Source organism: Parasteatoda tepidariorum, chromosome 4 (genome assembly GCF_982258835.1).
Source record: "Parasteatoda tepidariorum strain Cologne lab strain chromosome 4, Ptep-v5.0, whole genome shotgun sequence".
Lineage (NCBI taxonomy): Eukaryota > Metazoa > Arthropoda > Arachnida > Araneae > Theridiidae > Parasteatoda > Parasteatoda tepidariorum.
Window position 1 is genome coordinate 60,385,505 of NC_141758.1, and position 131,857 is coordinate 60,517,361.

Here is a 131,857-nt window from a genome sequence, read left to right on the forward strand (position 1 = left end):
TATCCCGGTCGTAATTTTGTTATTTAAAAGAAAAGGGACATAAATATTTGAGGAAGTAGTGTTTACTGATATAACTCAAGCTGTTTTTATAAAGCCATAAAATGCACAAATTTTGATAAAACTGTTCTGAGGAAACAATATTACGCAGCATTGGTAGTACTATCAATTTTATTTATAGAGTATTAAATTTTAAGTTCCTTTTTTGTAGCACATATATGATTAATATTAAATCCTATTCAATTACTTTTTTTTCAATTACAATTTTATTCAATTATTATTATTGACAATTTTATTAATATTAACAATTTTATTGATATTACGTATATTATTAATTAAGAATTACCTTTCAAAGGCTGGAAGACTGCAGAAATAGATCATAGGACTTATGTCTTCCACTTGCTCTTTCTTAAATATCAGTGCATTTCTAATTTATTTACTATATTAGTGTTTCATCGTTAAAAGATGGTCATTATGATTTAAAAAAATATTCTAGCATTATAAATGCTAAGTATCGAGTTTCGTATTCAAAAGATTTCTTTTTTGGACTTAAAAAGTAATATAATTACAAAATAATTTTTTACAAGAAATTTCAGTTCTTTCAGAAATTAAATTAAAGCAAATGTTTATGATGGAGTTGTTATTTTATAGATTTACCGAAATTTTTCCTCATGAATAAAATGGTAAAGTTTTAATGGTGGATTATATTTCGCGTATAAATTTGTCATAGACTGTAAATACATAGTACAGTTAAATAGAGATGTCGTTAATGAAGAATTACAATATTTTTTGTTCCTAATAATAAGAAACATTCACAAAATTCACCAAAAATAATTAAATATCATAAAAAAGTATTAAATATCATACTTCTTCTTTCGTTAAATACCCAATGAGAATAGGCATTATGAAACCAGATAAACTAGCTACCGTGCTTCCTAATCCCATAATAATTCCTGAAAAAAAATAGAAAGTGATGTTAAATTACTGGCAAAACTTTGTCGGACATTTTTACACTCTGTACATTGAGAAAAATACAGAATACTACCAGAATATGATTAAATTTTCGGTATTTCTGACTCTATAGGAACACTATAAAACTCTGTAATTTTTACCGAAGTGAATGATTTTTTATAAAATTAGCACTAAAATATGGTTTTGTAATGAGTGATGAAATATGGTAATTTTATCACGATAACTTGGAGCATGGCGTGAAATCCATTTATTCGGTTAAATTTATTTTTCGATTTTGAAGTTTTTACGAAATGTGTAGCAATAACAACTATAATTTTGAAAACCAGAATAATGTGTAAACCATAATCAAATGATGGAAAACTACTTAAATAACTTTTTATTTCATTATTGTTACGGTACAGTAAATTTACCAGAATTTGTTATTAGAAATTAGGTGCGTGAATGTTAACTTAAAGATCGAATTATTGACACTATTGTCATTTTTCAAAAAATACTTCGCATAAGTTTAGTTTACTTTTAAAAGCAATTATTGGCAAAACTTTATTAGATATTTTTAATCACTGATATATTGAATAGGATGAATGTGGACAAAAAGGAGGAATTATTGACTTAACTGTGCTTTTCAAAAAGTACTATTGCAGATTAGAAAATATATTTTGTATGTATGTGCAATTATAGATAATCTGCAATCTCTCTATAATAAAAAGTTTTCGATTAGATGACTTAAAGCTAGAGAAATTAAAATATTCCGGAACCCATTCTTTGACTTAATTCGAACAATTCTTGCATAAAATTTCTCAGAAAATTCAAGCACAAATCTTGAGCCGCGATGGCTCAGGGATAGAGTGTTCGCCTTTCAACGAGGCGAACCGGGTTCGAATCCCAGTCGATACGAATTCCGCATCCGGCTTGCATCGACCACTGTGCTGACGTGAAATACCCTCAGTGGTAGAGGGATCATGGGTTAGAGTTCTCTTGCCATCAGGCTAACCGTGGGAGGTACTCGTGGTCTTCTTCTCCATGCAGCGCAAATACGGGTTAGCTCCATCAAAGAGTCCTCCACGAAGGCAAATTTCTCTCAATACTCGATCCAGGAGTTCCCTTGTCTTCTGGATTGGGTTCAAATTACAAGTCTAAGGAGTTGATCATTAGTAGTCGTAAACCCATAAAAATTGGGTAGGCTGTTCAACGACGGTTATAAAAAAAACACAAATTTTATTAGGCTTTAAAATTTAAAATATTTTCAAATGAGTTAGTTTAAAAATATTTTTAATAATTGTTTAGTAACTTAAAAAAACTATTTTTGACTTTTTATCGATAGAATTCGAGAAAACATTAACAATGTCATTATGTTATAATGTCAGTCCAGGGCTCATATGAGAACAAAATTGCTTTGGTCTTTAATGCCCATATTTTGTTTAAAATATTTTTAATTTTAAAATATCTAAGAGTAAATAAAATCATTTAAATAAATATTCAAAGTAAACATTTAAAATAATAAACACTTATTATACATAAATTTAATTGTGGAAAAACAAATTTTAAGCTTTTGTGACTAAGAACCATCCTTGCAGTTTGGTACTTATCAACGATCATACAATGGAATTATCATGTGTTTTTGGCCTTAAAAATTTATACAAAATAAAAGAATGTAATTTGTGACAGTAAAAGAGATAATACTTTTTTAATGAAAAAATCTTATTCTTAAAGCATTTTTGAAAATTTGAAAATAAAAAAGAGAGGAATAGTAAGCAAAGTTGATTTTTTTTTTTTTTTTTTTTTTTTTTTTTTGTCGTATGCTTGTTTAGGCAGTGGGGGGGGGGCGATTATTCATGTTTTTGTGGCGCCATCTACGGCCAGGAATTTGACTTCTGCCACGCCATTCACACAACCACAACCAGTTTATAGGGCGGGTCACATTCACACACAAAGGAGAAAGGACATAGAATTAAAACACACAGAGAGAAAGAAACATCCATGCCTTGCCCGGGATTTGAACCCAGGACCTTTCTGATGCAAGGGCAGTTCCCTGCCCCTTACACAGCCCGGTCGGCTCGAAATTTTTTAAAAGGATAGTATCTTTCCAAAGCATACTCTCAAAATAATTTTCGAAAATTTTGACTCAAATATTACTGTAAAATATCTGTCCGTATAATACTATTCAACTTTTAAAGTAAATTACTGTAAATGGAAACTTACGGTTGCTAAAATTCTATCTACGGCGTTGTAATATTTTATGCTAGTTAAATACTCGCTCTTTGCTCAGGGAGAAAACAAAAAGAAAGTAATTCATAATTCAGTACAAAATGAAATCATGCACAAAGCAGAAAGTTTTATACCGATGCAATTCATAATATTTTTTAGTTATTACTTTTATAGTTATTATTAATTTTAGTGCTTCAGTTGGCTTTACATTGTTAGAATAAGCAAAATACGCTTTTAAAATTTCGCTCCGTCAGAACTAAGATCAACTGTATTCTGCTGTACTGGCCCAACTTCTTATAGTCTAAACTATCCACAATCAAGCAATTTCCTCAGGTATTTATTCTCTTAGAGCGATCGCAAAAACTTATTTCTCCAGCATCTATTTACAGCTGTAAAGTATCCATACAGTCTTAAGTGGTACCAAATAAAGTAATATAAAATTTTGCACCTGTATTAGTGTATTTGGTATACATTGAAACAACATTATTGGCGTCGAAAATAGCATGGAAATTTTTTTAAATGCTTTTTCTTAATGAATTAGCACCATTTCATAGTCAGATTGATAGTAGCTGTTGATATATCTACTAACGCTTTGTGGTTATTTTTGATTACTTTTACTTTTACTTTTTGAATTTACTTTTGAATTTACTTTTACTTTTACTATTACTTTTTGAACTGCATTGTAAAATACATATCATTTAGAAGAAAAATAAAAATTGACATTATATTTTTGACACCAATGTTGCTTAATTTTTTTTTAAATTAGTAGCTATTATTGCAATCAATTAAGCAGCATTGGTGTCAAAAATATAATCTCAATTTTTATTTTTCTTCTAAATGAATATGTATTTTACAATGCAGTACAAAAAGTAATAGTAAATGTAAAAGTAAATTCAAAAGGTAAAAGTAAAAGTAATCAAAAATAACCACAAAACGTTAGTAGACATATCAACAGCTACTATCAACCACGAAAAATTATATAATTATTCGTATTTAATACTAATTTTACAATGTAGCTGAAATTAACTAAAAAAACGTTGGTTATCTATCAACAGTTACTATCAAACACGAAAAGTAATGTAATTCTCCGTTTATGATAATAATTTTAGAAAGAAGTAAAATAATTACTAACCACAAAACGTTGGTGATAAATCATCAGCTACTGTCAAAGATCCGGCGTATGAAATCCCTATACTGATTGAAAGTTAGTTTTTTGTATATAACTTTTATTATTTTTTAATTAGTAGCTAATACTGAAATCAATTAAGCAACATTGGTGTCAAAAATATAATGTCAATTTTTATTTTTCTTCTAAATGAATATATGTTACAAATTTTACAATGTGGTTCAAAAAATATTAACCACAAAACGTTAGTTGATATATCAACAGTTACAATCAAACATGAAAAATTATATGATTATTCGTATATGTTACTAATTTCATATTGTAGTTAAAGCATCCACTTAATATAAAAATGTTGGTGATATATCATACTATCAAGCACGAAAAATTATATTTATTCTACGTTTATGACACTAATTTTACAATGAAGTTAAAATAATTACTAACCACAAAACGTTGGGGATAAATCAGCAGCTACTATCAAACATCCGGCGAATGAAAACCCCACACTGCTTGACGCCATGAAAAGGAAAATTTCGTTTACAGTTTTGTCGCATCCTGATAAATACAGACCAAGCATTCCAAGAATGTATAAAGAACAAGCTGAAAACCATAAGGGCTACTTATAGTAAGTTGTTGTTAATTAATTTCATTAAAAGATAAATTATAAATACAGATATACAAAAAATAAATAAATATTATTCATATTGATAAAAATAAAAAGTAAGATTTTTTTTTTTTTGAATAAAGGTTAGATATGGATTATTTCTCCGATGAAACCTTGTTTATAACTTATATTTATTAAAATTTGAAATGCTTTTTTGCGAAACATTAATTTTTTCTAATATGCAGAGTATTATTGTGCCATTGGTAACACGGTACTGAATAAAATGGTGGCTTAGTTTATCCCCACCACTGTCCATGACTTTCAACCGAAACACTTCCACCTTTAAGCATAATTTCAAGTTCTATCAGCAATTTCTGTAATCTGAGATAGGTCATGAATGGTGATAATCTTTTTATCTGGTTAGCTTTGACAAAACGTTCTCTTGTTGACTGCTACAGAGAGTTCATGTGGTTCTTTTGTATTCACACACTACCGATACAACTGCTTCTTTCTTGTTTGCCATGTTTTTTATCTCTCTATGTTTGTTCTCTGTATGATTCTTTTCATTTTTCAAAGAAGCTGTCTTTAAATCTTCAGGAAAACTGCCCTAAATAAAATGCGTGCTATTATTTTTTGTTGATATTTTTGACTGAATATACCAAATCATTAGCCTTTTGTTTTGTTTAGCCATTTCCCAAATTTTTATTTACTATTTTCCAAAAGATCAACATCTTAGCTTGGCTACTATACTAAACTGCAATGTTTCTTGACAATGGAGAAATATGCTGAGGGAAAACGAAGAAAATAGTTCCCGGCGCGATGTCTGTATTTCGAGGTAAATTACGCATTTCACAATAGAAATATGATAAGTTATCTTAACCCACACATATATAGCGTTAATTTGCTATAATTTTCTTAAAATTTTATATATTTTCAGATTTACGAGCGGCGCATCGCGGAATGGTATCTTTATTTAGTTATGTTTCTTCTATATAACGACTGAACTTATTTCTCCTTCTTCCTCCGCCAGCCGTGACGTCATTGTCAAGAAACTTTGCATTCTAGTATATACGTATTTTAACAGCGCACAATATCGACTTGCAAGAAATAGACTATCTCATTAATAGTCTGTTAACTTGGTAACCATTCTGGCTATATTGGCTACTTTTTTGGTGACAAAAGCCTTATCTATCTTCCCGAACTTTTGAAGATCTAGATACATTAGGAAGCAAGGTATCTTAGAACTCATTAGATGCTTGGCGGGATTTCTTCTCCAAAATCTGTACATAATTGACCATTTCATTATTGATGCAAGAATCAAAGTACTTTCTTGCATGAATCGGGAACCATAGTTTTATATTCAGGGCAGATTAACACACCACTTTTACCTTAAAATGATATTTATTTATTTATTTTATTTTATTTTTTACATTTAGGGTATTATAAATTTGAAATATGCATAATTTTTAAAACAAAAGGATTTCACAAGCTAGGCTTATTTGCATTATCCCTAATCCCTAGTAATCCCTAGTATATATATATCGCTGGTTCAAAACTAAAACGACTCTTCTACACTCACTTCTCATTCAAATAGCATGAGAAGTGAGTGCAGAAGTGTCGTTTTAGTTTTGAACCAGCTACATATGGATGTTCATTAATTTATAAAAATACTGGAAATTTCAAGTTCATAATAACCTCAACAACAATTATATACTTTTAAATGACTGCCTTTTTCAACAAACTAATGGTATCCATATGGAAAATAATTTTAGTTCTAATATTTGCAATATTTTTCTTTTTCTATAAGAATATAGATTCATGAGTTCATACGTTAATCTTCGTATTAATTCCTTCTTTCTCAGATTTATTGATGATTTTTTAGTTATTAATTTTAATGATCTAGATATTTTAGCTAAACAAATATATCCAAGTGAGCTAATTCTTAATAAAACTAATATTAGTAATTCTTTAGCAATTTTTTTAGATTTAACTCTTAATATAAATGAAGACAATAAAATTACCTTTAAACTTTTAACTTTTAAACTTTTTGACAAAATAAATTATTTTAACTTTCCCTGCTATAAATGTCCTACTTGAAGGCTTGCACGGCAATGGAAAATCCTGCTTGACGCAACGGATACCGGCGCACGTGAATATTGAGGGAAACGAATGTGCGGATTCCTTGGCTAAGGAAAGCAGAGGTGCCGACCAACCTTGCACCACCATCACACTTGCAGATACAAATACAGTTGCAAGACACAGACCTCTGCCCCATTCCTTCAGGAAACCCCTCATTACTGACTTTGATTGTTCCAGAATCTTAACATCAACAATTACAAGACTAAGAACAAACTACTTTAAAGGGATGAAAATTCTTTCCGACAAAATAAGAACTTATATTACCTGCAAAAGAACTGCACCGATATCCAACTTACCCCAAATCACATTCTCGAGTGCCCAGCCCTTACCCCATATGTTTTACAACTGGGTATGGTGCCACTGGCTTCAGAACTTCGTGGGAACTCTACAGGAATGATGTATTGGAGCTAGCGGATGCAGTTTTGAAGGCACACGAGGCCATTTAATTGTCCATGGACACGATAAAAAAATTAAAATAATTTTTTTTTTTAAAGAGCATTGATTTTAATTCCATTTTAGCAAATAAGGTTTTTCCAATATCATTACAAATCAGATTCATAGGGTTTGCAAAAACAATTCAAACTATAAAGAATATACTTATTCCTTATAACGGTATTGTTAAATGAATTCAAAATATATTTCACCATATGATGGCAGCACTAAAAATATTATTTGCTTCACATTTTTTCTACCAAATATATTTTTAAATTTATTTTATATGATTTAAGCCATAAACAATGTTTTTTATTCTTCTCTTCTTCGCGAAATTTTGTTGAATGTTAAAGTAGTGAATCTATTTTAAAATATTTTTTACTTTTGTTCCACGCCGGTAAGTTTCTTTTCTACTTTCTTTTATCTCTAACTCATTTTTAACTCATTTATATTTTGGCGATATGGACACATTATAAAGAGTAATTTTTATTTTAGGATAATTATTCTTTATTCAGAAATATCGCATTTATCGCAAAGGTTGTGTCCTGATGACGACCTTTAAGCTTTCCCATTAAAATTTTTTCTGTTTTATTTCATTTTACTCTTCTTCTTTTATGTTGAAGATGGTGTTTAAACTAAAGAAAAACATCACAAATCATACCTTAGTTTTTCGAAATCTTTTAATGAATCTAATTTACATTACTATTTTTTATAAAAATTCTATTACCTTTATTTAAGAAAAGTATTCACCATCTACCGCATGCAATCATCATATAGCCATTTTAATTATTTTTTGCCTGAAAAATTTATTATGAACACTGCGATGTTTAACAAATGTAGAAATTTAAGTCGGATCAATTTAAATCAAGGAAGAAATATTTATGACATGTACCTTGAATTTAATGCAAGACTTTAAAAAAAAAACTTCACCATTTTCGTGTTATAAGTCTGTAAAATCCCCGCTGTGACTTATGTTACCTCGTATTTATATTCTTCTTCTCATTGGCACGACAGCCCAGGATGGGCCTTGGCCTTCTCAGTAAGCCTATGCCAAAACATTCTTCCCTTAGCCAAGGTTCTCCAGTTTATTATCCTTAAAACTTGTAGGTCCTTTTCAACGCAGTCTAAAAATCTTAGGTTTGGCCGTCCTCTTTTTCTTGTATCTGTTGGCCTGGCACTGAAGACTTTTTTGGTTGTCCTGCTATCCTCCATTCTTATGATGTGGCCTACTCATTTAATCCTTTGAATTTTGATAAATTTAATGACACCAGGTTCTTTATATGCTTTGTAAAGTTCCGTGTTTGATCTTTTAAACCAGGTACCGCTTTTACTTATTCCACCAAAAATGCTTCGCAGTATTTTTCTCTCAAAACTAGCTATCATATTTTCATCTCCACGGGTCATTGTCCAAGTCTCACATGCGTATGTAAGCACGGATCGTATAAGACATTTATAGAGTAACACTTGTTTTTTTTTCTTCTTTTTATTAGACTTGACTTTTAGATATTTTCTTAGACCATAGAAACACTTATTGACCATCGTGATTCTCGAGTGTATTTCTTGTGTAGTGTCGTTTTTGCTGTTAATCTTAGACATCAAATAGGTGAAGCTATCAACGGCTTCGAATTTGTCTGCTCCAATTTCAAACTGTGTTTCTTCATAGCCAGCTTTTGTGCATGGCATATATTTAGTTTTATTTTCATTGATTCTTAATCCCATCTTAATGGCTTCCTTCTCCAGACACAATATTTATATAGTTGAAATTTTAAAAACATTTAATTAAATTATTACTGAAATTAATTTATTATCGGCTGAAAAAAAAGAAGAATTGCCGTAGAATCAGATAACTATTTTCTCCGTCATCCACGCAGTTTTCTGGTTATTAAACATTATATTTATCCAACAAATTTTTACTCCAACAAAATTTCAGCGGAAAAGCAGTTTTCAGCGGATCGAAACTCATATAAGTTATTATTTATTTAAGAAATTATTAAATTTTATTCTAATAACAAGAAATCTTAAAGTCTTAAAAGTTTATTAAAATATAAGATACTTATAATTTTCATTGTTTTTTTAAGTAATAAACCAGCTATGTTTGTCTGAAATTTTTTTAAGCAACTGTGCCAAGTCAAATTATGTAATTAAAATCGTTACAATTTAAATATTATTAAAATAGAAAAATCATTATTAAATATCAACTTTTCTTGCCATTGTCATTCAATATATTTCATGATACATATATTAAAGGGTATTTAAAAGTAACTATTAAATCAATAATTAAGTAACCAACTTTCAGAATAAACAATGAATTCCGGGAATGTAGCTGTATCACTGTAATATCATGTATTTCATTTGCAATCTTTTAATGAAATTTCATGAAAATTCATTTGATATCATTAACTTAGCTATAAATTCAATATATAGCTGTAAGCCGTTTAAGTAATCAAGAGCCTAAAAACTAAGTAATTGGTTGCTAAACGATCCCTAACCCCCAAAAAGTTTTTGAATGAAGTCATAAAAAGAAGTGCTTTGAAATATCAAATATTTAATTGCCAATGTACAGTGCACCAAAAGAAAGAAAAAAACTGAGTAATTTTTGATCTAATGAGCGGATCTTCGCCTTCTAGGACTCAATCTAAATGGTTTAAGGGGGTGAGTTTAGATTTGCTAATAAATTAGTGCAAGATGACTTTTCTTTTCAAATTACGAAATCAGACGAAAAACGTGATTTCGCTGCATAAACATACCTTTTTTTCAACGGATTCAGGATTCTGACCCCCAAAATGTAGAGAGTAGCTGTCTGGGAAAGATGGTCCTCATAGTTTGGTCAGGAGAACGATTCAAAGTTTGGACCCCTTAAAGGTAATTTTATTTTTTGCGCATTTCGCTAGATCTGGAGAAGCGAATTCAAACATATTATAGGCGAATTGAAGAAAAATTCTCACAAATATAAAATTCGTTTATTCAAATATAATTCTTTGCAAAAAATAAATTTTAATAAATATTTTTTTATTATTATTTTATTTAGCAATGATCAAAAAATTTTGAATTGTAAGGTATATAATTTCTTGCATCATTTTAAAGAATGTAATTTTATGTGTCAAAATACAATTTATTCGATATTTATTTTATACCTTTCTTAAATTATAAAAAATGAAAAATATTTACTAACAGTTATTTTTTGCATGGAATTATCTTTGGATAAACGAATTTTATAATTCTATGCAAAAATGTTTCAATTCGCTTAAAAAGTTCTCCAGATGTAGCGAAATACGTAAAAAGTAAAATTAACATTTGGGGGTCCAAACTTTGGAGCGCTTTCCTGGCCAAACTATTAGGACCATATTTTTCAGATTGCGGCTACTTCCTATTTTGTGGTGGTCAGAAATCTAGATTCCGTCGAAAAAAGGCATGTTTATTCAGAGACAGTATGTTTTTGTAACTGATTTGTAACTTAAAATGTCGTTTGCACTAATTAAATTGCATATTTGAGGTCACCTCATTATACCAATACGATTGAGTCCTAGAACGTGAAGATCTGATCACTAGATCAAAAGTTGTTCAGGATGGTCCGTTTTTCTTTTTTTTTTCCCTTCTTTTTTTTGCTGTACTGTACATACGTAATTTAAATTGACATCATTATTTAAATTTTAATCAATACATATTTTTATTCTCACCTAGAGTATTATATCCTTTTCTGATAAAGCTAATGCTCTTATTACTCCTATATTTTAGCCAAACTGAAAACCAGCAGGCGATAAAACCTGTTAATACTTGTGCCAGTTGTGGTCCTGAAGTTAGAAGACCATTCTGAAATCCATTTATGGGAAACAAAAGAAACATATTAGAATTAAAACAAAATTCAAATTGTAAAAGTAAATAGAAATGATTCTGATTGTGCCATAACTCCAAATATTATGTTTTTAGGATTTATGCTACTTTAAGATGATAAATTTATGTTATTTTTCAATGACTAAAATTACGTCAAAGTTTTTTTTTCAACTACATCTTTTCCATGGGACATTTATCTACTAAAATGTTTAATTTATTTGTATCAAATGTATTTATTTTATTTAGTATTTTTGTTAAATAACTTCAATGCAAATATGTACAATTAAATTTTGTTGGAAGCAAGAGGATTTTTTTTCATATCAGTGCGCACTCGCTAACAGTAATAGCCCAATAAATCTGACCAGTTGTTATTTGGAATAAATTTACAAAAATATGTATATTTGATAGCGTGGGGGTTTTCAAGTTTATCCAATTTTGGCATAAATTTTTTTCCTGCCAAAACTGGGCAATCACTATGGAGCAGGAAACGATAAGAAAAATTTTCTTCATTAGTTTCATTTTTCATAATACAGAATAATTTTATTAATCTTTTATTTTTATACTTTTATGATAAATTATATCAAGAATATCAGTTTTATAAAATTGATCATTTCTTAATTTAATAACATTAATACGTTTATAATGTATTATAATCAGTTAATTCATGATTAAATTATTTCAACTAATCCACAATAGGTTATAATAAAAATAATAATGGATAGAAAATTGATTGGATTTGCATTTCCGATACTTTGAGATATCTTGTTATATTTCATTAATCGCAAAATTTAAAGATTCAAAATGGAGAGTTTTCTGAAATGGTTTTCTTAGGCTTCGAATCGTATGAAGAAGAAAAATTAAGCTTTTGTTTAAAATCTAATAGCGATAAATTTGAAAAAACTATTTTGTTTAACAAATGACAAGTTAGCAACATTGAAACTACAATTACAGAACTACATGTTTTGATTAAAATGGTTTTGAGATCTTCTGTTACTAAGTCAACCTATAAAAAATATTAAAACATTTCGAAGTAAATATCATCATCAATAAAGTGGTCAACAATCGAAATACTTAAAAACATAATTATTATTTTATAGTTGTATAGTCTGTATGTGTACTATGTCTACGTCTGTATGTATACTATGTATTTGGTAAATGGAATATTATCATAAAACAAAATCTTTTCACCCTAAATATCTTTCTGTTTAAGTTCATTTCACTAAATGGAATTAATGATATTGGAAACGCTTGGTAATTTAAACGAAGTAATTGTCATTATTCACAGTTCTCATCTGTTTATATTATATTTATAATTCTCTTACGTGGCTCCCAAATTTTGGCTGCATTTCTTTTTTGCCGGTGGCAACGTTTGCTTTGTTTTGTTTACGTTACTATTTCTCTTACACGGCGAATCGACCAATGATGGCCGCTAAAAATGTCACATGCCAAATCTAGCTGAGGTGGCTCAACATACAGCGCTTTTAAAAACGGAAACTGAAATAACCAGAGAGCATCAGCTGCGGCAATCTCATACTATTGAGCTAGGCAGAAGTGAGTAGTCTTTGTCGATAGATCTCTGTTTTAGTATTTTGTCGAAAGCGCTTTTTTTCATGAATTTATATATTACGAATTTATTTGACGATTTTCGATTTACATTACGAATTATGCTATAGCCCATTTCTAATAGGTTTAACGAATTACATGTCATTTATTTGAATTCAAATTTATTTTAATGACTTAGTACTAAAAGTACCACGGTCAAAAAAGTAGCACTATTGCAAAAAATTGGTATCTTGGAGTGAAAATTCTGAATTAACATATTAATAGAAAATTATAGAGGAAAGAATATTGAGATTCAATTATTTTTTTAAACACTCGAACAAACTGGGTGTAGAGTAAAAAAATGATCGCCCTTACTTACTTTTAATCTACATGGAGAAAAAAGTTTTGGTAAAATATCCGTACTATGTGATAATGACATTTCTGATTTTTAAAAAAACAACATAATTCTCGTTTATAAAACCAAAATATACTGTATTTACAACCATTCATTTGGTATTATTTGCATTCACTTTTTAATTTTACTCCGGTAACGTTTCACCGGAAATTCTGGTTTTCAAACATACAGTCCTTATTACCACACATTTAGTAAATAGTACAAAATTGAAAAGTAAATTTAGCCGGATAAATGGTCTGTATGCCATAAGCTAAGGTATCATAATAAAATTACTAAACTTTGCCACATTTACCAAATTTTATCACAAATTATAAAACCATATTTAATTGTTAATTTTACAAAAATCACAACTAAAGTGCTTTGGAAAATAAAAAGCCTATTGGTGTATCTATAGAATCAGAATCGCGGCAAATTTTACCATATTCTTGTAGTTTTCAAGATACTTTTTTTCTTAGAGTATTGATCGAATTTTCTAGTACTAAGACTCTAATAATTCGCGAACCAATAATTTATAATAATTAGTTAAAGCAGACGCAGACGATATTTTAAAATACGGAATCAGGTGCAAAAAATACTTTCTTTGAATAAACTTAATCTTTCTTTGACGGATTTAGATTTGTGATTCACAAAATATGGGTTAAGCCGTATTTTCTAATATTGACTTCTAATAGTTTATAGAAGAACGTTTAAAAGTTTTGATAACTTAATTCCTTCTTTTACTCATTTTGCCACATAAAAGAGAAGTCATATTTTTAAAACTTTATTTCCAAAGAACAATTCAACCAAATCTTTTCAAATTTTAAATTATTTAATTAAAAACCAAGAATATTGAATTGTGGTTAAAATTTGTGAATCTTAGAATTCAAAATTTTTCTACCATTATTAAATTTAATAAAAAAAAACCCATAATTTTTTGCATAAAATTATCTTAGTATAAACAAGTTTTGAATTTGAACTAAAAAAAATCATAATTCAGTTCATTAGTTTCGGGGATATGATGAAATATACACCGAAGAGCCATTACATTATGACCACCCTCTATCCATAAAAATGGGCTCGCCCAGGTTTTCATGGTTTCTTGCTCAGGAACAATGTTTTCAAGGGGCACATTAGGACCCATAATCCTCATAGAACAATTCCTGACGTCTGTAAGCTACTTGAACATAGTTGCAGACCAGGTTCACCCATTCATAAGAACAGTTTTTCCTGCGGGGGATGGTGTTTACCAGCAGGATAATGCACCATGCAAGGGTCGAATCGTCGAAGAACATTCCAGTGACTTTCAAGTCTTATCTTGGCCCCCAAATTCGCCTGACCTTAATCCAATAGAGCATTTGTGGTCCTACTTGAAAAACCAAATTTGTCCTGCCACGCTACCCTCTCGCAATGTGAGGGAATTGCAGGACCAGTTGGTGAGCGATTGGTACTACCTTGGTACTACCTCAGACTACCTATCAGCACCTTGTGGAATCAATGCCATGGCGGGTGCTAGCAGTTTTGAGGGCTAAAGGTGGTCCTACATGTTATTAGCAGGGTGGTCATAATGTAATGGCTCTTCGGTGTATAAAAAAGGAAATCACCATCAAGCGATCTAAACTTTTAATTGTTTCTTTTTTCTTTGACCAAACTATTTGGACCAAAATTTCTAGATTGTGGCTTCCGCAATAATCTGAAGGTAAAGATTCAAATTGTTCGGAGCCTTAACATTCGTACTAAGAATTTGTCTTTGATCCATTAAGTGTGAGACTTAAAGCTTAAAAATCTGATTATTAAATCAAGAGTAATACAGGATATTCCTTTTTTTTTGTGGGCAGGGTACTCTTATGTTAAGTCTCAAAGGATTATTCATGCATCCTGTGAGACTTAACATAAGATAACTTAACAATATGATGTATTTAGACCAAAATTTCTAGACTGTGGCTTCCGCAATAATCTGAAAGTAAAGATCCAAATTGTTCGGAGTCTCGCCCTTCCTACTAAATATCTGAATGCTCTTGATCCATTAAGAGTAATATTTAAAGCGTAAAAATCTGATTATTAAATCAAAAGTAAATTAGGATGTTTCCTTTTTATTTAGGGTAGGATATTCTAATGTTAAGACTCATAGGATTTTTCATGCGTTGAAAAGTACTCGAAACTTTGCAATAATTGTTTTTATTGTATTGTTAAGATGCCAAATTTATTAGAAATAAAGAGGAAAAAATACGGAGGAAAAAAATTAAAATTCAGCATAAGCATTACTTTTTACTCACCTCTTTTACAGGTATATGAAGAATCGAGTCCATATAGATTGGATGAATAGTTAGAAAATAAAATACCATCCAGTATTGTCCAAACATTGATATAAGTAATGCATAGGTCGGTAAGGAAGTTAGAATTCTTTTCCATGGGATAGGAGGATTCTATATAGGGCATTAAGTATATCAGTGCTTTTAAAACAGAATTTATCATGGTATTGTATTATGTGAAATAAGAAAGGATTGTGGAAAATTTAAATGAAAGTTAAACCAAAACAGCTTAAAGAAACAATAAAATCATCTATTACATTGGTAAAAAGTGTTCACTGGAGGCATTTAGTAATAAATTTTATAAAAATTAAATCACGCAAAGACAAGATTGCATGAGATTTTACTTCTATTGAATGGTATTTATAAAGAGATTCAGAGTCCAAAGGGATAAAAGAATAAATTGTTCTTTAAGAATCAACATGTAAATGAACAACTAAAGGTTTGACATTTTATCACTTATCAGAATAAACTACTAAAATTTTTTTTCCTTTTCATTGAACTTCTTTTAACTTTTGGTAATTTCACTAAAAGTAGGTGCAATGTACTATGACTGTCTTCATAGAATAGTACTGAATAAAATTAATAAAAGGAAAGCATATTTGTTGAGAACATAAGCAAGTAAAAATAAGATTTTCTTTAACAGAATAATTAAAAAATATATATAATTTCTAGATTGGAATGAACTACAGTAAATTTTGCTAAATTTTAGATGATTTGCATCTTACTGATATGTTTTGTAAGTAAGTTTTCTAATGCTTTTAACCAGTATAAGTTCCTTAAATATGACTTATGAAGGGTCCCATTGTTTAATAGTTGCGCAAGATAATATGTTACATTCACGAAATATATCGGCAAGCTCTTAATCGATTACATTAGAGTCTTAATTACCACAGTTTAGTGGATGTGCCCGCTTAATCCAGTTTAATGCGGTCAGTGTGAAAAGAGGAGTTATTGGAAAATGACGCAAAGCATAAATAAATTTTTTTTTTCGAATTAGGCATTTAGTGACAAAGACACTTGAAGTGTTTGTAAAAGTGTACGGTTTGAGAGCAGTGGGTAATTATTTCAGTTTTATGTTGTTTAAGCACTTCAGAGACGAGAATAATATATAAATATAATAAAAAGCGCTGCAACTCATCAGCAGCTGCATTAATAATACATGCATTTGATCGAAAAATGTGTCGGGTTTCGTTATGGCAACGTAGTAAACGTCAAAAGCTTTCGGTCATGTTGAGATTGATTGGATCTTGAATTAACAACAATAACACGAGAACTCAACGATTTTTTTAATCCGTATTCAGTGTAAAACCAAATTCTATTCTTGTCCGCTTTCACATTACCACAACATCAATAGCCATCCTTTCAAATAATTAGATTAAAGATGTTGCGTCATAAATGAATAAAAGTGAAGGTTACGGTTTAGGCATTATTGGATATTGTAAATCCCAAAAAGTAAATTTAAGTCCCGCAGTGGACTGATCGTTAAGACACGGTTCCCAGCAGATCACCGAAGTCAAGCATCACTGGCTGTGGTCAGTGTGCGGGTGGGTGACCCACTTCGATCAGTCTGCGTAGGGACCGAGGGTGTGCGGTATTGGTCCTCGTTAAACTGTGCTACCGTAAAGTGCTCAACTTCGCGTGCATGTCGTCGGGCTACCGAAGCGGGGGTGCCATCCCCTCTGCAGAGGATCAAAATTGTGATGGCATGTCTTCGGATCATCCTCAGGGATGTTTCCCAGACCGTCGCCAATAGCCCACTGTGCAGCTCTAGTGCGACGTAAATTAACAACAACAACAGTAAATTTAAACTCCAATTTTAAATTGGGAAAGAAATAATTGATCAGAATTAATTGGAAAGTTATTGCAAGAAATTTTAGCTCTGAAAGGCTTTACTTCCAACGTAAAGTTGATTTTGTTGTTAAAGATTCTTTTGCATCTGATAATTTGAGAAATAATAATACCTCTGAGAGAACCTTACACTAATGCAGCTGAAATAATTTTGTTGATTGAGTACCTCAAATTTGAAGTCTTTGCGTTTATCGTACACAGCGTTAGTGGTTTCGTTTCGTGTACAGCGTATACAGCGATAGTAGCTTTAAATATAATACTGTATATAAATCTAAAACAATTTCTGCAATTTCATCATCATTAGTTTCAACAAAATTTAAACAGTTTAGATAAAATGAATGATGTAAACTTTGAAACTCAGGAAAGTTAATGCAGAAAATATCCTCAGTATATCTGGAACGTAAAATTTTTTCATTTATCTTGTTACATAGTTGTTTTTCATAGTAAATTAAAAATATGTTAGCCATCGTTGAACTAAAATCGGTTCCCATGGGAATACTATTGATTTGTAAAAGTGAAAGATAGTCCATTATTAATGAAGTTGCTGTATAGACAAAATTTTAAAAGAGCAAGCAATTCATCAATACAAAAATTAATTTTAGCTGTGGCATGTTGAACTATATTAGAAATTGCTATTAATGAAAGTTCGAGATTCAAATCAGTAAAAATATTATCAAAATCAAATTTGCTTATGGAAGAGATATCAATACAAATTTTAAGTTTCTCTATCACAATCACCTCCGTACTATTTTGAACTACCCAAAACCATGGATAGTTTCCTCAGTTCAGAACACTATGTAGTTCTTCTGCAATTACAGCAAGATCTATACCAATAATGGATTTAGCACTGGAAATGAAACGAAAGGTTTTATGTGAAATTCAGAGACAGCATAAAAAATTATTGAAATCTGCTTCTGTGTTTTGCATGTACATGTTCTTGTACTTAATGTTTTGATTTATTTACCTTTCGATTTATAATACTTGAAAAAAGGTTTAACACACTATAATTGCTATGGAAAATGATTCCAGTGTTAGGTACTGGCGTTTTACACATGAAGTCAAAATATTCTTAATCTTTTTTATTTTCATTTAGAATTTTTATATTTTAAGTTTTATAGACTCTGTCACACTTAGTAATGTAATTCATACCTGTTGAACTGTGTTTCCGCTTGTATGTTCGAGAATATATTGTAACTCTCGTTCTGAAATTCTCGTATCATCTGCTGGCTTTTCAGCATACAAAGTTAACAGAAGCACGCTGACTAGTAATCCAAACAATCCTAGAAAATTAATATTTACGAAAGTAAAAGAATTGATAGTTTTACGCTTAGGATATTTAATATTCAAAATCGATGTCTATATTTTTAATAAAAAGTTTCTTTATGCAATTCTTAGGTTGAAAACGAAAAATAATTGATAATGTAACGTAATTAGATTAGATAAACATATTTATTTACCAAAAAAATAAAATATTAGCGACCATCCACCATCTAAGTCAATTTCACTAATAGGTCCAGATATTAAACTTCCGGCAAAGCCACCCATTGGGAAGCCAAGATATAAAAACGTAGCAAGATAACCTCTTTCTTGTATAGGAAACCAACGTGCCGATAATTGAGCAAGGGCGGCAGATGGTGGACCCTGTAAAATGTTATATGAGTGCATGAGCTTTTCGTACAAAAATAGTCATTTTCAAGTCTCAATTAATGTAGTTTATGCTTGTTATGCACAATTTTTGAGGTTCAAAAGCGTACACTTGTACGTATTTTATCAGAATAATGAAAATAAGATAATAATTTTTTTTTCTCATTTTAGTCACAAAATACACGTATAATAAGTAATCACAGTTTGAAGTGCTGGAATAAAATAAGTATATTAACTTTTTCAAATACGCACAAAAAGTAAAATTAACAATAAGGGGTAAAAACTTCGGATCACTCTCCTGATCAAACTATGGGGACCATATTTCCCCGATTGGTGCTAACCATATATTTTGGGGGTCAGAAACCCAAAATCGTTGAGAAAATGGTATGTTTATTTAGAGAAAGTACGTTTTTGTGTTTGATTCTATAACTTAAAATATCGTCGGCACTAATTAAATGGTATATTTGAGGTCACTCCCTTGAGCCATTGAGAAAGAGTCTTAAAACGGGAAGATACAGTAATTAGATAAAAAGTTTTTCAATTTGATCCCTTTTATTTGAAATTTAGAAATACAATTTTCAGTGATTAAGTGGCAGACATTTCTATTTTATATGCTAATTTACGAAAAATATGCGTGCAATATTTGATGTAGTCAAAGCCATGCTCCAAGGGAAAGTAAGAGAAGGGCATGACTGAGTTGACCCCATTGGAATTTCTTAGAAAAAATTTTGTGCATATTGACTTGCGTTTTTAAATGAAAATTACAGATAATTTTTTCATGCCTATACTAGCTGAATAACCGTTCTTCGCACAGGATGAATAGAAAAAAAATCATTTAATCAGTACAGAGCAATACAATAAAAACATACACAGAACTGAAAAACATATGCGAACACAAATGAAGAGTTTAGTAGAAGAGTAAGTAAGTGACATTTTCAGAGGTATTTATGAATCAGTGTAAATAACATGAAGTGGTTGCATCTGTAGGGTATGTTTAATGTAACTAAATTGTTTTTGCTTTCATTTTAACCTTAACATAACAAATCCGCATTAGTTTTGAATAAGTTTGCATGGTTTTTATTTTTAAATTGGGCAGTGGTAAATGAAATAATATAAAGATCATTACTCCTCTAATAAATTGGTTATAAAATACTTCGGAGGTAACGATTTTTTTTTCATTTCAAATATCATTTATTTATTTTCTTTTTTACGAACTCATTTTAAAAGAATTACTATAAACAAAATAAGCATGTGGTATATCAGATAACTTTAGAAAAATTTATTTGGTGATGCTACCACGTCAATGCTGTTCACTGAATTTATCCGACATAGCGAATAAAAAATAATTAAACGTCGAAGTACGTGCAATAAACTATTTTTTGATCAAATACAGCTCTAAGCTAGCAAATATCACTGATGATATCTTTTAAATACTTAAAAAATGGTATTGTCCATAGGTAAATTTAAAACAATGGTTAACGCTTAATCAATCAGAAAATTCCATTTCATTTTTCGTTCATTCCGCTGGAACAGTAACTTACACTTACCTGAATCTTTCAACAATATTTTCAAATATTTTCGTAATAAGATTGCCTGATTATAAAATATGAAAACAGAAGAGCAAATAGAGGCTTGTCAAATCAAACGTTTGGCTTCATTGATAGAATATTAGAAAGCACACCTTTTCGCGGATATAATCGTATGAGGTGATGCAGAGATTATATCTTTTAGTTATTTTGTTTCCCAATGAAGAGAGATATCTTTTTTTCCGGATTTTTATTTTTATAAGTTTTTTATATTTATTTATTTTTCAAAAAAATTTCTTCCTTTCTTTTTTCATTATAATGTAATTTATTCCATAGATGACGCAGTGGTCAAGTGACGTGCTCAACTGCATGCACACTGCTTCAACCTGATCAAAGACAAGTGGCTATCAGTGAGATATTTTTGCTTGAAGCGGAAATTGTGTGTAAATATGGGTAAGAGTAAAGATATGATAGAGTGGCCAAAATGGGCAATTGTGTTTGGCTGTGCCAAGGTCATATGGTGGATAAAGTTGCTTAATTCGTTGGCGTTTCAAAGTTGACTGTTCATATGCGTGGCTGTTGATATACGTGGTCACGAAAGATGCCGTCAGAATTGTGGTCGGAAAAAGATCCTGCATGAAAGTGACCGGAGACGTGTTTCACGACTTTTCAATCAAAATCGCTTCCAAACTGGACAGGAATTACTTCAGTTGCTAAATGAAGATCCATCTCAGTCTTTTAGTGAGAAAACATTTTAAATGGAGCTGCATGCCATGAACACATGGAGTCAAACATCTCGTAAGAGGTCACTGTTCACACGGGCACATAAGGCTGCGCGACTTCTGCGGGCTAGAAGTCACCGAACATGGGCAGTAACTGACTGGCGGAATGTAATATGGCCTGACGAATCACGTTTTTGCATTCATTCAGAAGACGCACGTCTGCAAGTGCAACGCAGACCAGACGAAGCATTTCATCCTGACCTTGTGCAAGCATAGATTAAAGTCGGAGGTGGGTCTGTCATGGGTGTTTTTCTTATTATGGATTAGGCTCCCTCACTGAGGTGGCCATTAACAAGATCCAACATGTTTATTTGAAAGTTCTAGACAATTAGGAATAGCCTTTCAGTCACCCTCTTCATGCGAAGTGTGTTGTCGATACCCCTATTTTTCAAGATGACAACAGTAAAGTTCTTGGGGCTGGAAGTATATGTGACTGGTTTCATGAACACTCAGACACTCAATTACATATCGGCTGACCTGCAAACTCACCTGACTTGAACCCCATTGAAAATTTGTGGGACATGTTGGAACAACGGGTAAAATGCCAAAATCAGCATTCTCACAATTTGGTGAATTTGAGCGATCAAATCCTCAACGAGGGGCTTAAACTAGATTCGACGTACTTTCAAAACCTTGTGGTCTCACTTCCTAACCGAATCCAGGCAGTCATCAAATCTAGAGGCGGTGTTACACGTTATTAAACGATCTTTTTCATGACTTCTCTAAGGGTGACTAATTTTTTGTCCGGTGTGCTTATATATATATATATATATATATTATAGAATGCCTCATGCGAGTCTTTCTATATTAAATGATAAGCTTAAAACAGATGTCTCTTTTCAATATTAAGATGTAGAAATCGTTCTCTCTCAAAGAGCCATGAAAAGTCAAGAGGCCAGATAAAAGATTATTTTCTTCTCCTGGCAGGGAATTCTAAGGAATTTCTTCTGTCTTTTCGCTCCATCCATCGGAACTTGTTGAAATATAAGTTAATTCTTTTCATCTTCTTTTTCTGCTTTAGAGAGAGTAGTTACGTTTCAAAAGTTTCCTTCCGCTATTTTTCTTTTTCTGTTTTTTTCGTAGCAGTGAAACGATAAGTCGTTCTTTGTTTTTTTATTTCGAAACTGATTATTGAGTGAGAACGATGAGGTTTTTATTTTGTTTTCGTAAATTCTTTTTTTCTGTGGTCATAGTTTCCAAACAAATTAATTTCAACTGCCGACCTGTAATAATATGCCTTTAAAGGCTAGATAATTCAAGTGAATCAGGCTGATTCAACAAATAGGCATTTTATTAATTTATATTACGTTATTTAAAACAGTGTTCGTTGGATTTTTGCCTGGATTACACTGGCGGGTTTTCCCTGGCAGGGATGTTGGGTTTTGGCACAGATTTATTTAGCCATGAAAATATGATTTGAATGAAATCTATATTGCATGGGATGTAATCCCATGTAATATAGAATATCTCATGCGAGTCTTTCTATATTAAATGATAAGCTTAAAACAGATGTCTCTTATCAATAAAGATGTAGAAATCGCTCTCTTACAAAGAGCCATAAAAAGTCAAGAGGTCAGATAAAAGTTTATTTTCTGAAGTTAATGGGCAATAATTCGTAGATGAAGTACGCATTAAAATAGTCCCCAAAACTCCCAGCGTCAGAATGGCGCCATCCTTTTAGCAAATCAAAATCTCCAAATGTTCCCATTTGAATGACGTTTCATTAAGATAAGGATAGTCTTGCAACCAATCCCCTTTCAGAACCACCGTTTAAGTAGCAGGAACAGCAAAAATTCGTGGCTTTTTTATATTTTCATGGCTAGATAAATCTGTGCCAAATCCCAACATCCCTGTCATAGAAATCCCAACAATGTAATCCAGGCAAAAGTCCAACGAACACTGCTTTAAATAACGTAATATAAATTAATAAAATGCCTATTTGTTGAATCAGCCTTAGTCTCTTGAATTATCTAGCCTTTAAAGGCATATTATTACACATATATGTAAACCACAAACCACGCATGTATAACATTTGCTGATAATAAATAAATTTATGTCTAATTAAAAAAAAAACTATACAATACCTGGAACATTCCTCTAAAAAGTTGTGCAACCGCAAGCAAATATGGATGTATCCTGGCAGCTGCAGGCGATACTAAATTACACAGAGATGCACCTAAAATACTTGTAATTAATATGCGCTTAACTCCATACCGCGCGGTAAGAAAACCTCCAGGTATTTGTGTAAAAAGATATCCTATATATCCAGCACTCAGTATATATCCTTGGATTTCAGGATTCCAATTGAATTCTGGAACTTTCTGCAAATTAAGAAAAATACACATTTAATGAAATTACACGTGTGAGTTTTTTTTTTAATTCGATTTAATATTCATTCCGAATTAGATGGGATTAAGAATGTGTTTAGTATTTATTATTTTATGATGTTTTGCAAACTTAGTATAGGCCGTAATATCGATTCGGTGCAGAGTGGAGTGGGGGAAAGTGCTTCAAGACTTTTATAAACAGGAGATCAAAATTTAGCCTTTTTTGTAAACAAAAAAATTCTTTAATTTATTTCTGATGAACATTTTGTTACGTAAAACTACAATGGATAACCATAACGCGCACAACAGAATGTCTGAGAGAACACGTTTTAAGCATTTCGCTGGAGTGCGAAGATTCAAGATTGGAACTTTAGTAAACTGTTGAAGCTATTAGATTTTATTTATTTGTTTCTTGAGTATGCTGTAAGCTAGATTTTATTTACTTGTTATTATAGCTTATGTAAGCTGTGAGTTAAAATCTGTTGATTCTGTTGCTATGGTGATAATATAGAACGAAGTTTTGTGTAAATAAAAAGCGTTATGTTTCGTATTCTTTGCAAAATGGAGTCTGAATTCATTTAATTTAGTTGATTAAACTAGAGAACTGCTCTTTCTGGTAGAGTCTCGTAACAATAATTCTGAAATTTTCTTATTTATTTATTATTTTGCAGCTCAATATTTTATACTTCCATCTTCAAGCGGTATTGTTTCTTTTCATCTGTATGCGAACTTTTAGCTAATATCAGATATTAAAAAGAAATGGTTTTCTCACATTCTTCAAATAAAAAGTCATGCGTAGAAGAAAAAAAATGCAGTACCATTTTTTTCAGGGACTTTATGCTGCTTCGATTTTTATTTAGAAGCACATTGTTATTTTTATTTGTGCACTGGTTTCGAAGGATTTTGCAGTAATCCTACGTAATTTAAAAAATTTAAAATGTATCAGAATCAATATTTACCGAACTTACTAAACTTGTAGATTCACTTTCTAAATATGAAGTTTCGCAATCTGCTATTGTCCTATTTTTCAAATTCGGCAGAGTAATGCTGGTGTTAACCATTGCTACTATAGCGAAGCTGATATTTATGCGATGAGTCTGTGTCACCATACCACACAAAAAACCTAGCAATGTGACCACATACCGTCTTTGAAAAATTCCATGGCCTGAAAATAGAGAAATAAATTGAAGAAATAATCTGAAACAAAGTAATTGTTGATATATTATCTGTAAAAATCAATTAATGTATCAGAATTGGAAATAAAATATTTATTTGTTGAGCTGTTAACATCCCTCCAAATTTAAAGTATTTTGCAGACTTTACTGTTCAAAATATGCATCAATAAATTTGTAGGTAAACCAACCAGTGAAGGAACACTTCCCAGTGAAGGAACATTTCATATACGAGTATATTGATTAAAAATAAGAATTTGAAAGTTTTTCTGTAGATTGATTGGTAACAATAGCTTACTGGCAAACAAAAGGAAGTCATCTAGCAATGTTTTGGATTACCTGGTCAAATAGACCTATCTGGAAAAATTTTTGAGTTTGTTATTATCACTGCAACACCTTGTTTCTTTGAAAAAATTATAAGGTGAGTGTTTGTATTTATATGTTTGAAGTGGAATTAATTGCATGTAATAGTTTTATTTTTCTCACTGTGAAAAAGAGAATTCAAAATATAGTTATTGAAGTTATGTCTTATTTTTTTTAAGCATCATATCATAATAAAGTACTGAGATAAGGGGTGTTTATTCACTAGATCACCAAACGATGAAAAACCAGTGAAGGAACAAGTGTTCCTTTACTGGTTTTTTTTTCTAAGTTAATGAAAATAAAAGACAAACTTTTATTTTCTTGTTTCTTTTGTGATGTTCCGCATCAAAAGTATGTTAAAAATACGAAAAACGACTTCTAACCAGTGAGGGAACAGGCATGATCCTTTACTGGTCATAGATTTCCCAGTGAATGAACAGTATGTGTTAATATGTTGACACTTTAATTTTCAATTCATGATTACAAAAAAAAGTCAACATTTTCCAAGCACTTATAGGCAATAATTTCAAGAATATGCTTGTTTTTAAATATTTGTATGGCTTATAAATTCATAAAAAGCATTAAAAAATAACCAAAATTAAGTGTTCCTTTACTGGGTGTTCATTCACTGGTTAGAGCTGTTCCTTCACTTGGTCTTCTTACTACTTGCTATTTGAACCTCCAAAACTTTGAAACAATATTATGTCAGTTCTCTAATTTTTTTTACATAATTTGCAATTAGTAACAAATATGTCAACACTGTCATTTAACTAAAATTACGAATTTTGAAATTAATATGATTTTTTAAAAGGCAAGCGAAGCTTGAGTGTTCCTTCACTGGTTAGTTTACCCTACATAAATCAGAAAATATGACGTCTGAGAGGATAATTCTATAAGTCCATGTTTATAAAGTCAGTAAGTTTATAATTCAGTTTATCTGTCACGTCTTTGCTTATTTCTGTACGATTATATTGATGGAATTGAAAAGCAAATCTTCACTGATCTATAGTTTAAGTTGAGTTTTTTTTTAAATTTATTTTTATCTCATTATTATAATTTTGTTTTATTTCAATAATATTCATTCATTTCTTTTCATTTTGTTATTTTTTGATTCGTTTCGATGGGATTTATTTATTCAGGTTTGGATTGCGTGAATTTATATAAGTTTTATAAACTTTAATTACAAATTTTGTTAATAAAGTTTCCACTATTATTACTAATATTATCTATTAGTAAGGTTTGTTAATAAAGTTTCTTCAGAATCAATGTGACAACAAAGTTTTTAAAACGATTTTTATACCTTAAAAAGGCTTCTACATACTTAATCATATTCATGGCCATGAACTTAGGCCATACTTAAGGACAATCCATTCTAACGTCATCATGAAGCTTTTCTAAAAATCTCCAGTAGACCAACGTTTATTAAAAGCAATAACCCCCAGTGCTTTTTCACAACACTTGAAGAAAATGGTTTGTCAATACAGAAAACTTGAAAAGTTAACACTTTACGGTTTTTAATTTAGTGCCTCATTCATATTATTTTGTTTACTTCTGTTGGATTACAATTGTACTATAAGCGAATAATAATTTTTTGTGATTTGTAAATTTAAAATTGAGTTTTAATGCTTCATTTCAGAAAAATTAGTGAATTATGATTGCACTGCGTGGATTTACGTTAGTATTTCAAATTTTTTTCATATAATTCATTTGTGTAGAATTTTTTTTCTAGTTAATGTCAAGTCATTTATCTTATATCTTAGTTTTAATTTAACACCTTTTCTATATACCTTTACCTTAACATTTAGCTTATATTTTAGTTTTGGTACTCTTAAAAACTATTTTGTCATATTTTTCTTTACTCTTATTTATTGAATTTTATTATATGGTAATTTCTGCTGTAAAGAAAAAGTAATCTATATTAATAACTTTCTTCATTTTTTGTCTATTAGTTGAAAAGGATAAATGGTTCGTACCACCCATAAATATTCGCATATTTTTCAATAACATCAGAAGCAGAAACCGTTTGATCGAGTGAAGTCATTTTACGGTGCATTGAAAGAAAAAGAAAAGAAAAAAAAGCACGTCGTTTTTTTATATGACATAACATTGGAGAGGAAACTCTTTAAATATTCTCCGTGCTTTTGGAAGAAAGAAAGAAAGAGCGTGATTTGTTGCGCAAACGATTTTATTAATATTATTAAGTTTCTCTAGTGTTTTCTGAACTAAAAATAAAGACATTTATGCACAGAGAAATATTTAAGTGTTTCCTCTCAAATGCTAGAATATATAAAAAAGGCGACGCTTTTTTTTAACAATGCTCTTCGAAATGGCAACGCTACGCCACGCTACTGCAAAAAACTTAACTACTAGTTAGTTAGATGAGATTATCGTTTTCTTTTATAATTTCAATTGTATTACGTATTTCAATTTATGAAGTCTGTTGTAGTCGTTTGGTTATTTGTTTTAATTTAGTTCTATGTAATGCTTAGATGTCCGGTGATTTTGAAGATAAAGTACATTTTGTAAATCAAATTCCAATTTATTTTTAATATTTTAATTTCTCATAATTTGTTTTGTACATATATTTATTTCAACAGTGAATACAATACGTATGAAATGCATCATTAAACCTTTTAAGCTAATGGAATCATATTGAACATTTAGCTCGCGGCAATTCATATGAAGTTATGAATACTATTGTGAAATTTTTCGACTGCGCAGTTAAATTGGTAGGTAGCGTTAACTATCTAGATGAAAAAGTTGTATCCTAGTAACAGAATACAAATCGATATTAATTTTTAAAAAAAACATCAGTTGATGTTTCTTTAAATTTTCAAAACGTTAAGTAGCGGATTCTTTCCTTTACTTATCGCTTTTTTTTCAATTCTTTTTTTTAAATTTTTTCATTAAAATTAAAATTTTTGCACTTTTTTCAACTTCAAAGGACAAAGTAATAATTACTGAATATTGCAGAAATATAAGCGTCTTACTGCAAAAATTACAAATTTAAAAGCAGCAGCTTTATTATTATTGTTATGACTTAGAAATCATCAGGATTAAAGTTTCGGAAAAATTTTAGAAGAGTCAAAGCTTAGTTTAATTGTTTTTATTTTTTCATATCAAAGTAACAACAGCATTTATTTTGTAAGTAAGGAGAGAAAAACTTTTACTCAAACTGCTGAGTTTTTTTTAATCCAATTCTGAAGGTCAAAGATTTGTATCAGTTGTATTGAAGGATATTTAGAATAAACTATCGTTTTGATGAGTTATTGTTTACAAACATTTATGACGATAATAATAAATTATTGACGATAAAAAAGAAAAAATTATATTCATTTTAATTAAAGATTTCTATTTTAATCTAGAGAATTGATTTAGAGTGCTTTTGATTTTATTATCATAAATTTGCTTCTCAATATTATTACGGTAATTAAAAGCTATTTAAAAGTACATACTTTATATATACTGTCGATTATAGATATACTATAGATATCACATATTTATGGAAAAAATATAGCAGGTGGTAAATTTATAAATTGCTATAAAGGTGAATTGTCCCAACTATCACAATTTCCTCTTTTGTGTAAGCTGTATCAGTTCAAAGATTTTATAGTGTACTAGCTGAATACCCGTTCTTCACACATGGTGAATAAAAAAAAGAAGAAAAGAATCAATAATTCAGAAAAGGAGAGTGGGGTCAATTGTATCATTTCTTTACTTAACTATTTTTAACTAACAAAAAATCCAATATATTATTATTATTAATTGACAGACGAGTAAAGTAGACTATCCTCCACAAGGAAAAAAATTAATACCTTACTTTAAATGTTATTATATTAGTTATTAGCAATTTTTGACAGTCGTGCCCTTGTTACAATTGTCCCCACTTACGGGGTCAATTGTAACACTTCATAAATTCAACTAAAACATAGTTAATTGTACATATTATCATAGCTGTGATATATTTTTTTATTGATCAAAATAGTAGTGATATTTTAGGAGTAAAAATAATAATGAGCAGAGACCTAAAGAGTTAAACTTTTAACTTTAAAGGGGTTAAACATTTTAATTTATGCTGTGAAAGGTGACAAATAAAATAATGCACATGCAACATAATATAAATGATATAGGAAACTACTGGTGGTTCTTAAAGAGTTAAGTAATGGTTTGTAAACATAAGATTATTTATTTTCAGCTGTTACAATCATCCCTTTACTTATTATTACAATCGTTCCCAAGACGCCATTTCAGCTTCACTTGTTAAAAACAATGCTAGTTAATTAACAAAACTAATCTTTTTTTTCGAAATGCTATTTAAGGTGTCAACTTACATATTCGGTTAATAATTTTTATTTGTTTAAACAAAATTACTATGTTACAATATAATATTCTAATACCAAAAAAAGTACTTAAGAAGCGTGAAAATATCTTTTGTGATGTAACTCTTTCAAAAGCACATAAAAATGGTTGCCAACAGGGGTGTATGTGTAGATTTAATAAATGTACCTTGTGCGCCACCTAGGAACCAAATCTAGAACCCGAAACTCGAAATTTTTGCTCTTTTACAATCGTACCCTGTTACAATTTACACCACTCTCCCCTACTCAGAAATAAAACGCAATCATGCTCAAAACTGAAAGACATATACCAACACAATTAGAGAGCTTTAGAGAAGAATCTAGAAGAACTAGAGAGAGGAATCAGGTGAATGACGTTTTTAGGGGAATTATTGAATTAGAAAAAAATAACAAAAAGTGGTTGTGTCAATATGGGTATGCTTAATTTAACAGAACTGAACTTCACTTTTATCTTAACTAATCCATATTAGTTTTTAGTATGCATGCATGATTTTTTTTACAAATTTGGCAGTGGTAAATAAAATAAAGCAAAGAACTATTAATCCCACCTTCTAATAAAATGATCATAAAAAAATTCGGATACAACTTCCTTTTTGTTTTGTTTTGAAAATGTCACATACCTGGTTCTTCCACTACGTTTTTAAATTAATATTAAATAAATTCAATTTTTTATTTAATCTTTTATGTTGTAATCTTCGGTGGCTTGACGTTATTGAAGTATGCAAAGCTTGTAATTGTAACTCATATCATTGGAATAAAGATAAAATATATTTAGCATTACTTGGCATGATGCTATTGCTCGTGACCAATCCATAATTGCTAAAATTTACCACTATCAAGTGATATTCTTAGGTACATATCCCTATCGAGGGGCCGTAAAACATTCAATTCCAAAGAACTGGTATTAAATTTGTTTAGTATTAGTGCAGTTTTAATACAGTTTAATGCAGTTTTTTGTGCATTGGTGTCAAAATTTAGTAGTTATAATTCGTATCTAGTTTCTCTTAATGTATTTTGTATTCTCTGAAGATTTATTGAACTTTATGCTTTAGTTGCTTACAGTTTCATTATTATATCTATCATAGCATGAAACATTTTTGTATTAAATGTGAATAAATGGAAATAATATTATTAAGATTCATAAAAAAATCAGTATAAGATGACAATTTTCAATGAATTGCAGCTTAGCAGATAAAAATTAATATCTGTATTAAATGTTTAGCTGTTTATATCGACATAAAAATATTGCAATTGGCAGCCACGATTTGAAAATTAAAAATAAATAAATAAATAAAATATTGCAGCTTTTATTGTAATTTCTAGCGATTTCAGAAATTTTAAAATTAAATAAATTCCTCAAAATTTTCACTTACCTCCTTTTTCTAAGTTAAATTTTCCAGTTTTTGACATTTTAATAATCTATTATTGGGAAAACGTAGATATCACAGCCAACATTTTTGACATAATTGATACGTCACACATCGATGAATAACGTTAATGAAAGGAATGTTATTTTCTACAATAAAATGTGCAAAACTATTCGCAAACTTTTTCAATTATCAACTTTAATTCTTTTACCAATTCAAAAAAGTCATAGTTTCTTGCCACAGGTTTATAATTGAACAAGAAGAGTACTGACGGTAATTTAAGCACTATTTGAAGCTTTAACTGGAGAAGTTTATCAGAATAATTAAGTGAAATAAACGACCATCTAAACTGCCACCATTAACATCTAAAATTACTCACGCAACCACTTAACACAATGACATCACTTTACACATGGTGATAATATTTTCCCGTAAGTAGCTGAAGAGACCGTCTCTCACAAAAATGATGTGGCATATTTAATTCAGATCAGAGTAAAAAATAAATATGTTTATCCTTCAAGTCAAATGTTTTCTATAAAGAATGTCATTTTTTGCATCGCAGCTCTCGTCAAGAGATGATATAGTTGATACGAGTAATCAGAATTTATTCCATAAAAGTATTCGTGTCTTTCATTTAACCAAACAAACTCTATTTTTTGGCATTTGATAAATAAGCGTAGGATAAAGAACCTACAATTTATTTTTTGTCACTTCTTTATACAATGAAAGATATACCTTGACAATCAACATATGTTTCATTATGAATGAAAATGAAATAAATAGGATTTATTATTTTATTTATTATTTCTACAATATTTTTACTTTAATATAACGATGATATGTTTCATTATAAAGAGGTTCAAGCTAATATTAAGTTTTAAATTTTTTTGCAGAATAGCAAAATACTGTTTTAATTTTAAATTAGGATCAAAGAGAAAAAAGCTTTTAAAGTAAAATTTAAATATATTTCTTAAATCATTAAAGTTTTAATTTAATTTTAAATGAATGTGCAAAACAAAAAAAATGGAACACATTAATAAACTTTTAATTCAATGATCAGAATTTAAAGTTTTTAACCGTTGCATAGCTTGCTTTAAGATATAAAATATAGTTTTTTTTTAAAATATAAAATATAGTCTGTTTTAAAATGTAAATTTAGATTTTTTTTAAATTTGAGTTTTTAATGATGTAATGAGAATATTAATAGTAACGCAACAGTACTTCAAAAAGATTAATAGAAAGTTAACAATTAACTGTGATTCAAAAGTGAAAACTTTAATATTTAAATAAAATTATCTTGAAAGCATGTTTGTCCTTAACATGCAACTAAATCTTTAGAGCTTTGTAAAAAAAAAGTTATATTCAATACTTCTTGTGTACAGATTTTTTATATACAGATTTTTTATATACAGATTCCGTGATGATATGCACGAATGACGTCACTTACGTTATCTGAATAAGAAATATCTATTGCCAACACACGACCGAAACTTAATTCTGTTCATTTCAAGTGTTCTGAGGAATAGCACACCAGATACCTGCAAGCGACGTCTCGCTTGTGCAAACCACTTATATTCAAAAGAGACGCATGACGCTGTTTTTAGGTTGTATATAATTAAATCTGATCCGAAAACTGTTTAACGTTATAATAAACCGAAGTATTAAAATTGTAAAGTTAACACGCCTTGCAGAGCCATGTGATTAGACCCAGCCCTGTGATAAATTTGAAGTACCCAATTAAAAGTCATCGTGGCTCAGGTTATAGGGTGTTCGTCTTTATATGGGTCATTCTCACAAAAACAGTCATTTTCATGTCCCCAGTATATTTTATGTTTGTTTTACAGCTTACGAAAAAAAAAAATTCAGGGAAAGTGTCCTTCAGAATGCAAGCTAACAAAGGAATAAAAATAAAATTATCAATTTTTATTTTTTATTTATTTTAGGTAATTAAAATATACCAATATGTCATTCCCTCACTTGTCCCCACTGCTGATTTAAAAAAAGAAAAAAATTGTTACTGAAATAAAAAAAAATTTTTTTAAAATTCGTGTTTTTTATTTCAGAGTACTAAAATATAGAATTCAGAAAATCAATTTTAAATTTAATTTCTAATAAAAATATTAACACAGCACTATTTTAAACTTTGTCCCCAGTGTTTCGCGTCATTCCCTCACAACAATGTTCTTATCACCTGCAATCTTCTTAGAATAAAAATATTTTAATAAAAACTTCAGAAGTTAACAACTGGCATCATAGAACAAAATTGCAGTATGTTTCCATCTTCAACTTATAGAAGCCTTGCTGTGGAATAAATTTGAATGAATCAAATCAGGTAAAAATTTTTACATTTGTCATTCCCTCATGTCATTTTTTAGAGTAAAATAAAACACAACTTCATCGAGAAAGTGGATAATTATAAGTTGCTTTCTTGTATGAATATAATTGTATGTGATTGGCTTCAGAAATTAATTAGGCCTAACTGTTATTTTTAAATTTGATTGAATTCATCATTCCCTCACTAGTGTATAAAGTGAGGGAATGATTCAAGATGAGTATATTATTAAATTTTTTTTTGTTCAATCGTGCCAGCCAATTTTATTTCCCAAACCTGTAAAAACTATTAAATATATAAGAGTAAATTATAATAAATATTAGATATACTTAGTATGTTATCATTTTCAAACTTTAGGTAGATGTAACTTAGATAAAAACATGTATTAAAATAAAATATCATTCCCTCACTATTAGTGTCATTCCCTCACTTTTTAAATAATGAAAATAATTAATTTACTTATTAATTAATTTTAAAAATAAATTAAAAAATTAATAAATTAATTTATTAAATTAATTAATTTATTTATTAAATTAATTAAATTAATTTATTAAATTAATTAATTTATTTATTAAATTAATTATTAATTATTATAAATTAATTAATTATAAATTAATTATTTAAAAAAATTAATTAATTTAAATATTAAGTATATTTTATAGGATATATACTTTCTTTATAATGCTATTACATATTTCTATTAATATAAAAAGTTTCAGAGCTTTTTATTCACTTTACTTTTTCGGGATTTTATGAACTGAAAAATGACAGTTTTCGTGAGAATGACCCATATGAGATAAACCGAGTTCGAATCGCCTTCATATGAGTTCGGGCTAGATCTATAAAGCAACTCAAATTTTTGAAACTAATTCCTCTTTGATAAACAAATAATTTTAAGTCAATTATAAGTAAAAGAAATGAAAAAAAATTAAATTGAAATAAATGATATGAAGTAAAAAAAAATTTGAAGAAACAGGGGGCATCTCGAAAATGTGAGGATGAATATCGCCGAGATTTTTAAAACATAAAATGTTTTCTTTGTTATTTTCCCCCTGTTTTTAAAGCTAATTCCTTTTTTAGTGGGTTTTATCACGCTCTTTTCTTGGTAGTGGTCTCGAAAAAAGGAGACGCTTTTGAAGGACCTAGCGTCGCAATTTCTTATACAAAAAATACCGCTCGAAACTCCATATTAGGAATTAATATATGGATTATGTTTCGATGGTGGGTGTTGACGTTTAAATGACGTTCCGAAAGAATGGGTGTTGACGTTTAAAAATGTCAAAATCTTTTCATTGTAACTGTAACCGTGAGACTTATGCAATCATTTTTAGCATCATTCTTGAGCGCATAAATCAAAAAAAATATGTACAAATTTTTATGCAGTTGTCTCAAACGGTATGCTCTGTGATATGTCTGCAAAACTATTTTATAATCACCTTGTATTGTGACTCTCTTACTCAGTTCGGCAACGCAAATGCATCAATTTTGGAATGCCGATCCTGAATTCGAGCAAGAGAAAAATAGGTGCTTCAATTTCATGAAACCCAAATTCAGTCCGTTCGATGCTTGATGTAAGTTACCATTTTCCTAATACATGGCAATACTTGATGTTTTAAATTTTCCTGTTTCATGAAGCTTGTTTCATGACATTTGTGGGATTTTTAAAATTTTGCAGCTTAAGGGAACCTGAGGAACGTAGCGCTTATGACAGTTGATATAAATAAAACTTGTAATATTGCAGTATTAGTTTATTATATTTATCTGGAAAATTATGTCATGTGAATTATTTTACTATGATTTGAGCAAAACTTACTGTAATCCATTAACATTTCCCATATTTGGGAAAATAATGAATATAGTAGCTCATAGTAGTTGGCTAGAAAATGTATTAAAAATTTAGTGTATTATTTACTAAATTATGTGTTGTTCCACAGGAATGATTAAGTGTTGCGTACGAGGATTGCTATTTATATTTCTGGCTTTGGCAACAGTAAGTGCTGTAGGCGACCGCAGACGATTTTAATCGAAAGTTTGATATTTTTAAACATAAATTCAGCAGACAATTTACCATTATAGCTTCATTTGTGTTGTTGACAGTAAATTGAAATGTTCTTCTCTTTCAAAAAATGGAATTGAATCGTGAACATTTTCGTGCCATTATTTTTCATAACTTTCGACGTGGATCGTCAAGACAAGAGTTCTTCGATGAACTTAATTCTTTATTCAGCGATAAAGCGCTATCCTACAGCACTGTAAAAAATTGGTATAACGAATTTAATCGTGGTCGATGTTCGATCCAGGACGAATCCCGTGCAGGTCGTCCAAAATCCGTTGTTGTGCCAGAAAAGATCGATGCTGTGCGTGAACTGATAAAGCAAGATCGTCATCTGACATACCGGGAGATAGAGGCGTCTTTGATGGACATTAGTATGACTAGCATCAATAAAATATTGCATTAAAAAATTTGCAAAAAACATTTGTTCGCGTTGGATCCCGCATAATCTGACAAACGCTCAAAAAAAGGCTCGTGTCGATTGGTGCAAGGAAATGTTGGAAAAATACGTTCAAGGTACATCAAAGGCTGTGTATAACATCTACGCAGAGGACGAATCATGGATCTATGCATATGAGCCGGAAACAAAACAGCAATCAACTGTATGGGTCTTCCAAGACGAGGCAAAACCAACAAAAGTTGTTCGAGGAGGAAGCACATCGAAACAAATGATTGCCTGTTTCTTCGGCATTAACGGTCATGTGGCAACAGTGGCGTTAGAGCAACGCTGGATGGTCAATTTTGAATGGTACACGACCATTTGTTTGCCAGAAGTCATCGGTGAAATTCGAAAAAAGCAGAAGAACAGGCGAATCATTCTTCATCATGACAATGCGAGCTCTCACACATCGACTCAAACAAAGGCATTTCTGACGGAGCGAAAGATCAAACTGATGGGTCATCCGCCGTACAGCCCTGATTTGGCACCCAATGACTTCTTCTTATTCCCACACATCAAAAATAAATTACGTGGACAACGATTTTCGACCCCCGAAGAAGCGGTTGATGCATTCAAAACGCATGTTTTGGAGTTACCTCAATCGGACTGGAAAACGTGCTTTGAAAATTGGTTCAAACGCATGCAAAAGTGGAGATCATCATGGAGAATATTTTGAAAAACAATAAAACCAATTTCGATCCTACATATTTGTTTTTTCATTATTAGGCCAGAAATATGAAAAGCAACCCTCGTACATACTAGAATGTGTGTGATCACTAAACATATATAAGAGATGATGCATGTTTCTTTTTCATTACTTATTACTCTTTTTAGATGTTTTTGATAAAACATACAAAATAACATACGCTGGGAAACCTGTGTATGTTGAACACATGTGAGACAAACATTTGGTGTTCCAGTTAGACAAGGTTAACTTATAATGGGGAAACCAATTCCTTTTAGCCAGTTTCGTACTTGATTATCAGATTACCTTTTGAAAGATGATTTAGTTGCAGAAGGGATTAAATTAACAAGGTTTTACTTTAATATTGAATCATAAAAAAATCGGATTATTAGGTCTGGATTCTCACCTCTAGGTTACCCGCTGTCCAACCTTCTAGTTCGAAGATTTAAAAGAGTAGTTAAAAGTATGTAACACAATGTTGTTGGAAATAAATGTAAAGTGTGCTTACAAATTCGCTTGGTAGCAAGTATGCTAAGGAAAAAGAAATTAAACATATTTATTAAAAATTAATATTTATTATTTTAGCTTCAATCGTTTCCATTTCATTCAACAACCACACTATTTGATTTGTAAAAGAGATTAATATTAAAATTTTGTGATAGTAACTTCTTTCTTGTCTAAGTGTTTTGAAGGGAGATCAGTTTTTGTTTCCACTTTTGTGTCTTTTACATATGCTGGATCATATGGTTGAATTTCAGCAGCGCCTAAAGTTAGGAAGATCGTACCAGATACAAAAACAACACATGATGTAATAAGGAACATTTTATGCCATTGGATCATTGTTTGCTAAAATAAAAAATGCGAAATAAGTTACCCATACTTCATTTTTCAATGCATTATTAAGGATGGTTCAAAAATGATGTCAAACAATGTAAAGGCAGGTGGAAGCTACATAATAAATTAGCATATTTCGTATAGTAACGTTTGAGCTAAAATACAGCGTTAAACCGATAGAGTGCGCTATTGCTTACTATGTTGTGTTGTTGTTACACACCCCCCTGGAGAAGGAAAGCCTAGACCAGGTCCAGAAAGCCCCATCGCGTCAGTTCCCCATATATCAGCAGAAAGTCCCGATCAACCAGCAGCTGCTTAAAAGAAGCGCCAAGGCAAAAAAGAAGGTGATCAGGACTAGCAGGCTGTGAGCAGAAACAAGGTTGGAAAGTCTTCTCCCCATTTTGAAACCTTAAACACTTAAGATGGCCACTACGAAATCTGGTCATGGCCGATTGGAAAGGCCGAGGGTCGCTGCATGTTAATGATAGTCCAGGGCGGTTGCCAGCATACCAATGATAGGATGGAGTACGGCGCCACACTGGAAGAAAACGATGTTTTAATTGCATACTATTAAACAACAGTCCATGAACCACTTTGAATTTGGTACCCTTGTTGGTCATTGCTCTTTCGACCAGCTGTTGTAAACTGTAATTGAATGTAATTTGATTACGAACTGTTCGATTTTGTATAAGAATGTAGATGCTAAAACCCAAAGTATACATAGAGCATACAGCATAAGCATTAATCATAAGTAAGCAAAAAATAAAGTACGACAAAAGAAAATGATTTATAAACAGTTTGCAGTAGTTACCAATCAACAGTTTACAATTATATTGTAATCAATTTCAGATTATAGCAGCTGATCGAAAGTAAGTCATGGAATTCGATCGACATTCGTCATGGACTGTAAATACAAAATACAGTTAAATAGAGATGGCATTAATGAAGAATTACAATATTTTTTGCTCATAATAATAAGAAATCTTCACAAAATTCATCAAAAATAAGTAAATAACATAAAAAAGTTTCATACTTCTTCTTTCGTTAAATGCCCAATAAGAATAGGCATTATAAAACCGGATAAACTAGCTATTGTGCTTCCTAATCCCATAATAATTCCTGAAAAATAATAGAAATGTTATTTGTAAATTACTAGCAAAACTTTGCTGGGCATTTTTATACAATGGTACACTGAGAAAAGAAGCATGGCCAAAACTACCAGAATTTGAAAATATTTTTCCTTGCTTCTGATTCCGGAGGAACACTATGAATCTCAATAATTTTTACCGAAGTGCTTTGATAAAATTAATACTAAAATATGGTTTTATAACGAGGGATAAAATTTGGTAAGTGTGGTAAAATTTGGTAATTTTATCATGATAATGTGATAATGTAGAGCATGGCATAAAACCCATTTATTTGGTTAAATTTACTTTTCAGTTTCGTAGTTTTTACTAAAAGTGGGACAAAAAGAAAAATAATTTTAAAACCAGAATTATCGATTAATTATTGCAATATTATCGTAAATACGTTATATTTTAATATTATTAACCAGAATTTTTTTAACCCTTGAAATGTCAAATGTCATCACCGTACAATTATTTTACCAGAATTTTTTTTTCTCGTGTATATTGAGTTGGATGATTGTTAACTTAAAGAAGGAATTATTGACACTATTGTCATTTTTCAAAAAGTGCTTCAATGGATCACATAAGTTTATTTTTACTTTTAATTATGGGACAAATTTTGTTAGATATTCTTAAACACTGATATATTTTATTGCATGAATGTGGGCATAGAGGAGGAATTATTAAAACAACTGTGATTTTTCAAAAAGTGGTTTTTTAAATCACAAACTCTATTTTTAATTATGTGTTTTGAAAGTTTTATAACGATACCATTATTAAAGTAACAATATTTTTTAGCATTATTAATCGTTGTCCTTTATCTCGCTTTACATTGTTAGAATAAGCAAAAAAGCTGTTAAAAGTTCAACCCATCAAAACAAAGATTAACTGTATTCAGCATCCTTCAGCACAATGCTGTTGCTAGAGAACAACTTCTGATAGTTTAAACTATCCACAATCAAGCAATTTCCTCAGATATTTATTTTGTTAGAGGGATCGTAAAATCTTATTTCTTCAGCATCTGTTTACAGATGTACAGTATTGATGCAGTATTAATAGGTATCAAATAAATTACTATAAAATTTTGCATCTGTATTAATGCATTTGCTATACATTAAAACACCATTGACAACAATAATAGCATGAAGATTTCTACTTTTTTTCTAAATGAACATGTGTTACTAATTTCACAATGTAGTTCAAATGGTATGAACCTTAAACGTTAGTTGATACATCAACGGCTACTATCAAGCACGAGAATTTTTTATAATTCTTAGTATTTAATGCTGATTTTACAGTGTAGTTGAAACATCTACTAACCACAAAATGTTGGTGATACATCAACAACTACTATCAAACATGAAAAATTTTATAATTCTTTGTATTTAATGCTGATTTTACAGTGTAGTTGAAACATCTACTAACCACAAAATGTTGGTGATACATCAACAACTACTATCAAACATGAAAAATTTTATAATTCTTTGTATTTAATGCTGATTTTACAATGTAGCTGAAACATCTACTAACCACAAAACGTTGGTGATAAATCAGCAGCTACTATCAAACATCCGGCGAATGCTATCCCTACACTGCCTGCCGCCATGAAAAGAAATATTTCGTTTACAATTCTGTTGCATCCTGATAAATACAGACCAAGCATTCCAAGAATGTATAAAGAACAACCTGAAAACCGTAAAGGCTACTTATAGTAAGTTGTTTTCTAATTTCATTGAAAGATAAATAATAAATATAGATACACAAAAATAAATAAAAATTATTCTTATAGATACAAATAAAAAATAAAAGAATTTTCATTTTGAATAAAGGTTAGATGCATTATTTATTTGATCCAACCTAATTTATTACTTATATTTATGAATATATTTATTAAATTCTTTTTTGCGAAATCTTTATTTTTTTCCAATCGAAATATGCAGAGTAATCTGGTGTCAGTAATAACACGGTACTAAATAAAATGGTGGCTTAGTTTATACCCACCACTGTCCACGACTTTCACTCGAAACACTTTCACCGTTACGCATAATTTCAAGTCCTATATTCAATTTCTGTATTCTTGAATGGGTCATGGCTATCGTTATAGCTGCTTCTCTCTTGTTCTCTATGAATTTTTTCTTTCAATGCTTTTTCTCTATATCATTCCTTTAATTTTTTAAAGTATGATAAAGATGATATTCTTTCAATTTTTTAAAGTATGATAATGATGATACATCTTTAAATCTTATAACAAGAATCTTATGACAAGAAATTTATAACACTGTCTTGAGGAAAACTGCCCTTAAGAAAATACGTGTAATTATTTTTTTGTAGATATATTTGACTGAATATAATGAGTAATTAACTTTTTTTTATTTAGCCATTTCCCAAATTTTAATTTATCAGTTTTCCACAAAAATCTACTTTTAAGCTTGGCTACTATACGAATTTTAATAGCACACAATATCCACTTACAAGAAATAGACTCTCTTATTAATAGTCTGTAAGTGTTAACTTGGTAAACATTCTGGCTATATTGGCGACTTTTTTTTTTGGCGTCAAAAGCCTTAGCTTTTCAAACTTTCGAAGATCTAGATATATTAGAAAGCAAAGTATATGAGAAGTCAATAGAGGCTAGGTGGGATTTCTCCTGGAAAATCTGCACATAATGGAACATTTTATTATTGATGCAAGGATCAAAGTACCTTCTCACACGAATCAAGTACCATAGTTTTATTTAAAGGGCAGATTTACACACCACTTCATTTTAAAATGAGAGCTTCTTTGTTACATTTGGGGTATTATTAAAAAAGAATACATACATAAGAAATCAATTTCTTTGCATCGTTCGATAAGTAATGAATCCATCACCTTTTTAGAAAAATGACTCCCTGTACTGCTTTAAAAACTAGAAGAATATGAAAATTAGAACAAGCTTAAAATGCGCTTAATTTTTAAACCATATTTCCGCAAAAGGGTTTTATAAAGGGATATGGTTTATTTGCAAAAAAAAAAGAGGCATTAAGAGAATTATTTATTTCATTATCCTCAAAGATATATTTTGTTCTGTACATTCATTAAAAATAAAAAAAAAATTAGGAAATAGCATTTATTAGTGCAAAGTTATCTAGTTAAAACTGCTATCACCTTAACTAGCATCGTAATTTGCTTTATTAGTCAGGTTAAAGCCCTGTGTTTATTTCGTAGTGTATATTCCCTAAAATCTACAAAATAATAATAACATATATACCAGGAAACAATATCAAAATAAATTAAAGGATAAAGTCTGTGGTCTTCATATACATATATATATATATATATATATATATATATATATATATATATATATATATATATATATATATATATATATATATATATATATATATATATATATATATATATATGAGAAAACGAAAATTCATCTTTGAAAATTTGATTAATATCAATTATATATTTACAGGATGTTCCAAATTAGACTGTCTCCACTTTCGAAAATTTATAGAAGGAAAACAATTAAGGTTGAAAAAAGAAATACTTGCAGAAACTTTCTATGATATGGCATAAAATCTCCCCTATTTTCCACTTGATTTTAATTCATAAAACTTCGACAAATCGTCCTGAAGATGGTAAGCGTTTAAACTAAAGAAAACTATCACAAATTTTTCGAAATCTTTTAACGAATAAAAACTACATTACTACGTTTTTTTTAAAAATTATATTACCTTTATTTACGAAGCATTCATCAACCGCAAACAATTACCGTATAGTCTATTTAATTATATTTTGTTTTAAAAATTTATTATCCGCAATGCGATGTTTAAAAAATGTAGGAATTTAAGTCAGAGGAATATAAATCAGGGGAGAAATATTTATGCCACGTACCTTGTATTTGGTGTAAGAATTTTTTTTTGTTACCTCGTATTTATATATTTGAATTTTAAAAACATCTGATTAATTTATGACTGAAACTGATTTATTATTGGCTGAAAAAACTACAGAATTTATATTGACAATATTATTTAAATTTTAATCAACATATTTTTATTCTCACCTAGAGTATTATATCCTTTTCTCATAAAGCTAATGCTTTTTACATTCCTGTATTTTAGCCAAACAGACAACCAGCATGCTATGAAACCTGTTAATGCTTGCGCTAACTGAGGTCCTGAATTTAGAAGACCATTCTAAAATCCATTAAAGGGAAACAAGAGACACATATAAGAATTAAAATAATATTAAAATTGTAAAAGTAAATAGAAATAGTTCTGTTTGGGCCATAACTCCAAATGTTATGTTTTTAATATTAAAAATATACTTATGCTACTTAAAGATGATAAATTTATGTTATTTTTTAATGAGTGAAATTGCGTCGAATTTTTTTTTTCTCCACTTAGGGTGAATTCAATGGTGAATTCACCTACTAAAATCTTTTATTTATTTGTATCAAATGTATTTATTTTATTTAATATGTTTGTAAAGTAATTTCAATGCCAATCTCTACAATAATTTTTTTTTTTTGAAAGCAAGAGGGATTTTTTCATACCAGTGACCACTCGCGCTAGCAGACCCAATAAATCTGACTGGCCGTTATTAGAATATTATCAATAGACAAAATATTTTTGCCCAAATATCTTTCTGTTAAAGTTCATTTCATTAGATAGAATTAATAATATTGGAAGAGCTTGGTAAATCAAAACAAAGTAATTGCGATTATTAACAACCGTCATCTGTTTTTGTTGCATATTTCAGTGATTTTAATATATATTTGTTTCCAAAAGTATTCAAATTTGACTTCACTACAGTATTAATATCAAATAAGACAGGACAAACACGGTCAAAAAGGTAGCACATGCGCAAAAAATGGTATGTTTGAGTTAAAACTCTAAATTAACATATCAATAGAAAATTAAAGAAAAAACTTTGGGGTTCAGTTATTTTTTTTCCTTTTTTTAACACGCGAACAGTCTGGTCGTAAAGTAAAAAAGTGATCAACCATAATTACTGTTAATTTACAATTTACATGGAGGATAAAAGTTCTGGTAAGAAAACATCCGTACTTGTTAAAAAAGACTTTTCAGATACCAAAAAAAAAAAAAAAAAAAAAATTTATTCGGGTTTTTGAAAGAAAATATACGGTATTTATAACCATTCATTTGGTAATATTTACATTCATTTGTTAATTTTATTACGGAAACATTTCACAGGAAATTCTGGATTTCAAACATATAGTAAACCTATTACTTTACTTCCTAACTGTACCACATTTACCAAATTTTATCACAAGTTATAAAACCATATTTTATTGTTAATTTTACCAAACTCATAACCAAAGTGCTTTGGAAAATACCAAGCTTATTGGTGTACCCATAGAATCAGAAACACGTCAAAATTTGCGATACTCTGCTAGTTTTCGCCATACTTTTTTTTCTCAGAGTAATGATCGAATGTTTTCATACGAGGGTTGCTATTTATATTTCTGGCCTTGGCAACAGTAAGTATTGCTAGGCGACCGCAGACGATTTTAATCGAAAGTTTGATATTTTTAAACATAAATTCAGCACACGATTTACCATTATAGCTTCATTTGTGTTGTTGACAGTAAATTGAAAAGTTCTTCTCTTTCAAAAAATGGAATTGAATCGTGAACATTTTCGTGCTATTATTTTTCATAACTTTCGACGTGGATTGTAAAGACAAGAATGCTTCGATGAGCTTAATTCTTTATTCAGCGATAAAGCGCCATCCTACATCACTGTAAAAAATTGGTATAACGAATTTAATCGTGGTCGATGTTCGATCCAGGACGAATCCCGTGCAGGTCATCCAAAATCCGTTGCTGTGCAAAGAAAAGATTGATGCTGTGCGTGAACTGATAAAGCAAGATCGTCATGTGACATACCGTGAGACAGAGGCGTCTTTGGACATTAGTATGACTAGCATCAATAAAATATTGCATGAACATTTGAGCGTAAAAAAAATTTGTTCACGTTGGATCCCGCATAATCTGACAAACGCTCAAAAAAGGTTCGTGTCGATTGGTGCAAGGAAATGTTGGAAAAATACGTTCAAGGTACATCAAAGGCTGTGTATAACATCTACACAGGTGACGAATCATGGATTTATGCATATGAGCCGGAAACAAAACAGCAATCAACTGTATGGGTCTTCCAAGACGAGGCAAAACCAACAAAAGTTATTCGAGGAAGAAGCACATCGAAACAAATGATTGCTTGTTTCTTCGGCATTAACGGTCATGTGGCAACAGTGGCGTTAGAGCAACGCAGGACGGTCAATTCTGAATGGTACACGACCATTTGTTTGCCAGAAGTCATCGGAGAAATTCGAAAAAAGCAGAAGAACAGGCGAATCATTCTTCATCATGACAATGCGAGCTCTCACACATCGACTCAAACAAAGGCATTTCTGACGGAGCGAAAGATCGAACTGATGGGACATCCGCCTTGCAGCCCTGATTTGCCACCCAATGACTTCTTCTTATTCCCACACATCAAAAATAAATTACGTGGACAACGATTTTCGACCCCCGAAGAAGCGGTTGATGCATTCAAAACGCATGTTTTGGAGTTACCTCAATCGGACTGGAAAAAGTGCTTTGAAAATTGGTTCGAACGCATGCAAAAGTGTATTGATCATCATGGAGAATATTTTGAAAAACAATAAAACCAATTTCGATCCTACATATTTGTTTTTTCATTATTAGGTCAGAAATATAAATAGCAACCTAATAATTATTTAAAGCAGACGCAGACGAAATTTTAAGTTACGAAATCAGATGCAAAAACATACTTTCCCTGAATCAACTTACTCTTTCTTCGGCTGATTTAGATTTGTGATTCACAAAATATGGGTCAAACCGTAATCTGTTATATAGTGTTCTAATAGTTTAGACAGAAGAGCGTTTAAAAGTTTTGATTATCTAATTTCATCTTTTACGTATTTTGCCATATGAAAGAAGTCATGTTTTAAAAATTTTATTTCTAAAGAACTATTCAACCAAATCTTTTTAAATTTTGAATTATGTAATTAAAAAATACGATGATGAAATTAGTGTTAAAATTTGAGAATCTTATAATTCTAAATTTTTCTACAAATATTAAATTTAATAATAAAAAACATAATTTTTTACATAAAATTATCTTACTATAAAGAAATTTTATACTTGTGTGCGAAAATTATAATTCAGCTCCTTAATTTTGAGGTTATGAAGAAATATATATAAAAGAAATCAACATCAAGCGATCTAAAGGTTTCATATTTTTTTTTCTTTTTTAAACCAAACTATCTGGACCAAAATTTCCAGATTGCGGCTTCCGCCATAATCTGAAGATTAAGATCCAAATCTTTCGGAAACTTGACCCTCCTTCTAAAAATTTGAAGTTTTTGTACCATTAGAACGTGAAAATCTGATTATTAGATCAAAAGTTTTTCAGGATGTTCCCATTTTATTTTGGGTAAGGTAGTACACTTATGTTAAGTCTCATGGCATTATTCATGCGCAGGAAAGTACTTGAAGCTTTGCAATAATTGTTTTTATTGTATTGTAAAGAGGACAAATTTATTATTGGGAAAAAAAAGAAAAATTCAACTTAAACATTATTTTTTTACTCACCTCTTTTACAGGTATATGAAGAATAGAGTCTAAATAGGTTGGATGAATTGTTAATAAATAAAATATCATCCAGTATTGTCCAAACAATGATATAAAGAAAGCATAGGTGGGCAGAGAAGTCAGAATTCCTTTCCATGGAATAGGAGGATTCTAAAAAGGGCATTAAGTATATCAGTACTCTTGAAATAGGATTCATCATGGCAATGTTCATGTGAAATAAAAATGGATTGTAGAAAATTTAAATGAAAGTTAAACTAAAACGGTTTAAAGCAACTGTAGTGTATCTACCACTACAAAAATATAATTCCAATTCAGTAGTTGTTGTACCTTTTGTTGGGGTACCTTTTCATAGATGAAGGTTGACATTATCGATAACTACTATCCCCACATTGGTGACCTTTGGATGTTGTGTAAACACGCCTACCTTGACAGTAGTGCCCACTTCGATCTGAACACGCCTACTTCGATGGATGGTCTACATTGAACAGTTGACTTGCTACTTGTGTCTTCGACACTATCCACCTCCTCACGTTGTTGCTACGCACTCTCGACTCGACTGCTAATGGCAACACAGGAGTAACCGCGACCGTGATCTTAATACAGCTCTCCCGGTTTCTCACAAAACAGCAATGAATCAACTAGGGGTATACGTTCATTGAATTCTATCCCGGTTATAATTCTGGCGGGGGAGTACTGTAATGTATCTACCACTACAAAAGCTATAATTCCAATTCACTAGTATATAAGACACGTTAACTCGATTCTACGTTGGGGTACCTTTTTCTAGATCAAGGTTGACAGGTTCGAATTCTACTCTCCCCACAGCAACAATAAAATCATCGAATGTATTGATAAAAAATGTTCACTGAAGGCATTTTTTTTGATTTTTTGTATTTAGCAATATATTGTGTAAAAACTGTATTACTTAGTATTACATTTTATATCGTAATGATCACTCAGAGGCAACGAGATTTTATTTCTGCATCTATTAGCGCCACCAAACGGCCAGCGGATATTGCTACTGAATGATTCAAATGGTTTATTGCAAAGTATTTATAAGGGGATTCATAGTCCAAATTGATAAAAAAAAATGTTTTTTAAGAATCGATTTGTAAATGTACAAATAAAGGTTTGAGATTTTATCACTTATCAGGATAAACTAATAAATCAGTTTTTTTTTCTTCTTTCTTCTTCAACTTATGTAATCTTTTGGTAATTTCACTTATCTTAGAAATATATGTACGCGTATAATTGAAAAGTCAGTGTTCAATATAATCAAATAATTTAGTTAAATCAAATAAATTGCCATTAAGTTTCGATGATCAAGTCTATAATATGTTTTTATTATGTTAATTGTGAATATATGCTTAGTTTTTGGAGGGCTAATTGATCTGACATACAATCTGGGAAGTGCCAAATTGACCCCATCAATCTTTCAAGTTATACAGCAATATTCAGTTTTTCCAGTGTTAGGTACTGGCCTTAACACGTGAAATCAAAAATACCCTTAGTCATTTTATTTTCATTTATAATTTTTATTTTTCAAGTTTTATAGTCTCCGTCACATTTAGGAATGTAATTCATACCTGTTGAACTGTGTTTCCTTTTGTATGTTCGAGAATATATTGCAACTCTCTATCTGAAATTCTCGTATCATCTGTTGGTTTTTCAGCATACAAGGTAAACAGAAGCACGCTGACTAGTAATCCAAATAATCCTAGAAAATTAATATTTATCAATGTACAAGAATTGACAATTTTACTCTTAGGACACTTAAAATTCAAAATCGATGTCTATATTTTTAATAAAATGTTTCTTAATGTAATTCTTAGGTTGAAAACGAAAAATGATAATGTAGCGTAATTAATTTAGATGAACAAATTCACTTACCAAAAAAATAAAATATTAGTGACCAACCACCATCAAAGTTGATTTCACTAATAGGTCCAGATATTAAACTTCCGGCAAAGCCACCTATTGGATAGCCAAGGTATGAGAAAGTGGCAAGATAACCTCTTTCTTGCGCAGGAAACCAACACGCCGATAAGGGAGCAAAGGCGGCAGATGGTGGACCCTATAAAGAGTTAGAGTTGTTTTCAGCATATGGTATGGTCTCACAAAAATAGTCATTTTGATGTCCCAAGGGTACTTTATGCTTGTGCAATTTCTACTGTTAGTTCACAATCTCCATATATATTTATATTTCTTGTGCAAATTTTCAATCGATAATGGAATACTTATTATTCATCCACCCAAGTTCAAATACATTTTTTAAACTTGTAGAGAATGACACCTGATGTTAATACAGCTTTTTCATATTTTCAGTCATTAACACTAGATTGCCTAAGGAAGTCATTTTGACTGCTTTTAATTTCAATTAGAAAAACAATGATGCGCGTACAATGATAGAATTTTGAGACTTTTTGTTCAACATGTAATTTTTTTAGTGTTAATATTTACTAATAACTTGTTATATAACTGTAAATAATGTAAAAAATTTTAAAAATCAGTTTTAAACAAATTTATTTACACATTCACATTTCAGTCATTTTGACTGCTTTTGGGCAATATAGGTATATACTAATTTTTCGTCTTTCTACTGTTAAATAAATTTTGTCAATTAATTTTAGTTTTATATGGACTTAATATTGTGATTCTGTCATCTGTATGTACATATGCATATTAATTGTAATTTTTTAATAAAAAGTAAATAAAAAAAAATTTTCTTTGTTGATCTATTTAGGAATTAAAATAGGAAAGGCAGTAGGGGGAAGTTTAGAGCTAAGTTGGAATTTTTTTTTTTAATATTACTTGTTTTATTACCTATGCATAATCGTTGTGGGCTAAAAGTGTCTGATAGTGTGTATTTTACTAGAATAATTAAAATGAGATAATTATTTTTTGTAATTTTCACTCATTTTATGTCACTAAAATACGCCTATAAAGTGTCATCCCAGTTAGAAAAGCTGAAATACGAAAAGATAGTCACTTAAATTTTTTTTTTCAAATTTGCATCTTTCATTTTTAGAAATTTTCAAAATTTCCTTTCTCTCATTAGCTTCAAAATTTTAGAATGGTTCTTTTAAAATTATGTGAAACAATAAAATCATGTTTCAATCTGGAGTTAATAATTTGATACTGCATATTCTTCGGTTCTAAGAGTTTCTTAAAATTTATTTTTATTATTGTTAAAACTGATAACACACAATCTGAATTGTGCAGAAGTAATCCCTTAACTTAAATTATCAGAATTTATTCAACATACAAACGTTTGCTGAATGCAAAATTTCACTTTTTAAAAAAGAAATTTAAAAATTTTTAGCATAAAATATAAAAGTGATTATTTCTGTCTTGAAAATTCAGCTTAAATATCATGTGTTGCTTGAATATCTTCCTTGCTAATATAAAATAGCAAATATTTTCTATGTATTTTTTGAAATGTGAAATTTTGAGAAGTATGTAAAGCAAACATTGTTAACTATACTCTCTGGCCAAAAGAACTCTTGGTTACCCAATGATACGAATTCTGAGAGTTTGGAAGCACACACACTATATATATATATATATATATATATATATATATATATATATATATATATATATATATATATATATATATATATATATATATACACTGGTTATCATAAATTAAGGAAAAATCACAAAAATAGCGATAACTCTTTCAAAAGTAAGCCAAACCGTGCAAAATTTGCATATGTTGTCCACTAAGAGTAGCTGAGTAAAATTGCAATATGCAAATTAGTGGCGCTGCACTCGGCTTACGTCATCTGCCTGGAGCATAAAAGTCCAAGTTTGAGAGAAAGCACACAAATTTTACTGTGATTGCGACATTGAAAATCTGAGATAGCCAATTCGTAATAATGACCTCTAGGCATCATTTGCCTGAAGAACTACGATGGAGAGCCATCGGGAGACTAGAGGCAGGGCAGAGTCAATCAGAAGTGGCCAGATGGCTAAATGTGAGTCCATCTGTGGTTCATAGACTTTGGAGGCAATTTCAAACCACAGATTCGGCATCTAGGAGGTTCAGTCAAGGACGGCCAACTGTTACGACCAGTGCCGATGACCGATATTTGACATTAAGTGCACGCAGGAATAGAACCGCTACTCCGACACATCTTAGATCCTCTCTTGCTGCAGCCACCGGAAGGTTGGTGTCAACGTCAACTGTGCGCAGAAGGCTCCACGAAGGTGGTCTGTATGCGAGAGGACCAGCCATTTGCGTGCCGCTCACATCACGCCATAGGAGAGACCGTTTGCAGTGGGCCCGACAACATGTCCACTGGACGTCAGATCAATGGAGGCCTGTTCTCTTTACGGATGAGTCCAGGTTTAGTCTAGAAAGTGACAGTAGACGTTATTTGATATGGAGAGAACCTGGGACCCGTTATCATCCATCAAACATCCGTGAAAGAGATGCATACGGAAGAGGCAGTGTCTGTGTTTGGGGAGGCATATCCTTAGGAGGGCGCACATACCTCCATGTCTTTCCAAGGGGAACCGTGAATGCTCAGGTTTATCGAGACAACATCCTTGATGCTTATGTGCGCCCATATGCCGGGGCAATTGGTGATTGCTTCCTGTTACAGGACGATAATGCAAGACCACACAGAGCTCGCATTGTTGATGATTATCTTCAACAGGAAACAATTACTCGCATGGAGTGGCCAGCTCGATCCCCGGACTTGAATCCTATCGAGCACGTTTGGGATGCTCTAGGGAGGCGTGTATCTGCCATCAATCCGCCCCCTCAGACCCTTGCCACGCTTGCAACTGCTTTACAAGAGCAATGGCTCTCACTTCCTATTGAACTGATAGACCGCATAATTGAAAGCATCACACATCGCTGTTTGTGCTGTATTGCTTCTAGAGGCAATCATATTCCATATTAAAGGTACTTTTTCTATTGCAAACCGATACTTCCAATTTGTTTATTTTATACATGTGCTAATTTCTATACTACTATTAATGTCTGATAATTTCTTTTTATGTTGTTTAATACCTTACTATGTGTTGTATATTGTGGGTAAGTTTCATAAAATTCCATGTGTAATTTCTTGAGTTATCGCGATTTTTGTGAATTTTCCTTAATTTATGATAACCAGTGTATATATACAGATGCTGATAAAAATAAAAAATAAATTTATGTATAAATAAAAATAAAAAAAACTATACAATACCTGGAACATTCCTCTAATAAGTTGCGCAACCGCAAGCAAATATGGATGTATCCTCGCAGCTGCAGGCGACACTAAATTACACAGAGATGCACCTAACATACTTGCAATTAATATGCGCTTAACTCCATACCGTGCAGTAAGAAAGCCCCCAGGTATTTGTGTAAAAAGATATCCAACATAGCCTGCACTCAGTATATATCCTTGGATTTCAGGATTCCAATTGAATTCTGGAGCTTTCTGCAATTGGAAAATAAATTATGAAAAGATACAAAATTGTACATTTAATGAAATAACGTGTTTCAGTTTTTTCAATTCGGTCAATTTTCATTCAAAATTTGCTGAGATTAAGAATGAGGCTTAGTATTTATTGTTTCATGATGTTTTGTATAGGCCGTAGTAAATTGTGTATAGGCTATATTCGGTACGAAAGAAGCCTTAAGACTTTTACAAACATGAGATCAAAAATTACCATTTTCTGTAAACAAAAATTTTTTGTAAGTGGCTATGTCAACCTTGCAGTTGAAAAGTTTTTCTGTTTAACACGAGTTAAAGATTCTTGAAATTTATTTTTGATGAAAATTTTGTAACTCATAACTTTAATAGATAAGCATAACGCGCAAAACAGAATAAAGTATGTCTGCCAGGACACGTTTTGTGCCTTTCGCTGGAGTGTCCAATATATCTATCTATATTATATAAAACGCTAATACGTATGTATGTATGTATGTATGTATCAATAAAACCGATTATATTTCTTTTCTCGCGCTGGCAACAGTTTTCATTTTTAATTGATTGGATTCGGCGCGCGAGAGCACGTAGTGAGCATCATATGGCTAATCCATGTTATATAAAACGCTAATGCGTTTTAATTGATAGGCTTCGGCGCGCAAGAGTACGTAGTGTGCAAAATTAAGGTTTAGAATTGCTTCGGAGAAATTTGAATTGTTAACAATGACTTATACAAAAAGTTTTATTTTAACTGATAAATACTATATTATAATTTTAACTTTTTCTATGACTATACTCATTTTCTTACTCTTTGTTTTTTATACATTTTATATTTTTGTGATAAAATAAAGAACTTATAGTTGTTCTGCTTCTGAACACTGATGAAAACGCAAAAGGATGGGCTTCATGAACAATCAAAAATATATACATTTATTTTACAAATTCCATATTAGGGTGGCGCCATTCAGAGAATTAAAAATTCAAAATTATCTTTAGCGAAGCCGATGCTTTACATCCGGCGTTCAGTGGCAGACTACTATTTCATATTGTTTTACAACACATGGCTTTAGCCCTTTTGTGGGAAAGACTTTAAAACAAAGCTTACAACAGTTACTTTTCTCAACAACTGAAATTTAGAACAGTGTGATTAAGAAAAATATGTGAACTGTTTGCAATTTCAAATTAATATTGAAATGTACAGGTTTAGAATTTTCTACAGTGAAAAGTTTTCGGAACTTCAGTATTCAAAAAAGTATACAAAAGCTAGACGTTAAGAACGTATCCAATGAGCGAGTAAAGCGAGCATCGGATTGTGAAGCCATCCGAAATGAACTGCGAAAGCAGTTCCGGGGGTTGGCGAGCACCAGCGAGCAGGGGGCGAAGCCTCCTAGTATTATATAAAACGCTAATACGTACGTATGTATCAATAAAACCGATGAAATTTCTTTTCTCGCGCTGGCAACAGTTTTCATTTTTAATTGATTGCATTCGGCGCGCAAGAGCACGTAGTGAGCAACCAGATAACAATAACCAGAGTGAGCATTATCAGGTTGTTCAATTCAGATTCATGCACTAAAAACATGACAATATTTAATTTAAACTTAATTAGGAATTAATTAATTAATTGAAGGGAGAATGCTTTAAAAGGCCGCTGTTGAATTGATATTTTTCTACTGTGAGCTACCTAAACGTCTAAAAAACGTTTAAATGTTTGTATTGAATGCATCGAATTTTTTTATATTTCGCGTTTATTTATGCATTGAATTTTCACGCTTTAAAATGCAGAATATTAGTGAAGCACAATTTGATAATTTAATTTTGCTAATATGTTTCTTATTTAGCTAATGTTTTGATTTTGTCACCATGTACAATCTAAATAGCTAATATACTTTTTTAAAAGCCAATAAGAACATTGGTAGAATTCATCTACATAAGTACAATACTATGTCTTTGATGATAAAATACTATGTCTTTGATGATAATATATTATGTCTTTGTGCTAGAACATTGTGTTCATTGGCGAGCGAGCGCAGCGAGCCATGGTTCACGGCGTGAACCACATAGGATTGCGTAGCAATTCTCGGGGGTTGGCAAGCGTTAGCGAGCAGGGGGCGGAGCCTCCTAGTGTTATAAATTCGAGATTAGAACTTAAGCAATCTGTTGAAGTTATAGTTGTTAAAAGTATTAAATTTTATTTATTTGTTATTTGAGTATATGTAAGTTGTAAGCTAGATTTTATTTATTTGTTATTTTGATTTCATAAAAGCTGTAAGCTAGAATTTGTTTCATCGGTGGCTATGGTGATATTGTCTAACAAATTTTTGTGTAAATAAAAAGTGTTAGGTTTCTTGTTTTTTTATAAAATGGAGTTAAAATTATTTTATTTTAGTTGAGTAAGGTAGATAACGACAGAGCAGTGCCATTTCTGGTAGAGTCTCGTAACAATGGTTCAGTAATGTAATTTTTATTTTATTTTAAAGCTCCATATTTTACATTTACGTTTTCGAGCAATATTTTTTATTTATTTAAACTCTCTTCATACCAACTTTCAGCTGCTATCTGCCATTCGAAAAATAAATGTTTTTCTCAGATTATTTAAATCGAAAATCATGCAGAGCGAGATAGTTTCAATACCAATTTTTTCAGAGACTCAATGCTGCTTCGATTTTATTTGTGCATTGGCTTTGAAGGATTTGGCTGCAGTTCTACGTAATTAAAAAAATGTATCAGAAAAAATATTTTAAGTAAAATCCTAGAGCAGTCCACCATTGGCGACTCGAATCTTGCCTTTGAAATCGTGCCAAACTGGCGATTATTACTCAGATCATTGTTTTCTTTTATTAAAAAAAGTAGTTTGAAGTATTAAAAATTTATAAAACAAAATAAAAAATAATCAAAATAGACGCTTTGTAAGGTTGCAACATATCTCCCTGAAATATCTTTCAGATCCTAGTTTGGCGAGATTTCAAAAGGTCGCTTGGCCAAATTTCAAAATTTCGCCAGGGGGAGGGATTTCTAGGATCCACCCATATTTAATCAACTTACTAAACTTGTAGTTTCACTTTCTAAATATGAAGTTTCGCAATCTGTTATTGTCCTATTTTTCAAATTCGGCAGAATATTGGTGGTATTAACCATTGCTACTATAGCGAAGCTGATGTTTATACGCTGAGTCTGCTGAACCATACCACACAAAAAAGCTAGCAATGTAACCACATACCGCCTTTGAAAAATTCCATGGCCTGAAAATAGAGAAATAAATAGAAAAAAATTTAAAAAAACAAAGTAATTGGTGCTATATTATCTGCATAAATCAGTTAATGCATCAGAATTTGAAGTAAAATATTTGTTTGTAAAGCTGTTGCTGTTAACATCACTCCAAGTTTAAAGTATTTTGCAGAGTCAACTTTTCAAAATATGCATCAATAAATCTGCATATAAGTCTGAAAACATGACGTCTTAGAGGATAATTTTATAAGTCCATGTTTTTTAAGTCTGTAAGTCCATGTTTTAATTCGGTATAACTCACGTCTTTGCTTATTTCTGTACGATTATATTCAAAGAATAGATAAGCGAATCTTCAGTAATCTGTAATTTGAGCTTTTTTTGAAAATTTCTTTTTATCTATATATATATTTCTCTTACAAGGCGACAAAAAAAGCCTCATTACAACTCCCCGAATGGCAACGCTAGAAAATCGACCAATGATTGCCGCTAAAAATGTCACATGCCAAATCAAGCTGAGGTGGCTCAACATATAGCGCTTTTAAAAACGGAAACTGAAATAACAATTCAAGTGCGGCAATCTTATACTATTAAGCTAGTCAGAGGTGAGTAGTCTTTGTCGATAGATCTCTATTTTAGTATTTTGTCGAAAGCGCTTTTTTTCACGAATTTATATATTACGAATTTATTTGACGATTTTTGATTTATATCACGAATTTATTTGTTTTATTATTGTTATTAGTTATTCATTGAAAAATGAGTCTCAGTCAATGAGTCTTTATTTGAATTCAAATTTATTTTAATGATTTAGTATTTACTAAAAATATGTAATTTTTTTTAAAAAAAAAGTTGTTATATGGATTTGAATTATTGCTTTGAAACCTTAGAACTTTATGCATTCGTAATGTACCTAAGTTAGTAGTGAACGAAGCAAACCATATAAGATTGCGTAGCAATTTTAAGGAGTTGGCGAGCGTTAGCGAGCAGGGGCGCAACCCACTAGTTTGAATTATTCTGCTTTATTTCAATAATATTTATTCATTTAGTTTTGGATTGCGTGAATTTATCTAAGTTTTATAAACTTTAATTAATTCTTTAATGGGCCCTTTATTTCTAATAAAGGTAAATTAAAGTATTTTTGGAATTAAAATTGTTTTAAGAACAGTAATTGATAAAAAAAAAAAAAAAAAAAAACTCATTTAGTTTATAAAAATGCCATTTTTTTGGTGGTAAATATATTTAATATGACCTATTAGGAACTTACTGACTTTTATTTTTCTTTATTTATAAAACAAAATCCTTAAATGCTACAAACTTCAAAAGGAATTATGTATTTAAAAGTTTTCCACGTTTTTTAAAAGTGACAAATGGTTACCAATTTTATTTAAACTCACTTCAAGAAAGCTGAAGTTATTGAAAAATGGAAATCTAAATTAAAAGGATATTTTATTTATATAGGCGCAGGATATTTTATTTTAATAAAAAATCACTTTGCCGAAATATTGTTTACATACATTTATGACGATATTAACAGATTATTAATGATAAAAAAGAAAAAAATATGTTCATTTTAATTGAAGATTTCTATTTTAATTTAGAGAATTCTTTAAGAGTACATTTGATTTTATTATCATACATTTGTTTTCTAATATTATTACGTAATTAAAAGCTATTTAGAGGTACACATTTTACATATACTATCGATTACAGATATACTAACGATATCACATATTTATGGGGAAAAAATGCCGACGCTATACTGGGAAAGAAATCTTTATGAATTAAATGCGATTTTGCAAAATTCGTTTCTGTCATTTGTTCGAAAGCTTGGTAATTAAAATATCAAAACAAAAATTATTCTTATTAACTTTCTTTTCAACACTTTCTTACAGAAATTGTGAAAAAAAAACTTTCGTGTGCTCTCTGAGTTAATTTTCTATAAGTTACAAATTAAAAAAAATTCATTTTCACGAAATATTGAATTTGGTAAAACATTTATCTTAAAATGATAGATTATGAAAACATAAGATAACTTACTTTGAAAGTTATGAAAAAGAAATAACTCCTGATATTTTTTCCTAAATATAGCTTTAAAAGATAAACTTATAAATTTTATTTCTGCTTGCTATTTGCGAAACATTAAGTTTTTATTTACCATTTTGCAAAGTAATCTCATAATAAAAGCAATATTATTAATATGTACAAGAAAGATATAAATATTTCTATAATAAATTATAATTTTGCATTTAATTATAAATTTAATCATAATTATCTATTTCGAACTACATACTACATTAGGGGCTGGAGTGTGTTCTCATAAAGGTAAATTGTCCCAACTGTCACAATTCCCCTCTATATCAATTCAAGGATTTTATAGTGAATGCGTATTGGTGTCAAAATTTAATAGTTATAATTCGCATTTAGTTTCTCTTAATGTATTTTCTATTTTCTAGAGTTTTATTAAACTCTATTCCTTAATTGCTTACATTTTCATATCTATCATAGCCTGAAACATCTTAATATTAAGCGTGAATAAATATAAATAATAGTATTATTAAGATTCATAAAAAAACCTGTGAACAATTTAAATTTTCAATGAATTGCCTTTGGGTAGATAAAAATTTATATCGATATAAAATTTTTAACTGTCCTTATCAAAATTAAAAAAAAATATTGAAATTGGCAGCCTCTATTTAAAAATTAAAAAAAAATGAATAAATAAAAATAATGCAGTTTTTATTGACTGATCCTGAAATTTCTGAAATTAAAAACTAAATAAATGTTCACTTACCTCCTCTTTCTAAATTAAATTTTCCAGTTTTTGACATTTTAATAATCTTTTATTGGAAAAACGTAGATATTGCAGATAATATTTTTGACATACGTCGCACATCGATGAATAACGTAAATGAAAGGAATAAGAAAATTTCTTTGACACTAAAATGCACAAAACTATTCGCAAACTTTTTCAATTATCAACTTTAATTTTTTTACCAATTCAATAAAGCTATAATTTCTTGCCACAGGTTTATAATTGGACAAGAAGAGGGCTGACGATAATTTAAACACTATTTAAAGTTTTAACCTGAGAAGCTTATCATAATAATTGTGCCAACTAAACGACCCTCTGAACTGTCCCTATTATTAACTAAAATTATTCTCGCTTCCATTTAACGCAATGCGATCAAGGAGATAATATTTTCCCGTAAGTAGCTGGTCAACTTTTAAACTAAGTCCACTTTTCACAAAAACGATGTGGCATATTTAATTCAAATCGGAGTAAAAAGTAAACATGTTTACCCTTCAAGCAAAATGTTTTCTCTGGACAAATGTCATTTAGCGTTTCAAAGTGCTGCCAAGAGATGATATTGTGATACGAGTAATCAAAATTTATTTCTTAAATGTATTCCTGCCTTTCCGTTAACAAAACAAGCTTTATTTTTTGGCATTTGATAAGTAAGTGTAGAATAAATAATCTACAATTTATTCTTTTTCACTTCTTTATACAATGAAACATATACCTTGACAATCAACATGTGTTTCATTATGCATGAAAGTGAAATAAATATGATTTATTATTTTATATATTGCTCTTTACAATACTTTTATTTTAATACAACGTGAAAGACGTTTCATTATAAAGACGATCATGCTGATACTTAGTTTCACAGTTTTAAACAGAATAGCAAAATACTGTTTAAATTTTTAATTGGAATCACAGAGAAGAATTTTTTTCAAGTGAAATTTAAATATATTTCTTAAACCATTAAAGATTTAAGTTAAATTTAAATAAATGTAGAAATTAGAAAAAGAGAACACATTAATAACTTTTAATTTAATGATCTGAATTTTAAGTTTTTAAAAGTTGTATAGCTTGTTTAAAAATATAAAGTACAGCTTGCTTTAAAATATAAAATATAGTTTATTTTAAAATATAAAGTATAGTCTGTTTTAAAATTCAAATTTAGAATTTTTCTAAACTTGAGTAAATGTTATCGAATAATAATAGTGACGTAGCATTTAATCATAAAGATTAAAAGAAAGATAACAATTTTTCGTAATTCTAAATTGAAAACTTTAATAAACTCATGTTTGTGAAAATTGCAACACCATGAAGGACTTATGCGAGATAGCTGAAATTTTCAGGAAATGCAAAGTAGAGCATGTTATGCAAATGATTAGAATTTCAGACCCGTAGCGCATGCGCATGCTGAGCAGCGCCCTCTGAACGGCTGATAGATCCGAATAAATAGACGGCTGTAGCGACGCGTGTATGGTAATCGGTGGTAATCTGCTTGTGGTAAACGTTAGTTCAGTCGTTACTTATGCCTCTTCGACGAAAGAGAGCGAGTTTTCAGCAACTTACGGACTTTGAACGGGGGAGAACCATCGGCCTTCGGGAAGCTGGATTATCTTATGGTGCAGATGCCGCTCGTGTGCAGCGTAACAGCAGCACAGTGGTGTGTGTTTGGAAGCAGTGGACGAACGAGTGTCAGACAACTTGGAAATCCGGGAGTGGACCCCGAAATGTCACGTCAGCTCGCGACTATAGACACCTGGTCCGAATGGCGCTGACTGACAGTACGGTCCCCACTAGACAACTGGCAGCACAGTGGTCAATAGCTACAGGTGTTTCATTGTGTGCTTCATCAATTCATAGACGTCTGCTGCAGCATGGACTGCGCTCAAGGGACTCCTTTATACAGGATCCCCCTCACGCTAAACCATCGCCGCCTGCGGCTGCAATGGGTCAACCAGCATAGGGACTGGCGTCCTGAATGTTAGCGTGTCGTGATTTCTCACGAATCCCGCTTTAATTTTTAGAACCATGATGGTCGAATTCATGTCAGACGCTATGCCGGTGAATTCCACCTTCCGGAGTGCGTTATCGAACGCCACAGTGGACGAACACCTGGAGTTATGGTCTGGGGTGCCATAGCATATCATGGACGATCTCAATTGCTACGAATTATGGGTAATGTGAACAGCAACCGGCACATCAGTGAAGTTCTACAGCCCCAAGCTGTTCCCTTCCTTCAAGCCTCGACAGGCGCTGTATTTCAACAGGACAATGCCCGCCCTCATATTGCTAGAACTGTTCAATCCTTCCTTGCATCGCGGCAGGCACAGCTTCTTCCTTGGCCTGCGTATTCCCCGGATATATCGCCGATTGAACATGTGTGGGATTTCGATGGTTGGCGTCTCACTCGTGATCGTCGTCCTGTTGCTTCTACAGACGAACTTTGGGTACGCATACAAACAATATGAAACGCTCTTCCTCAGGCAGACATTCAAAATTTGTTTGACTCCATGCCACGTCGTGTAACAGCACTTATTGCGGCGCGTGGTGGTTACACAAAATACTGATTTTGATCTCTTGTTATTGTTTGTTTGCTTTGAAAATTTTATAATTTATTTGTACTACTACTAGTCAGCTGTGTATTAAATTTCATTTAATTATGACGATTCCCTCATGGTGTTGCAATTTTCACAAACATGAGTTTACTTAATTAAAATCGTCTTGTAAGCATGTCTGTCTCTAAAATGCAACTAAATCAATGAGCTTTGCTGAAAAAAAGTTATATTACTTATGATATTTGTATGAAAATTAAATATTGAGTTGGGAAAGATTGTGTTTAGTTGAATCCAAATTCAGGTTTCGATAGAGAACGAAGCATTACTAATCAGATGAATTTATGAAATATATTTGCATAGTACACATATTGGATACCTGCAAGCGACGTCGCACTTGTGTCAACCACTTATATTTGAGACGAACGCATCGTATCGCTTTTAGGTATATAATTAAATCTGATCCGAAAACGGATACAGCGTGATAATAAACCGAAGTATTAAGTTTGTAAAGTTAACACGCCATGCACAGCCACGTGATTAGACACAGCCATATGATGAATTTCAAGTACCCGATTAAAAGCCGTCGTGGCTCAGGGGATAGAGCATTCGCGTTCATATAAGGTAAATTCGGTTCGAATCCCAGCTATGGCTGGTCGATACGAATTCCACACCCGGCCCCCAAACACAGTGTTGACGTAAAATATCCTCAGTGGTAAACGGATCATGGGTTAGAGTCTCCTTGCTGCTAGGTAAATCGCAGGAGGTTTCGTGGTTTTCCTCTCTATGTAACGCAAATGCGGGTTAGTTCTATCAAAAAGCCGTCCACGAAAGCAAATTTCTTCCCATACTTGATCCAGATAAGTTCCCTTGTCTTTTATTTTGGGTTCAAAATTACAAGGCCACGGAGTTATATATTAGCAATCGTAAACCCAAAATTGGTCTGGCAGTTCAACGAATCATAAAATGCTCAGCGAATCATGTTCATAAAATAAAATTGAAAGTACCAAATTAAAAAATATCCGCTGAATAACTTTTCATCTTATAATCAAATTTTCAGTACTCGGACGCAATTTTAATGGCTCGAAGGCTTAACCTATGCTTATTGTGCTGACTTATTTAAAACTTTTGCATAAATTTATTTATTTATGTGAGAATAATTTACATCAAGAATATGCAGGGTGTTCCATTAAGATCCCCCTTAAATGTTAACTTCCTTTTTCTTATGTAAGGTTGAACCATACTCGAACAGTTGACATGTTTCTGATCGACGAATCAAGAGGCGTCAAATTAAGTTATAATGACAAAATTCCTACTGTTAGGATACATGTTGAACAAAATTATTTTATCAATATAATTTGAGGTACGGCTACGTTTTATATCGAATCTTCGCCTGTTTGTTCGACAATCACTTTAGCCAAAAAAATCCAAGCGCACCCTTTTCGGGGTTCTGTCGCGACTGACTCTGTATGCGTATCATAAATCATGAAGTAAACACTGAAGTAAAATGTTACGTAAGAATGCAAAAAGGGTGAGAAGAAAATTGCAAAATAATTTTAAAATATGTTCTCATGTAAAATTTAATAAGTAGCTTTTCAAATTTTAAAAGGAGAAAAATACGACTACCCTTTAATAGTTAAAAAATCTTTCAAACTCTTATTCCCTAAAAACCTTTGACCTTATCATATTTTGAATTATTTATACTACCAATAAAATTCTGAGCAGAGTTTTCTCCCTTGTATCATTGATTAATTAATAATGAGCAAGAGACCGAGTCATATAATAGAAAAAAGAAAGATGTACAAAAAAGTAGTTTATTACAATAAAATATAAAATAAATTAACTAAAATATAAAATTACTTTACAAAATAAAGAAAAACAGTAAGAATTGTCGTATTTTTGATGTTTCTTTCTAAACCAAATGCCTTTTAAAATTATAAACTTTCATTGTGACTTCAATAAGAAATTTTCAATTCTGTTGTTTGTGCAGTCAAAAATATGTAGAAGAATGTTCTAGAACGATAACATCAGGTTTAGACTCTGGACGTTTTTCTGTCCTGTAGGCTGGATCATAGGGCTGAATTTCAGTAGATCCCCATATGAGAAATACCACACCATTCAACGATACAACAATGGAAGTGATCAAGAACAACTTATGCCATTGCGACATTGTTTGCTGAAATTATATTGATATTGAAATCAAGCATTTGTTAACAAATTTAGACCATAAGAAACGTAAAAGAATGTTCCAACTCCTATAGTCATTTATAACAGTTGAATTAAAGTGATTTACAACAAATCACAGATATTATAGGTAAACTAACCTAATTTTTCTTTCAAATGCTGAATATGTGCACTACTTCTTATAAGGCCCAACTTGAGTTCTTTTCTCTCCTTATTTTGGTTAACAAATTAACATTAAAGGACATCAAAGGATCTTCAGTCCTGAGTCTCAATTCTAGTGGCCAATTTCTTAGGTATTGCTTGAATGTGAATGAATAACATTCGATAGTTTCGAATTTCTGCCCGAGCTGTGGATGTTTTTGGCTTGTGAGTGATCATAATTAAACTTTAAACGAAATTTGACCCGATTCACTATTAACAAATTCAAGAGCAAGAATCACCCTATGATCAGAAGTCGTTATTTTGCATATTTTCATACTACATTTGTTTAATGCCTTTTGTAGTACTCGCGTATTTGCTTATATGAAACAGTTCAAGCTACTTTTTAATTGCAACCTTGAACTGAATTTTCAGAATAATTGCAGTTAAAACTAAAAGAACTTATAACTGGAGCATTCTTTTATGAACACGGTGATTATTGGTCAACTAATTTGAAATCGTAGCTAAATTCTTCAAAATTGAAATTGTGCAGTTGCAAGAAAATGTTCTGAGTTTTTACATCGAAATTCACAGGTCTGAATTTAAAAAAAAAATTAAATAATGTAAGGGACCTTCCTTTCGCAACAACTCAACAATACATATATATATATGTAAATTTTCTTTGAAACATATCTCTGTCATATTCTGTAAAAATAAAACTGAAGCAATATCTTGTTTAGATGCAGAGAAAAGATTCAAGCAAAAAGGTCAGTTTGACACTCTCAGAAATAAAACTCTCACTTTTGACGATTCAGTAAAAATTGAGCTATATTTCGTTAATTTTGAGAATTATTTTGTCCCGCAATCACGGGACTTGTGACGAAGCGGGAACTCCCAAATATATGACGAAGATGCGCCCTCAACTCGAAACCTCAACGCAGTGCATTGTGCAAGATTGTTAACACGAATGACGAAACTAGGATAAAGACTAGGTGATCTAAAATAAGAAAATGAAATAAGCCGACAGGTTTGTATGGAGGTCAAGGAGGTGGCATCTTACTAGGAAGATCGCATTCTGTCTCAGACATGGGTGTTTTATATCTCTGTTCTATTTGCCTTTCTTGTGCTATTAATGTTGACTTAGCTGTATGATTCTCAGAATGAAGTGATTATTAAGAAAGTTGGATAAATTTGTCAATACGATATCTTTGGAAAAAAATAGAATGACGAAATATTTATTTATTTACGAAATTCATTTTTTCGAAGAAGTGACGATAGTTATTTCGTCACTTTTACGAAATATTTGCTTGGAGCATATACCAGAAAACGGTTTCGACAAAAACGAAGAAATTTTTGTGAAATTTGAGTATCCATTTTTTACAGTGTAGCATAATTGAAATATATGCCCTTCTGACTTCCCATAAGATCTAATAGCTAATTAATACACTACACTCGACTTAGTTTTAAGTAAATCATTCCAGAAACTTAGTAAATATATATTCTCCAAAATAACATTACCCAAGAATATGTCTAATTCCCTATTCCAGTTTTTCAACTTACGAGTATACACCGAAGAGCCATTACATTGTGACCACCCTCCATCTATAACAATGGACTCGCAGAGGTTTTCATGGTTTCTCGCTTAGGAACAATGTTTTCATGGGGCACATTAGGACCCATAATCCTCATAGAACAATCCCTGACGTCTGTAAGCTACTTGAACATAGTTGCAGACCAGGTTCACCCATTCATAGCAACAGTTTTTCCTGCGGGTGATACTGTTTACCAACAGGATAATGCACCATGCCATAAGGGTCGAATCGTCATGGATTGGTTCGAAGAACATTCCGATGACTTTCAAGTCATGTCTTGACCCCCAAATTCACCTGACCTTAATCCAATAGAGCATTTGTGGTCCTACTTGAAAAACCAAATTCGTGCTGCCACGCTACCCCCTCGCAATGTGAGGGAATTGCAGGACCAGTAGGTGAGCTCTTGGTACCAGATACCTCAGACTACCTATCAGCACCTTGTGGAATCAATGCCACGGCGGGTGCTAGCAGTTTTGAAGGCTAAAAGTGGTCCTACATGTTATTAGCCGGGTGGTCATAATGTAATGGCTCTTCGGTGTATAATGTAATATTAGCAACTCGGGGCACTTTCATACATTCTCCAATCAAGTACAAGGAGTAATAAATTTATAAAACTTACCTCATATTTAGTTAATTTCCCAGTTAGAATAGGTATCATAAATCCAGGCAAACTGGCTACAGTAGTTGATAGTCCCATAAGAGGACCTAGATAAAAGTCAAAGATATTAATTAACAGAAAAGAAATAAACATCTTCGCTTAAACAAATAAATATTATTCATAGTATCGTGTGAGAAAACATTATAACTAGAAGGGTCAATATACCAAGAGACTCCAAAAATTCCAGTAACAGTTTTACGAACGGTTTTATGCTCAATAGGACATGTTCGTTCACTGAAAAAGTTCTTATTTTTTACACTTTTTTGTTGTTGAAAGAAATGGGGTGATTTGAGGGGAAAAATAGAATTTCTTCTAAACAGGCAAATGAGGTGTTGTTTCTGATTACTTTTTGACGCTTAAAAGTAATTCCGAGACAATTCAACGAATAATTTAGAAGTTATAAGGATTTATGTGCGGAAAGTCCAATTTTGTAGGTATATATATATTTTAACTGAGCTAACATTTCTATCTAAATAAATGAGGCATTGTTTCTTACGTATTTTTTTCACGCTAAATTGAATGAAACTCGAGTAATCAAAATTAATAGTTAAAGTTGTAAGTGTTTTTACGCATAAAATCTTTTGCCGTGACACGTATTTTCACGAGCACCTTTTACGGATCGAGGGGACGAATTTCAGATAGGAAAGGTGATATTTTTGAGTATCGTATCTTGATTTAATGGAAATTCCAGAAACTCACTCGGTATATATTTGGAAATAATGCTAAGAAAGAAATTGTAGCAAAAATCTCACTTTTGGAGAGAAAATGTTGAATATTGCTCGATTAATTATGACAATAGAAAAATTTCTAAAATATTGTGAAACTTACCGCAGTATGTAGGAGTCATATCAACAGCAGCAATCACACTTCCTCCAAAAGTAAAAGCTGGAGCAGCAGAAATAAAATAAAGAAAAACAATATTCCATAGCAAGTCGCAATTCGAAAAGTATATACCAACAAGTCCAACCAGAAACATTGCTACAGCTAAAAAAAAAAAGGATGCATTTGCTTGGAAATTATTAAAGAAATTGTTCAAATAATTTTAAAATTGCTTAAGAATACACACAGAATAGTACATAATTCACAAATTCAGTACGTGTTAAACTATAAAGTAATAGTTTTTTAAACCAAATTAAGCAATACTATGACTCAACTTGAATTGAAATATAGCCTAATTTCTCCTCTATGAAAGCTGCGCTGCATTTTTTTCGTATTAAGGTATAAATGGTAACGATATTAAGGTTCAACAATCACCCAATTTTTTCGAGTCTTTTAAGGAATTCTTGTATTTTCCCCCGAATTATGGCTATAGGTAATGATATTATGGTGCACAGTTAATCTGGTTTTTTTGAATGGGTATTGTTTACAGTTCTTGCCTTTAATTTCTTTGTTTTGAATTTTATTTAACAAGTTCAAAATACGATGTATAAAATAGTATATTAGTTGAAAAAAAAGTTTCCGGAATTCAATCTTCTAAACGTATATATATATATATATATATATATATATATATATATATATATATATATATATATATATATATATATATATATATATATATATATATATATATATATATATATATATATATATATATATATATATATATATATATATATATATATATATATATATATATATATATATATATATATATATATATATATATATATACATATATATATATATATATATATGTCAGTCACCATGGTGAATACCAGACACTAAGTGCTAGATTTGTGATGGCAACCAAGATGGTTAACAATATTTATTATAAATGACTTAATACCTGTATCTAACCCAACGAGTTGCAGCCTTGTCTAGTCAAATATTTAATTTATATAATATTAATTGTTTGAACTTAATGTTATCACTTATTGCAAATGGTATCATGAATTATTGCGATTGGTATTATCAATTACTGCACTTAATTTTATCAATTATTGCAATGTGCCGAAATGTAATTTCATCACAATGACAGTCACCATGATGAATACCAGACACTAAGTGTCAGATTTGGGAAGGCAACCAAGCTGCTTAACAAGGGAGGCTAACTAAGAATAATTATTATTAGTGATTTAATATCTGAAACTTACCTAACGAGTTGCATCCTTTTCTAGCCAAATATATTTTGGAGGTATCATTACGATTGATCCAAAAAGAAAAACAACAGGCTGTAAGACCTGCAATAGCTTGTGCGAATTGAGGCCCCGAGGTTAAAAGTCCATTCTAAAAATGATGATTGCAATTAATTTTGTAGAAAATCTTAGATGTTTATGTCTTAAAGTGGCATGATTCTAAATTATTGTGATATAAAAAATATAAACTAAAATATCGATCTGTATAAACAATTCCAATTATGCAATTCATGAAATACAGAAGGAAATAACAAATGCAAATCGATGCTCTTATTATAAATAGGTATTTTTACAAATCGAGACTTAATAAAGATGCATTTATTGCGTTAGAAAAATGTAAAAGAAAGATTTATTGTTACAATCGCAAAGAATGAGGATATATTGCTAATTCTGCTCTATACCTGGTATAGATATTAAAGTCATATAAATTTAATGAATAAACATTTTTAATCGATTGAATACCATCATCTCATCTATATTTTGTTATGATATCTAACTCATAAAAATCTGATTTAGCATTTATCTCTAAATCAGATAATAAGTTGTTAAAACCTAACATTGTTCTAGCAAACATTCTAGACCACGCCATTAAAATGATATTTTTTTAAACTTGCTTAGATGACTCTTAGCGATGAAAACTATTTTATGATAAGCTAAAAATAACTACTTTTATTTACTTAAAAAATTTGTAACACTATTAGAGATTATTGTTTCTAAATTATTTTCTTATCACAATTTTGCAATCAGAAAATGAAATATTTGACACTAAGAGTTAAATTTTTAATATTAGTTTATAATTAAAAACACCAAAACAAATAAAAAGATTTATACACTCTCAAAAATAAATAAATACGTATTTAATATAAATTAAAAATTTTAATTTTTTGTTACCTAAAATAGTTTATGGTAGGGTTTAAAAAATATTTGATTTCAATTTGTTTTCTCATTTTGATTCGTACGTTATTAGGAAAATATAATGGGTAATAGATTTTTATTAGTTCAAAAATGTAAACAAGGACGTGTATATATATATATATATATATATATATATATATATATATATATATATATATATATATATATATATATATATATATATATATATATATATATATATATATATATATATATATATATATATATATATATATATATATATATATATATATATATATATATATATATATATATATATATAGGAAAAGGTGTAAATATGGGCACCCTCTTTTATTCTTTTGGTAAAGTTACTTTCAATTTGAAAAATTCTACATTTTTGTCTTTCATTAACAACTATAACAAGTTTCCTAAATGCGAGAAGGCAAAACAATGATTAACATAAATTATTTCATTTCAAAAACGAAGATTTTCAAAAATCTTTCAAAAAAGCACCAGAAAAAATGGGGTGCAAATATGGGCCCTTTTCAAAAAAGTTACCAAAAATAGTTCAAAAACAGGATAAAACAATACAAAATGGTAGAGAATTTATTTATTACAAGAAATTTTTTTTTTTTACAGAAATCGCAAACATAACTGGCTCTTTCAGCCCCGGCACAATCTAAGTATGCCAACATTTCGCATATAACACATTTCACCCACACCTCTTCCTGAGTGTCTTCAGAGAACAGTCCGATGATGAATCGTATCGTTCCATTTCCTTTTTTGAAGGCCTTTCTTCTTCCCACTCCTGCCCCCTGGCCGGTCTCTTACCCCGGAAAAACTTAAGGACGTCTTCTTGAGAGCACTTTTGTCAAGCGACTTGGTCAACTGATCCTTGTATGGTGATCCGGTGATGAGGCTGGACCTTGCTGCTTTGCGTCCACGAATAGTGGTTCTCTTCTAAAGGATTTTCACATGGTTATCTCTGGACAAATCAATGACATCTGGATTTCGAACTTGGCTATAATGACCATCTAAGATGAGTAGAACAGTCCTTGATTCAGTAGGACATGTTTTCTCAATGAAGTGAGTGAAACATTCGGAAAACAAATTGTTTTGAACTCATCCTGAATGATGTACTCTACCAATTGCACCATCCTCTCATTAGAGCTTGGGTCATGTTTGTTCTGGGTCTTGCTGTTCAATTTACTGAAAAAAATTTTGTTGTTTAAAAAAAGGTGGAAACCTTTAAAAGGAACCCTTTAAATGGGGGCCCATATTTACACCAATCCCACTTAAGAAAGATGGCCGCTTTCACATGTAGCCTAATAGCATGCATGACTAAAGGTGTGCTTCAAAAAGTTGCTTAAGATCTCCGCTTTCCGGATATCACTGTGATATTATTTTTAACTAAACATAAGTACATGAAAAGAAAACGATTTCACATGCCTCTCAAAAATTTGCAGTCCAGAATAAACACCAATTTGCAGAATAACTCACGCTGTATCCACACTACTTGAAAGAATGGTTCAAACTGTTCTATACTATCTTATATTAGCAAATGGCGCCATCTACAGTCCTCGCCGCTAGTCTTCAGTACCTCCCATAGACACTAGGAAGGGGTGCCCATATTTACACCTGTGCCCATTTTTACACCTTCTCCTCTCTCTCTCTCTCTCTCTCTCTATATATATATATATATATATATATATATATATATATATATATATATATATATATATATATATATATATATATATATATATATATATACAGGGTGGTTCTAAAAAGATGGGCAAAATTTTACGAAGTGATAGTACACACCCAAGCAAACAAAGAATATCAAAGAATGCATGGTCGAAAACAAAACGCAAAACCGCTAGAGGGCTTCAAAGTTTATGTTCTTATATGAGGCAAAAACACACAAAGAACGATGAAGTTAAGTTAGAAAAGCAAATTTAATGGAATGTGGTCACAATAAGTGTTCAAAACAGTGGCCGGCTGCAGCTATGCGCGAAATACAACAGCGAAGAAAAGATAGGCGAACATTCTGTAACATACCAGACCTATCACGAACTTTCGCTGCAGCGGCCGAAAGCTTGGCGACAAGTTCTTCTGCAGATTCAATTGGAGTCTCATACACAAGAGCCTTCAGCTATCCTCACAAAAAGCCAATTATTTTTTAAATAGTTTTAGACATTATAACACTCGAATCAGCAGCTATCAGCGTGACAAAAAATTAGCATACGAGCTCTTCTTCTTCCCATAACATGCAAATAATAACTCGCAGCGCAGTAACTCGCAACTGGACTGAAGCTTTCACGTTTGCATCAAACAAATTTCCAAATGCGCCAGCACCTTTGCATTTTGTTTTCGACCATGCATTCTTTGATAAAAATTGTTTGCTTGAATGTGTACTATCACTTCCTAAAATTTTGCCCATCTTTTTAGAATCACCCTGTATATATATATATATATATATATATATATATATATATATATATATATATATATATATATATATATATATATATATATATATATATATATATATATATATATATATATATATATATATATATATATATATATATATATATATATATATATATATAATACATATATATATATATAATACATATACATATATATATATATATATATATATAATACATGTATATATATATATAATACATATACATATATATATATATATAATACATGTATATATATATATAATACATATACATATATACACTGGTTATCATAAATTAAGGAAAATTCACAAAAATCGCGATAACTCAAGAAATTACACATGGAATTTTATGAAACTTACCCACAATATACAACACATAGTAAGGTATTAAACAACATAAAAAGAAATTATCAGACATTAATAGTAGTATAGAAATTAGCACATGTATAAAATAAACAAATTGGAAGTATCGGTTTGCAATAGAAAAAGTACCTTTAATATGGAATATGATTGCCTCTAGAAGCAATACAGCACAAACAGCGATGTGTGATGCTTTCAATTATGCGGTCTATCAGTTCAATAGGAAGTGAGAGCCATTGCTCTTGTAAAGCAGTTGCAAGCGTGGCAAGGGTCTGAGGGGGCGGATTGATGGCAGATACACGCCTCCCTAGAGCATCCCAAACGTGCTCGATAGGATTCAAGTCCGGGGATCGAGCTGGCCACTCCATGCGAGTAATTGTTTCCTGTTGAAGATAATCATCAACAATGCGAGCTCTGTGTGGTCTTGCATTATCGTCCTGTAACAGGAAGTAATCACCAATTGCCCCGGCATATGGGCGCACATAAGCATCAAGGATGTTGTCTCGATAAACCTGAGCATTCACGGTTCCCCTTGGAAAGACATGGAGGTATGTGCGCCCTCCTAAGGATATGCCTCCCCAAACACAGACACTGCCTCTTCCGTATGCATCTCTTTCACGGATGTTTGATGGATGATAACGGGTCCCAGGTTCTCTCCATATCAAATAACGTCTACTGTCACTTTCTAGACTAAACCTGGACTCATCCGTAAAGAGAACAGGCCTCCATTGATCTGACGTCCAGTGGACATGTTGTCGGGCCCACTGCAAACGGTCTCTCCTATGGCGTGATGTGAGCGGCACGCAAATGGCTGGTCGTCTCGCATACAGACCACCTTCGTGGAGCCTTCTGCGCACAGTTGACGTTGACACCAACCTTCCGGTGGCTGCAGCAAGAGAGGATCTAAGATGTGTCGGAGTAGCGGTTCTATTCCTGCGTGCACTTAATGTCAAATATCGGTCATCGGCACTGGTCGTAACAGTTGGCCGTCCTTGACTGAACCTCCTAGATGCCGAATCTGTGGTTTGAAATTGCCTCCAAAGTCTATGAACCACAGATGGACTCACATTTAGCCATCTGGCCACTTCTGATTGACTCTGCCCTGCCTCTAGTCTCCCGATGGCTCTCCATCGTAGTTCTTCAGGCAAATGATGCCTAGAGGTCATTATTACGAATTGGCTATCTCAGATTTTCAATGTCGCAATCACAGTAAAATTTGTGTGCTTTCTCTCAAACTTGGACTTTTATGCTCCAGGCAGATGACGTAAGCCGAGTGCAGCGCCACTAATTTGCATATTGCAATTTTACTCAGCTACTCTTAGTGGACAACATATGCAAATTTTGCACGGTTTGGCTTACTTTTGAAAGAGTTATCGCTATTTTTGTGATTTTTCCTTAATTTATGATAACCAGTGTATATATATATATATAATACATGTATATATATATATAATACATATACATATATATAAGAGATGTTTTCCACATTTATATTTATATGTCTTTTCATCAGAGTTTCTAAATTTATTGGAACTCTGTAAATTTAGTTCCTCTAATATTTTTGAATGATATGACAATGCTTTGTTTTCTTTCAAAATTAAACGGATTAAAGCAACATTATCTTTGATTCCTTTATCAATTTCTACTGAATAAAAATTCTGTTTATAACTTTTTTATTTTTTTCCCATTGTACGTTATTATTTTCGGAAATTAGAAAAAGCGATTACTGCTGTACCAGTTTGGAAACAATACCATGCAAAAATATCACCTCTACTTACTTTTCACTTTCTTGCCACAAACCTTCAATTATATAAGATATTTAAATAAGTAATTATGTAAGTAATTATATAAGATAATTATATAAGATAATTATATAAGTAAGGTAAAATTATGTACCTCTTTCACTGGTATGTTGAGAATTGTGTCCATAAAAAAGGGGTGGATAAGCAAATAATTCATCATCCAGTATTGTCCAAACATTGCAATTATTAGAGCATAAGTTGGAACGGAGGTCAGCATTGCAGTCCAGGGAATGGGTGGGTGCTATTCAAAAATACAAAGTTATTGCTCCTTGTAATATCAATAAAAATTTTACATTTTTTTTATCACTATATATAATTTAGAATTGTTTTTTTTTTAAATTTAAATGTTTTTGAAATTAAATTAATTATGTATTTTGAAAGTAACGCATATTCGACGCCTAATTTTTTTTTTTATATTTAAGATCTACAAAATTATTCTCGGACGATTGTAAGGGTAATAGGAATTTTAATATTAAAACTTAGTATCAAAATAAGTATCAAAAATAAAATTAATTTTACTTAGATTTTAAAAAAAAAAATTGAAACTGTTATTGATAGTATATCAATGTATAGCATTTTCAGTTTTTGACTTACATCAGCCGCAGTTATATTGTTTGTATTTTCCAATATATATTTTAATTCCTTCTGTGAAATGTTAGGATCGTCAGCAGGTTTCTCCACATAAAATAACATAATTAGAATGCTTACAAAAATTCCAAAGAGTCCTGAAAGTGAAGGAACAAATTTCAAGTTGATAGCAACTAAGAGGTTATACATATATATATATATATATATATATATATATATATATATATATATATATATATATATATATATATAAGTTCAAAATGAAGAATAAAACAAAGAAAAATTATAGACATATGAAAAAAAGGGGTGTGTGAAATAATAAGTAAAAAATAACAAACAACATTTTATTAAAAAAAAATAATAATAATTAAAAAAAGATGAAAACAAAAGCGCAAATTGACTCAATTTGCGCTTTTGTTTTCATATTTTGCAATCTGGCAATCTTTTTGCGAAAACATTTTTAAATCATTCTTGAAAAATATCGTCCATGTAAGTTGTTATGATTTTGCTACTCGCTTTATAGTCCCCCCTTTTTAATGTTTTTTCTTTTTATTTCATTTTATTATCTGTTTTTACATGTTATTTTTACTTATTATGATATATTTTATTTGTAGTTATTTTATAAAAAAATTTTTTGAGTGCTCCTCACACTATTGTATTAATATATTTTGCTTTGGCTTTATTGATACAATATCAGAAAGCACTCTGTTTTGCGTATATAATCGTGTGGGCTGGAGAAAAGATTATATCTTTTTTTTTCCTGCTTTTTTTCCGGTTTTTTAATTAACATTTAATTTATTTTTTTTTTAAATAAAATGTTGTTTGTTATTTTTTACTTATTATTTACTTATTACCCCCCTTTTTTTCATATGTCTATAATTTTTCTTTGTTTTATTCTTCATTTTGAACTTATATATATATATATATATATATATATATATATATATATATATATATATATATATATATATATATATATATATATATATATATATATATATATATATATATATATATATATATATATATATATATATATATATATATATATAAAACTTTTACAGTACAGAATATTTAATGATTTCCGTATTTTTCTAAGAGTTATTACTAGTTGATCGAAAAACTTACTTGGACTTATATGTGTCAGGGATTTACCTTACTCTTCCTCCAACAAGAATTTCCTTAGGTGATAATATTTGGGGTTACTAACTGATCCGCAGTCTGGTAAATATGACCCTAATAGTTTAATAGCTAGACTTACTTTTTCTGCTGAACTAATTCTTAAATTAAAAATTGTTTTGTTCGCACATTTAAAATTAATTTATTTATAACTGATTTAGTGGGAAAAAAACAATTTTTACTTGTTTCTTTATTTTCATTTAAAATAAAGAATATTAAAATAAAGTAAAGAAGCTCTGATAAATAATCTTTGACTACAATTGGGGAAATTTTCAACTTTAGTCTTAAAAGTCTACCTCTTAAATTTGATCGTTATTAGTCTAAAAATTCCCTAGAAGTGAAACATTACTTTTTTATTCATTTTATTATTCAGGAAAAGTTGTACAATTGTTATTAAAATTAAATATTTTATCAGTTAAAATTAAGTGCTGATGTAAACATTTTCTTTCGTTGAAATCAATTAAATTTTGATGAATATAATAAAACTTTCCAATCAATATAAATATATTAAAACTTAACAAAAAGGCTAATAACAATTCGCGATCGCAACGCTCGAGTACGCCGTCTAGCGGGAGCCTGTAAATATCGGACATTAATTTATCACGTTTTCATTTAGTTCCATCAAAGTCATTGACTGAATCAGACGCCATTTTTTAGCAGCAAATAAGAAACAAAATTTCCCTAAGGAAAAGGCCGAAGAACTTGAAAAAAATCTCCAGAATATTAGTAAATCTTTCAGGAACAGAACACGCCAAACATTTGAAGAAAAATTCCTCAATTATTTTTAATTTCTATTATCAACAAACTTGCAACTGATGACTTTCGATTTCGGATACTGTTACAGATGTGTGTATTAAGGTAAAATGCATTTCTTCTGTCTTCAATTCATTACGAATTAAAGTGAAGTCAACATTGCTTTCGTCATTCCAGTGAATAAATATGAATTCAGAACATACAGAATTGTAATAGTTATAGCATATTCTTCTTCGTTATAGAATAGTATATATTTCTGTATCCATATAATTCGGAAAACAACAATAAAAAATTATCCAAGTTACTTGAAATAGTGCCATTTGTGCTGATTCTTAATTAATTTAAATCGTTTTCTTGGTAAGTTTTTTTTTAATTTTGAAAGAATAAGTTCAACTAGAATTCAGCTATTCTGTTTTTAGCTACATATTCAAATTCATATCAATTATAAAATTTTGCTGTGTAGTATGTTATCTAAAAGTAATGAAGGTATAAACTATGTATCTATTATTTGAGAATTAAGTTTTCAAACAAGGAACTTATCATTTTGGAATTCTCCGGGAATCATAAATCAGGTAAGTGCAATGATTTTTACAATAAAAAATTTGCTTGTAAATATTTTTTTTTCATTTGATGATGGTTCTCTACAGAATGGTTTTTTACGTCTGATTAAGAACTATAAGAATAATAAAAAAAGAAACAATATGAAAGTTTTTATTTCAATGTTAATAATTCTTAAAATCGTTTTTTTTATCCTAAGAATTCTTTATTTTCCGTTTTTTAGTTTATAATTTTTTGATAAAAATTGTTCTCAAAATACTTTTGAAAAATTAAATGGTATAACATTATGTGTTTATGTATACTTCTTGTATATTCCAATGTTTGAAATAATATGATTCAGAAAAGTATGGAATAAAAATTCGGTACTTACGACGTATTAACGCCACCGCCGCTACAGATTTGGCGGTTTTTAAGTGCCGCCAATCTACACTTAAAATTTTTGCGACAATTCATAAAATAAAACACTTTATTTAAAATCAAAATAGTTAATTGGATTTCGGTGGAAAATGAGCCGATATAGAGTTTAGCATAGATTCAAAACAATCATATCGCCATATGAACTCTGATGAATAAGATTCCAAATGAAATAACATTTCCAAAACGTACGTTTGCCAAGATAAAGTTTTATGTTGTGGGAATTGGTACATTCTCGTTTTTTCGGTAAAATATTTCCCTCCTGAAAAAATAAAATTGCATCTTGTTTTGTTTTTGGCAAATCCCAAAGACGAATATTCGTAGCACTAAAAATGGCGACAAAAAAGAATATTTTTTTTGTTTTTTTTTTGTTTTTGTTTCGTCAGCATTCTTTATTTTACGTTTCTTAGTTTCCAAATAATGATTTTTATTGAAACTTGAAATTTTTTGATAAAAATTGTTGTCAAAAAACGTTGTTTACAAAATTAAATTTCATAAAATTACGAGGCTTATGTATACTTTTTGTTCATTTTAATTTTTGAACTAATATGATTCTTAAAACTATAGAATGTAAAGTTTAAATGGGCCTTTCATGTTATATCATTAAATTTAGTAATACTATTTCTCGGGCATTAGGTTTTAACTCTTATAAGAATATACATATTTTTTTCTGTTAATGTACAAATATTTTTCCGATGTGTTTTGGATATTCCTTCTCTAATAAAAAGAGATACCATTTTGTTTTCGGTTGTACAAGAAAGAAGATCAAGCATTTTTCTTTTTTAAATTTAATAAGCCACATTAAAGAAGGAACGTTGCAATGCTACACGCTACATTAACGACGTCTCCAGAGTAACTGAATGACGGTTCATATGGAAATCGCAGGTAAGCGTCTCATACAACAACGCCCCCTATAGTTCGTTGCGATCGCGAATAAATAAATATAATTTACTATAGCTCTTTTTTATAAAGAAAATAACTTATGTATTTTAGTCTTTATAAATCCTTAAGCAATTATTCATTTTAATATGTTATACTTTTTTATTTCTTTTTTAAAATAATAATTGCCAAATTATAACTAAAAAAAGTGATTTAAAAATTGTACTATTTACGACGTGAAGTTAAAATATAAGATACATTCAATCACATTTTGATATATTGTAATTTTAAGTTAAGCAAAATGTATATTTATTTGATTATTGTATCCGATTCTGAAAAAAACAATTTTTTTCTCATTGAATAGTAAAATAAGAACAAAATTGAAAACACTTGAAAGATCTTTTAAGATAAAGTCTCTTTTATATACGGTTTTATTCGGTTATATATTTTATATTATCACCCGAAATATCAATTTGATATCATCTTTTTTCGATTATGTATCTGGTATTTATCTTCCAAATTAACGAATTGACATAATTTTGTTTAGATTATATATTTAGTACAATTACACTCCTTTAGTATCAGATTAATATACTATCAATTTAATTATTATATGTTTTTACTATCACCTGAAAGTTTGAAACTAATATAATATCAAATCGTAATGCAAAATAAAGAATGATAAATGCCATCTAAACTAAATTGTCTGTGTACGGTAAATACTTATTCTTTTTCTGAGATTATTCGCGATCGCAACTCTCGAGTACACCATCTAGCGGGAGCCTGTAAATATCAGACATTAATTTATCACGTTTTCATTTAGTTCCATCAAAATCCTTGGCCATGACGGACGCCATTTTCTTAGCAGCAAATAAAAATCAAAATTTCCCTAAGGAAAAGTTGAAGAACTTGAAAAACTAAACAGAACATGCCAAACATTGAAGCAGAACACGCCAAGCATTTGAAGGCAGAACAATTTCTCCATAATTTTTACCTTTCTATTACCAACAACATATCTTACAATTTGATGATCACTTGCTGTTACAGATGTGTATATTACGGTAAAATAATTTTTCTGTCTTCAATTCATTACAAATTAAAATGAAGTCAACATTGCTTTCGTCATTCCAATAAATAAATGTGAATTCAGAACGTCAAGAACTGCAATAGTTATACAATATTCTTCTTTGTTATAGAACAGTATATATTTCTGTATCTATATAATTCGGAAAACAACAATAAAGAATCAACCAAATTACTTGAGATAGTGTCATTTGGGCTGATGATTAATAAATTTTTTTATCGTTTTCTTGGTAAGTATTTTTTAGATTTGAAAGAATAGATAATTTCAACTAGAATTCAGCTGTTCTGTTTTTAAGCTACATATTCAAATTCATATCGAGATCTTACAATTATAAAATTTTGATGTGTGGTACGTTATTTAAAAGTAATAAAGGGATAATCTATGTACATATTATTTGAAAATAAAACTTTCAAACGAAGAACATTTCACTTGGAACTCTGCGGATTTATAAAGAAGGTAAGTGTTATGAGTTTTATAATAAAAAATTAGCTTGTAAAATTTTTTTTTCTTATTTGATGATAAAATCTCTACAGAATGGTTTTTTACATCTGATTAAGAACTATAAGAATAATAAGAAAAGAAACAGTATGAAAGTTTTTATTTCAATGTAAAGAATTCTTAAAATCGTTTTTTATCCAAAGAATTCTTTATTTTCCGTTTTATAGTTTATAATTTTTGGATAAAAATAGTTGTCAAAATACTTTTTTTGAAAACATAAATGGTATAACATTATGTGTTCATGTATACTTTTTGCATATTCTAATATTTCAAGTAATATGATTCAGAAAAGTATGAATAAAAAGTCGGTACTTATATGTATTAACGCCACGGCAGCTACAGATTTGGCGGTTTTAAAGTGCCGCCTATCTACACCTAAAATTTTTGTGTCAAATCATAAAATGAAACACTTTATTTAAAATCAAAGTAGTTTAGCGGATTTCGGTGGACAATTAGCAAAATATTTCGCTCCTGAAAAAATAAAATTGCATCTTGTTCTATTTTTGGCAAATCCCAAAGACGCATTTTCGTAGCACTAAAAAATGGTAACAAAAATCGAAGAGCAAATCATTTTGGAATTCTTCTGACTTATAAAGCAGGTAAGTGTTAATTTTTATAAAATAAAAATTTTTACTTTTAAGTAGTTTTTTTCTTATTTGATGATAGTTTTCTATAGAATGGTTTTCTGCTTGCGATTATGAATCAAAAAAGAAAAAACATGAAAGTTGTTTATTTAAATGTAAGGAATTTTTAGAATTGGTTTTTTCTTTCTTGCTTTGTATCGTAAGCATTCTTTATTTTACGTTTTTTAGTTTCTAAATAATGATTTTTATTGAAACTTGAAATTTTTTGATAAAAATTGTTGTTAAAAAACTTTTTTTACTAAATTAAATTTCTTAAAATTATGAGGCTTATGTATACTTTTTGTTCATTTTAATTTTTGAAGTAATATGATTCTTAAAACTATGGAATGTAAAGCCTAAATAGGCCTTTCATGTTACATCATTAAATTTAGTAAAACTATTTCTCGGGCATTAGGTTTTAACTCTGATAAGAATATACATATTTTTTTCTGTTTACGTGCAAATATTTTTTCGATGTGTTTTGGATGTTCCTTCTCTAAAAAAAAGAGATACCATTTTGTTTTCGTTAGCATAAGAAAGGATATTAAACATTTTTCTTTTTTAAATTTAATTAGCCACGATAAAGAAGGAACGTTGCAATGCTACATGCTACATTAAAGACGTCTCTAGAGTAAATGAATGACTGTTCATATAGAAATCGCAGGTATTAGTCTCATACAACAACGCCCCTTTTAGTTCGTTGCGATCGCGAATTGCCAAGGTAGATTTTATTATATGAGATATTGGCCGATGTATTTTTTCCTAAAACTAACTTTATGTTCAAGTTGGCTTATTGATACGCAATAGATTATTTAATTATCAGCATAAGCATACCAAATATATAGAAAGCTAACGGCCATCCTCCATCAAAGTCTAGTTCACATACTGGTCCAGATACCGCACTACCAATAACACCTCCTATAGAAAACCCTGACAGGACGAATGCAGAAAGATATCCTTTTTCACATATTGGAAACCATCGAGCTGATAAAAGAGCTATAGCTGCCCGTGATATACCCTGAAAAATTTCTTTCAACATGCATATCGTAAATAAATAATACAATTTAAATTATTAGTCCAGTAATTATAGTAAAAAAGGGTGTTTCTTCTTAAGAATTAATACCCAAGATATTTTTGACAGAAAGATTTACTCTGTAAAAGAATTGTTTAGTGAAAAAAAAAAATCATTGGAAAAGTATGCTACTCTAAAAGAAATTTTATTCTTCCCCACAAAACACCCTTATTTTCCTCAATAAAAATCTACAGAGAAGATAAAGAGGCGTTTTCAGGTATGATTTATAATAACAAAACGAAGTTTTTTGTTAGAAAATATCTTTGGTGTTAATTTTTAGAAAGAAAGGTCTAATTTTACTGAATTAGTTGGTTTTAAATACATAAAAATTTATGACTATTTATATTGATTGGTCTTTAATAAAAGCCTTCTTAAAATTAAAAAAGGAAGAAATTAAAGAATAAAATAATACTTCGTAGAAAACTTTTCTTTCTGCTTTAACTTGGGTTATTTATATCGATCGAAATTTTATTTTAACTTTTAATATACATGAGAAAACGAGAGACTTGACTGTTTTTTTTCTTAGACATATATTTTTCATTTTATCTTAAATAAAGTTCACAAGTTGGCAGTATTTTAAAGCTTACAATATTTGTCGTCCTTTAACTTAATTATTTTTTACATTATTATTTTTTACTTTAATTATGAACTACCTCTTTTATTAATGATTTTTTAAGAATGGGAAAACTATATCAAACTCCCTACTGAAATATGGTTTGACCTCCTGTGAGAGAAAATTTAAAGAGAGATTAAAACCTATAAATTAAGGTTGCAAAAAATGTCACATGCTGTATTGGTATTTAACGAAACAATAACATTAAATATTTGTTTATTGATGAAAAATAAGAAATCAGAACTGTCCTTGGTCGTCTTTATAAAAGTTTATTAAATCTGGGCTTGCTTCACACATTTGTACCACTCATACACCCTAAACTCTTTAACTTAGTACTTAATGACACTTAAAAACATACAATGATAGTTTCTAAAATCACACGGAGAAAAAAAATTCTTGTAAAAATTACTGTACAGCACGATAATAACATTTCTGGCAAACATAAACCATAATTCGGTTTAATAAATCAAAATAAACAATATTTAAACCATTTGTTTGGTTATTTTTCCGTTCATATGGTAATGGTTTGCCTGAAATCCTGATTTTTAAAATTATAGTTCTCATTTCCACACATTTATTAAAAATATAAAACTGAAAAGTAAATTTAACAGAATAAATTGTTTTTAAACAGTGATCAAAAGTATGATGTAAAATTACCAAATTTTATTGCATGTTAAAAAACCATATTTTATTCTTCACTTTATCCAAATCGTTACCAAAGCACTTCGGTAAAAATTACGACTCTTTTTTGTGTTCCCGTAGAGCTAGGAACACGAAGAATTTTGCTATATTCTGGTAATTTTGACCATATTTTTTTCTCTGAGAGCAAATATTGTTATATGTATTTATATTTTTACCTGTGCAAGTCCCTTACTTAGATGAGCAACGAAAAGTAAATATGGACTTGTTCTAGCTGCTACTGGAGATAATAAGTTGCATATTGACCCAATTATAGTATTCATTAAAATCAATTTTTTGACACCAAAGCGTTCGCATAGAAGACCGCCAGGAAAAATAGTAATAACAAAGCCAATGAATGTTGAACTTAAAATCAAACCTTGAAGTTCTGTATCCCAAGAAAACTCCGCTTCTCTCTGTAAACAAAGTATTTAAAATAATTTTTCTTCACATTTTCGACTCCGTTGCAAGTTAAGAAGAAACCATTATACCTATAGAGGGAACCTGCTTGCATCTAAGTATACGCCAAATGGCGGACAAGTTCCCAGCGCAAACGTTTATCAACATCGCCAGTGTTAAAACACGAAGCAGAACTGATTAAAACACAACTCTATTTTTTTAAAAAAAAACTGCCAATAACAACGTTAAAAAACTTCCCAACTTTTAATTATTTTAAACATAACAGTATTAACAAATAAGAACATCATACCAAAGAACAAAACAGAAAAAACATCAGTGGCTTAACTAGATAACCCATCTCTTTTTAATTTATTGTCGTTTTTAAGTAAATGATCTAGTTCATCGCTTTTATCATCCTGCTCTTGAAACGACGTTGCACAGCCTTCTTTTTCCTGGCTTTCTTAAATCGTGTGAAATGAGGAAAATAAAATTTATTGAATAATCAATTAACATGCAATAAGATTTAATAAGAATTAATAAAAATGATACGTAAAAATCGCATCTCATATGCGTCTTTCTATTACTCGCATTTAAAAAAACTGATAAAATAATATATATTGTTTCCTTCAGACGATTTTCTTCTACAGTGAAACTAAAGTAAATTTTTTTTTTGTTTCGTTATTTGATCTGAATTGTTAAGGGCTTGTCAGACGTGCCATTTTTTTGTAGTCCGATCAAATCCAGTGCTCTTGCAACGTCATATATGCTTCTTTTCCAAGAACGAATGTTCTCCTTATTTATCGAAGTTTAGGATTCTAGTAAGACTTCGAAACTATAACCTTTTTTTTTAATAATTCTGTGATATATGTCGTAAAAGTTAGCACGAATTAAATTTCTGCTTGACGTGCTTAACTTTTAATGCTTTTAAATTATTTTTAAAGCATATTTGTATAATTCGATAGAGAAATAAAACGGCATTATACGCAATATCGGATTACTTAAATCCTCTACCATAATGGTCTTTTCTTAACTTACAACGGAGTATAACTAGGTTCGAGTTTTAATAATATTTTTAAACTTTCAATAGTTGCACTTTCTGAAATCTTTACGAGACATTAAATTGAACCATATTTTATAGTGATTCGTATTAAATCTAAAACAAAAATGTATTAACAAAATGTATTAAGGGCGTTAAAATTTGAATGCAAACTACTTTTATCATAGTACTTTTTTATTTTCGTGTTAATATTAAGAATAGAAAACTAGCTTAGAAATATTTTATTGAGAATACCAGGACACACGCTATGTTTGAGCCCAGCCTATGAAGGAGATTAAAACTTAGATGTTCATTTCTTTTCTCCTATCAGGCCACACAATTAATTTTTTTGAATAGCACTGGAAAACATTCTTTTCCCAGTTGTACGAGGTTTTTTTAATGGATCTTAGAATATTTCGTTCCGCTGATTTTAAATCTGCAATCGATTGGCCTCTGCGAGATACAATTTTCGTAAATGATATTTTTAGTCTATTTTTTCGGCGAAATGTACAAACTTAAAAACGTTCTACACAACAAGAGGTCACATAAATGTTGCTGTAAACTTCTAGGGAATTATATTTGTGAATGTAACCAGCTCTATAAACGGGTTTGTGGTTGTATGACGTGGGCGACGCTACTCCACCACCGTGGCTTATCCATAGGTGTTCACTGGGTAACGATAAAAGAGTAGTAATTCTGGCATTTCTGAGGCCAATGGGAAATAGACCCAACCATTAGCCATAGTGCCGGCCATAAGAAGAAACTTCTAGGGAAGTTTGGAAATATCATCAGGATTAAAATACTATATGAACCCCCCATCCATGATGGGAATTGTCATCATAGAGCCACTAAGGGTACTTCCTTATTATGAAAAGTTTCTTTCGTGTCCCAGAAAGCATGTAACCTTACGACAACCTTGTGTTTTAACTTTATTTTCATTGTCACGAAAAGGTTTGCAGTAAAAACCTTTTTTCAATGACGTAAAAATATTGCAATTTCCTACCTTTCCTCCTTAAAGGAAAAGTAAATGATTTTTAAATCTTTTTTAAAAAATATTGTTATTTGGGTTAAAAAACAAGCAAATTGTAAACCCTATTTTTTGCATTTTTGCTTGCTGTCATGATTAGATTAGCAGAAATATTAAGCGAAAACCTTTTTCAAAGGAAACGAAATAAAGCAAATAATAACCTTTTCAGCGAAAATATTAATAAATAATTAGAAAATATTTTGCAAAGGACCTCATTTAAGAGAAAGCAAATAACCGAGCATAAGACCATGTTTTTGGATTGTTTTTTTATGGTCTGCGAAAGTACAATACGAAAAATTTCTTTCTTACATACGAAAGGTTTCTCAACACAAGTATAAGTAATAGTTCTTTTTTAGAAACTTTTCATTCAAACAATCTCATTAAAAAATAAATAAAATTTAAAAAAAAAATTAATCTGGAGTTTAAAATTGACTCTTCAATATTTTTTTACAAATTTTACTTTTTTCTCGAATTTGGCTTTAGGGTTCCCATGCTTTACGGTTCCTTTAAAATGTCTGGCCTTCTCTCGTTCATTTTACCTCATTGCAAACCTAGTTATGGTATAGCAATAAAATATCCGAGAAGAGAAATTTTATTTAAAATATTTATATACAGAAAAAATTCGCCCAACTGTCTATTGTGAGCTAGAGGGTCATCGATATTAAGACTCTACGATTTATGACTAACGAGGAGTGATGGTGAAAATAAAATCAGCATTGTGCACCTACCGCCTTTATTTCCCTGACAAGCTGGTACCCGCTCTAAAACTGGGTGGATTCAAAACCTAAACCCACAGCTTTTTTCATCATATCTTTGGAGTGAATTTAAGAAAATTTTGTTCACAGAACTCGATGTATAGTGTGCAAAATAAAAGACAGACCACACTGAATAGATTTTGATCTAATGATTGAATTTTCACGTTTTATAACTCAATCTTAATTTTTCGAAGGGGTAATCTCATTAATTAGTGCAGGTGATTATTTAAGTTACGAAATTAAACACAAAAATGTGTTTTCCCTGAATACCTTTCATACCTGAAACATACCTTTTTTCCGACGGATTCAGATTTTGAACCCCCAAAATATAGGGGGTAGCCACAATCTGGGGAATATTGTCCCTATAGTTTGATCATGAGGGTGATCCAAAGTTTGGATGCCTCTATCTTAATTTCATATTTTGCATATTTCGCCATATATAGAGACCTTTTTAAGCGAGTTAAAAAATTTTTGAACATAATTTTAAAATTCGTTTATCCAAAAATAATTGCATGCAGAAAATAAACTTCGGTAGATATTTACTACTTTTTATTACGTTATTAAATAAATGCTGGAAATTTTTGAATTATAAGGCATACAACTTTTTATACAATTTTTATGTATGTAATTTTACATGGCAAAATACAAAATCGAGCTAAATCTATCGAATTGTTCCTGTATATATTTAAAATTCGATTTCTCAGAAACTATTCAACCGATTATGCTCAAATTTTGCATTGTGTCAGGTGAAATTACATATTTTAAAAGGATGTAAAAATTTTATACCTCTTAACTTAAATTTTGACACTGCTGTAAAAGATTTTCTCGAAAAAGTTTATAAGTAAGCAGGTATGTAAATATTCAACCATTCCTGAAATTTTGCAGCAGTTTTTTCGTGTCAAGAATTTTTTCTATACATTATCGGCAAAACACTGTTGAAAATAAAAATTTAAAATAAAAAAAGAATGTAAAAGGGACTAATATAAAGAAAAATAAGTCTTTCTAAAGGGGGGGGGGGCTAAAAGTCTGTTTAATTAAAATTTAATTAAGTCGTTCAAAAAATCGGAAGATATTATTTTAAATCTATTCTCTTTCTTTTAACGTCTTATTTGAATTATCAAACAAATATACGTCTAAAATACATAAAATTAAAATGGAAAAGCAATAAATAAAATTTTAAGCAAAGCTCTCTTAAAAACTAGAAAAACTTCCATTAGCCTTATTGTACCGAAACTTTGAGGCAATGCTTAATGTTCAAACTTCAATATCCTTTTTCAATTAAAAATGATAAATAAAAGAAAATGAAATTAAAGAAAAATAAAAGAAAATAAAAGAAAATGAAAAAAAATAATCTCACTAAATTTAACTCTTGAAAATTATTGCAAACCCCTGATTCTTCTCACTCTCAAAATGCTGTCTTAAAAACTGCTGCTTACGTCATGCGCAAATTTGTACTAATATTACGGCTACTGATCATTTACAATCTTGGAGTTTACTTGCTTGATTTAAGTTTAAAATTGAAGTTTCTTAATGATATTCTGTTTTATTCTTCCAAGTTTAAGATGTTTCCCTTTAGTTGATATAAAAAGTAGGTACACTGTTTAATTGCATTTCATTTGCCTTATTAAGTATTTAATTTACACATTGTTATTTGTTTTTTTAAGATTATCAATAATTAATATTAACTTAAGAATTTAAAACTTAAATTTATGCTTGGAACGGCCTTACCCAAAGGATATTAAATGGTTATTATGCTCCCTTCTTAATTTCAGTAAGTTTCAAGTAAACACTGAAACTATAATTTAAATTTAATTATCAATACTTTCATTTATTACTGTTATTACTATTTTACCTTAATTTTTTATTTTATTTATGAGTTGCCGATAGATTTAAGTAAATAGCATTTACAATACATTTATAGTTATTATAAAAAATGGAAATTAGCACTAACGTTAGTTAGATTTACAGTAATACCAAAATATAGCCCAGCAAATAAAAATAATATTTCAGAAATTGAAGATTTATCCACATTAAAAAGTTTTATGAGGTTCCAGACTACTTATCAGGATTTTAAAATAGAAACTGTGTATCACTATAATTTGAATCTGATTTTTTCCAAACGTAGCATTTATAATATTTTCTTAACCCACTTTCGAGTGTATCCATAGCTAGAAGATTGTATTTGTAATTTCGGTAACTTTCCGATTAGCTTAAGCACTTTTAATTTCAAGACAGGATAATACATGTTTTATTCGTTTTCTAATCACCATAAGTAGAATTGATTGCTTATAGGAATAATTGTGATTCATTTTGAAATTGGAATTCATTTCAGAAATTTGATTTCTATAATTGATCAAAAATCATCGAATACTGTCAAGTTTCGAATAATAGCCATTAAAATTTTTGTGACCGGTACTAGGACACCCTGGTTCAGTTTGTATTAGGCGATAGTTCGGGCTCAACATGGAAGATAACGTGATCGATTGTGCTAATTGATGGATTGCTTCTACCACAAAATTTTCGGAACTTGAATGTAGTTTATCTATTGATTCGACTTCATATTTATATATAGTGCGAAACAAAATTACTCGTCTTAAATAACTTTCAATCTAATAAGTAAATGGTTTACGTCTTGAGTCTCAATTCTTTTTTTGTTCGAGGACCTAATCTTGTACATGCTAATTAATTTATACAAACGATATTTTAAGTTACAAAACAAGAAGAAAAAAAAAACGATTTTTTTTCTCCAATGGATTTGAATTTTTGATCCTAAAAATATGGAAGGTAGTCAATATTTTAAAAGTTTTACAGCCTGAAAATATTGCCAAAGTTGTTTAAGCAGGAGAGCGATTGAATGTTTGGATCTCTTAATGTTAACAAAGCTTTGAGTATTTCGCTGTATTTGAAGAGCTTTTTTAAGCGAATCATGAAGTTTTTGCACACTATTATAAGATTCGTTTATCCAAAGATAATTCTATGCAAAAAATAACTTCAAATAAATATTATTTTTTATTTTATTTACTAATTGTCGAAAACACTTTGCATTGCAAAATATAGAAATTTTTTTCCATAATTTTTAAGAAAGTAATTTTAAAATCAAAATGAGAAATTTGAATGAAATCGGACTAATAGTTTCTAGGTAGTCAAATTCCAAAAAAAAGCTATTTATAGAAAATTCGATTTCTGAAGAACACTTCGATTGATTTCATTCAAATTTTAAATTTTTGATTTGCTTTAAAAGTTATACAATACGAAATTTGCAAAAAGGAATTTTAACATTAAGTGATTCAAACTTTCAACCGCTCTCCTTCATAAACTGTTGATACCATATTTTGCAGATGGCAGGTGCTTCTCCTGTTTTAAGGGTCTAGGAACTGAATCCCTCATAAAGTTAGACATTCAAACAAATAAGATCGATTAGTATTATGTACATTAAAATCCGATCAATAGATAAAATATTTTCAGGGTTTTCCCTTTTTTGCGCCCTGTTTATACATAAGTGCATACATCGTTATTACATAGCGCATATATGCGTACATATATTGAACATATATAAATTGTGTATATACGTACAAACGTACGGGCGTACAAATATACCCACATTTACATAGATACATATATATGTTACGGGCAATGTAATTATTTACGTCAGTATTCATAATGCTTAGTTATTATGAATAATGACCATTAAAATTGGGCAATTTGATAAATTTGAATTACTTTACGATAATTTCTCACATTGCCCGGTCATTATAAATACCGCTATTATTTCTTTGGGCACTTTGATTAATTGACCGCAATGGGACAACCACGTGCGTGTGGTGTGATTCTGGCTGGCCAATGTTCACCGGTGAATGTTGACAATCAAATTAGTCGCTTTGGTGAATGTCCAAAATATTTATTACATCCAATTTGATACTAATTTATTCGTGGATATAATTACATTTATTCGATATTTTAATACTTACTGACGATAGCTTAGAACAAACATCAGTGTTTGGAGTATCGGGCAAATATATACCGGGCAATGGCCCTTGACTTTAAAAAAATATCCGTGTAGGGTATACCGGGCAGTGGCACTTGACCTTAAAAAAACATCAGTGTAGGGTATACCGGGCAGTGGCACTTGACCTTAAAAAAACATCAGTGTAGGGTATACCGGGCAAATGTATACCGGGCAGTGGCACTGAACCTTAAAAAAACATTAGTGTAGGGTATACCGGGCAAATGTATACCGGGCAGTGGCACTTGACCTTAAAAAAACATCAGTGTAGGATATACCGGGCAATGGCACTTAACCAGACCTAGTGTGACTAGACCTTTGGTAAATGTCCGAATTATATACTAGATCTAGTGCCACTTTTGCTATAACTTAAATGTTTGAAAAAAATTAAACAAAGCGTTTGAATCAATTTTGAACTGATACCGAAATTATTGCTTTAAAATTAAAAAATAAAAAAATAAAAACTGCGCCAGATAAGAGTAATTGAAGTAGTTGCTTTATACAGCGCATGTGCGGGAAAAAATTTTAAAAAAATTATGCAGGTGCATCTAAAAGTGGATGAATATCCCAAGACACCCTGTGGCTGTGTGTGACACAAATTGCCCACTTGACTTTTAGCATTATACATAATGACCGGGCAATGTAATAATTGCAACATAATTTATCATTTTGTCATATCCTTTTGGGCACTTTTTAAATTGCCCGCGCATTATAAACAATGCCCAATTATTTACATTGCCCGTGACATATACATTATATATTCATATAAAGTATGCGTGTATCTGCATATATGTGAATTAACGTACATAAGATTATGCATACTTATATATACTACTTAAAGTATATATACGTATGTACAATACGCAAAAAATAAATGGACCATTCTAAATAAGTTTTCATCTAATGATCGTATCTTCACATTCAAGGACTCAATCTTAAAGGTTCGAGAGGATGACATATATGCTAATTACTTAGTGCCCACGATATTTAAAGTTACGAAATCAGACACAAGATACTTTCTCTGAACAAACATACCTTTTTTATGGTGTTTCTTGGGTTTTTGACTCTCAAATTATAGGGGTGGCCGTAATCTGGAAAAAAATAGTCCCAATAGTTATAGTCAGAAGAGCGGTTCAAGGTTTGTACCCCTTAATGTTAATATGTTTTACGTATGAGACCACATCTTGAGAGCATCTTAAATTAATTTAAAATTTTCTTGCACTCAATTAAAAAATTCGTTTGTCCAAAGCTAATTCCATGCAAAATATAAATTTTAGTCAAAATAATTGTTTTTAATTATTTTATTCAATGATAGTCTAAAAAATTTTGAATTTAAGTTAAACAATTTTAAATGGCAAAGCGCAAAATTTGAACGAAATTAATCGAATAGCTCTTAATAATGTGACTTTTTCAAAATTCAATTTTCAGGAACTATTCGATCCATTCTACTCAAATGTTGTATTTTGCCATTTAAAATTTCCTTCTTTAAAATGTCATAAAAAATTGTGTACTGTAATAATCAAAAATTTTTTGGCTATTATAAAATAAAATTTTAAAAAAGTAAATATTTACTAAAAGTTATATTTTGCAAAGAATTATCTTTGGATAAATGAAATTTATGTTTGTATGCAAAATTATTTTAATTCGTTTTAAAAGTTCTCAAGACATGGTGAAATACTCAAAAAGTCAAATTAACATTAAGGAGTCTAAGCTTTGGACTCAGACCTCACTATTGGGACGATTTATTTCGTTTTGCGAATACACGTTGGACGGCTCGTTTGACCAACCTATTATTAGGACCATATTTCCCAGAGTGCGGCTACGCCCTATATTTTGTGGGTCAGAAATGTGCATCCGTCGAGAAAAGGTATGTTTTTCAGAGAAAGTACGTTTTATTTTTGTCTAATTTAATAACTTAAAATATGGTTTGCATTAATTAATTAACATATTTGAGATCCTTTGAACCCTTAAGATTGAGTTCAAGAACGTAAATATCCGATCATCTCGCAGTAGAGTGAACTTTAAGACACTGTTCCCAGTAGAACACCGAAGTCAAGGATCACGGTCAGTGTGTGGATGGGTGATCACTTTGATCAACCTACAAAGGATCCAAAGGTGTGCGGTATCTATCCTAATTAAACTTTTCAGCCATTAAGATCTCGATTTCACTCGCAGGTCGTCAAGCCATCCATCCCCTCTGCAGAGGATCAAAATTGTGTTGACATGTCTTCATATCATCCTCAGGAATGTTTCCCAACTCTACACCAATAGCCCATTGTTCATCGTTAGTACGACATAGACCAACAAAAACAACCGATCATTAGATCAAAAAATTTTCAGAGTGGTCTGCTTTTTGTTTTCAACAAATAATTTATTCATTCTACGTTCATATGACATACAATGTACTCACGTGTGCATGTACTATATGCATGTACTATTTAATAACAATGTTATTCATACAACGATATTTAAAGTGACCACATAAATATAATTATATACTGCGTGTGTATGCATGTATTTTTACTTATACGTGTGTATGCATGCATTTTTATTTACACGTGTATATGCACCTGTATACATATAATGTATGCATGCGTTCCTGTATGTACAATATACGTTTGTGTCCATGTACGTACATACAATTCATGTGTATATGCATAAAATTTCATTCAATATACGCAAGTACGCTCACAAAAATTTCCTCTTATTTTTCAGAGAAAGGAGAATATCTGACGAGGAAGTAATTTATTTTAATGAGGATTGTTTCGCTAATTCCTTCATGTTAAATATGTTGTATATTCACTGGTGGTTATTATACCTATAATATCATTTGTTTATGTATTGACGAAATAGTTGATTATGGTGTATCAGTTTTGTATTAGTCACTAATGGTTATTATACAAATAATATTTTTATATAACAAAATACCTAATATAATTATGACATATCTGATTTGTACTAATACACTTGTCATATACTAATTGTTATGATAATCATAATATTTATTTGCTGTTTTGTGTTAAAAAAATATGTTTGGAGCTTCTACATTCATTAAACGATTTCTTTTAAAAAATATTTTGTTATCATTACGTTTCCTACATTTATCATATCATACATATTAAGTAAGAGATAAATAATCAGTTGCATTTTATTTATTTTGACAGAAGAAGATATTTAATGTTAATTTTCTTTGATATACAAAAAACTGAGCATTTTTGCACTCATCAAAACTTCTCACACCGCATAAATTTCCGAATAAGAAAGACGAAAATATGCAGACTCTCTTTAAGTATTACATATGTTCTATTTATTTTATGTTTTCATTAATCAAATCGTCAAATAAAAAAAATTTCATATTAAACGATATTTTAACTTGTAAATCTCTAAGTTCTAAAAGCAAAGTAAGTCAGGCTGATAAAAAATGACTGTTTTCCCCAAAATAATCAAGCAAAATAGATGGAAAGGAGAATTTTTCTCGGATTGAGAAGCTATAAGAAGTAAAATATAAAACGAATAATGAAACGCGCCGTCACACAATCGTGGAAGAGATGACATCACGTTCAGAATGACGTTTTAGCTGACGTACAGTATTAAATTGCATTGTCAATGAAAATCTCATGACAAGGTAGATTTTAGATGACCATACGAAACGCTGCGAACGGAAACCTTATAATTATGTAGATTTAAGATGATTTTCACCTTAGAACTAGCTTTATTCAAGGTTTTCTTTTCTCGCTTGAAAACCCTAAGACAACCTCGTTTTAAGGTTGTTATGTGGAAGGTTGTTTCCCAAGGTTTTGGATTAGGGTAATGTGCGTAGAATAGAGCAGATTGTCGCAAACCTCGTTTTAAGGTTAGAAGGTTTACACGAAAACCGTGTGAAAAACCCTTTTTAGGTTTACATGAAAAGGTTTTTGTTGGGTGAATAAAACCTTATTTTGCTATCTGGGTGTGCTTCTGAACAAATCCTAGTAAGGAATTGCCACTAGTTGCGTACGATTAAAATTTCGGGCATGGACTCAGAAGCAGTTTTTATCTTGATGATGTTTCTTAACTCTATTAGAAGTTGCCTATTGAAAGTAAATCGTTATTAGCTTTGTCAGTTAGAATGTTGCAAATTGTTATCATTTTGCTTAATTAAAACCTTATTGTTTTCCCCAGTGTAATTCACATTAATAATTACTTTAGTAGTATATAAATCAAGTTTAAAAAAAAGAATGTTTTACTTTTCATTTTTTGATTATAATAGTCATACGTTACTAGAGTTTTAATGCTTATTGAAAATAAAAAAATATTTTGCTTTGTCAATTTGAATGTTGTAAATTGTTATTAGTTTGCTTTATCAAAGCCTATTTGCTTTAAATTTAAATGAAAAGAAAGTTGTGATAATCACATTTTCTAGGATGCTTGTCTCATTTCTCAGGTAAGGACACTCCGCTTCGTTATTACCAATTGATCGACTTCCTGTATTGTTCACCATGCCCACTATTGCAAAACTCAAATTCAAACGCTGTGATTCTGTCACAATGGATGAAAGGAAAATCAGAAAAGTTATCACATATCTTCTTTGAAAGACAACACCTGCAATATTAAAAGTAAATACCAGCTTTCTTACAATTTATACATGAAAATTAAAAGCATAATCCAGTTATGTTATTTAATAATTCTACACTGTAAAAACTGCGATATAATAGGTCCTCGAATAAATTCTTAAACAACTCAAAAAATCGTGTGAAGAAACATTTTGTTCGAGGACCAAATCGAGAGTTCATATACGATTTAATGGGAGTAATTCAAGTCTGAACACTTATAATAGAATTAGCTTACACACAATTCTCACTCATTTACGCAAAACGCGAATTATTTTCCCTTTCAAAAACACCCATGTGTTGGCGCGCATCTTTTTTTTATCACTAGAAATTAGCGTTTGTAATCGAGAACTCCTAAGTGAGACTTTGTTGTTGATAGTGAGTTGTTGAGATTTGACTGAATGATTTATTGATCACCGTTGAAATAGGTACGTATTTTAACGACATGTTTTCAATTGTGAAACGAGAAAAATTACAATTAACTTTTTATATTTCTGTGAACTATATTAATTGATTTTAACATTGTGGGGGCACAGTTAACGACTATGCCAATCTTCGTCTATCAAAAGGTACCTTGCGATTGAATCGAGTTAGCATGTGTTATATACCAGTGAATTGATGTTTAATAATCGTAGTGGTAGTTACACCATAATACTAGTTACCATAATACTAGTTAGCCATAATAATAGTTCATCGAATTATCAGGGATAGAATTTGATGAACTGATACCACTAGTTGCTGTACTTGTGAAAGACCGGAAGAGCTGGATTAAGATCACTAGGTTTTTATTTAAGTGCTGAATGTCGCTCCTGTGTTGCCTTTAGCAGTCGAGTGTATGCGTTGTGTGTGTGAGAGTGAAACTGAGCAGCAACAGCGTGAGGAGGTGGATAATGATGCAGTCACAAGTAGCAAGTCAATTGTTCAGTATGGATCATCCATCGAAGTAGGCGTTACCAAATCAAAGTAGGCGTTACTGCGTGTTCAAATCACGTCAGGAGGTCACCAATGTGGGGGCGGTGTTAACGACTATGCCAATCTTCATCTATCCAACAAAAGGTCCCTCGTGATTGAATCAAGTTAGCATGTATTATATACCAATGAATTGATGCTTAATAATCGTAGTGGTAGTTACGCCACAACATAAATTCAATTAGCTTCCGTTTTGTTAAGCTAACGAAAATTGGAAAAATAAATGTTCACACTTGTCTTACTTGTGGTAAAATATCTACCCTTACTTCCATAAGTTTTCGTTCATTTCTTTTTCCATTGAAATTGAATGAAGGAATACCTAGCGTAACTTTATTTTTTCAGTACGTTAAACTTTACCGAACAAAAAAATCTGAAACAAAACATAAAGCAACGGTAGAGATTTCTTCAAAGGGCTGAATCAAGAATCTAATATTTTAAACAAGTGTCAAAAATATTTCATTTTAATAAATAATTTAAGTTGACATATCAGGAATATTTTTAGCAATCCGATAATTATTTAAAGCTACTTTGTACTATAACAACAATCTTTTGCCGAAAAAGTTACGTAATATTTACAGTCTGTAAAAAGTAATAATCATAATTCATTTGAATTAAATTTGCATAAAAAAACATACATTTATTACATCACCTTCTAAAAGAGGCCTTTATTATTAATGATTGAAATTAGACTACCATCAGTTTTTATCTCGAGGATTCTGCTATCATAAAATTTAATTCTTAATTAAAACAAAAGAATTCCATTTCCAGATTGATGATAAGAGATCATGCATTACGGACCCAGTGAATAGGTTTCATAAAAAAATTGTAAAAAGTCTATTAATAAAAGAAATAAATTGTGACCTTTATAATCATCACATTAGAAAGAAGAAAACAGATAGAAGGAACAAAATATATGAGGAAAGGATGAAATGAAAGTTAACGAGAAAATGAACCTTAGTATGTAAACACAAAAAAGCGTGTAAACAAAAATTACAGAATAGGGAATTTTGTTTTTGATATTTTTGTATGAAAAGCAATTTTTGCTTCAAATCGTACTAAAGACAAAAATCCACAACGTCACCGAAAGTTATAATTAACCAAATTTTAAATACATTCAATTATTTTTATACCACTTAAGTACTATTATAAAAATTCTCCAACATTATATGTTATAAAGCTTCATTAATGCAATCATCACGTCTCTCAAGCCCTATGTTTTTAAAATTGTGAAGATTTATTATGAAACTAGGAGGCTACGCCCCCTGCTCGCTGCCGCTCGCCAACCCCCGGAACTGCTTTTGCAGTTCATTTCGGATTGCTTTGCAATCCGATGCTCACTTTGCTCGCTCATTGGATACGTTCTTAACCTCTAGCTTTTGTATACTTTTTTGAACACTGAAGTTCCGAAAAGTTTTCACTGTAGAAAATTCTAAACCTGTGCATTTCAATATTAATTTGAAATTGCAAACAGTTCACATATTTTTCTTAATCACACTATTCTAAATTTCAGTTGTTGAGAAAAGTAACTGTTGTAAGTTTTGTTTTAAAGTCTTTCCCACCAGAGGGCTAAAACCATGTGTTGTAAAACAATATGAAATAGTACTGAAAGCCGGATGTAAAGCATCTGCTTCGATGAAGATAATTTTGTGAGAATTTTTTTAATAATTCGGTGAGAATTCACCCGATTAGACATATGATGCTCACTACGTGCTCTTGCGCGCCGAAGCCTATCAATTAAAACGTATTAGCGTTTTATATAATTCGCGATCGCAACGCTCGAGTACGCCGTCTATCGGGAGCCTGTAAATATCAGACATTAATTTATCACGGTTTCATTTAGTTCCATCAAAGTCATCGGCCATGACGGACGCCATTTTCTTAGCAGCAAAAAAAATCAAAATTTCCCTAAGGAACAGCTGAAGAACTTGAAAAAACTAACCAGAACATGCCGAACATTGAAGCAGAACACGCCAAGCATTTGAAGAACAATTTCTTAATAATTTTTACCTTTCTATTACCAACAACATAACTTACAATTTCATGATCACTTGCTGTTACAGATGTGTATATTGCGGTAAAATAATTTCTTCTGTCTTCAATTCATTACAAATTAAAATGAAGTCAACATTGCTTTCGTCATTCCAATAAAGAAATGTGAATTCAGAACGTCAAGAACTGCAATAGTTATAGAATTCTTCTTTATTTTAGAACAGTATATATTTCTGTATCTATATAATTCGGAAAACAACAATAAAGAATCAACCAAATTACTTGAAATAGTGTCATTTGTAAATAAAACTTTCAAACGAAGAACATTTCATTTGGAACTCTACGGATTTATAATGAAGGTAAGTGTTATGATTTTTATAATAAAAAATTAGCTTGTAAAACTTTTTTTTCTTATTTGATGATAGTTTTCAACAGAATGGTTTCTTACGTCTGATTAAGAACTAAAAGAAAAGAAACTATATGAAAGTTTTTATTTCAAAGTAAAGAATTCTTAAAATCGTTTTTTATCCTAAGAATTCTTTATTTTCCGTTTTATAGTTTATAATTTTTTGATAAAAATTGTTGTCAAAATACTTTTTTTGAAAACATAAATGGTATAACATTATGTGTTTATGTATACTTCATGCATATTCTAATGTTTCAAGTAATATGATTCAGAAAAGTATGAATAAAAATTCGGTACTTATGTATTAACGCCACAACAGCTACAGATTTGGCTGTTTTTAAGTGCCGCCAATCTACACCTAAAATTTTTGTGACAAATCATAAAACGAAACACTTTATTTAAAATAAAAGTAGTTTATCGGATTTCGGTGGACAATGGGCAAAATATTTCGCACCAGAAAAAATAAAATTGCATCTTGTTCTATTTTTGGCAAATCCCAAATCGCATTTTCGTAGCACTAAAAAATGGTAACAAAAGTTGAAGAACAAATCATTTTGGAATTCTTCTGATTTATAAAGCAGGTAAGTGTTAATTTTTATAAAATAAAAAATTTTACTTTTAAGTAGTTTTTTTCTTGATGATAGTTTTCTATAGAATGGTTTTCTACGTCCGATTATGAATCAAAAAAGAAAAAACATGAAAGTTGTTTATTTCAATATAAGGAATTTTTAGAATTTTTTTGTTTTTTTTTTTGTTTTGTATCGTAAGCATTCTTTACTTCACGTTTTTCAGTTTCTAAATAATGATTTTTATTAAAACTTGAAATTTTTTGATAAAATTACTTGTCAAAAAACTTTATTTACAAAATTAAATCTCATAAAATTATGAGGCTTATGTATACTTTTTGTTCATTTTAATGTTTGAAGTAATATGATTCTTAAAACTATGGAATGTGAAGTTTAAATAGGCCTTTCAGGTTATATCATTAAATTTAGTAAAACTATTTCTCAGGCATTAGGTTTTAACTCTAATAAGAAGATACATATTTTTTTCTGTTCATTTACAAATATTTTTCAGATGTGTTTTGGATGTTCCTTCTGTAAAAAAAAATATATATACCATCTTGTTTTCGGTTGTATAAGAAGGGATATCAAACATTTTTCTTTTTTAAATTTAATAAACCACATTAAAGAAGGAACGTTACAATGCTACACGCTACATTAAAGACGTCTCCAGAGTAACTGAATGACGGTTCATATAGAAATCGCAGGTATGCGTCTCATACAACAACGCCCCCTATAGTTCGTTGCGATCGCGAATATTGATTAGCCATATGATGCTCACTACGTGCTCTTGCGCGCCGAATCCAATCAATTGGGTATAATATAAAAAAGACACAACTACTTCCACTTAGTAGGAATAACATTTACCATGACGCAATGCTAAATTCTTTGCCACTATCCACATAAATGCCACTATCCACATAAATCAATTATTAATCAAAAATCGAATATCAATTACTTTTCTTTATAATGCAATAAAATCTGGCGAGCAGCTATTTAAACGATCAAACACTTCGTTTGCTTATTTGTGGCTTGAAGTTAGGCTCGCAGAGAATGCCGTTCATGGGTTAAATTTAGTAGGAATAATACAACCTGTGACGTAGGCTATAGTAAACCCAATTAAAAATGAAAACTGTTGCCAGCGCGAGAAAAGAAATATCATCGGTTTTATTGATACATACGTACGTATTAGCGTTTTATATAATATAGATTGTAAAATGAATATCGAACTTATTTTTCAGAACTTTCAGATTCCTTTACAAGTCTTCAATAATTAAGAATCAAGAAATCTTGACAAACATTACACCCATTTCAATACACAATTGCTTTACTTCAAAACAAAACACATTATAAAATAAACTTCATCCAATTGTGAAAACATTGTACAAGTACATTCTTACCTTCATTGTTTAACATGATACATGAAAATCTTGGTAATCTTTTGTTGAAACACAAGAAAAAAATACATATTTATATTTTTGTTAGATTTATACAAATAAATAAATTTTTATTCTTTATTGTAAAAGCAAAAGTTGAATTAGTGTTTTGACAGTATTCAATAGTTATTGAATCCAAAAAAGCAATGCTTTTAAACATAAGGGTTTATCAACCCAAATTTGGTTCAAAAGATTATTAACTTTCAGTTAGTAGGCAAAGAAAAATAGATGTTTTATTTATTTACGTATTAATTTATCTGGATTATTGTTAGAAAAAGATTGCATTATTTTAATCCCTTGCTAAACTTACTTAGCGTAGTTTTACTTGCATATCTTGCAATAACTTCTAGACAAAAATCTAAACCTTATGTTTTTATAGAATTGAAAAATATGCGAATAAAAAGAAATATCAGAAGTGTCTCGTTTTATGATCTCATTAAGCGTTAAACTATTTTTAACTGAGAGTAGATACATGTGTTAAAAACGTATTAATTATAAATAAAATTTCAAGCATCGATAAACTTAATAAAATGGAATTTTACGAATGAAATATTCACTAGTACATGTTTATGATTTATTTAAAGTCTGGCGGTTTATTAACAATATAAAAAGGTAATAAATACCCTCTGAAGTGAAGCGCTAAATTTAAATTGGTAATAATGTATACAATCCCTCGTAACCCCAACAACAGTTATTTGAAAAAGTTCTTCCAGTTTACCGTTTACAAACCAAATCAGATTACAATAATCTTCTAACTTAAAATTGCAGCGTTAAAAACAAAAATTGTGGAAAATTTTAACTTTTTGTGTTCCTTCACGAATAAATCTTGATTTATCAATAATATCAGGTGCCTTTTTACGAAAAGTGGTACTGAACCAAATGCAATGAAATAGATGATAATTTTACATGTTCAACTTTGAGATCAAATTTTTTTTATAATCATATATAACATTAACTCCAATATTACTATATATTTTTCAGGAGTCTAGAGCTTTCTAGTGTTATATTGCATTTATCTAGTGCTAAATATTATCGTTGTGCTACCTGGGTAGGTATTAAGGGCCTTATTTCCTAGTAAATATATCAGGAAGGAGGCAATGAGCAGGCATGGGAATGAGCAAATATTCTTTAACAACCAGCTAGAATTCGCAGTCAATTTATAAATAATGACAGGCAATATTTTGGGGACCAAGTTGTTTTATGTTAAGTTTAATAAAAAAATAATAAATTAAAAAGGACTAAGGAATTCTAAAGTAAAATAGTTACGTAAAAGACTGATTTTCAGCATCGTTAATCTATACAAAATCAATTTTAGCTGTTTTTTTCTCTTTTTTTGTAAATGAAATATTCAGAAATAAATGTCTGCCTAGAATTATTAGTAAAATTATAGGAAAATTCCGGACGCTTATGAATAAATGTAAATTTTTATTTTCAACAGATTGAGGCAAAGAATAAATATAGATTCAATATTATTCGAACTATTTAAGAGGTTATACATATTGGAAACTAATTTCAGTACAATATGTCAAACTTTTTAATTAAGAAGGAAAACGAGAGTTATGAGTTAAGAAAATTATTTCTCAGAGGCACTTTCTTATATTTGTCATTATTATTTTCATTTTTTGTATGATTGTGTAAAGATATGTTGCTCGGACTAATTTTTTATTATATTTATAATAAGTTATTTTATAACTTATATTTTTAATTTATTTTTCATAATTTTTATTTTATAATTTTGTTATATTTAAATTTTTTATAGTATTTATTAAATTTTTAATTACTAATATTACATTAGATTTACTATTTTCTATTCAAATAATTTTAAATGCCGAAGTTATTTAAATTTAGTTACGCAAATACGCCCGCAACGTATGACCACGCTGATATTCCATTTCTATATGCATGAATGATATTATATTAGTATCACCCTGCATATCATTAAGAATAGTTTTAAGATTAAATGATATTTCAAGTATCTTTCATATCATCATCGTATCGTCTGGTTTAAGCGATATAAAAATAATACTAAAAAAGTTTTATCGATTATTTTTTCAGCAAACGATCACGGGTGCATTTTTGTAATCATTTTTGATCTTCGTATTTATATTAATCCTACTATATTAATCATATTGTTAGGGCATATTCGTCCTAGTGGTCTACGTAGTCCCCGTATACTACGCACCCTAGAAGAGTGAAGGCCTCAGCACATAACAAATTAGTAGTCCGACGTCCATAAACTGTAGTCCAATAATAAGAAACATGTCATTTCGTTTTAACTACTAAAGGCTCAAATTTCTTGTTTATGGTAACCCATGTTGAGGATTTCGCTCTTCTAGAAGGTACCGTCACAACTTCCATCTTGAAGCACTAGTGGTTCTCAATCATACCTGTCATCTTCCTGGAAACTCGACGGGTTATCCAAACTGTCAGGTTTATCGCCCTTCAGTTCGCTGCAGATCGTCGATGTGAGATGTGAGGTAATCTGTCAGCTGAGTAGCTCGCCAGTTGATAAGTTACTACAAGCAGCATTCGCTTGTAATTTCCAAAGCTTTTTGTCACGGTTAAGCTCCCTGTAAGACCATGCAGAAGCTCGCGAGTTCTATGAGAGAAACGATCATGAGCTTCGTTATTGAATCTAGTACATTTGTTTTTCTTATCTTCTTTTTTCTTATAACTCCTTTAACTTTCGCGTGTATACTTAGCTGTAAGTTGCATCAAACTTTTACTGCTCGAATTTAATTATTTTTTAAAACATAGTGTTGTTATTGGTCGGATTTTGTTATATTTGAAAACATTAGTTTTATTTTTAGTTGATTTTATTAGATGTGGAGCTATTATTTTATATTGCATAAGATCTTCGTCTTTATGGAAACAATTCATTGTCATCATTTTTCAATACAAATATTTTTTTAATACATTAAATTCACAACTGGGATTGGGAACTAGACCTGAGTCATGTTAAGTTGAGAGTAATTTTCAAGCGTTGCATGTTCTAAATCAGATAAGTTTGCACACGAAGAAGCAAAAAAGTTGAGAAAGAAGTTTCAAATGCTTGAAGAAAACACCATGATATTTTGGTCAACAGTAAAAAGAAGAAAACAAAGACTATAGCTTGCGCTACCAAACGTACCGTGTCTCTATAATTATACGATTTATTTATTCTCATTCTTTGTATTATTTTATTTATTTATTTATTTATTTATTTTTTCGTAAAATTTCAACATAACTTTAAATGGTTTATGGACAATTCCCTTTTTGATTTGTAATCAACAGTAAATATGCAATAAGGGTAAAACTACACAATAAGTTACGAATTGTAATCTATTTTAGTCAAAGTGCATATATTTTATAAGTAACACTTTTTCAAAAAAAAAAAAAAAAAAAAGCACGAGAGAATTAAATTTTTTAGTAGCATTGTATCAAAATTAATTCTTGAGACATTTAAATATAATAACAAAATATGAATTTGATAGTGAATTTTAGAATATTACTTTTACAAACGATAAAAAAATGCCTCATCCCAATTTTTATGTATTTAATAGTTAAAATGTAAACATAAGTTCTAAAAATATTTTTAAAATATCATGTGTCACTTATGCGCTTTTAGAATATTATGAATTACAATTTTTAACATTATGCAGGGTTTTCTGCAATCATTTATCAGGAACATTTTTATAATCTTCACAACAATTGAAGTTAAAAATAGGCATATTTTAGCAAAAAGAAGAAAAAAAAGGAAAAGGTTATCCAAATCAACCAATCATTATGAAAACATTTTCGTTTGTGGCGGAAACTGAGAGGAAGTGAAAAAATCGTTTTTGTTCTTTCCTTGCTTTAGTATTACTTTTCACCCCATGCTGCATTATTTTATTAACTTTCTTTCTGATATAGATTCTTAAAAAGGTTTTTAAAGGGCTGTGATTATGTTGCGGGGCCAAATTCGTTTTTAGGACCGGGTACAGTTCAGGTCCATCATTCTACATCAAGCCCCATAATTAATTCTTAATTCTAAATAGTCGTTATTTTTCCTTTAAAGCCGATATTTTTTTTAAAAAATAAAGTGGTAATTTTGTTAAAAAAAACATATAATTATTGAAATTTCATATACACTGTAAAAAATGATTGTAAATTCTATAGAAAAAAAATATATACAGCAAACAAAACAGAGATTCTTTCTGTTTTCAATCGTTACCCGTGAAATGTAAAAAATTCCTGTGTTTCTGTTCTTTTTTTTATATATATAGACTTTTTCCGCATATTTTCCGGTTCAATTTTTTTTTCTTCACCAAATAGTTTTTCTCTGTTGTTCACCCTATTCATAAACGGATTAAAACTGTCGGTTCAGATTCTAGTTTTTACCGTGCAATATTGCTTACCCTAAGATAACTTAATCTTTTTTTAAAAAAATCATTTTTAGGTTATTTTTCACACTTGTTTTTGCATTTTTTTATATTTAATTTGTTGTTTTGAACATCGTATAAATAAAATTGAGATTAGACTTTATTGTGGAATTGAAATTTGTTTACTTTTATAAGAAGATATTTTGAATTTATCTTCTTAGACAGCCAGACAGGATTTGGTGATGAACATGTGTTTATTTTAATAATTTTTAACATATCTATTTTCTGTTTTGTTCAATAGAATTTTTTTTTTCGAATGAAGAATTTTTTCAGGAAATAAGTAGTTATGAATAATAATATAATCAAAGGGGGCAATAAAGTGGAAATATTATTATTTCTATAATTAAATTTCAGTACTTTCACTTATTATATAAATAAATTATTTAAATATTAAATTAAACTTTTTTGAAATATTTAAATAATTGGTATTAATTATTTAAATGTTTCACAAAATATATAAATAATTTAAATGGGCTTCAGAAGTTAATTAAAATATTTTACTTACCTTCGTTCTTCATATTTAACATCCAGTTTGTGGGAATTAAATAGTATTACACCAAGAAAATGTAAGCAATATAATTTTTTTTCTCTAATAAGTATACCCTTTTTCTTTTTTAATGTCGCGGGTACGAAAACAATTGCACCCAAAATCGGGAGCAAAAAAGAAAAATAACTATCGGCGTAAATATGGCGTCAATTTTAAATGGATTTTTTACTCAGGAATGCTCAGGAAAAATCTGCAATTGAAATATATTCATTACATAACCTCTCATCGAAACCGTCACGGATAATACTAACAAATCAGAAGATAGCTTTTTTTCATTTGAATAATGACGCCTGTTTCTCAAGTGAAAGTTGGTGAATTTGTTTATCGTTAGCATCAATCTATTTTCAAATTCACTCCAAAAAAACTTTCAACTGAGAATGATGCATCGATAATTTTAAATACTGTTCCAAGGGAAATAGAATTTCGGATAAGCGAATAACATGCATTTTTATAACTTTTGTAAATTGAGTTTATAATTAAATCATATTTACGATTGTTTCTTATTTAATTATAAACTCAATTTACAATCATATTTACGATTGTTTTTAAAATATTTAAAAAAATATATATTTTTCACGAAGTTTGTACAAATTCCATTGTATTTTGACAGCTCTCGCATGGTAAATTCTGGGTAGATATCGTAAATTTTATTAAATTTCAAATATTTTTAAGGGTCCATTGGCCAATTTATGAACTTTAATTAAAAAAAAATTTTCTGGAATTTTTCATATATTTTATTGTAAACATCAATCTAGATGTTTAACTTCTCCTGTTAGTTAATAGTCGGAATAATCGCTACTATTATACATGTAAAACGTTTAATTCTTGAGGTAAATTTGTTACTTTTGTATTTTTGCCCGATTACCTCCGGGCTGTTGCCAAAATAGTACTATGTTTTTTTCTTGTTTTTAAATAAATGCTACGGAGGGGCTTCGCCGGGACTCTCGGACGGTACGTGTGCCAGATACTCTCTGTCCACCTCCGGCTGTCCGGGGACTGTCACGGCGACAAGTTGAAAATTTTTCCCGCATACCCATATTTGGGGGGATCGGGGACCTAATTAACCTTAAGATTGTTTTTGATTTTAATAATGTTAATAAGATAGGAACAAGTACTGCAAACCTGTCTGCTTGTGTTACTATGCAAAGCTGCTTAAGTACTACCACAAATAACATCATCAGTTACAGAATGAAAAAAAAATATTTCAAAGCATTACAAAATTAATATTAATTTTTTCTTTTTTATTTGAAAATTATCATTTCTTTCATATTCTTTAGGTTCATTTCATACTTTAATATTTGAAAATAAGATGGAGACAATTATTTTAAATTTTTTATTGTCTTCTTGTTTTTCTTCGTCCACTTTAAATAAAACCATCATTTCTGAGAACACAAAAGTCAAACAATAGCAAGTAATATCAACAAAAATTTACTGTCAATTTCTACTTATGTCAGCAAAGAAAATTTTTATTTTAGTTACTTTTTATTAAATACCTACAATTAATATAAATATACATATGCATATGACAGAATCACAATATTAAGTGGCAAGATAGAAAGGTAACTTCCTTGCAATTTTCCATTTTCCTTTCTATATACGGTGCTGAACTATTATTTTTGTTTGTTATTACGTATTTATTTAAAAAGAATCTGAAAAAAAAATTTTCTTACAACGATCTACACGCTTCGCCACTGACGGTATTTATTACTAAATTTATAACTTTCCAAATATCTTACATAAGAGAAATTTTTCCTCCCATATAAAACTAAAATTAATAAGTTAAATTTAATTAATGAATTAATATTCGAAAAAACTATATTAATCAAGTAACATCCACTACAAGTTTAAAAAATGTATTTGAATTTAAGGATTGAAATTTTGAACAAGATATATAAATATATATAGGGAGATTGTGAACTAATAGTAGGAATTGAAAAAGGCATAAATATAGTTTATTGTGTAAAATGTAAAACAAAATAATCAATAAAAATATAATTACTTATGATACAATTTTTAAAACCACAGCAAATAAACTTGAGCAATACATTGCTTAGAACTCTCTTTCGTATAAAAATATTGAATAACTAGTATAATTTAATCTAGAAATCTTTAAATCCTTTAATGTTGTCAAAAATGACATGAGCCAAATTATGCTATATTCATTTCACTTTGAGATGAGAATGTTCTTTCTTTTTTATAAACTGGATTACAAGGTTGAATCTTTGTGGAATTTGAATGCTTAAAAGAAATATTACAAACATACAAGTTGTGGTACTTCTGATGAATTAAATTGTTTTAAAACTCTCTTTTGGAATTATTTTAAAATGTTTTTAACCAAATCAGTATTCTTTAAATCCTTTGATGTAGTCATAAATGCGTAGAAGTAATTTCTGATGATTTTTCTTTCTGGTAAGCTGGGTCATAAGATTGAATCTCCGCTGAACCCCATAGAAGAAACACCACACCGTCCAATGTTGCAATAATCATAGTTATCAGAAACAATTTATGCCATTGCGCCAGTGTTTGCTGAAATTATATATGCATTAAAAATAATAATCACTTAAAAATACTTTCGTTGTTATAATAATAATATTTAAATCAATTAAAATAACTGCAGTTGAAAATAAAACGCAAATCTTGGACGGTACATTTGTATCCCCACTGTTAATTTTATCGAGCGATGTATTCAAACCAAACAAGTAAAGCGATTTGGAGATAAACAAGAATAAAACAAACAAAAACAATTTTAAGGTACAAAAGAACATGTGTGATCCACAATGCGATTCTGTAAATAATTGTTGTTTCAGTGTATTCACTTTTAAGAAAAATGTTTATGCTAATTGTAATCTTTACTTTCCGTATCGATATCTGCTTTAATTGATTATTGTCATATTGTCATCAACAGAGTTGAAAATGTTTGACTTAAGAAAAAAAAATTTAATGGCCTTTTACCAAATTCAATGTCTGCTAATTTTTGTGTTTTATAATAAAAATTTTATAATATCCTGGACGGCACGTGCCAGCCAGACATGGATATTCAGTTTCGATCTATCTACCAAGGGTAAAAAAAAATGTATTTCAATTCCAAATTGAGATTCAAAATATTTCGTTCCCCTTAGCGATTTTCTAAACTCTCTCCTAGGAAATTAAAATAAATTTCTCTCTTTCTATTTTATTTTATTTTTTACAACCGTCGTTGTACAGCCGACCCAATTTCCTGGGTTTACGACTACTAATGTTCAACTCTATAGCCTTGTAATTTTGAACCCAATCCAGAAGACAAGAGAACTCCTGGTTCGAGTATTGAGAGAAATCTGTTTTCGTGGAGAACTTTTTGATGAAGCTAACCCGCATTTGCGTTGCATGAAGAGGAAGACCAGGAGAACCCCCCCCCCCTCCTGTTAGCGTCGCTGCAAGGGGACTCTAACCCCTGATCCGTCTACCACTGAGGATATTTCACGTCAGCACTGTGGTCGGTGCAAGCCGGATGCGGAATTCGTATCGATATATCTCGTTTTATTTGCGATCTTTGATAATATCATGCTTAATTTTTTTTTTTTTCAATTCCTCTACGAGAAGTAAGATTTTACGAGCAGTAAGACAGTTCGGCCCACTTGATAACAACGAACTAGCCTGCCCCTACTTTATTCCCTTTAAACATCTAATGCATATAAATTGAGATATATGCACCATAAAAAATTTTATATATAAAATAATATATTGTAATATAAAACTCACTTCATATTTTGTTAATTGTCCAGTCAGAATAGGCAATATAAATCCGGATAAGCTAGCTATTGTGCTAAGGAATCCCATGAAAGGACCTAAAAGGGCATAAAATTTATAAATCATCAAGTATGAATTTAGATTTCAAAAAATCTATCCAATCAACAGTGAATGTAACTTGGATGTATTCTGCGAAATTAACTGCCTTTTGTATCAATAAGTTTTTGTGTTAGTGTTCAAAGCACACCAGTGTGCAGTAACTTTTGCCTTACTTAAAAAATACTTGTCCGAAATAAAGTCATCACCGACGCTCACATATGAAGGTATTTAAATTAATAGTTTAGTTAGAAAAATGAATAACTATGTTATTATATCAATACATTATCATTATTGACATTAATAACAGCAGTCAAAGTTAATGCAAAATTTAAATAAAACATGATGTGATTGCCCTGATATTGTTGATAACGATAATTATTCTTTTGATTTTCCTAATGTGCTTTTAACTATTTAATTATTTTCTCTGATAATTATTCATTTTCTATCTGAATTTGCATGTTTAATTGGCCTGATTTTGAACAAAGGTTTGAGATTTACATTTTAAGACTGATGATTATAGTGTCCTCTGAATAAAGATATAAGTACTAATTAAGCACTTCAAATATAATTCGTAAAGAAGTTTAGCGAATAAATATATAAAGTGTTGGAAATGTTCTCTGAAAACCAAGCTGTTTTAAAGTCCTTTTTTGATTTCTGATTGAAAGTAGATTAAAGCATCTTTTAAGATGGCAATTTTACAGCATTTAAAATTTTTATTGTTTTTTTTCTCTTTGTCCGTTTCCTTATCTAATTAACAAAGAACTAATTTAATCTCTCTACAGAGAATACAGCAGGTGATAATACGATTTTTTTATGTGTTGTGAAGCCAGAAAGTTATTATAAAAATAAAAGCGATTAAGTTCTTACGAATTTTTTCGAGTTAAGTCGTTAACAATTATATATTTTAGCTCTCAAATTTTCAGTGATTTAGGAATCTTTTAAAAAAGAAAGAATTATGCATAAAACTAACAAAAATTAATAAATAATAATAGTAAAGGTTTTGAACGACACTGTTAGAAATTTCTGGGGGAAAATTTTTTTTAAATAACAATTTATTTAATTGTTATTTTACCATATTCAAACAAAATAGTCAAATAATCATAAATAAGATGGTATTCAAACTATTAATTGATAGAAAGACCGTTTATTAACTGTTTTCCCATAATACGGTTAAATAACTAGAATTTTAACGAGATCCTTGTAACTGCGTACATATTATAGCCGAGAGGGCTAATCTGTCAGTCTCATGACCGAAAAAACAAGAATTCCAGTTGACGACATTATTACACCTCATTCCCTTCAAAACATGAAAAGCACTTTACAATGCCCTTTAAGTAACGAAAAGCTTAGCTCCAATGTGCAGTTAAATTTCTTTTTTATGATTGTAAGACTATACTGGTTGTAAATGGTTAAAAAAAAACCACATATTTTATATTCATGGTTTTATAACCATACGATCGGTAAACGGTTACGAACCGTAAAAGTAAAAAATGCTCTTTATCGTAAAATTTACGGTTAATTTTATGAACAAACTGTTGTTGGTTATTTTACCGTAATTTTAGAAAGAAAAGTGTAGCAGTGTATTTACTTATTACAGAACAATTCAATTATGCTAAGTTTAGCTCCAATGTGCAGATAAATTTCTTTTTTTATGGTTTTAAGACTAGGCTGGATGTAAATGGTTAAAAAACGGCGTATTTTTATATTCACGGTTTTATAACCGTACGATTGGTAAACGGTTTCAAACCGTAAAAGTAAAAATTGCTCTTTATCGTAAAATTTGTGGTTAATTGGATGAACAAACTGTTGTTGGTTATTTTACCGTAATTTTAGAAAGAAAACTGTAGCAGTGTATTTACTTATTACAGAAAAATTCAATTATGCAACATACTTATTGAAAAGCAATTCAAGATAACAAATAAATCAAGAAAAATATTGGCTTTTAAAGAAAAAACAAAGAATAAAAAATAAATTAAAACTTTTTGTTACACTCACCACAATATGTAGGCGTCATGTCAACAGCAACTATTAGACATCCTCCAAAAGTAAAACCTAGACCTGCATTACAAAAGAACAGGAAGACAATATTCCACATAATATCACATCCTGACATATACATACCTCCAAGTCCAAATATAAACAATATTACAGCTAAAATAAAAAACAAATCATTATCATAACACTAGAAGTAATAATATTTTTATGCACTTCTTTTTTGTGGAATTAAACTTGAGCAATACGGCAACATTTTTCGCTGGCAGCATTAACAGTAACATTTTGCTACTCACATGTTTTCTAAATAAAAAATCGTTAAGGTATGTACAGTCGGCAAAAAAAAAAATATCACCTTGAATAACTCTCGTTCTAATGATAGGACTTTCATGAATTAAGTGTAAATCTTAATGGTTCCTGGGGGTGACTTCAAATATCCTAATTAACTGTTAATTAAGTTACGAAATCAGACTAAAAAACGTACTTTATCTGAATAAACATATTTGGAACCTTGACCCTTGAAATAGGTTGCAGACAAAATTTCGAAAAAATTAGGTCTTAAATTGGGTCACAATAAAATTTATATGCATGACTTATATTTATATGTAAAATGTTTTATTCAAATCTCTTTTTTAAATTAGGAATGGATTTTTAGGCGACTAAAAAGGAAGCATCGTATTTTATAATTTAAAAAAAGGTAAAAGGTTTTTAGAGACAAAATCTATACATATATTTCTCTTACACGGCGACAAAAAAAACCTCATTACAACTCCCCGAATGGCAACGATAAAAGATCGACCAATGATTGCAGCTAAAAATTTCACATGCCAAATCTAGCTGAGGTGGCTCAACATATAGCGCTTTAAAAAACGGAAACTGAAATAACCAGAGAGAGCATTTTTCACCAAATGTGATCTCTTCTGAAATTCACCCTATCAGCTGTGGCAATCTCATACTATTAAGCTAGGCAGAAGTGAGTAGTCTTTGTCGATAGTATTTTAGTATTTTGTGGAAAGTGCTTTTTTTCACGAATTTATATATTACCAATTCATTTGACGATTTTTGATTTATATCATGAATTATATTATAGCACATTTCTAATAGGTTTAACGAATTACATGTCATTTATTTGAATTCAAATTTATTTCAATGACTTAGTATTTACTAAAAAGATGTAATTTTTTTTTTAAAGTTGTTATATGGATTTGAATTATTGTTTTGAATTTAAATATTTCTTCACTATTACCAAATTATTTTCTTAAAAATAATTCATTCTAGTTTTTGTCGGCTTCCACCAAATGAGAACTGTTGAAACTTTAGATTTTGCAATAGGAAAATACGTAGATTAATATGGTATAAAAAATTTATACGTCATAATTCAAAATTTTTTCATTCACAATTAAATTAAGTAATGAATAATTATTAAAAATTAAATTTTCATGAAATTATCTTTGGGTATATGAGTTTTATGAGTGGGAGAAATTTTATTTGATTTTCTTAATTAGTTACAAAGATATGACTTAAAATATAAAAATTGAAATTAACATTAAAGGGTCCGAATGTCCTTTAAACTGGATAAAACATTTGCACTAATCCCTTATTTAAACTTACCAAGTGAATTGCATCCTTTTCTAGCGAGATTTATTTTTGAAGTATCATTTTTATTAATCCAGAGAGAAAACCAACATGCAGTCAGACTTGCAATAGCCTGCACAACTTGAGGTGCTGAGGTGAAAAGCCCATTCTAAAAATGATAATAATTTGTACGTTAACACACTGCAAAATTGTTCAGTATTTAATTTCCCAAGCAAAAAGTGTTCAACTTATAAAATCTAAAAAAAAAAATTACATAAGAATCCTTATCCTCTTAGGACAGTTTAAAAACCCTTAATAAAATAACATAAAATTATTTTGACGTATGCAACTTATTTTCTCATTTTAAAAATGTATTGTTATGTTTACTTCTTTGTCCCAAATTTAAGATATCTTTCTTGTTTAAAATAATTTAAAATTTTGAAGATTTTTACTATGTTTGAACTATACTAAACTTAACCTCTTAATATTGTTTATATCATTAGTGAAGTTCCGATTATCAACAATGGTATAGTTTATTATCATGTTAAAGAAAGTGACAGCAAACAAGCACAACTTCATTTAGTAAGAATAGTCGTAATTGGGGAGAATTTGATTATAAAGAACATGAAAATCTTCCAACTTCATTCTATAACTACGCTAAAGGACATTTTTTACCCTTACGGTTCTGAAATTGTTTAAAACTAGTAAAACTATGAATATGAAACTATATGGTTTTTTAACCATTTACAACTAGCATAGTTTCAAAACAGTAATAAAAAATTTAACTGTATATTTTACTGTATTTTTTATTCGTATTGGGCATGGAGTTAGGTTGTAGTTGAGTAGTGTTTTATCAAATGAACTGTGGAATGTGGCTTAATTAGTTTATCCGGTTTTTTCATCTATCCTAATAGACGGGAAATACTAGACTCTTTTTGTACTAAGCAGCTTTTTTGCGCTGCCGAGTATGCGTGAATGAGAGCATCGTATTTTAATAGTCCAGGATAACAAATTGGAGAGTACAGGACACTGAAAACTTTTCATGAGCCTAAAGAAACGATTATTGATGTTGATTAAAGTGAACGATAAGGACGATGGGATTGTTTAGATAAAATGGAGAAAAAAATTCTTGCATTTGTGTGAAAAAACACACAAACTTCTGCCAATTTTAACTATTTTCAAAAAATAACAATATTAAAATAAATGCAAAATATTAATAAAAAATAGAGCTACAAAAAGTCTGAGTCTGTTATATTTGCTATTGCATATTTTAATAACTTTTCTGATTGAAAAAGTATCGCTTAAATATGCCAGATCTTAGAGAAGCCACTTTGCTCTCACATTTAGATTTTTTTTCAGATGAGCAAAAAAAGTTTTTTTTTTTAAATAATTTTTTTATTCATTTTTGCTGCTTCTACTCTATATTTAATTGAAATGACTCATTACCTAATGCCTTGGAATATACACCGAAGAGCCATTACATTATGACCACCCTGCTAATAACATATAGGACCATCTTTAGCCCTCCAAACTGCTAGCACCCGCCGTGGCATTGAATCCACAAGGTGCTGATATGTAGTCTGAGGTATCTGGTACCAAGCACTCACCAACTGGTCCTGCAATTCCTCACATTGCGAGAGGGTACCGTGGCAGCACGAATTTGGTTTTACAAGTAGGACCACAAATGCTCTATTGGATTGGTCAGGTGAATTTGGGGGCCAAGACATGACTTGAAAGTCACTGGAATGTTCCTCGACGATTCGATCCTTATGACATGGTGCATTATCCTGTTGGCAAAAACCATCCCCCGCAGGAAAAACTGTTGCCATGAGTGGGTGAACCATGAATGGATCTGCAACTATGTTCAAGTAGCTTACAGACGTCAGGAATTGTTCTATGAGGATTATGGGTCCTAATATGCCCCTTGAAAACACTGTTCCTGAGCAAGAAATCATGAAAACCTGGGCGAGCCCATTGTTATAGATGGAGGGTGGTCATAATGTAAGGGTTCTGCGGTATATATTTATTTAGTCAAAACTTACATAATCCTTTCAAAACTTTTGTACTTTTTCTAAAGAGGAATGAAATTGTGAATTAAATTATTTTTATTTTGCTTAAGACACTACGCTTTCTGAAAACTTATTTTCAAACTATTCTTACTTTAACTGTATAACTAAACTATTTTAACTATATAACTTTACTTATAATTTATATATTTACATTTAAATTTAATAAAATGCTGATCTGAAAAAAAAAGAAAAACTTTTTATGCCCTGCATCTTTCCATTGGAGAATATCATACATCATTCACCAAATCATTATACTCTCATATATTAATTGCTCCTTAACATTTTTGATACTTAAATTCCAATTAACGAATAAAAATATACAACTCCTTTTACCTCTTTGACAGGTATATTGAGACCATCATCCATAAACAATGGCTGTACAGTCAAAAGATAATAATTCATCCAGTATTGTCCAAACATTGGAATCATCAAAGAGTAAGTAGAAACCGAAGAGAGTATCTCTCTCCATGGTGTAGGAGAACGCTATACAGATACAAACATTAATTTTACATAATTTATATCAACACTTCATTTTAAATAAACATTAAACTTTTTCTAAGACGGAATCTATCGCTGCTGAACATATCTTCCATTTCAATCAGATTTACGTCATGCACATATCAAATTAATTAAGATTCCTTTAAATTTAATTAATTATTAATTCCATTAAATAAAGAGACATTTAGTAATAAAATGAAGAGCTTGCCTATGTATATGTTTCTTATAAATCCATAATTCTCAGATCATGGATCCTGAAATTTTGACAGCGAGTGGAAATAGCAGTTTTAACCTCCAATCGTAAAATTCTTTACAAAAAAAAAAAAAAAAAAAAAAAAAAGACGTAGTTGTGGAAGAATTTTTAAAGAAGGGTTTTTTTTCTCTCGTTAGGATCAGAATTACGAATCAATACAATTAGCATCAGCGATGCTTAAAAAAAATTTAGTTTTGGAAGAACTTTAAAAGAACAGTTCTTCTTTTTTCGTTTGGATCAGAATCCGAATCGATGCAATTAGCATCAGCGATGTTTAAACCTCTGACATAGAAGAGACATTGATGCCCTTTTTATCGGTTTTATTTTTGACGCTGAAATTACAATCACAAATATGTTTCGGCATTTTTATAATTAAGAAAAACAGTCTATATTAAAGAAATTATGTTAGTTTATCGGAATTAAATTTTTACTATAAAACATAAAATCCAAAAGAGGGAGTTAGAATTTTTCTCTATTCATATTGAAAATAGTTTATCAGTACAAACTAAGGTAAACAACGTTTAAGGGCACAAAAAATATTTATAAATGCAGACAGCTGTTTCGGATGCTCAAAGGGCAACCTTCATCAGTGCAACAGAAAGAAATGAGAGAAAAAAGGGTAAATATATAGAGAAAGGTGACGTCACAAGTGGGGGGGGGTTAGAGCAACGGCCAATAGGAGGGAAGGGTCTAAATTCAAATTTATCTAAATTCAAATTTTGACGCAATAGAAAAATCGTCTTGGAACAGGGCAACCAAAATCTCTTCAAAACATAGTTCAAACCTGAATAATAAGTTGAATAAACTCATCAAAGTCAATGATAAAAAACCTGACGTTAGTTTGCCTGTTGTTAATCAAAATTCTGTAGTTAATCTCTCAAATACCACTCTTACTAATGTTCAAATTAATGCTTTAAAACTTAACAATAATTTCGATATTTCAACTCTACCTTCATTACCTAAACTTATTGCTCCTATCGAAAGATCTTCTAAATTCAGTAAAATTAATGATGCTCAAAAAGATTCTATCAGACACCTTATTGCCAATACCGCAGACTTCAACTGAAAAATATCTAATTCCAACCTTAGCCTTTCCTCTAAAGTAGTTCTTAAAGATATAAAGTCCAATTCCAACTTAATCGTTACAAAAGCTGACAAAGGTGGTCAAATTGTTCTTCTAAACAAAACAGACTATTTGGAAAAATCTAAACAACTTATTCTTGATGGTCCTTATAAAGAAATTCCCAAAGATCCGAGAACTAAAGAATTAAATGTTATAAAATCAACTATTAAATCCTCTATGTTAATACCCAATAGACTTAAGGTTGTTTTGACTCCCTCTATTTCTCATTGCGCTAGATTTTATACTTTACCTAAGGTACATAAAGTTAGCACTCCTTTTAGACCAATTGTCTCCAACATTGGTACCTCGTCTTACAAACTCGCAAAATTTTTAGTTTCTGTCTTCTCCCCTCTCCTTGGTAATAATTCTTTCACTACCAAAAATTCCCTTGAGTTTGTTAAAGAAGTTAAAAATCTAAAACCTAATGGTTATTTAATGGCCTCATTTGATGTAAAATCACTGTTCACTAATGTTCCTGTTGAGGGGGCTTTGGATTGCCTAAAACTTAGATTTTCGGAATATCATTTTTCCCATTATGAGGTTGATGAATATTTTAACATCACCCGTGTTTGTTTACAACAAACTACTTTCGCGTTTGACAACAGATTTTACCGTATGACCAATGGTCTTGCCATGGGAAATCCTTTGAGCCCTATACTTAGTGACATCTATATGCATTATTTTGAGAATAAACTATTCAAAATCTTAACTTTCCCCTTTTATGAAAGATATGTTGATGACAGTTTTGCTTTGTTAGAGGAAAATAATTGTAATTTAGATCAAATTCTTAATGTTTTGAACAGCATTGATTCTTGCATTCAGTTCACCTTTGAATTAGAGACTGATCAAAAACTTCCTTTCTTAGATGTTCTTGTGACTCGGAATGATAATTCATTCCATACTACTGTCTTTCGTAAACCTTTTGCTGTTTCTCTTCCCCCTCACTACAAATCCTCCCACCCTCCCAACCCGAAACTTGCATCATTTCGGTCTTTTGTCTACCGTGCGGTAAATATTTGTTCTAACATTGATTTTCTTGATGCAAAATTAAATTACATCAAAGCCATTGCTCATGACAGAGGTTATTCTCCTAACAGTATTAATAATATTTATAAACACTTAACTAAACAATCGCCTACCGATAAACCTGCCAAAGAATTTTCGAACAATTTAGTCATTTTACCCTATTTTCCTAAAATAAGTCGGCAAGTTGCTAATATCCTGAAGAAGTTTGATTTTAATATTATTTTCAGTCCCATTAATAAGATAAAATTTTCTAATCTCAAACAGCCTATTGACAGTCAAAGTAGCTGGGGTATATACCAAATTGATTGCCAATGCGGCCGAAACAGCTGTCTGCATTTATAAATATTTTTTGTGCCCTTAAACGTTGTTTACCTTAGTTTGTAGTTTAGCACAAAGGTCGCCGACTTGTGTATTTAGTTTATCAGTAGTTGAGTTAGTAAATTAAAGAAATATGAATAACTGTTGATGTTGGAATGATGAATAACTGTTTCTCTTAGATTTAAATAAATAACAGCAAATGAGTGAAAATTTGAAGAAAAAAAAATTGTTTGGAAGTGAGCCGTGTTTGGAAGATTTTACTTTTAAAGCAAAGAAGAATAACGGTGTTTAATGCTGTGTATCATAATTATAACTTAATAAAATTCTAAATGTAATATTTTAAACCTATTTTGAACTAAATTAATACAAAATGAAAAAAAATGAAAAATAGGTTTAATAAGAATTCTGCGTCGAAAGATTTAATAGCTTACAATAAAACCCTATTTTCTTTTTTAAAAAAAGAACAAGATTATTGCACGCTCTTTAGTAAAATATTTATCTCCAACTTTTTATGTCTCGTAAACAGGATTAAGATCAAAGTGTGATTGAAGCACGTGCAGGTGATGTCATAGAATCAATATTTTGAAAACTGTCTAGATTAATATTTTCCTATAGCATCAGTATATAGAGAATTATTCTGCATAGTATAGTATAGTATAGTATAGTATAGTATAGTAAAGTATAGTATAGTATATATAGCCTCGTTATAAGTACATAAAAATATTATTAATGTATGTAGTCTTAGTATATATAGAAAACTGTCTAGATTAGCATAGGCCTATTTTGTTTATAGTTACGCTTTTGAAACGCGTTTACTGGAACCTAAATTGAACGTAATGTTAATGGTAATTAAAATTAAATAATACTGTATGTTATGGTACTAGTTCAACTGGAAAAATTGTTTAATTGTTGCAAGACTTACCAATCGAGTGTTGATCACAATCAATAGCTTAATTTTCAGTGTCAAGTGATATTAGGTACGTTTTTTTTTCCTGAGTGAAAAATTCTAAAATCGTGATTCGTTCCATTGATATTTGACAATTTTTTTACAGTACGGAGAACAGTTAATCGAAATGAAAAAAAATTTGAATAAATGAAAATAAAGACTAAAAAATAAAAAAAGGAAAAGAAAGACTGAAAGAAATGAAAATTATATCTTTACTTATGACTTAATTAAGTATTTAAATGCAATAAGTAATTTAAAATATACTATTTGTGCCGTCCTTAAATTTGTAATAAGTAATATTTTACACTATAAGGAGAATATAGCTTATTCTTGTTTCTTTTTTGCAGAACATTTGAACGCACTGTTACACAGTGTAAGTTCAAAACGCATTGGGAAAAGAGCGAATTTCAATTCAAGCAAAGAAAAAAAATGAGCTCGAGCCACCTTTTAGATTCACTAACCTTACATCACCCCAATGTTCCAATTTTCTTCATTACAATGATATTGTTAAGCGACAAGGGAACTCTAAGCATGATCAGTCTGCCGCTATGGATATTTTTGCGTCAGCACTGTAGTCGGTTCTAGCCGGGTGCTGTGTTCGTGTAGTTCAGCCACCGATGAGATTCAAACCGGGTCACCTCTGTGGAAGGTGAACGCTCTATCCTCTGAGCCACCACGGCTCAATATTTGTCATGCTGTAATACGGGATGTGCTAACAACTTATATCGCTCAAATATTGTCTAAGTTACTCTGGATGGCCTAACTGACTCTGGAGGACAGAATTAACAGTCGAGTTTAGGTAGTGAGTATCTTGTGATTTAAGCATAGCATTTTGCAATTAAAGTAATTATTAAAAGCGAAACATATCTTATAATGTTATTCCTTTACTTTTGTCTTTCTTCTAGTATTATTCTTCTGTAGTGATTTAAGTTATTATTATATTTACTTCAGCTTCATCTGTTGAACTTATGTTTTCTAATATATATTTCAGTTCATTTTCTGAAATGTTGGGATCATCTCTTGGATATTCAACATAGAAAATCATGATGAGAATGCTAACGAAAATTCCAAAGAAACCTGAAATAAAAAAGTAAATCATAATTATGTATAAATAACCATGCCAACTTATGAAATTACACATTATACCTCAGATATATAACCATTATTTTAACTACGTTCCAACTTATTATAAACTAACCTATTAACATATAATTTGGAAAGAAATTTGATTAAGTTTAAAGAACTGCTTTGAGTAGAAATAATGTATAAATCTATATCTCTAATATCTGTATATATATTATCTTTCCATTTTCATTTGAATAAAAAAAAATTGCAACACTATTTACCAAAAAATATTTCATACTCTCCTTTATCATTATAATATCTACCTCAATTTTAAAAAAAATTACCTTCAAAAATGCAGGGAACTTTTATTAAAATTAATCAATTTGTTGATCAATATTAAAAATAAAATAAAAGGTCATATAGCTATCAATATTTAAAAATAATGATCCAAAACATTCTACAGTTAGAAATAATTTTATACAAAATTTAGCATATTATTACTAAGATTTTTATAAACATTATTTTCTTATGTACAAATGCTGTAATAATATTACAGCATTTGTAAATGCTGTAATAATATTACAGCATTTGTAAGGTATTTAAAAATATTTTTACAGTGCAATATATATTTCAGTCTCTATTTATATTGAATATTAATATTAAATATTAATATTAATATTAAATATTAATATTAAATATTAATATTAAATATTAATATTAAATATTAATATTAAATATTAATATTAAATATTAATATTAAATATTAATATTAAATATTAATATTAAATATTAATATTAAATATTAATATTAAATATTAATATTAAATATTAATATTAAATATTAATATTAAATATTAATATTAAATATTAATATTAAATATTAATATTAAATATTAATATTAAATATTAATATTAAATATTAATATTAAATATTAATATTAAATATTAATAAATATTAATATTAAATATTAATATTAAATATTAATATTAAATATTAATATTAAATATTAATATTAAATATTAATGTTAAATATTAATGTTAAATATTAATATTAAATATTAATATTAATATTAAATGTTAATATTAATATTAAATATTAATATTAAATATTAATAGTAAATACTAATATTATATATTAATATTAAATATTAAATATTAATATTAAATATTAAATATTAAATATCAAATATTAAATATTAAATATTAATACTAATATTAAATTTTAATATTAAATAATGATATTAAATATATTAATATTAAATATTAAATATTAATATTAAATATTGAATATTAAATATTAATATTAAATATTAAATATTAAATATTAAATATTAAATATTAAATATTAAATATTAAATATTAAATATTAAATATTAAATATTAAATATTAAATATTAAATATTAAATATTAAATATTAATATTAAATATTAATATTTTAAAATTGCATATCAAGAATCAAAAACGTTAACTATCTTTCAATTTTCAAAGAGGAATTTAGAATACTCTATAAAAGCATTCGGCCTATTCTGAAATTTTCATAAACTGTCATAGCATGATGAAATTTTGAAAATATACCCTACTTGACTTAAATGATATTTTGAATTTATTTTCATGCAAACTGCAAAGCTTTATTTTTTACTAGTAAGTTACATAAATATCAAAAGAACGGTGAAGCAACTGGAAGAAAAACATCTCTACTTCAAAATTATAATGTTATTTCAAAAACAAAGATACTTTTTTTTTACGAGAGCATGAGCAAAAGTTTTAATATATACAGAATGTAACGTAATGACCACTCTTTAGATATAATACTTTTAAAAAAGGAAGTAAAAAATAACTCGCATTTGGGGTCACAATTTAGTATTTTAGAAAGAAAATAATACAAACGCTCTAGCAATTCGTCGAATCACTAGTCGAATCACTAGCATTTGTCGAATCACGAGTGAAAATTCTTAAGATCAATTTGACTGCATAATGAAATTTTGAAGTGTTTCTAAAATCTACCTTTCACTGCCTTTCTTTTTCCGTTTGAAATTAAACTAGTTTTGAAATTATCAATTAGGCTGACCTGCGAAAGCTCAGGGGTTAAGGCACCGAACTGTCATTTTATTTTATTTTATAATCATCGTCGAACAACAGATCCAGTTATGAGTTTACGACTACCAATAATCAATTCGCCATCTTTGAAATTTTAAACCCTATCAGAAGACAAGGATACTTCAGGATCAAGTATTCGTAGAAATTTTACCTTTGTGCAGGACTTTTTGATGGAACTAACTAGCATGTGCGTTATATGGAGAGGAAAACCATCCACGGTTAGTCTGACAGGAAGGGAACTCTAATTCATGAGCCGTCTACCACTAAGGATATATCACGTGAGCACTGTAATCGGTGAGAGCTCAGGGTGGGATTCGTATCGACCATCCAACGTTGGAATTCAAACCCGGTTCACCTCATTGGAAGGCATACGTTCTAAACCCTGCGTCACCACGGCTTACTGAACATTACATTGCGAAGAGCTAGGGTTCGAAACCTAGAGGCAGCTTGAGGCCCACCCAACTTCAGCTTGAAACAGCTTGTCTGGGAATTAAAGACTGACCACATTGCCACAATTATGCCGTTGCTCACGAAATTTTGGAACATTTACCTCCTTTGTATTGATTGATTACATTTTTAAAGCAGTGTTTTATTTTCTGATTTAAACATTAAAAATTTATTTCGCCAGGGATTTTACTTTAATATTGAAAAGGATTCTGAAGAAAGTAAGAGTGGCCAAAACGGAACACCTCGTAAATTTTTAGTTTAACAAAGATTAGCTGTTAGATTTTTCCGCAAAAAATGATAGTTGTAAGATTTGTTTAAGTATATGAACACCAAACAAAATATGTATTTAATTAAAAATGAGTACCCATTATGTAGAAAGCCCATGGCCAACCATTATCCAACTTCAGTGCGCAAACTGGTCCAGATATCACACTGCCTAGAAAATTTCCCACAGGATAGCCGGTGAAAATGAATGTAGAAAGAAAACCTTTTTCCGGCTTCGGGAACCATCGAGCAGATAAAATTGATAATGCTGCAAAAGGCAGACCCTGAAAATGTTCACAATTCTTACTTAATTTATTTACGAATGATTAAGATTAATAACATGAAATGCTGGAAATGAAGATGCATTTTTTGTACTTCATTAACCGCAAACGGATGATGCGGATTACGGATTAAGCGAGACGACTCAAAATTTAGTAATGAAGATAGCTTTTTTATACAGTAGACTCTATATTTCATAGGATCATTTCTATCGTATGATTAGCTAGTTCACTATCCTCGGGCCGGGCAAGGTTGACTCAGCCTTCCATCCCTATGGTGGGTCGATAAATGAGTACCAAGCATGATTGGGAACTAAGCACTGAGGGTTTCGCGTTCGGCTGACCACCTAACCGGAACATCTGCTCCTGCATCCCAGAGCCCAAGATCAAGAAAACTGAGAAGGCACAGTAGGCCTTGGCCCTCTATGGGCAGTCGCTCCACTAAGTTTAGTTTAGACTCTATATTAACTGGAATTATGTGTCCGGTGTGTGGATCGCATCTGGGATCATCAAAAAATGTTAGAAAGGAAAATATCTTTTGAATATAGTCGACTTTTTATTCACCGGGATCGAATAATCAGCCTACAGATTATCCGCGACGACAAAAAAAATGCATTAACTGGGTTCGGATAATCGGAAGTGCGAATTATCCTGGATGACCCTAAGAACTTGGAAATGAAGACATATTTTTCTATATTCACTGGGATTGGGTGATCAGGGGTGTGGGCTATCGGGACGATCGAGAAAAGTTAGAAATGAAAATATATTTTGCATATAGACTCTTCTCCAACCGGGATCGGATAATACGGCTGAGGATTATCCGGGATATCTTAAAGAACTTTTGAACTTGTCCATCATTAGCACTGCAAGAAAGCATTGAACTCTTTCAAAGGTATAGAAAAATTCAAGCTTGGCTGTAGGAAATCAAATTCTTAGCGAGGATAAAAAATCTTAAGAAACTTCAACTGTTCTAAGAGTACAGACAAAAAGCAATGGAACTATGGATTGGCGAAGATTCGTCTTTTAAATCTTCTTAAATTTTAAGTGAGAAGATATTGAGTCTCTGTAACTTATTCAATGTTCAATGGAAATAAGGGATTTTAAAGAATGTCCAGAAATTTATGAGGATATTGTTTATAAATTAACTCACAATGTCGCATAAGTATATAATTATATATATCTGACACTATATATGATATTATATATATATATATATATATATATATATATATATATATATATATATACACTGAAGAGCCAAAAAAACTGGTACAGGCATGAGTACGCAAATTAAGGGGTATGGAGCCAATCAAACTTCAGCGCTGCGATCGGCAACGCGTATATATAAGACAACGAGTGTCTAGCACAGTTCTTAGATCGGTTACTGCTGCTACAATGCCAGGTTATACAGATTTAAGTGAGTTTGAACGTGGTGTTATCGTCGGCTCACGGGAGATGGGACATAGCATCTCCGATATATATATATATATATATATATATATATATATATATATATATATATATATATATATATATATATATATATATATGTATATATATATATATATATATATATATATATATATATATATATATATATATATATACATATATATATGATAAGGAGGTATTTATTGAGGTGTATGAAGCCATTTTATTTATGGGTAAGCTTATTTTGAGGTTGTTTCATGCACACTTCATGCAAATCAGCTCACTTCCCAGAGTACCATGCGAGCCGGCGAATTGCGTGTGTTTACATTGATTGAAAAACTATTAGTTTTATTTAAATCTGACAAAAAGTTTAAAAATATTGACTATTCTTATCGAGTTCATTTAAAGATTCGTAAGCAAAGAGAAAGAAAATCTAATTATGAAACTTAGAAGTATCAGAATAAAAGGATCAATTAAGGGAAAATTAAAAGTGCTAAAATTTCCTAATAAGATAAGAATTATATATTTGAATTTCCGAAAAGATTGTTAATGGCAGTACTTTCTTCAGCGTATTTTATTTTGTGGCTGTGGTACCTCTCACTTTTTTAAACGCCTTTAGCTACTATGAGAAATGACAGAAATAGAATGCCATTTATCTGATAAGTAAAATTAATTTCTTCCAGTTAATATTAATCATAAGAAAAATATTACTTTCTAATATTTTAAAACCTGTCTCTATTATTGTAAATATGACTTTCTTACTACTTTATATATTTTTTCTTTTAGGTTCCAATACTTCCAAATTTCAACCGGCAGACAGAATCAATATTTGAAATAAAATTTGTTGATTTGCAAAAAAAATGAAATTTTAGTCTTAAATAAAATATTATGAATGTAGCTGACTAATTTTTTTATTTGCCGTTTTATAGCTTTAAAAATTCAACACTTTGGACATCTATCCTATGAAAATGCGAGTTCCCACAAATATTTTTTTTTATCTATGAAATTCGGATATTTCAAGATTAATTGAATCTATTAAAATTGCAAAAGAATTATGTAATTGAAACTTTCTTTTACAGCTTAACAAAAGAAGCAATTACTGTCGAAGGTGTAATATTAAAAGCTTCAGGTTGATAAATGAAGATCTCTACTAGTGAAAAGGTGCAAAGTTATGCACTATTGTTTATATAATATAAATAATAGTGAGGTTAAAATTCAATAAACTAGGTGGATCGTATAACACCTCACGTAAGTGAATTATTACCTTCGTAAGTATTGGTTGAGCTATAAAAGGTTGAGCTTTAAACTTTAGGTCGAGCTATTAAAGCCTGAAGTGTAAAATAGCACACCTTAGGTAGATAAATTAATACCTCAACAACTATATAAATCCACACTTGAGGTTGAAAAATAATAACCTAAAGTAGAACATCGAGCACCTCACGTTCATAAAAAACAACCTATCCAACGGTCAAAAAAAAATTGAGCTTTATCTATAATAACTTGATGAGTAAAATGGTGCACCTTAAGTTGATAAAAAATACCTCTACAGGCATAAAAATATATACTTGAGGTGGAATATAATAACCTGAGGTAGAACGTACAACACCTCAGTCAATAAAAAATTACCTTCACAATCTATTTCTTGACAGTTAAAAATTACCTTTTTAATTGTAAAAAAATACACTTGAGGAAGATCCTGAATAACCTAAAGTGTTAAAGGAAGCACATTTGGTTGTTTTTGTAATTACTTGTACAGATATAAAAAAAATATACTTCAGGTTGATAAGTAATAACCTAAGGATGAGAACGAAACACCTTTAGTAAATATCTACCTCTCCACAGATGTAAGATTAAATATTTCAGATTGATACATATGTACCGTATCAACTTAACGAGGTATTTAAATAACAACCTCATTTGTACCTTTGAAAAATACTTCATTTAAATCTCAAAAACACATCAATTTTTCCGTAAGGGAACGATGAGGAAAAATCTGCTTACACTGTAAAAAGTAACTGCAAATTATAAAAGAAAAAAAAACATATATTTCTTACAGAAAAAAAAACTGTTTTAAGATGAATACGGATTTTTCTGCTTTTGATCGTTACCCTCGCTTTGTAAGAAATCCCCGTTTTATACAAACTTTTTCCATAAATTTGACAGTTTAAAGCTGTTATTTACTAAACAGTTTTTCTCTGTTTTTCACTCTAATCATAAACGGATTAAAATTGTCAATTCAAATTCCAGTTTTTGCCACGCGCATTTGCTTACCGTAAGATAACTTTACCTTTTTTCAAAAGATTTTACCATTAATTTCTGTACTAGCTCTTACTTTTCAGAAATTATTTTATAGTTTTGAACATCATGCAAATTAAATTGCAATTTTATTTCATGGATGTCGAATTGATACTCCACCTGATTATTATCATTCTTAAGATATAAATTTTTGGTAAGTTAATTTGTCAGACATTTTTATAAGGGTAGGCCAGTATAGTTTTAAACAATTTTACACTTAAATATGATTACACTTAAGTATGAATTTTAAGATATAGATATTTTAAGATTTTTTCATCATCATACACATCATCATGCACATCATACACTGGTCATGGCTCAGGGGACAAAGTGCTAGCTTCTCAACGAGGTGAACCGGGTTCGAATCCAGGCCTTGACTAGTCTAGCGAATTCTGTTCCCGACTTACACCGATCACAATGCTGATCCAGTTGTTTTTTCATTTGAAATAACAGAGTCTTTTTTTTGTTTAAGCAGAGTTTGTTTGTTGCAATAACACTATTTTTCTGCTTATAAAAACAAGCTCTAGTTTCTAAATAGCAGTATTTTTAGAGAAATAAACGGTCTTATACTGACACTCCCATTTAAATTTTTTTCTGTATATTTAACAGTTTTTTTACAGTGTAGTTAAATTCGTCGAAAAGTAATAAAATAGGGAGGTGCACTACATCTCTGTTTTCTCTTTAACTGTACAAATCTGCATAACGTTAAAATGTTTTCTTAATTCTTTTTCTTTTGAAGTAATTTTTAACTAATAATATTTTATTGCATCATAATTTTACATTTTCTTTCATTTTTTGTCATCAAAATTTGCGTAAATTAATTTATTTGTGATATTACCCTATCCGGGAGAAAGAAATTTTCAACCGTCCCGGTTTACCGAGAGTCTACTGTATATTAGAAATTTTCTTGAAGCAAATATTGCTAATTTTTAAGCAAAGGGCTTCTTAAATAAGAGCTTAAGGGATTATATTTCAGTTATTACTCACTATGATTTTGCTTGTGTTGTACTAATAACTAAAATCAAATATAAATGCTGAAATATGTTTAGCAAATACTTGCTTGACCCATTCCTTTTATGAGATGAGTAGCAAAAAGCAAATATGGATCTGTTCTGGCTGCTAATGGTGAAAATAAATTGCATACAGATGCAATAATAATGCTGACTAAAAACAATTTTTTAACACCAAATCGTTCACATAAAAGTCCACCTGGGAATTGCGTTAGACAAAATCCTAAGTATGTAGAACTTAAAATCAGCCCTTGCAGTTCTGCATCCCAAGAAAATTCTGCATTTTCCTGAAATCAAAAATTCACTATTTCAATGTAACGAAAATTCAATTGCCAAATCGTTTCATTTATAAAACAAAAAGGGAAAAGTAAGGAGGTACAATAAACGTTGAGGGAATTGAAAAATACTATCTATAATCATTCAAATAGGATACGGAAAATTGCAGTTAAAAATATCAGTATACATCATACAATTATACTCTAAAACATTTCACCGCTGGATAACCAGCAGCTGCAAAAAGTGTCCCAGTCATTAACCATAAAGAGAAATATATACCTGTAAAGCTACCATAACTATAAAAATACAGGTCTGCCCATAAATTTTTTCTCCTAAAACATATGAGTCAATGATCATAAATTGGCGTAAATTGTCAGCAAAAAGTGTTACAGTCAATAACCATAAAATAAATATATGCCCGTAAAGTTATCATGACCATAAAAATACAGGTCTGCCATAATTTTTTATACGGTTACTGACCATACACTAGCGTTATACAAATGAAAATTATCACTTCGGGCTTCATCGTTATTTTACACTCGGGTGATTTATTTGCCGAATCAAAGTGAGCTGTTAATAGAGTTGAGTGTTTAGAAGCGTGGAATGTGCAAGGGAGATGTTCTTTGGCTTCAACTAGGTTCGAAACCAAGATCTTCGTGTCCGTAGCCTGACACTGTAACCACCATGAAAAAGAGTATTCTCCTCGGATTGCGCAAGGTCGCTTCATGTAATAACCATACAAATTAACGATCATCTTAACTAATTTTGGCAAAATTATTCGAAGCGATTTCAGAAATTTTTTTTCTCAAGAAGGGCTGTGTAAATTATCAAAAAATAAATAAATGCAACAAAAAATTTTAAAAAAGCAAGTGATATAATTACATTTTCATCGGCATCAGTCTCATTCCTTAGTTCGGGACATTCAGTTGCATTCATGCCATTTGAATGTATTTTAGTATCATTCACCATGCATACCAAAGCAAAACTTATATTAAAGCGTTGCGATTGTATTACAACGGAAGTAAGAAATATCAAAAATGTTATCACGTATCTTCGCTGGAAAATGACACGATCTGAAAAAAAAAATTTTTTTATTCAACAATACTTAAAGTAAATAAATAAAAAGCACTTTATGATAACTATTTATTTCATTATAAATTTATTGAAACTGTATTAATAAAATCAAAATATTATTTTCTTCTTTCTTCTTTAATGGCGGACACTTGTATTGTCTCAAAATCAAAATATAATCAATCTAATTTTTTTAAAGATACGTTTTTGTTTAATTTCCTAATTATTTTATTTTATTATATTATTTCTAATTATCATTCTTTTATTATTACTTTGAAACATTCTAAGCATATTTCTTTTGATAAAAACAGATAATCCTTATAAAAAGCAATGTATTCTGTATAGACATTATTCAGAGAACAAAATTTGCTCGTTACAACAAGATGTTAGTAGAAACGGGTTTGAAAAAATTTTAAAAGTCCATTACTACTTTTTAAATTAGGCCGGCCAGTTGGCCGAGTGGTTAGCGCGCCTGACTGCGAAGCCAATGGCCGCGGGTTCAAATCTTGCTCTGGTCATGGATATTTCTCTCTCTTGTGTTGTCCTCTGTTGTGTGTGATGAGTGAATGTGACCCATCCTATGAACGGGTTTGTGGCAGTGTGGCGTGGGCAATGTTACTCGCCTCCGTGACTTTGGTTTACAGGTGCCCACTGGGTAGCGCGAAATGAGTAACATCCCTGGCATCTTCTAAGGTAAAACGAATAAAGTTCAGTGCCTGCCATTAAAAAAAAAAAACTTTTTAAATTAGAAATGTGATACTCACTTAATTTTTTATTTTTCTAGAGAACGAAAAAGTTAATTTGCTTTTAAACTGTTTCATTGTCTCTTTGTTGTATTATTATCTTTCGGATGAAACCCGGAAAACGTCATTAACATCAAAAAGGAATTCGCCAACCCATAGGACATCAGAAAGGAAATTTTCGAGGAAAGGATTAGCTGATCGAGAGTGGTATAATTGAGTTAAGATTTTATGCTTCACAAAAGTATTACTCGCTAAAACCGGAGTTTGCTCGTTTAGAGCAATTAACTAGGCTTCAAACGCATACCAAGTATTTCTCAGGACATGCTTAAATTTGGTTCTTTTTGTCACTCTAATGTGAAATTTTAATAGTTTAATAACTCTAGATATTAAATAGGCACCACAAGATTGTAAGTTTTCCCCACTCTCCGTATCTTTCACCTTCCCATTATCTTGGTTTCGGTAAATCTTGCTTTATCCCCAAGAAAGTAATTCCATTTTTTTATGGAAACGTATTGCCGTGGAAAAAAGCGAGATTTGGTAATGTAGAAGAGGAAAGTTTGGAGAATGGAGAAATCTCGTAACCTGAAACATTTATTCTATTTAATCAGAGTGCTGAAAAATTTTGTGATTACTTCCTCTCGTGGTGGACTTTGCGGGATGCAAAAATAATCTTACCAGCTGAAAAATGTTTACTGCTGCCTAATATGCAATATCTCTAAAGTGGTCGAGAGCCACTGTCGTACCAGCATGGTACAACATGATCGAGAGACTTTGTGTTGCCTGAAGTACCAGCATGGTTGATGTTTGTAAATATTTCTTTTAATGATATATATTTCTCTTAAGATCGTCATTGAAGAATATTATTATTAGTAAAGCGCGAGCAAATACTTTGTTATGTCTTATGCATTCTTTTTTCATAAAATTATTTATAAATAACTATGGTCTAAGATAATAAAAATTAGAGGTTAAGTCTTTAATTTGCTTCGGTACTCTCCCGTAATAGGGCACATTTTATATTATTTGTTAAATTTTCACTTAATACTGGAGTGCATTTTAGTTTTCCAAAATTAGCTGGTCTTTATGATTTATAACGATCACATAAACATGAATTACAATAACAGATAACATAATAATAGCTACGCTCTAACATTTAATTTTCAAATGAGTGTCTCATATTAGGTATCTTTTCTCAAGATCTGGATTTTTAAAACTGGTGTCTCAACTCCAATAACGTTTGTGAGTAACCAAAATTTTACCAAATTTGATTATTCTTTCACTTATTCGTTTTTATAACAATTTTATAATTACCAAGTATTTTTACATAATGTGTCTGAAAATAAATTCAAGATAAGACAAAACAGACCAAGAAAAAACTAAAACGTTTCAACGTATTTTTAATATTGTATTATATTTTTAAGTTTGTTGTTTAATTGAAATTTTAGTATCATTCGATGTCTTAAAATTAAAAAAATAAAGCTAAAGGCTTAACTCTGCAATTATATATTAAAGTACAAATGAAGCAACTGAAAGTTTCTCTGTAGCAGTTGCTCAATGCTAATGGGGTACCACAAAATTTTTGTAAATATTACAGGTTGGTCGGGGTAGCCTGGTTGGTAAGGCGCTGGGCCCATGTCCAAATCGTTGTGGGTTCGATCCCCTCCGGCCAATTACTCCCTATGTAGTAAATGGTCACTGATGCTCGTTAAATCTGTCAAGTAATCCATGTACCCATAACAAATCAGACCTCTGGGAATACTGATCAAGAAGTTTTCTTGTCTTCTGGATTGGTTCAAAATTACAAGGATACGGAATAGAACATTAATAATCGTAAACCCAAAATTGGGTTCCATGTTCAAGGACTGTTACAAAATAAAAAATTAAATAAATATTACGGGGTCCCCACAACAAAAAGTTTAAGGAACCTGGCTTGAGATAACATTTCTATAAACACGAATATGAAATTAAATATATTTTTTAACAAGTTAAGTTGGCCCACTATTCAAATAAGACCTTCATATGTTCTATACGGTGATTGTTATGAAATATAAAGTATCATCAATTTATTGGTTCAACACAGTTCAATTGAAATCGGTCTTATTCATAATGAAATTGTAGTCACTTTAATTTTGTGTGTGTTTACAAAAGTATAAAACAAAATTAAATAACATAACAATTAAGCAATTAACAGTAAAATAGTTAACGTTAATAAAATAATTAATATTAAATCCTTGGCGCAGATGGGGCAAAGGTGTCCCTTTTATACACTTTTTGATGCTTTAATTACATGTAAAAATATATTTTAGTACTTTTAATTGAAAAAAAAACAGTAACATAAGTTTAAAGTTTAAAAAACAACACATAAATTTAAAGTTATTTAATTTTAAGAATCAGTAGATTTTAATTTTAAGTTGTTTTTACTATAAGGCTCAGCATTTTTATTTTAGTTACAGAGGTATAACAAAAAGGAAAGAAAAGAAAAACTTATTGTTATTCATTATTGAACAATAAATAATTAATATTGATTTGCTCAATAGTGTTAAATGACGTCAATGTGAAACAAATACAAATACTACTCACTTGGTTCGGTCTCCGGGATTGTATCCATTTCTGCTTCGTTGTGTTTTTATTTTTGGCCTCGTTTTTTAAACAAAAATCATTAACTTTTGAATCTATGCAAACTCATCAAATAAAGGAAAAAGATAGTCTGTCTAACAAAAAAATCAATAAAAATTTCATTACATTGAAGGAAGAAAGTGATAAAAAAATAATTTCTCCTACCAATGAAATAAAGTTAGACAAATATTTGTAACTGAGTGTGTAAAATAAGTGACAAAACGTGACTGAAACTTCAAAAATGTGTTTCATTTGCTTTACACAACAGCGCCACTAGTACTGCTCTATTTAGGAAAATAATATTTTTTATCGTTTGTAAGGAAACTCATGATTTCCGAGTAAAAATAATTGAACATAGATCTTCTTTTTATTCAAGGGAATCATCACAATCCATCCTCCCACGCGGAAAATAAGAAATTAAAGGTGAAAAACAAAAGCGTGAAGACGAAAACTTGGAAAAATAGATCAAAACAAGTCTTTCTAAAGGTTTTTTATTTATTTATTTATTTATTTATTTATTTATTTATTTATTTATTTATTTATTTATTTATTTATTTATTTATTTATTTATTTATTTATTTATTTATTTATTTATTTATTTATTTATTATAATTTTTTTTTTTAGATTCGATGGTAAATATATGATGCTAATCTCATAAGTTTTTTTATTTATTTATTTTTAATGAGCAGAAAGCCAGTAAGAAAGAACACAGAGTACAACAAAAAATGCTGAAACAGAGTTCATTAATCAAACATAGGTCTAGCCTTCCAATAACGCTCGGCGAGAAAAGTGTTATCCAGAGCAGGACAGTGGAGTAAATATGCGTAGTCCATGACCTCTCCAGAGCTGCACAGAGTGCATATCAAGGAGGGAACAATTTTAAGTCTACAAAGAAGGTTTCTTAGGCAGTCATGTCCGGTGGCTACGTGGAATTCAGCGACTGCTCTACGCCTTGAAAATTTAAATTACACAGTTCTGTGATGGCATTCTTCCAGAACTTTTGGGAAACACGGTTATAGAGGTTTTCTTGAGCACGTGATTTAATAGATATTTTAATAAGGTTTAATAGTATAGAAGGGCACCATTTTTAACGAGAAAATCGGCTTTCTCGTTGCCTGCTACACCACAGTGGGTAAGAACCCACTGGAGTGCTCTAGCTTTCTCAAGTATCTCATGTGTCATTCATTAGATTCAGTTCTAGTTTAGAGAGGAAGTCGGCTTTCTCGTTGCCCGGAACTCCACAGTGGGCAGGAACCCACTGGAGCACTCTAGTTCTCTCAAGTACCTCATGTGTCATTCATTAGATTCAGTTC

At 30.1% G+C, this 131,857-nt stretch overlaps 6 protein-coding genes across 9 annotated transcripts in view; 1 reads left to right on the plus strand and 5 right to left on the minus strand.

Moving 5' to 3' along the window:
- LOC107443294 (sodium-dependent phosphate transport protein 1) overlaps positions 1-31,594 on the minus strand; it is a 33,041-nt gene extending 1,447 nt beyond the window's left edge. The window contains exons 1-9 of one of the 2 annotated variants that reach the window (XM_016057111.3): positions 30,945-31,594; positions 24,638-24,843; positions 23,436-23,672; positions 18,857-19,040; positions 18,549-18,679; positions 15,516-15,665; positions 11,153-11,285; positions 4,745-4,900; positions 865-950 (exon numbers count right to left, since the gene is read on the minus strand). In XM_016057111.3, the coding sequence (XP_015912597.1) occupies positions 865-950; positions 4,745-4,900; positions 11,153-11,285; positions 15,516-15,665; positions 18,549-18,679; positions 18,857-19,040; positions 23,436-23,672; positions 24,638-24,843; positions 30,945-30,981 (1,320 nt within the window). In that variant the 5' untranslated portion in view covers positions 30,982-31,594. The remainder of the gene's footprint in view (positions 1-864; positions 951-4,744; positions 4,901-11,152; positions 11,286-15,515; positions 15,666-18,548; positions 18,680-18,856; positions 19,041-23,435; positions 23,673-24,637; positions 24,844-30,944) is intronic. The other variant, XM_016057112.3, reaches the window with a different exon arrangement.
- Positions 31,595-37,002: 5,408 nt separating this feature from the next.
- LOC107443307 (sodium-dependent phosphate transport protein 1) lies at positions 37,003-58,017 on the minus strand. The gene is made up of 10 exons (XM_087161204.1): positions 57,484-58,017; positions 54,513-54,709; positions 51,240-51,476; positions 47,929-48,112; positions 47,625-47,755; positions 46,039-46,188; positions 42,460-42,592; positions 39,939-40,094; positions 38,315-38,400; positions 37,003-37,293 (listed from the first exon to the last, which is right to left on the minus strand). Exons 1-10 carry the CDS (start codon positions 57,518-57,520, stop codon positions 37,093-37,095), a joined length of 1,512 nt encoding a protein of 503 aa, XP_087017330.1. The 5' UTR covers positions 57,521-58,017; the 3' UTR covers positions 37,003-37,092.
- A 3,829-nt stretch (positions 58,018-61,846) lies between these two features.
- On the minus strand, positions 61,847-103,418 carry LOC107443308 (putative inorganic phosphate cotransporter). Of its 3 annotated transcripts, none has more exons than XM_087161205.1 (10): positions 103,285-103,418; positions 92,821-93,008; positions 81,387-81,623; positions 79,679-79,862; positions 72,863-72,993; positions 72,363-72,509; positions 66,713-66,845; positions 65,445-65,600; positions 64,578-64,663; positions 61,847-62,220 (listed from the first exon to the last, which is right to left on the minus strand). In XM_087161205.1, the coding sequence occupies exons 1-10, from the start codon at positions 103,304-103,306 to the stop codon at positions 62,035-62,037; spliced, it is 1,470 nt and encodes a 489-aa protein (XP_087017331.1). In that variant the 5' UTR covers positions 103,307-103,418; the 3' UTR covers positions 61,847-62,034. The 3 variants fall into 3 exon arrangements, with proteins under 3 accessions (XP_087017331.1, XP_087017332.1, XP_087017333.1); XM_087161206.1 differs by lacking the exon at positions 103,285-103,418 and adding an exon at positions 100,767-100,982; XM_087161207.1 differs by lacking the exon at positions 81,387-81,623.
- Positions 103,419-104,670: 1,252 nt separating this feature from the next.
- On the minus strand, positions 104,671-121,340 carry LOC107448859 (dietary and metabolic glutamate transporter-like). The gene is made up of 7 exons (XM_016064213.4): positions 120,927-121,340; positions 117,898-118,028; positions 113,121-113,270; positions 110,755-110,887; positions 109,147-109,302; positions 107,065-107,150; positions 104,671-105,852 (listed from the first exon to the last, which is right to left on the minus strand). Exons 1-7 carry the CDS (start codon positions 120,928-120,930, stop codon positions 105,694-105,696), a joined length of 819 nt encoding a protein of 272 aa, XP_015919699.4. The 5' UTR covers positions 120,931-121,340; the 3' UTR covers positions 104,671-105,693.
- LOC147810993 (uncharacterized) lies at positions 115,277-116,029 on the plus strand. The gene has a single exon (XM_087160422.1). It carries the CDS (start codon positions 115,277-115,279, stop codon positions 116,027-116,029), a length of 753 nt encoding a protein of 250 aa, XP_087016548.1.
- Positions 121,341-125,208: 3,868 nt separating the features above from the next.
- Positions 125,209-130,845, minus strand: LOC147810994 (putative transporter slc-17.2). The gene is made up of 3 exons (XM_087161208.1): positions 130,508-130,845; positions 126,999-127,189; positions 125,209-126,127 (listed from the first exon to the last, which is right to left on the minus strand). The coding sequence occupies exons 1-3, from the start codon at positions 130,533-130,535 to the stop codon at positions 125,876-125,878; spliced, it is 471 nt and encodes a 156-aa protein (XP_087017334.1). The 5' UTR covers positions 130,536-130,845; the 3' UTR covers positions 125,209-125,875.
- Between the last annotated feature and the right edge of the window lie 1,012 nt (positions 130,846-131,857).

What these genes read in the sequence shown, in the direction of transcription:
- LOC107443307 (XM_087161204.1), bottom strand. Translation starts at nt 57,520, where the DNA reads ATGTCAAAAACTGGAAAATTTAATTTAGAAAGAGGAG. An exon ending in ACTAATATTTTATTTTTTTG is followed by an intron (nt 47,756 to 47,928) that starts GTAAGTGAATTT and finishes TTAATTTTCTAG; the next exon opens with GATTATTTGGATTACTAGTC. An exon ending in GGCATTTAACGAAAGAAGAA is followed by an intron (nt 37,294 to 38,314) that starts GTATGAAACTTT and finishes TTTTTATTTTAG; the next exon opens with CAAACAATGATCCAATGGCA.
- LOC107443308 (XM_087161205.1), bottom strand. Translation starts at nt 103,306, where the DNA reads ATGTTAAATATGAAGAACGAAG. An exon ending in GTTAGCTTTCTATATATTTG is followed by an intron (nt 72,994 to 79,678) that starts GTATGCTTATGC and finishes CTTCACTTTCAG; the next exon opens with GACTCTTTGGAATTTTTGTA. An exon ending in TATGACTCCTACATACTGCG is followed by an intron (nt 64,664 to 65,444) that starts GTAAGTTTCACA and finishes ACTTTTATCTAG; the next exon opens with GTCCTCTTATGGGACTATCA.
- LOC147810993 (XM_087160422.1), top strand. Translation starts at nt 115,277, where the DNA reads ATGACCAATGGTCTTGCCATGGGAAATCCTTTGAGCCCTATACTTAGT.
- LOC107448859 (XM_016064213.4), bottom strand. An exon ending in AAAAGGATGCAATTCACTTG is followed by an intron (nt 109,303 to 110,754) that starts GTAAGTTTAAAT and finishes TTTTTATTTTAG; the next exon opens with CTGTAATATTGTTTATATTT. An exon ending in GACAATTAACAAAATATGAA is followed by an intron (nt 105,853 to 107,064) that starts GTGAGTTTTATA and finishes ATATAATTTCAG; the next exon opens with CAAACACTGGCGCAATGGCA.
- LOC147810994 (XM_087161208.1), bottom strand. Translation starts at nt 130,535, where the DNA reads ATGGATACAATCCCGGAGACCGAACCAA. An exon ending in AATCCCGGAGACCGAACCAA is followed by an intron (nt 127,190 to 130,507) that starts GTGAGTAGTATT and finishes TTTTTTTTTCAG; the next exon opens with ATCGTGTCATTTTCCAGCGA. An exon ending in AGACTGATGCCGATGAAAAT is followed by an intron (nt 126,128 to 126,998) that starts GTAATTATATCA and finishes TTTTGATTTCAG; the next exon opens with GAAAATGCAGAATTTTCTTG.